General features: G+C 41.4%; 1 protein-coding gene across 1 annotated transcript; it reads right to left on the bottom strand.

Annotated features, from left to right (window-relative positions):
- Nucleotides 1-54001: 54001 nt before the first annotated feature.
- Nucleotides 54002-117279, bottom strand: npr3 (natriuretic peptide receptor 3; the record flags this gene model as incomplete). Its single annotated transcript, XM_084551718.1, has 8 exons — nucleotides 54002-54113; nucleotides 55061-55145; nucleotides 55237-55354; nucleotides 55455-55549; nucleotides 59993-60128; nucleotides 71968-72143; nucleotides 77286-77408; nucleotides 116613-117279. The coding sequence occupies 8 exons, from the start codon at nucleotides 117277-117279 to the stop codon at nucleotides 54002-54004; spliced, it is 1512 nt and encodes a 503-aa protein (XP_084407844.1).
- Between the last annotated feature and the right edge of the window lie 25722 nt (nucleotides 117280-143001).

The raw sequence follows: 143001 nt of genomic DNA, 5'->3' as shown, positions 1-143001 counted from the left end.
TAAGCCATAGCCCTTCTGGCTATCTGCTACTGCATCTCTGATTTAATGGATTCATCAGGGTAGAACAATAAAATACACTTCAGAAAAGAAAGTCAGAGGCAATGACATTTGTAAGACAGAAGACGCACATGTATAAAAATGCCTTACTGAGAAAGATTGAGGGTTGAGGCAGTGCCACAACACAATGTGTCAACTTGTGTGTCATCTTAGCTCTCCTCAACTAAGCTATTCAAGTGATGTTTGTCCTTAAGACCTCTGAGCAGCTGAGACATTCTGAGAACTGAATAATACCTGATCACAATACATCTCAAAATTGTGTCACAAACAGGATCCCAATTATTGTGTCCTCAATGCATAAGGAGCGCAAGTCAGTAATCTTTCCATCTTTTGCTGGTATCTTTATATCAGCAAATATTCATATAGAGAGTCTCTTTTATGTATTCACAGAAATACATTTTATAGCTGGGGCAACATACTTCCTTCACAAAAACAATAAAGTGGCCTATTATGTGGGAATTACCTTTTTGTGGAAGAAGTCAAGTTACAACACATCTACAGACTCTAGTAGATGTAACAGCTTGGAACAGTTTAAAGGATTTAATTTCACTTTTCATGATGAAAACATGCACTGAAGGTCCAAAATATTTATTCAAGCTGGAAGATATGACAGTAACAGGGCTGGTACAGGACTGGTAGAATGCTGCAGCTCTAATCGTACTTCATTTTCTTACTCAGGCTGTGATGCATAACAGAATGTACCGAATACATGACATTGTTGCGTGCTGAAACTAATACTTTCACAATTCCTATATGTTCAGCCATAGCGCACATTTGATGCAATGGGGCGGCTGTACTCCCATTGCATGGCACTGGTGTGTGAATAAGTTTCGTTTCTCTGCGTATTGTGCGGCGGTGAGTGAGTGTCTGAGTGCCTTAGTTTGCTAGTGGTCAAGTCAGGTAGTTTTGTTTCTCTGCCGAGTGAGATGTAAAGGTTAGATTATGCTTCCGCGTAGTGATCATGCAATGGTCACGCAATGGCCACGCAGTTGCTCGGACGCAGTCGTGAGACCGTGATGGTTCTGCGTGGGGTTTACGTGTCGAAATGCATGCCACACCGGTAGAGGGCGCTATGGTTTTTTGTGACCGACCGACCGAGACTCTTGTGACGTATCTCGCCTCGTTATTTACCTTCCGGCTTTTGCCGTAGTCACAGTGAACGATGGACACCGAGACAGAGAGACTGGCGTTGGAGCTCCAAATTATTCAAGCAGAGGAAGAAATACTTCTATTGCAAATTAGGGCACGACAAAGGAGACAATTATGTTTATGAGTGGAAACCGGAAAAGCGGTCTCTAGCGGATGTAGTTAGCGGACCAATCACAGCCAATGCCGCTGCGTTGCTGCTGCGTTGCTGTTGCGTCGCCTCGACGCGCGTCGAGGATTTTTGGGAGGTGCGCGTCTGGCCCTTGCGTAGGACGCACGGGGGTCCGCAAGGACGCAATAGGTCCGTAAAGGTTAGATTATGCTTCCGCGTAGTGATCACGCAATGGTCACGCAATGGCCACGCAGTTGCTCGGACGCAGTCGTGAGACCGTGGTGGTTCTGCGTGGGGTTTACGTTTCGAAATGCATGCCACACCGGTAGAGGGCGCTATGATTTTTGACTCTTGTGACTATCTCGCCTCGTTATTTACCTTCCGGCTTTTGCCGTAGTCACAGTGAACGATGGACACCGAGACAGAGAGACTGGCGTTGGAGCTCCAAATTATTCAAGCAGAGGAAGAAATACTTCTATTGCAAATTAGGGCATGACAAAGGAGACAATTATGTTTATGAGTGGAGACCGGAAAAGCGGTCTCCAGCGGATGTAGTTAGCGGACCAATCACAGCCAATGCCGCTGCGTTGCTGCTGCGTTGCTGTTGCGTCGCCTCGACGCGCGTCGAGGATTTTTGGGAGGTGCGCGTCTGGCCCTTGCGTAGGACGCACGGGGGTCCGCAAGGACGCAATAGGTTCGCAATAGGTCCGTACGCACGGACGCGCTGTGTCAACGCGGAAGCATAAATTAGGCTTAATAGGTCCGTACGCACGGACGCGCTGTGTCAACGCGGAAGCATAATTTCGGCTTAAGATGTTTGAGTGGTGCCGTTTATTGATTATATAACAATCAAACATGGTAGGACTCAACTGAGCCGGTTAAATAGACTCTTCATCAGAATCAGAATCAGAATCAGCTTTAATGACCAAGTATGTGCACATACAGGGAATTTGACTCCGGTAACTTTACTCTCTTGTACATAAACACACGAACTTAAATAAGTGAAAGAAAATAAAAAATAAAAAATAAAAAAAAAATAAAATGAAATAAATCTCAATCTATACACATAAAAATATGGAATAAGAGCAGCTATATACACCAAACCATTTGTACAGTGACTATATACAGTACAGAGTTATTGTTTGTTCATGTGGATGGTCTCACACTCTGTGACTGCTCAGAGTTCATCAGTGCGACAGCCCAGGGGAAGAAACTGTCCTTGTGGTGGGTTGTTTTGGCGTACAGTGCTCTGTAACGCCGGCCTGAGGGGAGGAGTCTGAACAGGTTCATGATTCTTGAGTCGTCTTTGATGGTCGGTTATGAGCCTAATCTTTTTTTCCACCGCTACTGAATATTAATTAAAAATGAATGAAAATTAAATGCTATTGAATATGTAATTATTATCATTTTTAGAAGAATAAAGTGACTGGTAAAAATAGATTATGACGGGATTTTTATGACCCTGTCAGTCAAAATGACAGACAACGAAAAAATCAACCGCAACCTCTGATTCTTACAGTAGAGTATTGATATTGAATATAAAAATTATACATCAGGAAAGATCACATCCGCTCAGCAATGTCAAAGCCTCTTGAGAGAGACTCTTCCTGAGCCTGCTGGTGCAAGTATGGTGGAGCAAACACCTGCCAGTTTGGAGAGAAATGGTCGGTGGTTATGGTGGGATACATCCCTGGTAATGCTTTTTGGCATGCCCAAGGCAGTTTATTATAAACGTTCTCAGTGGTGGGTGCATGTGATCCTACACCCAATGGAATACTTTATGATCTGATGCAGAGTGTTTTTTAATTCAATTCAATTCAATTCAATTTATTTATACAGCGTCAATAACAATACAAATCTTCTCCAGACGCTTTACAAAAACCTGGCCTGAAACCCCCAGAGCAAGCCTAAAGGCGGCAGTGGCAAGGAAAAACTCCCTTTTAACAGGAAGAAACCTTGAGCAGAACCCAGCTCATATGGAGGGACCCATCTGCCTAAGGCCAGCCGGGTACAGACAGAAGAAAGAGAGAACAGCAAGATAAACATACATCTGTCATAGATACACATATCTGACTAAAGCGTACATGTGGAATCTTATGATACAAACTGATGATGTTACATGACAGTTTGAAAGGGACACACAGCAGTTAATATTCTATATAGTAATAGCACAGAATTGCATGACTAGTAGATAGGAAATTACAGGGCAAGAGCTCTGTGCCAGAGAAAAGAAAGTGGAGGATGCGAGAGAGGAGAGAAAAAGAAAGGAGGAGGACATGTGTTTGGTGCATCGTCCCCCAGCAGCCTAGGCCTATTATTCAACAATGAGATGCACTTTGGAAGTGTGGCAGCAATGGTACAGAAATACAAGTGCGCAAGTATCGCAGGACACAGGTGAGCTTTGTTAAAGCTGTCCAAAAAGTGGAGGCACCGACTCTGATCCCCTTTTGATTAAGGTGGAGAACATCCGGGATTTGGTGAGATAGTTGGATGTATGAATGCAAAGGAATTTAAAGCTTGATTCACTACTACACTTGTATGTTGAGGGAATTTGTCCATGGTTCCTTGCTCCTAACTCAGTCCCTAATGATCTTCTTGGTGTTCTAGGTATAAAGGCCCGAGTTTTGTGTGAGAGTCTCTTGCTATCTCTGGCTGCATCACTCCGAAACATTTGTGTTATTTGCTGAAGCCATTTATTTGATTGTGATGAAAGATGAAAGTTAATTTTGAGCTGTGCAGCAGATGCCAAGTTCAGTGGCACATTCACCACTACTTGAAGCCATCCATTTTTTCCTCCACTTTCCCTATTGCCATATTTCTAGCTGAAAAAATGCAACCCTAAATAATGATGCTGAGACCATTATCAATTTTATTGTGATGTGGCACCCACCCCATAGGCCAGATAGATGAAGAATATGGGAGAGAGTAGTCCCATGTAGGAAGCAACAGAAAGAGCTGCAACTCTTTTAATGTTTCTTTAATGTTGTAGATTTTTTTAGGTCTACTATATGTAAATCTGGGAATGTGAATGATATGTCTGTTTATAACACTGTTGTAAAAGTTTAAAGGAACATTCATTCATTCATTCATCTTCTGTTACCGCTTATCCTGTGAAGGGTCGCACGGGGGCTGGAGCCTATCCGAGCTGTCATCGGGCGAGAGGTGCAGTACACCCTGGACAGGTCGCCAGTCTTTCGCTAACACAGAGAGACAGACAACCATTCACACTCACATTCACACCTATGGCCAATTTATCTAACCAATGAACCTAACCAGCATGTCTTTGGACAGTGGGAGGAAGCCGGAGTACCCGGAGTGAACCCACGCAGACACAGGGAGAACATGCAAACTCCACACAGAAAGGACCAGTGGGCCCATGGATTCGAACCCGGAACCTTCTTGCTGTGAGGCATCAGTGCTAAGCACCACTCCACTGTGCCGCCTGTTTAAAGGAACATTCCATGAGTAAATGAAGCAAACACTTCATTGTTGTGCAACACTGTTTTATTGGACATCAGCATTTGCTCTGAGCACATAAATTAGAATACAGATCAGGGTTTCTCATAGACAGACCACTGCAGGACTGCTGGCAAACATATTAAAATGGGGCCAATTCTTTGACCCATTAAGGGTCCTGACTCTGGGAAAAGAGTCATCATACCTACTGAGAAGAAAATCGTAATTGTAAATGTTTGAACGGAATTTACTGTTTACCGCAAACCTGTCAAGCAAAGAAGGGTGTATAGTTTGTTGACATTTCCCAGGCGCTTTCTGCTGTGTGGAAGTGTTTCCAACAGGGATGAGAATGAAACCAAACAAAGGCAGGCTGAAAAACATGCTTGTTACATCTCTTTCTCACTGTTGACTTATGTGTGCTTACCCAGTTCCTTCTTTGCTCTTTGGCACAAATTACTAGTACTCAAGAAGTGCATGAAAGTATGGGTCCACAGACCAAGATGGGCTGCTGTTATTCTGTTCTTTGGAAATTGTGGATTAATGTGGTAGTGAAACAACATACTATTTTCTTTTTATATTTCATTGTCAGTTGTTATCTGCCTTGGTAACAGGAAAGTGAAACCACACAGATTTTACTTTGCTGCTCTTTAATTTAAGAGCATTTTAAATGAAAGGAGAATGGATACATACAATAACTATTGTACTTGCATTTGAAAGCTGGAATATTAATTAACGTATAAGTTTTTTGTTTGTATGTTTTAAACAGACAATTTCAAGAAGTTTTAATTTGAATTCTTAGGGCAACTATACTGTTGTGATTTATCCAATATAAGTGTACAAATCAGATTAAAATAATAAACAAAGTTTTCAGAGATGACTGGCTGTTTTTCTCTTAGTAAAAGACCAGTGGGCCCATGCAGGGCAGTGTTCAGTTGGGCGGGTGTTGTTTACACACAAACGCGCGCAATGGGGTTAATACTTTGTAACCACTCGGGCTTGCTGTCCTATCTGGTGGGATATTAAACAACAGACAAAGACTAAAACTAAAATAACCATTCAGAGCTCTATAGATGTATTTGCACCAGTAGCATAACTTTTTAGGACCTTAAGAATCTCTGTGTACTTATTAATCACTGACTCACCAGACTTTATACTTTAATTGCAGTTAAGTGTTTATTTCAGGCTTATTGCAGTATTTTTTAAACAATTACGCACTCTTATGTAATCTTGCTAGTGCCCTGAGATAATTTCCACTATTCCTTAAATGGTTACTCAAGACTGATCATATTTCTTAATCTCTCTCAGCTAGACAGGCTACGAGTCTAATGCTTCTTTCTCCTTCAGTGCTGAATTTGGAAATTAACGGATTATGATCACATAATAATAGAGATTCGGTTATGCATTTAATTGGTACTTTAATAATTCTTGGATTATTGTCATTTCTATAACACAGATCAACAGATTAAATGGCTATGATCTTAGCCAGAGAAGACCGATGGTTTGAAAGAGGAGTAAAGGAAGCAATCTGTCAGATTCGAAAAACCTTCACTAAACAGAGGAGGTGGACTGAGATTTAATCTGCCATCTATTTACAATACAGTTTTAACTTCTGTCCCCAAGAAGTTTCAGCCTCATTCACACCTTGACACTGGAGCCTCTGATGGACAAGACTCGTTAGAGCACCACTCATAGGGAAGAGGACGGGGACAAAAACAGTCTCCCCGCAACAACAGTTAAGTACCCAATGGTTAATGGAAATTAGCTGCACCAGTTGGTTACAGAAGACGAATGAATGAATGAATCTTAATGTCATAGACTGCAAGTATACACCTATTTCAAGAAGAACTATTGCAGAGAAAACGATTCCTGTGCTCACAAACAAGGTCAAGCAAACCATTCTGGAGGAATGGCAAATCAAAGGGTTCTTATGCACTTGAGTCCTACCTGCTGGATTGCAGGTACGTTTTACAGGAAGACACACTTGAAAGCAAATTTCCTGTGCCTTTGAAGAGATACTGGAAGAGTATAGAATTGGTCAGAAGATAAGCTATATCATTACAGACAATGCTGCCAATCCGAAATGCGCTTTCAAGGTCCAGATGCCACAGCAGCGATCTGATGAATGTGAGAGTGAGGAAGAGAATCTGGATGATGAACACCTGTGAGCAGACGTGAATTCAGAGGAAGACACAGAATTACCCTGGTCAACAGGTGAACATCTTTCCTGTTTTGCTCACTTTTTGTAGCTAGTTGTGAACGATGGCATGAGGGAGCTAAGAAACATCTCCCTTGTTACATAGCAACTCACAATTTAAAGAAAAGTTTGAGGCTATGTTTGTCACAGATAAGACTGTTCCAGCAGTGAATACAACTCGCTAGAACAGCAACTACAAAAACATACAGACACTGACATCTCTGGACCACAAAACCCTCACCAAAATCTGCACCAAGGACCATGAGAATCTGGGCCCGTATTCCTAAAGATTCTGAGAATCCTCTCAGAGAGCTCCTAACTTAGCCTAAAAATTCCTAGCTAGGAGTCTTAGCTTAGGAGTGATTCCAGAAAATTCTTAGAGCACTCTGAGCAAGGAATGGACAGAAACTCTTATCTTAGTGAGGAGGTGAGGTTGACCCCGTTGCTAGGTATGAGTCATCATTTCAAGAGGTGTGATTGGTTGATCCTAAAACTAGATAAAAATACACTTTTGGTGATAATTGGCCTAGAATGGACCGTCAAATCCATAGACTTAATAATAGAATCTAACCTCTATGAAGACTGTGTAATTATAAATAATATTTCACATAAAAATAAATAAATAGCAAGGTATACTTTAAAATGATCCTACAAAATGTGTGAAAACTCCCACTTGCACAGTATTCACATGCTGACAGTTCTATTTATTTGCTTCCATTCATTTACCATGCTGGTCATTTTTACCCTTCATCCATTTGGTATTAACGAGGGTAAAATGGCTCAGCTTTCATCAATTTCTGTGATTGCTAACCAGCCTATAAGAAGCAGTGTTGGTTGGTGTTCAAATCTTCCACAAACCGAACAACAATGGAGAAGAAATGAAGTAGGAAACCCAACTGGACAGAGGAACAGTGTTTGCTTCTGGATCAACTGGTCAAAGAGAATAAAAGTGTTTAGAGATGTAGATTTGGCTCCAAGTCATCACTGCTGCATTGTTGCATTTTTGCATTTTTTCCTGTTGCTAAATACCTCAGTGTTGTGATGACTATCATTTCCGGTGATATTGCGATTGTAACAAGCTTGATTGTCATTCAGTGTTTGGAGAATATCTCTCCTGCCTCTTCTTTCAGCCATTTTCTCCTCTGCTTAAGAAACTCCTAAACCTCCTAAAAGTCCTCCTCCCTGCTCTTAACAGATCTCACCTTAGGAGCTCTCTTAAGAGCTAAGATTCTTTAGGAATACCTTTTATCTTTACTAGGATCTACTCTTAACTTTGAGGGGAAATTCAATTCTAAGATTCTTAGCGCAAACAGTTGCTCCTAGTGGCCAAATTCTAAGAAAATTCTTAGAATCAAGATGTTTTCTAAGAATTTCCTCTCAAAAAACACCTTTCAAGTTTCGATATCTTTTTCATAAACTGGTTGTGACAGCATTGACTGGTTGCTGCTTTTGAAAGCACCATGTAAAAAGGGTAAAGTACTTTCTACTGCAGGCCAGTTGGCCTTACCAACAGTTTTAAATAAATGTATTTTTCAATATGACAAATAGACTAAAGCTTCTGTGTATTCAGTTCGGTCTCGGACTTAGTCTTGCCCCTCCTCGGTCTTGGTCTTGACTCGGTTTTGCCCCCTCAAAGTCTTGGTCTTGTCTTGGTCTTGGTATGCTCTTGGTTTTGACTACAACACTACCTCCAGCCCATCACCTTGAAGCCTGTCCGTGCCAGCAGAAGACATCTGGGTAAAAGTCTTCCTTGGCAGTCAGGTGGCTGCCCTTGCTTGCAGGAAGTCTCTAATGGCAGGTAACGGACGGATATCTTATCTCCAAAGCTTCAACTCTGACTGCCAAGAGGTCCACTGTGGTGAGGCCCTTGGCCTTGGACTTTCCTGCACCCTGCAAAGGTCGTCAGTGGAGTAAGTTCTGTTCTGCCCTTCCTGAAAAACTGTAGAACAAGCTGTTGACCTAAATCTTTAATCACTGGCTTCTTGGACTTCATTCATCTTCTGTAACCGCTTGTTCCTGTGAAGGGTCGCGGGGTCTGCTGGAGGCTATCCCAGCTGTCATCGGGCGAGAGGCGGGGTACAACTAGTGTTGTAGTCAGGGCCTGAAGTTAACTTTTTTGGCCACCAGCCACTGTGGCAGGTGGATTTTGAAATCCACCTGCCACAGTAGTTTTTTACCAGCCAAAATTTTTTTGTGCCTAAAATAAAGGTGAACGACTCAGAAAATGCATAAAAATGGTTCTTGAACTTGTACAGAATACACATTAAAGTGCTGTCTGGTTATTCCAACTTAACCAATCTCATTTATGACTAGACCTACATAATGATTACAACTGTATCTGACCTGGTGTCGTGGCAGGCATTTAGAATAAAAAATAGCATAAATACAAACAGCCAATCATCTCACTGACGGTCTCATTTATTTAGTTAACTGCAATCCATTAGTCACTGTAGTGTATTCAGTTTAATTATTTTTTTTTTACATTTTAGATTTTAATCACATTTATATCAAAAGACTATTTTTAAGTTTGTACATATTATAAGTTCATGTTGCTTTTTAAAGACAAGAGTCTAATATTTTGACTGAATAACATTTAGATAAACAACAACAATCAGTCAGGTCACTTGCTCAGTGTTGTGTTGTCTTATTGACCATGTTTACATGGTCTTTAGTATCCTGATTTTGATCGGGTTTTTGAAGTATCCCGTTCCCGATTTCAAGAAACCCGGCTTTGCTACCTGGAGTACTCCGATAGAAGCCGGGATACTGGAGCATGTCTGCGCAGGCGCGAGTGACGCCAAGTGACGCACTAGATATACAAACAACATGGCGGCAACGAGAACTTCTCACTTTTGGAGCGACGAAGAGACAGAATTTTCCCTTAAAGTAATGAAAGAACTAAACATAACGACGTGTTTAGATGGCAGAAAACACAGAAATGCTTATGTATTCAAATCTGTTGCGGAAAAGCTACGTGACGCTGGTTTTCCACCTCGCTCTGTTGAACAAGTTAGGTCGCGTTGGAAAACATTGAAAAAGACGTGAAACACGCATGCGCAGATAGGATACAGTGATCGGAAAACGGGTTACTGGTATTTATCATGTATACGGGGATATGAATAACCGGGTTTCTCTGTGTTCCATGTAAACACCATATCTCGGATATGCTCAAAGCCGGGATAAGCCTCAAAATCGGGATACTAAAGACCATGTAAACGCAGTCATTGGCTACCCGCCAACGTGGCAGGTAGATTGACAGTTTCACCCGCCAATCACAAAAGTTACCCGCATTTGGCGGGTGCCAATTTCATGCCCTGGTTGTAGTACTCGAGACCGCATTTTCAAGGTCTTGGTCTTGTCTCGGAATCGACTGCATTTTTACTCGGTCTTGTCTCGGTCTCGGTCGAGCTGGACTCAGGATTTTTTGTCAAGACCAGTCGAGACCATGTGATTTTTGTAATGACGTGAGCAAAAACCGCGGCCGGCACGGGCTTGCCTGGAAGGGCCAATGTGTCTGTGGTGTGGACGTATTCAATATATCTGAGAAAGACCCACGGATAGTGATTTGCAAAATGTGTAATGCTGACATTTCAAGAGGGGGTGCATCTGCAAAGAATTTCTCCACGTCGGGTTTAATTTATCACCTGAAATCCAAACATCCAGATCTCTATGCTGAATATAAGAGGGATGCGGCAGCGGCACAGAAAAGGAAAATCCCTCCGAGCACGCCCACTCCACAATTAGAACCCCAGTCATTTGAATTAAATTGCAATAAAGTTACACACGACCCACAACATAAATAACAAAGAGCATAGGCTCAGGAACAGATTAAGAAAATAATAAATAAATCCACCTGAGGATTTTCAAGAGCAGGTCAGGTGGCTCAGCTAGGTGCGCATATACAGTACGTAGAAGAAGATAACTTCTTCTCCGCCATTACATTTTTCATCTCGCGCACCCCCTAGATGCAGAATCCCCGCCTTAGATGATCAGCCGTTATCTGTTGTAGAAGATGTGGGCTTTCGTTGGCATAATAATTTCTTTCTGTGTTTTGTTTTTCGGTTTTCGGCCTTGGTTTCCTCATTTTTGGTTTTCAGTTTCGGGCAAGAATTTTCATTTTGGTACATGCCTAATATAAAGCATAAAGATAATTAAAACAGCCTAGGCCTATTGCGGTGTAACTGAGGGATGGTTCTGTCCAGTCCTAATTATTTTCTTGATCAAAAAGGAAGGTCCTAAGCCTGACCTTAAAAGTAGAGAGGGTGTCTGCCTCCTGAACCCAAACTGGGAGCTGGTTCCACAGGAGAAGAGCCTGAGCTGAAGGCACTATACCTCCCATTCAGATACAATGGAGCTCGGCCTTCAAGGGCCTTGTATGTAAGGAGGAAGATTTTAAATTCTATTCTAGATTAAGCCATGACGGATCGCTAGCACGGTGTTTAAAATTTTCGACCAAAACATACTCCACGTGTAGGCTTATTTCGACCAATCACAAAGCGTTTTATTAGTCACATGAGTTTAAAAAAAATCCCTAAGCATCTCTGTCACTCACCCCAAGAATATTTCAGCCAATCACAGTACATATAATTGGCCATGTGCCTCGAAAAAGACGACAACGCTCAAAATGACACAGACGCGTTTGCCGGCCTTAATGGTAACTACGCATAGATGCGTGATCCGGTCTTAAAGATAAACACGCACAGATGCGTGATCCGGTCTGAATGGGTTAAAGGGAGCCAAAGAAGAGAATCTAAAACTGGCGTAACATGATCTCTCTTGCTAATTTCTCTTCCTGCGGCATTTTGAATCAGTTGGAGGTTTTTGTGCTATTTGGACAGCCAGGCAGTAATGAATTACAGTAATCCAGCCTGGAAGACACAAATGCATGAACTAGTTTTTCAGCATCACTCTGAGATGCTCCCAATTTTTTATGATATTATGCGGGTGAAAGAAGGCAGTCCTGATTACTTGCTATATGTGTGAAATAAAGAACACATCCTCATCAAATATAATACCAAGGAATGGGTCCTGACTGTTGTTTGCGCTTATGTGCCGAACAGGACTTCAGAGTACCCACCTCTTTTTGGAGACCCTAGGACAGACTCTGGACGGCACCCCGACTGGGGACTCCATTGTCCTGCTGGGGGACTTAAACGCTCATGTGGGCAATGACAGTGTGACCTGGAGGGGCGTGACTGGGAGGATCGGCCTGCATGATCTGAACCTGAGTGGTGCTCAGTTATTCTTCTGGGTGTTTCGGGGAATGTCCCATCGGAAGGAGACCCCGGGTTGACCCAGGACACGATGGAGGGATTATATCTCTCGTCTGGCCTGGGCGGCTGTGGCTCAGTAGGTAGAGCGGGTTGTCCACGGTTAGCGGTTCGATCCCCGGGATGTGCCACATGCCTAAGTGTCCTTGAGCAAGACACTGAACCCCCAGTTGCTCCCAGTGCGTTGCACTGGTGTGTGAATGTGTGTGTGCTTGTGTGAGCGAATGTGTAGATGTGTCTGTGACTGTAAAAGCACTTTGAGTACCAATAGGTAGAAAAGCGCTATATAAAAGCAAGGCCATTTACCATTTACCATTCCTCCGGAGGAGCTGGTGGCTGGGGAGAAGGCTGTCTGGACTTCCCTGCTGAAGCAGTGGCCCCCGCCGTGGCCCCCGCGACCCGGAGAAGATGACGATTGCCTAAGGGAAGCATGTATAATGTGAGTATTGGTCCTAGCACAGAACCCTGAGGAACTCCATAACTTACGTTTGTATAAGTAGAATAGTCATTGTTGACATGGACAAACTGGAATCTGTCTGACATATAGGGTTCAAACCAGTCTAATGCGGTTCCTTTAATTTGGATCACACTTTCAAGTCTCTGTAGTAAAATATTGCGATCAATATTGTCAAATGCAGTACTAAGATCTAGCAGGACAAGTATAGAGACAAGTCCATTGCATAAGGAGATCGTTGGTGAGCTGTTTCTGTATTATGATGAACTCTAAAACCTGACTGAAACTGTTCAAACAAATCATTCCTGTTTAAATGGTCACACAAGTGATTAGCAGCAACTTTTTCTAGAATTTTAGAAATAAAAGGAGAGTTGGAAAGTGGTCTATAGTTGGCTAAAACGTCTGGGTTTCTTAAGGGTTTAATTAAAGCAATCTTAAAAGACTGAGGCACATATCCTGTTAATAAAGATAAATGTGTCTGGTTTAATATGTAGGTGCTAATTAATGGAAAAATCTCCTTGAGTAATTTAGTTGGGATGGGATCTAGAAGACAAGTTGATGGTTTAGATGCTGTAATTATTGAAGTGAGCTCAGAAAGATCTATTGGAGAGTAGGATTTCAAATATTGATTAGGTCCTACGAAATTTCTAATGTCTCTGTACTCATATCTTTGACAGCTGTCGGAAGGATGCATTGACTTTTTTCTGTAATGCATGCAATTTTATCAGTAAAGAAGCTCATGAAGTCATTACTACTTAGGACTAAATGAATAGATGGCTCAACAGAGCTGTGACTGTCAGCCTGGCTACAGTCCTGAAATGAAATCTGGGATTATTTTTGTTTTCTTCTATTAATGATGAATAATCTGCTGTTCTAATATTACGGAGAGCTTTTTCATAAGTTGTTAAACTATCTTTCCAGGTTATGTGAGCTTCTTCAGAAATAATGGAATGCCAAATTCTTTACAGCTTTCGGACTGCCTGCTTTGAACTGCGCAACTGTGAATTATATCAGGGAGCAAGCCTCCTCCAATTCATGACCTTCTTTTTCAGAGGGGCAACTGAGATTCCCCAGTGCCATCAACAAAATAATCTATTTGTGTAGGAGTTAAATTGTGGTTGCTGTTGTCCACATCATTTGCACATGGCACTGAGGTAAATATTGAAGGAATCAACTCCTTTAATCTAGTTACAGCATCATTAGATAAGCGTCTACTGTAATGAAATTCCAATTTCTGTGTAATCCATTATTGTATATTCAAATGTTATCAGGAAATGATCAGACAAAAGAGGGTTATGAGTAAATACTGTTAAACCTTCAGTTTCTCACAGTAGTCTCAGGACCAGGGCCTCATATAGAGGGGACTGTGAGATCCCACAGAAAAACAGCGTTTGGAAAAATGCTCTTTTTGTAAAGCCCAGTAAGATCTGGAACAGTCTTACACTCTCCACAAGGGAGTGTCCCACATTACAAATGTTAAAGTCACCTACAGTAATGACTTCATCAGTTCTAAGTACTAAATCACGTAAAAACTCAGAGAGTTCAGCTAAAAAAATCATAGTAAGGAGCAAGGAGAATAAGAAGTGTTTTGCTGATCAACAGGAAAGAAGACAACCAGTGACTGCAGCCTGGTGACTGTTAAGACTTTGGTAAAACATGTAGAGAGTCTGTTGCACTGCTTTACTCTGCTCTCCCCAGACGACTGGTAACACATTGACACTAGACAGCAGTCTGTTGTACCAGCTGAGAGAGTGCTGGATCTTATGTCAGTTACATTACATTACAGCTAGTTGTTTTGATATTTAAACCTTTCAGTTCAAGTTTCATTTACAAAAACAAGTTTGTGGAAGATTTTTGTACACAGGAAGGATAAATAAACATTACAATCATAAACAATCTTTTAAAGAATAACAAATAAGTCTACTTTCTTAATCCACTTCATATATGCATCCAGGTTAATGGTAATCTCAATTTAACCAGTTATGCATGCAGCAGTCTAACAAAGAACAAAACTGTTATCACTGGAATACATACTCAAACACAAAATGCACAAACCAGCATGAGTAATGTCCATGAATCACTCACAAATGTTAAGTCTTTGTTCTTTAGGAGGTAAAATGGTCTCAAGGCCTTTTGGGAGGCCTTATATAGGTTCTGGAGAAGTGGTAAAGCAATGACATCAGATGCAGACAGGAAATGACTTGGGATTTAACAGGAAGGTAGTCATAATGTTTTGCCTGATTAGTGTATAAGCACATGCATTCAGTTTCTAAGCTGTATATGCCCAGTGTGACGATCCCTCCCTCTCTCTTCATAAGTTGATGCTGGTTTTCAGGTGGAGCTGGGAGGGGTCTGCTGTAAGTACCTGCCCATGTGGGCTCGGTTTCTTAGAAGGGCATAAAGTCTTTGTGTCTTTGCCCCCCCCCCCCCCCACACACACACACACCCAGCCAGACCTGCTGCATCCTCGTCATCCTGATCCTTTTGTTTGGTTTGTTGTACCCTTCAACATGATACTACTTTTCTGAGTATTATAATTTGAGTTCAATTAAATAAACTAATTTGACGGTTACTTCTGTGTGTGGCCTCCCTCCTTGTTGTCGACTTTGAGCCTAGCGGTAACAAATGGGGACTCGTCCGGAATTATTTTTCTTTTAGTGTTTGTCTTCTGAAGGGAAGTTTAGTGCTGGGAACCCAGTAGAGTTAATGTGTTCTTTAAGGGAGTGCCTCACACACATTGTGGTTGGCTTTTCTTGTGGATTGATCTGTTGGCTTGATGTTACCTGGACTCGCTGTAGTCTGGTAAATGTATTGCTCCATAGATTTTGGCCTGGTAAATCTAACTAATATGTTTTTTCAGGTGTCAGTAGTGGTGAAGGCTGATGAGTCATATGGAACCTTCATTCCTGTTAGGCATAAGCAATGAGAGGCATTAGCTCCACTGACCTTTTTTTTTGTGTTAGTTTTTTTTTTGTGTGCAGCAAGTGGTTAGAGCATTTGCTCGGGTGCACTTCCATGACTGACAAGGTGATTTTCAGCATGCTGAGAGTTAACCGGGTTACTGGGTTTTGTGCTTAAATTATCCTACCATCAACCTGCATGAAGACTAGGGGTTGAGTAAGTCAGCTAGTATTGGTTAGGCAGTTAGCCAGTGGGATGAGGCTCCATATTTAAAGCAGTCTGGTGCCACAACTGGTGCTGGTGGAAAAGTTTGTTTAAGTTTGTAGTTTTGGCCTGTCTATGGTGTGGCGGCAAAACCAGGTAGTTAGTGCTGAGAAAAGTGCTCCTGAATTGGTGAAATGGCTACTTGGAAGATTTTGTCCAGTCTCCAAGTGAGGAACTGTTATGTACATTCAAAAAATATCAGCTCTTGAAAGTGGGTGACCACTATGGCATTGAGCTTTCTAAAAAGTTAAATAAAGATGAATTGCTGGCCATATTAAAAACTCAACTGTTGGAAAAAAAGATTCTGTCTTTAGTGAGTACCGGTGCACCTGGAGAATCTGCTAATTTCCCCCAGGACAGGTGGGGCAGTCTCCATTCTGGCTGGGCTTGGGAGTGGGCTGAGCTTCGAGCAACAGAAAGAGCTTCTCCTGCTTCAGTTGCAACAAGAACAACAGAATGCTCTGGAGTTAGAAAAGTTTAGACAGGAGGCCCGTCTCCGTGAAGTTGAAATCGCCAGTCAAAACAGCAATTAGAGTTGGAGCGTTATAAGTTGCAGCTTCTAAGTGAAGGAAAATTGCATGCTGAACCTCAAAAGGGTGAGCATCCAATATTTAGTGTTCCTACATTTGATGTGGCTGGTAACTTACGGCTAGTCCCAAAGATCATTCAGTCTGATCAGGGATCTAATTTTTCCTCAAAGTTGTTTGCAGAGGTATTGAAAGGGTTAAACATCAAACATTCTCAGTCCAGTGCCTATCATGCTCAGAGTCAAGGTGCCCTAGAAAGGTTCCACCAGACCTTGAAGTCCCTTCTCCGTGCATATTGCACTGAGTTGGACCGTGACTGGGAAGAAGGGTTACCATGGTTGATGTTAGCTGCTAGGGAGGTGTCCCAAGAGAGTCTGGGTTTTAGTCCAAATGACTTGGTATTCGGTCACACTGTTCGCAGCCCTTTAGCCTCCCTACACAGTGATTAGCAGGCTAAGGAAGCTCCAAAAAATTTAATAGACTACGTAAATGGGTTCAGACACCGTCTCTACATGGCAAATAAAATGGCAAGGGAAAATCTTCAGGCAGCTCAGAGTAAGATGAAAAGTCTCTATGATCGACGTGCAGAACTCCGTGAATTCAGTCCTGGTGGTTGGGTTCTGGCACTTTTTCCTTTAGTTGGCTCTCCATTTCAGGCAAAGTTCTCTGGCCCTTATACTGTGACCAGTAAAGTGTCAGAATTGAACTACTTAATCTCCACTCCTGATCGGAAGAAGCCTGTGCAGTTGTGTCATATGAACCTGTTAAAACCTTATTTTGCTCGATCTCCTGTGACAGGTCCTGGTTCACCAATTTCCTCTGGGACAGCAGTCCCAGTTGACCATATACTTCCGCCTCCTGGTCTGGCTGGAGAATTTGAGGAAGAGTTGGGTACACCAGATGATGGAGTTTTGAGAGGACGTCTTAAAAACTCTGAGTCACTTTCTAATCTGGATGCAATGTTGAAGCATTTGCCTGAATCACAGAGAACGGAGCTGATGAATCTCATAAAAGATTATCCTTCTCTATTTGCCGATACACCATCTCGCACACATCTTATTGAACATGACATTGATGTGGGAGAGGCCCAGCCAGTCAAACAACGCTTCTATCGCATGTCCCCGGACAAGCGTCAACATTTGGAAGCAGAAGTAAATTATATGCTGGAAAATAATATTGCTGAGCTATGTGCATCCAGTTGGTCTTCCCCATGCTTATTGGTGAAGAAGTCTGATGGTACATTTAGGCCATGTACTGATCTTCGAAAAGTAAACTTGGTGACGAAGCATGATTCTTTTCCACTTCCACATATGGAAGACTGTGTGGATCAAGTCGGCTCTGCTAAGTTTGTCAGTAAGTTTGACTTGCTTAAAGGTTACTGGCAGGTACCTTTAAGTCCTAGAGGTAGGGAGATCGCCGCTTTCATCACACCCAGTGGTTTGTATTCATACACGGTTATGCCCTTTGGGTTACAAAGTGCTCCTGCCACATTCCAGCGCCTTATGAACAAGGTGGTGTCTGGCCTGGTGGGTTGTGCCGTGTATTTGGATGATGTTGTCGTATATAGTGACTCTTGGGAGGATCATCTTCAACGCATCCGGGCTCTGTTTTACCATTTGGCCTGGGCTCGTCTTACCATTAATCTGGCGAAATGTGAGTTTGCTAAAGCAACTGTCACCTACCTGGGCAAAGTGGTTGGTCAAGGCCAGGTGCGCCCAGTGAGAGTGAAAGTGTTGGCAGTTGACCAATTTCCCGTTCCAACTACCAAGAAAGAACTCTCTCGTTTCTTGGGTATGGTGGGCTATTATCGAGGATTTTGTAAGAATTTCTCTACAGTGGCTGCTCCACTTACTTCTCTTCTGAGCCCAAAGGTTAAATTTGAATGGTCCCCTCTTTGTCAAAAGGCTTTTGAGTCAGTGAAGTTGTTGTTGTGTTCTGCCCCTGTTTTAGCAGCTCCACGGATGGACCAGCCATCCTGCTTAAGTCAAGACGTAAGGAGGCAGGAGCCTATCAGAGACACACCAGCTGTCCAGGAAATGTTGCTCTCTTTATTGTTCCCATGACAACCCTAACATTCTAAAGTCACCTAGCAGGACTTAGGGTACGTTCACACTAAGCGTCTTTTTTGCAGCTGCCGGCGTCTGTTTTACATTATAACCCTATGGAGTAGACCGTTTTTTCAAAAAAGTTGCCGGCTTCTTTTAAAACGCGACTGCAACCGTCTTTTTTCTGCAGCTCGAAGTTGAGAAATGTTCAACTTCTAGCGGAAAAACGCCATACGTCATGCTGTCTTTTTTTACAGCTGACCAATCACAAGCGTTTTAATGAGACCTGTGGTTACCCATGACAACGAGAAAAAATGGAGACGGTGCCGGTCGAGAGACTCGTCGTTTTAGTGTCAGAACGCAACGAATTATTTGACATGACATCTAAATTATACCATAACATTCAACACAAAGAAGCAGTGTGGCGCCAGATTGGACTACTCCTCGGGATTTCAGGTAAGTTTATCATCTATTACTTCTTAACGAAACTATGTAGCATCAGGCTTAACGTAGCGAACGTTAACGTTAACTAGCTACCGTAACATTATAGCCCTAATGTAACATTATTTTAAATGGATTATTGTGATAACCTGTGTCCATTGATTTAGCGGGTTTATCAGCTAGCATTATAATGTAACATTATAGCTGTTAACACATGATAGCTGATAGCTGTTAACACATTTTAACTGTAGGCTATTCATTACCCAGGCGAAGCATGCCGTCAGAAATGGAAGTACCTGAGAGACAAATACAAACGAGAAAAGTCCGAGGCGTGAAACGCCCATGGAAATTCATGGCAATCATGTCTTTCTTGGATCCCCACATCCAGGACAGGCCCACAACTTCCAATTGGGAAACCCCAGAGAGCATTTTAAATGCAATGTGTAGCAACAGTGGGCCTACAGAGGAAGCGAGTGAGGTAACATAAGATAATAATAGAATATTATTAACAACATAGGTAACATAAGACATAAATAGACTTTATTATCAACATAGGTAACATAAGATATGACTAGACTATTATTATTATCAACATAGGTTGAATAGACTAGCTTATTATTATCTGCATCAGATGTACAAAATGGCCATTGTGGGTTTTATATGTAGCCTACAGCCTGGTCTGATGGTTTGATCATGTATGTGTTGCTTATATTTAATGTGTTTTCTTGTTTTTCCCCCAGAGTGCAATGGATGAGCCATTGACTTGCCGTCCACCGAGCCCTGGTGCACAACATCAGCCACCACCCCAGGAGCCACGCCCTACAACCCCACACCCTACAACACCAGTTAGACCAGTACAAACACAACGGGGGAGAAGGAGGGAGACAGCGCCAAGTCTCTCTCACTATCAACAGCAGGTGCTCCAGGCCATTAGAGAGGATGTTGATGAGCATGAACATTTTCTTTTAAGTTTCGCGCCAGCACTGAGGAGGCTTGAGCCTCGCAAGCAAGCCATGGCGAGGATGAGGATGCAGACGTTATTTTTTGATTTGGAATTTGGGGAATAGTTTTATTATTTGTTATTTTTAATTTTAGAATATTTGCAATGGTAGTGTGTTAATAAAATTGAAATTACTATATATATGTTTTGTGCTTTATTTTGTTCTTTAAGGTATGGAAATCATTTTGTAAACAAGAATTACACCAATTACAGATGAATACTAATTTATGGTGATGATAACAATTCTAGAAGGGCATGGGTGATAAGAAAGGGTGGGCTTGTAGCTCTCAGTGGATGTTCTGTAGCCTACAGCAGAAAAGAAAAAAAAGATTAAAATAGAGTACAGGGTACAGTTTGTACATAAACATGCAAACACAAAGTAAAAATGTTACTTTAACAGTTTTTACTTGGAACAGAGTGCAATACAAAAACTTTATTTTGTGTTTTATTGGAAGTGAGCAGATTTTAAGCAGAGGTTTTGGGTAGCTCTTAAAAGAGCTGTTGATTTTGACATGCTTCTCCATCACTGTAAGCAGCGATCCTGCCAATGAACTCGGCCAGCTGGAGACATGAAGTACCCAGCAAACTTATCCCTCACAGCTACAGCCTCTCTGCTGGCGTTGTTGGTGCCAAGGCGGGGTGCATTCTGCATGGCTAAAGATGGCTCTGTTGGTAAAGCTCTTGGCAAAGCTGCAGTAGGTGCCGTTTTGCCGTCCCTTAAGAAATTGTGGAGCAGGCAGGTGGCCTTCACAATATTCTCTGCCACCCCTGGAGACACGCCCATCGCACTGCGGTAAACTCTCCACTGTGCAGAAAGTATACCGAATGCACACTCCACCATTCTCCGAGCATGGGAGAGACGCAAATTAAAAACTCTCTTTTCTCCAGTGTTGTAGCCAGGGTAAGGGCGGAGGATGTTACGGCGGAGTGGGAATGCCTCATCTGCGATAAACACATATGGCATGGTTCCAAGATGCTCTGCTCCAGGGAGAGGAGAGGGTTCAGGTAACGTCAGGGTACCCTGGTGCAACGCAGACCCAAAGACCGAGGCAGCCAGTGTCCCCCCATCACTATTTCTGCCATATGCGCCTATGTCTACAACCCTGAAGCGGTACCTGGCATCAACAACTGCAAGGAGAACTATTGAAAATGTCCCTTTGTAGTTGTAATATAGGGACCCGCTGCATGGAGGGGCTACAAGGACAACATGCTTCCCATCCATTGTTCCAAGGCAGTTGGGGAAATCCCAAAGATGATGGAAGTCAGCAGCTATCTTCCTCCACTCTGCTGCATCAGGCACAGGCATGTAGTCTGCTAGGAGACAGTTCCAGATGGCCTCACACACCTCCCTGACTATTCCTGACACAGTACTGATACCTACCCTGAAGGAAAAGGCGATACTGCGAAAAGAATTGCCTGTGGCCAGGTACCTTTAAAACAGAGGAGACATTTTAAGAGAAAATATTTTAATATTATGATTTTATGTTCACATAAACTTTTCATTACTACCAATGTAGCCTAGTTGTCGCAGGGACAAGCAAGGTTGCCACTTGTTTTTTTTTTAAATATATTTTTTGGGGGCTTTTGTTGCCTTTATTATAGAGACAGCTGAAGATAGACAGGAAAGGGGGGCAGAGAGAGAGAGGGGATAACACGCACCAAAGAGCCACAGGTCGGACTCGAACCCTGGGCTGCTGCAGCAAGGACTCAGCGTCGGCACATGGGTCGCCAGCTCTACCCACTGAGCTATCCCGGCGACCCCAGGGTTGCCACTTGTAAGAGTTTTGGTAGCTAGGGGCAACTGGTCAACTGTCAAGTGTTAAGCCCTGCCACGATGTGTGTGTGTAAGTGTAAAACTATTCCAAACAGTAGCAAGCATGACACTGATACAAAAGGGATTCGTTTGACACTCACCTCAAGCAAATGCAGAGTCGTTCATCTGGACTGATGGTCTCCCTGAATGTTGTTTCATTTTTTGCAATGACGGGTGCGATCATTTGGAGCAGGTCTTCAAACTGATTCGAGTTCAGTCTGAAATACTCCACAAACCGACCACTACTCAAACGGAGTTCACGCACTAAATGATGGTATGTACCATACTGCCCTCTTTCCCGTATTATGTCATCTACCCATATACGTTTAGGAGGATAAACGTTTTCCTCCTCGTCACACAAAGCAATAGCTAACGCCAATTTTCTCTTCCGCGACATTTTGTATCCGTTGTACTTTGTATCCACTTTGTATCCGCGACGTAACGTTGCTTTAAATCGCAAAAGACGCTTCAGGCAAAAAAAAAGACGCTTCCGGCTGCTTTTTGGAAAAACGCTGGCAGATTTTTTTTTTAAGTGAAAAAAACGGTCTGCACAACTTCTTTTGTCAAAAAAAGACGCTACGTGTGAACGTACCCTTATGGGGCGTTCTATTTGTCCACCGAACTCGGTTTGCGAGTCGGTTTCCGGAGTTATGAACCGGAAGTTGCAAATAGAACGCCCCCGAGGTCGTATATACAGGTCGTCAACTCGTCGAGGCTCAGAAGACCCCGAGTTCAGTTACCAAGATGGCTACTACGAGCATCACACGTAGTAAACATTGTGGTTTTCTACTATTTTAAGCACTTTTGTCTTTGTTGTAACCAAATGTAGAAGTCGTACACATAGCAGTGTATACGGTTACCTAATAGGCATGTCGCTACAGCTAAATACCGCTTAATAAGTTATTTTGTAGCTTGTGCAGTTTAAATTGGCTAGAGACGCTCCATGTTGCTATGACAACAATGCCGAGTCTTGAGCAGAAAGCGGAGCAGTAGCCTATCGTTAACGTTAATCAAAACGGAATATTCCGATATCAAACTGTGAAATATGTTTGTGTAATATGTAATGAACATGTGAAATCCGCCGTGGTTGCACTGTAAACGAGATAAACACTATAAACATCTTTTCTCCGACCTGTCGTGTTGTGTACGAAACAGAACCCAAAAACCCGCTGTAACTTGTTTTCCAACACGGATGTGACGTCACTCTCGAGTTGCAAGTCGCGCTTACAAGACAAATAGAACGGGCCATTATCTCTACATCTCCCTTTTCCAGTTAGTTTCCAAGAGAGACCTTACTTTAGAAACGGCTGACTAGCCATGAGGAAACTATCCAATAAACACAACTTTTCTAGTTGTAACAGTAAACCAATAGTATATAAATATATACATTCATAACTGAAAATTCATCTAAATTCAAGCAAACTCTAAAATCTTTTCACTTCGATTCTTCTCTAAACTCTCTTCTAAACCAGTATCATAAAAATCACTGCTGTAAACATCAGATAATAAATAACAGATACTAAGTTAAATAATCGTCTTCTCTGATATTAAACAATTATTATTATTATTTTACACATATACGATCACAGTCACTTTTTTTTTTTTTTTAAAAACACACATTATATACATTTCTGTCTCAAGAGCCCAGGCTCTTCCACTGAGTGAGGGAATTATTGTTACCCAGCATTCACTCAGGGTAGGTATTCACATTTTCTCATAGTTCAAGCAAACTGGAGCAGTCCTGACTCTGACAGGATAGCGTCTCTCGTTCACTGGAGTGTGTTTGTGACTTAAGTCACACCTCTCAGGGGTGACAGATGTGTCAGCAGATCTAGCAGGATCTGCCGCTGGAGTGGTATTTTCCAATGACAGGTCAGGGATCTCGGTGGGTGTGGCAGGCGCCACAGGAGTCTGTGAGAGATGGAATCTGTTCCTCCGCAGGCTGCCTCTTGAAGTCTCCACGATGTAGGATCTGGGTGTTCCTGCAGTGGACACCACGGTGCCTCTCTGTTGCATGTCCTTGACCCACACATGGTTGCCGGGCTGCAGTTCCGGCATGTCACCTGCTGCATGGCGACAGTTGTAGTTCTGCTGCTGTTTCTGTCTGTAGCTTTGCTCCTTTCTTTTAGAGTCCTCCCTATCTGTACATGATGGCTTGAGCTGGGAGGGAAGGACAGGAATTGTTGTGTGGATCTTCCTCCCCATGAGTAGCTCTGTGGGACTGTATCCATTGGCCAGAGGAGCAGAGCGATAGGCCATCAGGGCCGGATAGGGGTCACTGGATTTCTTGAGGAGATTTTTAATCATCCTCACAGACCGCTCTGCCTCTCCATTGCTTTGTGGGAAGTGTGGACTGGAGGTAACGTGGCTGAAGCTCCAATCCTGTGTAAACTTCTGAAATTTCTCTGAAGCAAACTGTGGGCCATTGTCTGTGCGCACCACTTCTGGTATGCCATGACGAGCAAAGATAGACTTGAAGTGTTCAATCACAGCCTCTGATGTTGTGAAAGTTAATTTTGCTACTTCAAAGAAGGGAGAATAATAATCCACTATGACTAAATACTGTCTGTCTTTCATTTGAAACAGGTCTGCTCCTACTGTAGACCACGGCCTTTGCGGGAACTCAGTGGGCAACATTGTTTCTCTCAGGGTTGTTCTCTCTCTGGTGCATGTATCACAACTCTCTATCAGTTTTGTCAGTTCTTTGTTGAGTCCAGGCCACCATACTGATCTCTTGGCTCTCTCCCTGCATTTGGTTATGCCGAGATGACCCTCGTGCAGCTTGGCTAGTATATTTGCTCTGAGCGATGGCGGAATGACAAGTCTGCTGCCGTAGAGAAGCAAGAAACTTTGAACTGTCTTTTCTCCTTGAAATGGCAGATATGGCTGGAGCACCTGGCCTATTGAGAACTTGTCTGGCCATCCTTCAGCACAATACTGCTTTATCTGTCTCAGTATATCGTCATTGTCTTGTTGTGTCTGTATTTCTTTTAGCCTTTTCTCTGTTGCTGGTAGACTAGCAATGATGGAGTCGCTGTACAAGTCGATCTCCTCTTCTGACAGTCCTGCAGGCGTGCTGTTTTCAGGTGCTCTGGACAACACATCTGCAGTCGCTATCTCTTTTCCTGGCACATGAGCTATAGTGTAGGAAAATCTCATGAGGCGAATTGTGTAGACGCTGGATGCATGATGGTAACTCATCAAGGCTTTTTGAGTCCAGCAGTGGGACGAGAGGCTTGTGGTCTGTCTCTATGTGAAAGTTTTTCCCGATGAGGAACTCTGCAAACCTCTCACAGTGGAAGCAAGAGCCTCCTTCTCAATCTGAGCATACCTCTGTTCAGTGCTGCTGAGTGCCCTTGATGCATATGCCACTGGTTTCCACTTTGCCGTGCTGTGCCGCTGGAGGAGAACAGCACCCATGTCATATGATGAGGCATCTGCTGAGACAAGTGTGTCAATATTTGGGTTATACAGAGCTAGACCTGGAGGAGTAGGCAGGTCCTCCTTTATGCTGTTAAAAGCCTGCTGCTGTTGCGGCCCCCAAGTCCACATGTTTGATTTCTTGATCAGCTCTCTGAGTGGGTTAGTTTTCTCAGTTAGATGAGGCATGAATTTACCAAGATGATTAGTCATCCCAGAAAGCGTCTCACCTCACTGACATTTTTGGGCTCCTTCATGGATTTGACAGCACTCACCTTGTCTGGGTCTGGACTGACCCCTGCTGACTCGATGATCTGCCCCAGAAACTTTATCTTGTTTTTTGAAAACTCACATTTGTCGTTCAGTGTCACTCCTCCACTCTGCAGCCGTGAGAGTGTTTTCCGCAGCCTCTCATCGTGTTCTGCCTGACTGGCTCACCAGATGAGCACGTCATCCATGTGACACACAACGCCATCTATGCCCTCTAGGATCTGCTGCATGCGTTTCTGAAAATGTTCTGGTCCTGATGAGATGCCAAAACATAGATGATTATAGCAGTACCGTCCAAACGGAGTGATGAACGTGGTCAGCAGAGAAGATTCCTTGGAGAGTGGAATTTGCCAAAATCCTGAGTTGGCATCTACTGGGAAGTTGATGTCTCTCTCTCTCTACTGACTTATTCAGCTCGGTGAGGTCAGTGCAAATCCTCACAGCTTCTCGTGCGCGTTTAGGAACGACCACCATGGGCGCACACAATGCTGTGGGCTGCTCCACTTTTGAGATGACACCTTGCTGCTCCATGCGATTGAGTTCCTTTTTGACTTTGGGAAGGAGGGGAAGTGAGACTTACCTAGGTGTTGAGACTGCAAAAGGCATCACATCTTTCTTGAGTACAATGGTGTACTCACCCCCCATTTTTCCGAGTCCAGAGAAGAGCTTTGGGAATTCCTGCTTCACCACCTCGCTTGTGTCCAGGCTGACGTTGTCCAGCCTGACGACCAGCTGCAGCTCTGTGGCGGCTGCTCGACTTAGCAGCGGTGTCCCCAGCCCATCCACAACTTACACAGTCTCTTTCTTGGTTTTATTTCTCTTTTTGAGAGTGGCTTTGAACTTGCCCATCACTTTTAGAGGGTTTCCTCCTGGCCCTTTTAGAACCAATGTAGCTTTTGATAGCTGATCGTACTGGCCCTTGTCGTACAGTTTTTTGGGTATGGCTGTCACATCTGCGCCTGTGTCAATTTTAAACACTGCTTTGTGGTCATCCATTTTTACCTCAGTCATCCAGGGACCAGCACTGTCCCCTGTCTCTGTTGACATTGAGCCCAGGAAAGAAACTCCATATTCTTCATCACTATCCTGTGTGTGTGACATTGTGGCCATATTCACCTCATGTAACTTTTTTGACCTACAGACTCGAGCATAATGTCCTTTTTTTCTGCACTGGTTGCATGTTGCATCCTTTGCTGGACATTGGTCTAGGCTGTGTCCTCTTGTGTCCCCACACCTTCTGCATGGTCTGTTCTGTGCTTTACTGAACACTGGTGGTTTGAACCGTGGTTGAGCCTGTTTTGTTTCTGCACCACCGTGCTGCTGTGCGTGTATGCTGTCCAGCTGTGTGTTCATCAGGTCTCCTCTGCAGTTAGCTTTTAGCAGTTCGTTTTGCTGTTTTACCTGTTCACTCTGTCTAACTAAAGTGTCAGCTTTCTGTAGTGCAGTGGTTCCCAAACTTTTTCTGCTGGGACCCCCTTTGGTACATAAGAAAATCTTCACCCCCCCCCCCCCCCAAAAAAATGTTTTCAGACTCCATTGTAGTTTTTTTCACACATTGTAATCAGTACAAACCTCAGCCTTTTTTGAACAAATAAAAGTAAACTTTACTGTGCAATATGTTCAGTGTAACAGGTTTGCGTTTGCGTGGGAGCCTGTCAAAAACTTGTGCATCTCATCGCTCCCATCCCATCCCGACCCCACAAAAATACTCCCGTCATATCCCGATCACGTGACTGCCCCCCCCCCCCCCCCCAACCCCAAAAAAATCCTGTCCCAAAAAATCCAGAGAGAAAGACTCCTAAATCCCGTCCCGCTCCCTATGTTGTTGTCTAAAGTTGGGCGCACTCACCGCATTGCAGCGTCCCGGTCCCGCCCGCTCCCGTTGATTATTTGCTGTATCCCGTCCCTATCACGTTACCAACAGTGAAATTAGGCGCGTTCGACTTGTCTGCGCCTGTCTGAGTCTGACTTGCTTACGTCAACATGATCTTACGCCGACTGTAGGGGTGGAGCATAAAACGGCTGCAGACAAGTCGGACACGGTCAACTTCGTGTAAACAATGGCGGATCTCGCGGTGTTTGCATTCGTTTTTTTTTTTTTTTATTATGTCATATAAACAGTACAAACAATTAAGGCATGAGTTGTAAATTGACATTCAAGGGGTAGAACGGCAGTTAAGAAAAAGAAGACATACAGGAAGCAAAGAAAGAAAACCAAAATAAGAAAATAAAATAAAGTGAGGGATTTATTCAGGGATCCCATGAAGTTCAAATAAAGAATATAGTCTCAGGGCATTTTTGTTGTTCATCAAAAATAAAGATTTTTTATAACAGTTCAGTTCATTCTTCCATCCGTTGATGTGGGGTTTGATCTTGAGAAATTTGCATCTGTGAATGTAGTGCTTGCTGAGAATAATTAGGTTTTTAACCAAGAAGTCCAAGTTTTTGCATTCGTTGTTGCCGACGAAATAGAAGCTTTGGAGTTACCGGAATTTATACCCGTGTTACAACAAGCATGCTGTATGCAAAGGATTGTGAATAGCAGCAAATCTACTGAATAAGGATTAAGTAGCATAGTGCTTTGGTCTCCAATCTTGGCGAAAATGAACTGCTGATTAGGCTACTTATTTGAATATTTACTTTTACACCCAAAGTCGTTTAGCACCTGTAACGCAACCATGAAACGAATTCACAGAAAGATATTGAGATGGAGATTAAATGCCATTTGTTTTCATTTTTAGACAGACAGGTGTGAAGAAGAACCCCAAAAATCTACTAACCGTTAACAAGATTTGAACTACGGACGGCCGATCGCCAGACTGACGTGTTACCCACTAAACCAATTTAGGATGATACTGAAGAAGCAGCACTACGATATAAGTAAAGGATAATGGACGACACTTCTACAAATTGAATGCACGCGTTCTAGATGGTAAAACGGCCTAACGCAAAGAATGTTAGAATGTAACCTGCGTTGTGTTGAACATGCGTGATTCAGCTCCGCACACGCCCGGACTCGAACCAGCAGCACCTCGGATCGGGAGGCGAGCGCGCTGACAGTTGAGCCAATAGCCCAGGCTAGTTTTATTTTCGGATAGTCTAATGGAGTGAAGTCCATTATCCCGCTTATTCTACTGTTACCAACATGTTAAAAATGCCTTTTTACTGTTTAATGGAAGAAATGAACACTGCATTGAACTGCAGTCAGATGTACAACGTTTTCAGTAGGCCAGCCTACCATTGTTGCAGAAATCACATATAAGAAGGTATCCCTTCGATTTCTGTTCATTTTCGCATATTCCAACATAAGGAAGCGAGAAACGTCAAAATCGTCATGAGGAGATTCCTCCCAAACTGCCTAATCACGTCTTTGACCTGACGTCATGAGGGCGGGTTTCCGGTCGTGCAGTTCGTGGAGAGCAACTGCAAGATCTGTCTGCAGGCGAAGACTCCCGCGATATTTTAAGGTCATGTGACATGGTGACGTGGTGGTAAGTCCCTCCCCGGCTGACACAAGTCGGACAGGATTTCTAACCAGCATGCATTGCATCCATCCCAGCATGCATTGCGTTCATCCCAGCATGCATCACGTCAAGTCAGACTCAGACAGATCTGCATCAAGTCGAACGTGCCTATAGACAAATCCGCCGAAACACGGAAGTAAAGCAGCGCCGCCATTACTGCGGGCCTTGCTGCTAAGGAAATAGCGGAAGTAGCGTGTTGGTCCCGTAGGCGGCTGTAGCAGATGTTAGCTGTAGGAAATGTTATTTTTATTTAGTTTTTTTAGTACGTATGCTGTCCAGTGATGCCGGGAAGATCGTGTTGTGTGGTTGGCTGTTTTAACAACAGCACAAAACTACAGGCCTGGAATAAAACTGTTTGTGAAATTCACGAACCTTTATTGCACATCGACTGTCCATGTTTACGGCCATACGGATTACACAGAGTTCCTGGTTATTCATATAACTAGATGTAGATGTAGAATATTTATTCTATTATTATTCTATTTATTCCTAGATATAGGATATTTTATTGCTACAACTGGTCGTGGCTAATAATTATTTGCAACTTGTGAACATATTAGCAACACAGCTAGTGTAGAATGACGTTCGGTTTTATTGTTGTCATCAATTAATACACGTCTCAGTTACATTACATTACATTTGGCTGACGCATTTTTAGATTAATACATTATGTTGTCAGTAAATTGTGAACATATTAGCAACACAGCTAGTGTAGAATGACGTTCGGTTTTATTGTTGTCATCAATTAGCTTAGCCTTATAGCTACACGTCTCAATTACATTACATTACATTTGGCTGACGCATTTTTACATTAATACATTATGTTGTCAGTAAATTGTGAACATATTAGCAACACAGCTAGTGTACAATGGTGTTCGGTTTTATTGTTGTCATCGGTTAAGCTTAGCCTTATATCTACACGTCTCAATTACATTACATTACATTTGGCTGAAGCATTTTTACATTAATACATTATGTTGTCAGTAAATTACCTTTATCGGTAAGTTTTGGCCACTGCCTGACATCATCTACCCAATGTTCCCTTTCACCAGACATTTTCTTTCATGAGCAGGATCCGCTTTCATTGAAATGTCATTAGAGGGTACCGGCACCTGTACTGTACTGTACTCTGTACTGTACACCGTCACACTTCACAGGCCCGCAGTAATGGCGGCAGGCAAGATGGCGGCGCCCACAGAGTTCGCGGCGGATTTGTCTATAGACTCCTGTACCGCAGGACTCCCGCGGGAATACCGTGACTCACGGGAGTCCTGAAAAATTGTCACCCTCTAATTCGATCCGCGCCCTGCAATGGCTCTGCAACCCCCTAGGGTGCGTGCCCCCCACTTTGGGAACCACTGCTGTAGTGTCAGTTCAGGATCCAGCTGTAATCTCTCTGATAGACGTTTGTCTCTCAGACCCACGACCAGTCTGTCTCTCACCATCTCGTCATGTAACGCGCCGTATCCGCAGTGCTCCGCCAAGCAGTGTAACGCAGTGATGAATGAGTCAGCTGACTCGCCCGACTCTTGCTGCCGTTGATTAAACATAGCCCGTTCATATATGACGTTCCTGCGAGCAACGAAGTGAGCGTCCAACTTCTCTTTGACTGTGTGGTGACCTTGAAACTGGTTCATGATGAACACTGTCGATCCGTTGGGGCAATCACCAGCTGTAAGGTCCAGAAAACGTTGCTCTCTTTATTGTTCCCATGACAACCCTAACATTCTGAAGTCACCTAGCAGGACTTATCTCTACAGTAAGGTGGGAGCTGGTGCTGTCCTCATGCAGGCGAACACAAACGGTGTTGACTGCCCGGTGAGTTTCTTTTCTAAAAAGTTCAACACACATCAGTTGAATTATTCCATCATTGAAAAGGAGACACTGGCACTCATCTGGGCCTTGAAGCATTTTAAGGTTTATGTGGGGGGTGGACTCTGACTTTTCTCCACTCGCTCCAAAACCCAAATCAGCGGCTTATGCGTTGGTGTCTTTTCCTTCAGCCATTTCATTTAGACATACGTCATGTGAAGGGTACTGAGAATACGGTGGCAGATGCCTTATCTCGAGCGATAACCACGTAGTTTAACTTGTGTTTTACTTCCTGCAAGGTCTGTTTCTGTTATCTCTCTCCCCTCTTAAAAGTGCTTCTTAGGTACCAAAGTTGCTCAGGGGGCGTGACATCAATGCTGACATCAATCCTGCAGGTGGTATCTACATTCCAAGGAATCAAAATCATGTTTAACACATGATTTTGATTCCTTGTTTTATAGGATGTATTTTGTGAGTATTGTGGAGTTATTTAGAAGATATATTGTGTTGTCTGGGGGATCCTAGTGAGGACGCCACTTTTAAGGGTGGGGGTGTGACGATCCCTCCCTCTCTCTTCATAGTTTGATGCTAATTTTCAGGTGGAGCTGGGAGGGGTCTGTTGTAAGTACCTGCCCATGTGGGCTCGGTTTCTTAGAAGGGCATAAAGGGCGGCCCTTCCCAGTCTCTCTCTCTCTCTCTCTCTCTCTCTCTCTCTCTCTCTCTCTCTCTCCCCCCCCCCCCCCCCCCCCAGCCAGGCCTGCTGCATCCTCGTCATCCTGATCCTTTTGTTTGGTTTGTTGTACCCTTCAACATACTAATTTTCGGAGTATTATAATTTGAGTTGAATTATATAAACTAATTTCACGGTTACTTCTGCATGTGGCCTCCCTCCTTGTTGCCAACTTTGAGCCTAGCGGTAACACCAGTAAGTGACAAACTCTGTGATGGGAAAGCAGTGTGTGTTGCTCTTTAAGCTGTCAATCACTTCTGTTGCTGTGAGTAAGCCAGGGAGTGTTGAGGTCTTTATGTGCTGTGTGTCCTTGCAGAATTAGCAGTTTGGTGCTTACTCCAGTTGTTGAAGGAACTGTGGTTCCTTTGTAAGTTAGCAGGTAGACATTGTGTCATGGCTACTGGCTACAAATTGCTTGTTGCTCTTAGTTGGCAGTGCATTTACGACCAACAAGGAATTGGCAAACTCTGTCTGTGTCAAGGTCCAGAATATCTGAACAAGAGCATTCCTACGGTCAATGAGAAGTAAAAATGTGGGAAAGGTAGAGAACAATGAAGAAGCTGCTGTTTCGTTTCTTCATGGAGCATAGTTATCAAGTTACCATTACAGGAAATGTCCAGAATTCACCGACTAGCTGTCACACCAACGCATGGGCAGCGCATACATGCTTCCACAGGCCTAGCATACAGCATACAGATTCAGTCAAACTTTGGGGAGCAAGGATGGATCCCTATGGCCCTGCACTGCAGACAACCATGTCAGGCACACAGTTCCGTGTCCATACAAACTGGTTGATTGGTGAGGTAGTTCAACATCCACTCTGTGAGGAGGTGATCCACTCTTGTGCACACCAACTTATCCCTCAAGATATGATGGTACTGAAAGCACTGGAGAAATAAAAACAATTCAAAAACTAGATTCTCATCACACTCCCAGCCTATTCCAGGTGACAGAGCGATCTCTGTAGGAGGCAGACTGCCCCAACCAACCCAGTTGGTAGGTAAATCAGTGTTACCAGGGGGCACAGATGAACCAGTCTCCTTGGATCATTAATTTTCCATTCTATTTTGGTTTTATTTTTGGACTGAAGTTTAACTTCAGTTATGTTTGGCTGAGGCATCAAAATAGCTCAGGGTTTAGTTTAAAAGATCTAAAGATACTGATAAAGATCATGGTTTGAGGTTAAAATAGGCCATATATTAGAGGGAAATGTTGTGCCCTAAAAGCAGCAACATTCACAAGCTTAGAACCTCAGATCCTCAGTCTTTCAGTGCTTTAAGTGGGCTGGTACTCTGGTAGACAGTACAGCCACTTCCCAGTTCTACTCTCTGGCACACAGGAAGTTTACCCAGAAGAAACACCTCTTGTTGGGACCACACAAAATGCAATTGAGAAGATTTGTTATTGATAACACTGACTAACTTTGTGCTATGAAAATGTATTGAGTGGCAAAGAGTGGGGTTGTTTGCAACAGATATAAAGAGCAGAAAACTAAACCAATGTGATGCAAAGAAGGGCACAGGGTCGTGACTGATGAGGCAGAGACAGTACATAAAGCAAATAATTTATTGAATTTAAATCAGGGATAAACCTAAGAAAACTGAACTGCGGAGAAAAGATAACAAGTATGAGAAAAATGATTAACAAAAATAGGCCAGCTACAGCAAGGCTAAAACTTATAACTATTAACTATAACCAAAATCAGTGGGCTGGGGCCTCAGTGGGAGGCAGACTACCGAGTACGTGCCTCTTCCCACTGGCCTGGGGTACAACACTAAAACATTCACTACAAAACATGCACTAAAAGTGCCCCAGTGCCTACTTGCATGCAATGGGAGTGAGGTCCTCACCACGGTGCCTAGCCTCCCACCTGACGACACCCAGGCCACACAGAAAATCGAGAGGAACAAAAACTGAAACACAAAAAGCAAAAAAAAAAAAAAAAAGTTAAACAAAAAGCCACAAGAAAAGCCCACAACCCTACTGACAATTATACAATATCTCAAAACCAGGAAACAAAAAGGTACTTTAACTAACCACACTTAATAAACCTGAATCAAAGGAGCAAATGAAAACCACAGAAACTAAGCAAAATGGCTAAAATAAAGAGAAAACACTAAAAACAGAGTGTCAATAAGGCCAAAACAAACAAAAAGGCTGGTCCAAAGAGAAAAGCAAACTTAACAAAAAAATAAAAAAATAGCACAGGAAGGACAGTACAGCACAGACCAGGGCAAGAACAGCAGCAGGTGAGCCATCCTCAGAGATTACCACCACCAGGGACCAGCAAAGGGTTGTACTGAGCCACCTGAAGCCTTTTATACTGCACCTGGCAGAAGGAGGAGCTAAGGGAGGAGACTACCTGGGTTGACAACCCTTCACTGAGGTTCACTACAATCAGATTTTGTAAAGACAAAAATTAGCTCAAAAATGTAAAAAACAAAAACAAGAATATCATCTAATCAATGTAATAATCCTGTGGGTAAACTTTCACATACACAAATCCAAATTCAAAAAAAATAAACTTTCATTCCAAACATTTGAGAATTAACAGCACGGCATATCAGCAAAAGAACACCATACCCACAGTAAAGAGTGGTTACATCACATTTTGTGGCTGCCCTTGCCCATCTGTAACTTGCAGCTTTAGTTAGTTTTAGTTAAGGATAATGGAATCATGAATAGCTCAGATGTCACAATAGATCTGTCACATTTCAACGTATGCAGTTAGGTTAAGAACAAACTTTAGTTAGTCTTTAGTTTTAATTAGTCTTTGTTTGTTTTTTTAACCGGGGCATATAGACATTTTCTATCCACTGTAATTAATTCATTTGTAAGTAAGTGACAAACATATGAAACTTTAGTTTGTATTTGTTTGTAAGGGGTATTGGTGTGCACAGGGCTAGCATTCAAACTACACTACATGTACAGTCAAGTTTTTATTTAGCATTAAGCAAAGTTTGTGTATCACTGATTGATTGACTCAAGCTCTTTTCTCTTAGGAGTGTTCTCAGTGTCACACTCCGCATATTGACTGCCTGCCAAAACAGGCAATCACTGATAAGACTAGAGCACTGCTTGTTTTCCCTTTCCTCACTTCTCCCTCGAGATGTTAAGTGCAGGGAAATGAGAAGCCAGTTCCTTCCTGTTTGATGTTCTCATATTTGAAGAACATCACAGAGCATTATATCCTTGATGCACTCCTAGATTATACACAGTAAACATCTGACTTATCTGACTTTTCTTAATGGAATGACACATATCTACTGTAAATACACAAATCAGAACTGGACATTCTAGATTTTTCAGATGTACTTAACCGAAAACATCACATGATTGAATGAAACAATTTAAGTTATAAGACAACTTTTTAAAATAGTTGGTTGTTGTTGAACAATATCAGGAAATCCACTTTGGATCCATTGTAGTGTAAAAAATGAAATAAATTAGTCAGTCAACCAATAATAATTTGGCATGATACTGTATTTACATGTTTCCTAGTATCACAAGCATCAAAAATTCTGATATTCAGTGCAGCGTAATTCATGACATGTGAATCAGATAAAAATATAAACTTGTATTTGATGACATTTTGGATTGTGTTTCAAGTTGTTATGGTTTAGGCATAAGTTGTACAATCCTTAATTGTATTATCCCCTACCTAATATCCAACCTTAGCAACCTTAGTAACATTCGTACATGTCTAAGTAACATCCACACAAATGTCAGGTCCAAAAGTTTCCCAGCAGAACATTGTATTGTCACTAGACGATCAATGCTATTTACTTTTCCAGTAAGGGGTTTTAATGTTGTGGCTGATTGGTATAATAAAAATCCTGCAGATCCACTAAACTGCATGATTCAGGAAGGGTCAGCTCCTTGTGGGGATTTGGCCCGGACACAGGCAAAGTGATGTCACAGTCAGCCTTTGCTGCTGGTGACTGTTCGATGTCGGTTTTGTGTGTCCAGGCCTTTAGAGAACCTAATCTCAAAAACAATCTGATTCTACTGATGTTGGACATTTCTTCATCACCTTTGAATGGAGAGTGGTTGCTTGTTGGTGGCCAAAAGAAGAGTGTACCTTCCAGCGATTAAGTGAGGTGAGAAAATATAAAGAAATGTAAATTAAAAAATTGAATGCATTAACCCTGAAATTTACAGGCTGACTTTTCATTCCATTACCTCCATGTGGAACCAGATGAATGAGCATGTAAGATTTAAAAATGTTAATTTGTGCGGCCAGAAAGATAGCTTATCAAATTTATAAATAAGTAAATTGTGACAACATTTTTTCTCAGCAACAGTCAATATAGGTTTGAATCTGCCATTCACAGAACACATCCTCAATCTATGCCCCATGGTCAGAAACATGCACACAGAGGGTGCTGAGACTAACCATGTCATTAGACCAGTATGGAAAGGAGCACCAATTTGAGCCTCTTCAAAGCCTTTAAATCTGCATATTTGGTATTTATTTGGACAAGGGGGCAGTACAATACCACGATGCCCCAAGCGTACAGGAAAACGGCGATGTGCTGTGTGTTAAGTAGACAGTTTCATTTAAGGTCAAAGTCTTTGAGGATTCAGGCATAAGTGATCCAACATCTACTATTTAGATCTTATAGTAAATATAGGCCATACATATTTTCTTTTGTCTTGCTCTATCCATAACATGAATTAGTATGGCTTCAAGTGATCTGATGGGATGAGGCTGGGATGTTGTGAAACCTCATGCTTAGTAGATCTATAACCTTTGAAGAAACAAAGTTTTTAAACCTCATTTTGTTTTGATGATCACTGAGAGACAATGTTTTAAAAAAAAAAAAAAAAAAACAATTTAGATATTTTATCATGGCATGATATTCATGGCACAGAAACAACTTAATTTCAGTGGGGTTCCTTTTACTGTATCAGAGATGTGAAAAATCTATGTGGTGTGCAGAAAGAAAGTAAAACAACCATAAGTCGGGTACAGGACTAATGAGAAAGGAAGTAAGAAGTAAAGGAAGGAAGCCATTTCTTTCAAAGCTAAGAGGAAAGTTGCATTCCACTGCAAATTGTCAACTTGGCCTTGTGGAGTGTGAGAATTCTATGCGATAAAAGGTTTTTGACGTCATCCAAGTGAACAGATGATGGCCTCATGGATAATGTCCAAATCTACATCATGATAGCGTAATAAGGAAATAACCAAAATGAGCTTTCTTTGTTGAGGCTAACGCTGACTGGCTCCTTTTGTGATGTTTACAACAGTGATACCAATCAAACATCAGTCCCCAACGTCCTGTCTGGATGCCACTGTTTTCCAATCTTGGTTGCAACCGCAAATGTCGACAAAATGTTTTATCTTTCTCTGCAGATTCTAAACACCATGCACGCTCAGTGAAATGAAAGACCAACACTTCTCACAGAAGAAAAACATTTGCGTTAGCTCTCAAGTTTTAGCCTTATGTTCACTTTAATTTATTTCCTGCCGTGTGTTCTGGTCTCTCCATGATACCGAAAACAGGCTCCAGTTCTAGTTGCATAGTAGATTTGCATTCTTGAGTGCTAGGGATACATTTGGTTATTGAGCTCTTAAATAACTGTGTATGCATGAATTAATTATCAAGATAATTTTTATTTACTGAAAAAAAACTGAATAAATGAGAAGGGATACTAACAAATAATAAACTGAGATAACACATGAGATAACCATCAATACTCCAATTGATGCAAATGCCATATGGCTTCAGTTTATCATAAGAGTCCATGTGCCAAATGAAGTTTGGCCCTTCTGAGAAGTAGCTCCGTCGTCTGAGATGTCTTGCCTGCCTTAACGAAAACTCCTCTTGGATCCAGCTCCTTCAACACCAAGCGCACATCCTCTTTCCTCACTCGTAGCCCATGTTCTCTGCATTTAGCAAACATCCACCAGTAACCGTAAAGTTGTCCAGAGTATTGCATTTGGTTGCTAATGAATTCAATCAGGACCGCCAAGTCACAGTAGGTTTTTCGACGAGTGTCCCTCTCACTTACATGAAACACGTGTTAACAAGCAAGCCAGTGTTGTTTTCGGCAACGATGACGATGACGAAATTATTTCGTTGATGCCCCTTTTTTTCATGACGATAACGAGACGGTGACGAGCTAAACATGGCTCTTTGATGACGAAAACATGACGAGACGTTTGTAAGCTGTCGTTGACGAGACGAGACTGGACGAAAATGTTAGTGGGTGTTAGACGAGACGTTAAAAATGCATGACATTTCTGCCTATTGTCTGTCAAAAACTAAAAAGTATCAGCAATGGTGCTGCATCCTATCCTTGTTTGGTCACGCCCACCACATGGCATCACGCCAGCATCTGTGCACATTCTGCACAACACACCTGCCGTCACAGTCACACTAAATGATGGACCTTAGTGGCAGCAGCAAGGGCCTTGGTGGTCAGAAACAACGAGATGATCTATGGCAGGGGTGCTCATTACATCGATCGCGATCGACCGGTAGATCGCGAACGTAGTGCGGGTAGATCGCGTGCCACTGATGATGTTAGTCTAAAACATTTATCTGTTGCAACTCCAAAACAAACTGCAAGACAAACGTTCATCTTTGTTGAATGTCAATGACAGATATGTCCACAGTTCTATTAATGTGTTCTGTATTACCGACTGAGTAAGAGTTATGCCATAGGAGGGCTCTGTTGTGCAATTTATTTGGGTTACCTCTGGGCTACTATACCTGGCGGTTCCTTCCTGTACATGCGCAATGTTGTTTTACATTCAGTGTTGTTGAGCTGCAGTCGCACAGAGCCAGACGTGTGCCTAGCAGCAATATTGAATAAATTATGCCCTGAAGGCTAAAGATTATCTCTCTTCATCGTCATCTTTTCCTCCCAAATGCAACGTGCTGCTTAGTGGAAAAACGCAACAGGTTATGGGCCCAGGAGTCGTTCGGGAGAAAAGTTTGCCGGCTTACACCGTGTAGAGAAAACACAACGAGAAGTGTGCCGACGGGCTAGCATAACAGAGGTGCAGGCTAGCATCATGGATCACCGAGGGACAAGCAGGTTGCCTCGACTGGCATTTGACGGAGATGAGAGAAAATATGAGCTGTGGGAGACCAAGATGTTGGGACACTTCCACCTACTAGGGCTGAAGGACACGGTCCTGAAAGAACCAGCTGGTGATGACCAAAGAGCAGCCGACGTGAAGAAAAATGCAGACGCATATGCTGAGATGATATTACTATTGGATGATAAGAGTCTCTCACTGATTATGAGGGATGCACCCAACGATGGAAGAAAGGCTCTGAAAATATTGAGAGAGTATTATGCCGGGAAGGGAAAACCCCGCATAATTAACCTGTACACCACGCTGACGTCGCTTCAAAAGGCCGACAACGAAAGTGTTATGGACTATATCATTAGAGCTGAAACCGCCATAACAGCACTACGGAATGCAGGTGAGACGTTGGGAGATGGTCTGCTTGTGGCTATGATACTGAAAGGACTGCCTGAGAATTATAAGCCATTCGCCATACATGTGGCACACACAGATGATAATATCACGTTTGCAGATTTCAAGACTAAGCTACGAAGTTTTGAAGAAACAGAAAAGATATGTGCTGAGTCCAGTGACAGTGTGATGAAGACTCAGGGAAGAAGTGGGCGGCGGCCCGCCAAAACAAATGCACGTGACCGGCGGAAAGACGACACAGAGATGGTGTGCTTCAAGTGCGGCACCAAGGGCCATCGAGCTAAAGAGTGTCGACAGAAGACATGGTGTAGTCGCTGCCGAAGTGACACACACAAAGACGCCACATGCAGGCGCAAGGACAAAGACAGTAAGGAGCGACGGGATGGAGCATGTAAAGCCTCGGGAGAAGATGGTGACGAGGACTTCGCGTTCAAGATGAGGGAAGGCGACATCAGTACCCAGCAGCGGCCAGAAGGCGGCATCCAGGAGAGAGGACTGATGGTGGACACCGGAGCCACGTCCCACATCATCACCGACGTGACCAAGTTTAAAAACTTTGACAACACGTTCAGACCGGAAAAGCACAGCGTCGAGTTGGCAGACGGCACCCGTTGCAGCGGGGTCGCACAGAAGAGGGGGCTTGCGGAGGTTTGCTTGATAGACAATAAAGGACAGCGACAAAAGGCGACGCTGAGAGACGCTTTGTTCATACCGTCGTACCCCCAAAATATCTTCTCAGTGAAGGCGGCCACTGCGAGTGGAGCCACGGTCGTTTTCAAGGAAGACAAGGATGCACTGATAACCAAGAACGGTACCAGATTTGATATACATGTGTATGGCAAATTGTATTATTTGCATACTGAGGGTGAGTCTACAGTTGACAACTGTAATGCATGTCATGACATTCAAACATGGCACGAGATATTAGGCCACTGCAACTACGATGATGTTCTAAAGCTACAGAATGTGGTTGATGGCATGAAAATCAGAGGTAAAGCATGTAGGCCTGAACAAGAGTGCGAGGTGTGTATTAAGGGAAAGTTTGCACAAACAAGAAACAGAGATCAAGATACTAGAGCAAAGGCTCCCTTACAGTTGGTACACACAGACCTTGCAGGTCCTGTGCCCACAGAGTCAATTGATGGTTACAAATATGTGCAGTCATTCACTGACGACTACTCGGGTGCAGTGTTTGTATATTTTCTGAAAAAGAAAAGTGACACAGTGTTGGCTACAGAAAAGTTCCTAGCAGACGTATCCCCCTGGGGGAAAGTGTTATGTCTCAGGAGTGACAACGGAAGTGAGTATACATGCAATGATTTTCAAACACTGATGAGGAAGAATAAAATCAGGCATGAGACGTCAGCTCCGTACTCTCCTCACCAGAACGGGACTGCAGAGCGGGGTTGGCGCACTCTATTTGAGATGGGTCGGTGCATGTTAGTGGAGAGCAAGCTACCAAAACCACTATGGCACTATGCAACACAAACAGCAGCGATGGTACGCAACAGGTGTTTTAACAGGCGTACAGGGCAGACTCCCTACCAGCTGCTGACAGGCAAAAAGGCTAATCTATCTAAAATGCAAAGATTTGGGTCTGTGTGTTACACTTACAAACAAGACAAGGGAAAACTGGATTCCAGGTGTGACCAGGGGCGTTTTGTGGGATATGATAAAAACAGCCCGGCGTACTTGGTTTATCATCCAGACATAAACAGAGTGCTTAAACATAGGCTGGTGAAGTTTGTAAGCAGAACAGCTGCAGAGAAACAAACACAAACAGACGAGACAGATCCAAATGACGAATATGACAGTGCGAGACAGCCTAGAGCTAAGGAAACCACACAGGAGGTTAATAGGGGCACAGAGGAAGCTCACGAGCCAAGTGTACTAAATATGGGTGCACCTAGTGATAGTCCAGCACAACAGAGTGTGACAGTTGTTGAACCTGAGAGCAAAAGGTATCCGGCCAGAGAGAGGAGGAAACCGAGTTACTTAAATGACTATGTGTCTGAAGGCAGTGATAGTGATGGGGCTCACACTACAGTAGACTATTGTTACAGGGCTGTATGTGGCGTTCCACAAACCTTTGGGGAAGCTATGAGGTCAGCTAACTCTAAAGAATGGAGAAAAGCAATGGATGAGGAGGTCCAGTCGTTAAACGACAACAACACATTTACCGTGACAACCCTACCAGTAGGCAAGAAAACAGTGGGGGGTAAATGGGTTTACTCCATCAAGAGTGATGTAAATGGAGAAGACAAATACAAAGCCCGATTTGTGGCTAAGGGATACAGCCAGGTGATGGGAACAGATTATGGGGAAACGTTTTCACCCACAGCAAACCTTACGAGCGTCAGGGTGCTGTTACAAAAAGCGGCCCAGGAGAATCTACTCATACAACAGATGGATGTGAAAACAGCTTATTTGCATGCGCCCATAGACTATGAAATCTACATTAATCCACCAGAGGGTTATGAAGAGAAGGATGATGGTCTAGTCTATAAGCTTGAAAAGTCACTTTATGGTCTTAAACAATCTGGGCGTAACTGGAACAAAGTGTTACATGACTGTCTAATTGGGGACGGGTTCACACAAAACCCAGCCGACCACTGTGTTTATGTAAAAGAGTCAAAAGACGAAAAGGTGATCATAATCATATGGGTCGATGACTTGATCATTGCAGCCAACAATGAGAAGGTTCTAAGAGAAGTGAAAGAGATGCTCGCAGGAAAGTTTAAGATGAAAGATCTGGGTTGCCTTAAACATTTTCTGGGTATCGATTTCTGTCAGTCAAATGGATGTGTAAAAATGTCACAAGAAAGGTACACTAACAAGGTGTTACAGCGTTTTAACATGCAAAACTGTAGAACCAGAGAAACACCCTGTGATCAGAAGCTTGAATATTCTGAGGATGCTGTAAAGATGGATGATGTCAGACTGTACAGGGAGGCTGTAGGCAGCCTGATATACCTATCCACTTGTACCAGACCAGACTTGAGCTTTGTGGTGAGTAGATTATCACAGTATTTTGCTGAGCCTACAGAGGAGCAGTGGGTTACCGTGAAACATGTTCTAAGGTATCTCAAAGGCACTGCTGATAAAGGTCTATGTTTCAGAAGAAACGACAGTGAGAAACTGGGCATACAAGCCTATAGTGATGCTGACTGGGCGTCTGATACCAGCGACAGGCGCAGTACCACAGGGTACTGTGTATACCTCAATAAAACCAGCTCACTAGTGTCATGGAAAACTAAGAAACAACCTACGGTTGCACTCTCAACATGTGAGGCAGAGTACATGGCACTGGCTTCTACCATACAAGAGTGTTTATACCTAGAGCAGTTGCTAGAGGGTATTGACAGTTACAAGTATACACAGCCAATTGTACACGAGGACAACCAGGGAACAATTGCTCTTGCTAAAAACCCTGTAAACAGACAGAGGGCTAAACATGTGGATATAAAATACCACTTTATCAGGTCCACTGTAAGTGAGGGGAGGGTAACTTTGGTTTATTGTCCTACGGATGATATGGTGGCTGACATTATGACCAAACCTGTAACCAAGACGAAACTGCAGAAGTTTGAATCTGCTATTTTTGGAGTTTGAAATGCATAAGACACAGAGTCCGCATTGATTTTTGTTTTTGTTTATTGGTAGCAGAGAGTCCATTTATTTTGTTTCGTATTGAATTCAAGAACCTGTGAACAAGTGGGGGTGTTGAATGTCAATGACAGATATGTCCACAGTTCTATTAATGTGTTCTGTATTACCGACTGAGTAAGAGTTATGCCATAGGAGGGCGCTGTTGTGCAATTTATTTGGGTTACCTCTGGGCTACTATACCTGGCGGTTCCTTCCTGTACATGCGCAATGTTGTTTTACATTCAGTGTTGTTGAGCTGCAGTCGCACAGAGCCAGACGTGTGCCTAGCAGCAATATTGAATAAATTATGCCCTGAAGGCTAAAGATTATCTCTCTTCATCGTCATCTTTTCCTCCCAAATGCAACGTGCTGCTTAGTGGAAAAACGCAACAATCTTTATTTATATTTACTTTATATTTGCAACATGCCCTCAGTTCAGCGGCACACATCCACAGCCACGCACAACTTCAACAACAACAAGACTACCGTCTTTCTTAAAGAGACAGCGCTATTTTTCTCAAGGTGCAGTGCACCAGTTTTTCTTGATAAAAATAAAAACAAAGATGGATAGAGCTTTTAACACTGTAGCACCAATTAATATGACAATTAATATGACTCTCTCTCTCTCTCTCTCTCTCTCTCTCTCTCTATATATATATATATATATATATATATATATTTATATGTACGGGTAGATCACTTTGACTTGGTCATTGTAACACATAACTCCTGGCGCAAAATGCGCTAACTTCAGGCTAAAACTACCTTGGTTGCGCTGCTAACTGAGAATGTTTTTGTTCTTGGCTTTTTTTGGAATAATGAACATCGATTCCACTGTTACCATTTTATCTATGTGTAATGCATAATCCATATAGTAGATCAGAAAGTATTTGCTGTTGGGTGGAAAACTTGTCTGTCTAAAACCATTCCTTTGTTATTGTAATTATTGGTGAAAATACTTTCTTTTTTTCCTTTTAACTAAAATTGACTAAAACTAGACTAAAACCTTTTTGAGTTTTCGTCGACTAAAACTAGACTAAAACAAAGTTTAGTTCCCTTGATAGGATATTTTCTAATTTCATCTGGGATGGCAGGCAGCCTCGAATTAGTAAGACCTTTCTGCAAAGACCCAAAACATTGGGAGGGATGTCAATGCCCAATCTTCTCCATTATTATTGGGCTAGCAACATTCAGGAAGTTATCACACATGTCCAAAACAATCCTCTTGAGCATGCACCTGAGTGGGTAAAGATAGAAGCACATGGTCTTCCTTTTTACTCTATAGTCACTTCCCCATTACCTCTGGCAACTCGTACATCATACATCAATCCGGTCATTGCTTTCCAGTCTTTTCGCACATGGCACAGGAACGGGATACAAGTTAATAAAGATCTGTATACTGAGGGGGCATTTGCATCATTTGCTCAACTGGCAGGAAAATTTGATTTACCCCAGTCGCATCACTTCCGCTATCTTCAGATCAGGGACTTTGTCCGAAAGGGTTACCATCCCTGAGCTATCTCCAGAGACACCACTAGATACTCTTCTAGCCACAAAGACAGGTCAGATCCTCAACCCACTACCAATATCAGGACTCTCTGGGAAGAAGATCTTGGCACACCTCTCTCTGATGAAATGTGGAATTCAGTTTTAGAGCAAATGCACTCATCTTCCTCATGCAGTAGATATGGCCTTATACAATTTAAAATTGTTCATCGTGTTCACTTAACCAAGGCCAAACTGGCTAAGATTTACCCCAATATTGATCCTACATGTGACCGATGCAAACAGGCACTGGCGACCTTTATGCACATGTTTTGGGCATATCCCACTCGTTGCACATTCTGGCTTATATAATATTTAACTCCTTGAGTGAGGTTTTCAGTATGGTTATTGACTTTGATAGCTTTATTTGATGTAAGATCTGGGGACTGTGACTGGCCATTGAATATGTACAGTGTTGTAGCCTTTACTACCTTACTTGGCCATCGCCAAATACTGTTAAATTGGAAGAGCTCTAAACCCCCATCCCATGTTAGGTGGATCAGATCAGATATCAGATCAGATAGGTTTTATTTGTCACATGCACAGTTATACATAGTACAATGCACAGTGAAATGTACTGTTGTACCTGCAGCCAGTAGTAAAAAAAATATATAAGTACTACAGTAAACAGTAGTTACTACAGTAAACAGTAGTTGCACACAAGGTAAGCGATATAAGTGTAATGTACACCGATAGAGAAATAGAATATAAAAAAATTAAATAAAAAATAAGAATAAAAATAAAAATATAGACTGGTAAACTTGTGGGGGGGGGGGGGGGGGGGGGGTAGTTGTATATCTATCTATAAATCAAGAAGCGTCTGTGTGTCTGTCTGTCTGTCTGTGGCACGCATATCTCGCGAACCGTTGGCCAGATTGATTTGAGACTGGGCAGGTGTCTCGCTACGGGCACGAAGGTGTGCACTGCTAAGTTTGACGTTGTTTGGATAAGAAATGTAAAATATATCAGTAAAATAGGTTTTCTCCGCTCTAATATTTCCACTACTCCGGTTGCCATGGCATCAAAAACAGCCACTTTCAAAAATTCACCAAAAACGGAGAGGAAGAGGCGGAGCATGCGCACAAATCTTGAGCACTGTTTACAAATCGGCTTTAGAAGAAACCAAACTCAAGGAGAAATGATATTTTGCCCTGGTAACCCTAATAGGCTCAATATCTTCTCCAGCAGGAACACGAGCATGTAGTCCGCCATCTATCTATAAATCAAGAAGCGTCTGTCTGTCTGTCTGTCTGTCTGTCTGTGGCACGCATATCTCGCGAACCGTTGGCCCGGTTGATTTGAAACTGGGCAGGTGTCTCGCTACGGGCACGAAGATGTGCACTGCTAAGTTTGACGTTGTTTGGATAAGAAATGTAAAATATATCGGTAAAATAGGTTTTCTCCGCTCTAACTGATGACAGTTAAATTATTGCGCTGGCTCAAACGCTAGATGGTAACCATGGCAACGGAGACTCGACGTTATTTTACAGTTTATTCATCGCAACAGCAAGACAGACAAAACATGAGTGATTTTATCATATAAATCAAGAATTTCTTTTAACTTATTTGGTGAGTTTGTGTGTGTGTGTGTGTGTCTGTCTGTCTGTGGCACGCATATCTCGCGAACCGTTGGCCCGATTGATTTGAAACTGGGCAGGTGTCTCGCTACGGTCACGAAGATGTTTACCAAAACCAGCCAACACAAAGACAGCTTCTTTCCCCAAGCAGTCACTCTGTTGAACACTATTTATTTATTTGTAAATGTACATAGGCTACTGTATTTCTGATTCTGATTCTACATTTGTATTTTGTATGTTATGTGTATATACAATTAAAACCACCAGTAAAAACACTACAATTAATGTCTTTATGGGGAGGAGACATGGGTCACGACAATGGTCACAACTGAAAAATCTTCTTCAGCTCCCACTATAGGAATACATACTTCCGACGGGCACTGCACTAGTCTATCTATAAATCAAGAAGCGTCTGTGTGTCTGTGTGTCTGTCTGTCTGTCTGTGGCACGCGTATCTCGCGAACCGTTGGCCCGATTGATTTGAAACTGGGCAGGTGTCTCGCTACGGGCACGAAGATGTGCACTGCTAAGTTTGACGTTGTTTGGATAAGAAATGTAAAATATATCAGTAAAATAGGTTTTCTCCGCTCTAATATTTCCACTACTCCGGTTGCCATGGCATCAAAAACAGCCACTTTCAGAAATTCACCAAAAACGGAGAGGAAGAGGCGGAGCGTGCGCACAAATCTTGAGCACTGTTTACAAATCGGCTTTAGAAGAAACCAAACTCAAGGAGAAATGATATTTTGCCCTGGTAACCCTAATAGGCTTAATATCTTCTCCGGCAGGAAAACTAGCATGTAGTCCGCCATCTATCTATAAATCAAGAAGCGTCTGTGTGTGTGTGTGTGTGTGTGTGTGTGTGTGTGTGTGTGTGTGTGTGGCACGCATATCTCGCGAACCGTTGGCCCGATTGATTTGAAACTGGGCAGGTGTCTCGCTACGGGCACGAAGATGTGCATTGCTAAGTTTGACGTTGTTTGGATAAGAAATGTAAAATATATCGGTAAAATAGGTTTCTTTTTTTTTGGCCACAGTAGTTTTTTACCAGCCAAAATTTTTTTGTGCCTAAAATAAAGGTGAACAACTCAGAAAATGCATAAAAATGGTTCTTGAACTTGTACAGAATACACATTAAAGTGCTGTCTGGTTATTAACCAACTGGGCAACGTTTCAAGAAATATCCGCGTCCACACAGGTCCGTTTCAGCCAGCGTGGTGGCACAGGAGCATGATATTTTGCCCTAGTAACCCTAATAGGCTCAATATCTTCTCCAGCAGGAAAACTAGCATGTAGTCCGCCATTGTTGTTGATGTTGTTATGAGACGTCTCGCGGGAGGTGGAAGGCTGCTCGGGGGTGTGGCGATGACATAATCGTTTTCTCCGTTTCTGTCTGTCAGAAACGCAAGAGGTGCGTTTGCGAATTTCTTCACCCTGGGACCCGTTTTCAGAAAAGTGCGTTTTAGGGCTGTGCGTTTACAGGATACGATCAGCCAAAACGATGCAAAACTTCTGCGTTTCTGCGTTTTTGCGTGTCTGTGTGGACAGGCCCCTTATTGGCTACCCGCCAACGTGGCAGGTAGGTTGACAGTTTCACCCGCCAATCACAAAAGTTACCCGCATTTGGCGGGTGCCAATTTCATGCCCTGATTAAGCAGCTACATGAATAAAGTGCAGTGATATTTTAAGTCCAGTTAAGGCTCAGAGTTGAGCAGGCGGATGGCATGTGGATAGAAACTCTTCTTCAGCCTCTCAGTCTTTGTCCTCAGGCAACGGAAACGCCGGCCTGATGGCAGTAGGGAGAAGAGAGAGTGTCCGGGGTGACTGGGCTGTTTCAGGATCTTTGTGGCCCTTAACCTGCAACGTTTGGTGTAAATGTCCTGCAGGTTGGGGAGGGGGGTTCTGATGGTCCGCTCCGCTGAACGGACCACCCTCTTGATCAGGGACATTATTTCTCATCTTAAGCTGGAGAAGATCAAATTCACTCTGAGAGGACAAATTTAACAAGGTTTGGATGCCTTTTCTGACTTATTTTGACAACATTACTGATGTGACAAAAATGAACTAGTAGAGGACATTTCTGCATATTTGGGTGAAGACTGGTAACTTAATCCATTGTAGTTTTTTCTCTCCTTTGTTTTACTTTTATTTTATTATAATTATCATCATTCTATTCAGCTATCTTACCTCGTTCTTTTTCTTCTTTATCACATTATTTTCTCCTTTGTATTTCCTTTCCTTTAGAGGATCTGGGATCATGGGGAGTTGGGGGGGACCTATTGTGTACATTTATTGAATCTGTGATTTGTATAAGTGTTTAACTAAAAAATGTCAATAAACAGATTTTTCCAAAAAAAAAAAGCCCTTATCCCACTAAACATTATGCGTCTGATGGACGCGCAGATCGTGTCTATATTGCGTCCGTCAGTCCAAGACTGGATGTCTACACGATGTGCAAACCAGTTCCGCTATTTGGACGTCTAACCATGACCCCACTTGGACGTCAATATGCAGTTCAACATTTGATCGTCAGACAGACTAGATAACCTTTTTTGTGGGTCATATGGACGTCTAAGACAGGTGCAGGAAATTGACATGCATGTAATTTTTTTTAAGACAAATATCAAATTGTATCAACATGATTAATGAATATGAATATAAATATTAATAATTTATATTCATATTCATTGTTGATTGTTGATTTGAGATTATACATTATTTGTTATTATCTCTTTATTGAGTACATGATATTTTGTTATTTTACATTTTAGAAAAAATAAAGGTTTACAGAGCAATACAAGGTAAGCCCATATTTCATGTTGAAGGGAAGATTATTTTGCTTCTGGCAATCTCTAAATAATGACTTGATTGGTATTTTTATTGTTATATTTTTATTGTTACATTTTTATTCTTATACAGAACAAAGGTAATTTTATTGTGCAATTTGACTAAATGCTGCAGGCAGCTTTTGGACTTGTCCAAACAAAGACTTGTAAATGAAAGCATCTGAATAATTCTGAAATATCTTTATATAGTGATTATATCAGTGGTGTGCATTTCCCACCTAGGCCTTCATTGCCCTCCAACCTTATTCAGAACACATCTTAATACGATCACTATGATCATATGTCTGAAGAAGAACCATCATCTTCAGCCATCCTGGTGAACTTTTACCATTGCTTGATTGAGAGCATCCTAACCAACTGTGTCACAGTCTGGTGTGGAGCTGCTCTGTCGCGGAGTGCAAACAACTGCAGCGGGTAGTGAAAACTGCCCAGCGCGTCACAGGAACCCCACTCCCTGCTATTGAGGACAACCAGAAGAAGCGCTGTCTGCGTTGAGCTCGCAGTATTCTGAAGGACTCCTCCCACCCGGCAAATGGACTATTTTCCCTACTGCCCTCAGGAAGGCGCTTCAGAAGCCGCCGGACAAGGACGAGCAGACTGAAGAATAGCTTTGACCTTACTGAACTCGGACCCCTGCTGACCCCCTGCTGACCCCTACACACTAATTCACTCAACTCCTCATTCCCTCACTGACCAAAGACTTTTATACCATCACCACTGCACAACTGGACTGTTATGCACACGCACAGTACTATGTACTGAACATTGCATTAGTTTAGTAACATTAGGTAGCTACTGCTTATTGTTTATGCACTGCTTAATTGCTCAATTTATCTGCATTTTGTATCGTCCAGTTTTTCATCTGCCCATCTCGTGTTATAGTTCCTGTTTATAGTCTACTCACATTTAAAGAACAAATCCATCTGTATAATATTTTTATAGTACCTCATTCAGTAGTTGTGTATATCTTTCTCACTCACCTGTATATACGGTCTCACCTGTACATAAGTTTTCATCTGTAAATATTGTCCATATGCTGTAAAAACAACCTGTACCATACTGCTCATCAGTGTTGGGCACGTTACTTTTAAAAAGTAATTAATTATAAAAGTAACTAGTTACCAGGGAAAGTAACTATTGCGTTACTTTTTTAAAAAAAATATATGTTTTAATATGTCTAAGAATTAAATTTTTTCTGAGTGTAATGTACATTTGCCTATACCTCCACCTTGAAAACGGTAACTTTACCTCTGAATGCTTCGATCTCGCCATTGCTGCAGACTATCAGACTATCTCTGATCGCTTGTATGATACTGCTATGCGCGCGTTTGTGTGTAAACAACACCCGCCCAACTGCATACTGCCCTGCCGCTGATTGGCTTACCATGAAAACTTACCCCCCCCACCCACACACACACACTCGTTACTGAAAAAAATAGTAACGCCGTTTATTTTAACGCTGTTATTCCCATCACTACTGCTTATACACTATAATATTTATGCCATGTGAACTTACTACCAATTGCACCACCTGAAGGGAAACTAAATATCAAACTAAGCAAATGTTTGATTTTGTGTTTCTGCAGAACTTTATCTCAGCTAGCTATCCGTAAGGACTCATACTGAAACATGCTGCTAATTATGACAATTTATAAATCATTAGCTAGTGTGACACTCAAGATAAATGTTACAGAAAAGTAAACAGTTGCCACCACACACACATGCTACTTTTGAAACTTATACCACTGAGGAGAAGCAAGGTTATGTCAAATATCTCACTCAGACCTCATATCTTGGATTTCAGATCTCCTCCTCCTCATCTCCTGTCATTCCTGAGGAGTTCCCCTGGGGCTCAGTTCTGGTTCTCCCATGCTGTTCTAATTGCTCAATATTTACCTTCTTCCTCTTGGCATTATTTTCTATAAATACAAGTTTAAGTTTCACTCCAAGCGCTACTCGTCAATAAAGCCACTTTCCGCAATGACACTTCTTCCTGTCTGACATTAAGTCCACTTGGATTTAAACTTTTTGAACAAAAAAATCTCTAAATCCACCTCAGCCAAAGCCGTCAGTTCTTCGTTAAATATTGATGACTCCAGATTAAGAGTCTGGAGTTACAGTCAGGTCCATAAATACACAATTCTAATCTTTTTGGCTCTATACACCACCACAATGGATTTGAAATGAAATGAACAAGATGTGCTTTAACTGCAGACTTTCAGCTTTAATTTGAGGGTATTTACATCCAAATCAGGTGAACGGTGTAGGAATTACAACAGTTTGTATATGTGCCTCCCACTTTTTAAGTGACCAAAAGTAATGGAACAATTGGCTGCTCAGCTGTTCCATGGCCAGGTGTGTGTTATTCCCTCATTATCCCATTTACAAGGAGCAGATAAAAGCTCTAGAGTTCATTTAAAGTGTGCTATTTGCATTTGGAATCTGTTGCTGTCAACTCTCAATATGAGAGCCAAAGAGCTGTCACTATCAGTGAAGCAAGCCATCATTAGGCTGAAAAATTAAAACAAACCCATCAGAGAGATAGCAAAAACATTAGGTGTGGCCAAATCAACTGTTTGGAACATTCTTAAAAAGAAAGAACGCACCAGTGAGCTCAGCAACACCAAAAGACCCGGAAGACCACGGAAAACAACTGTGGTGGATGACCGAAGAATTCTTTCCCTGGTGAAGAAAACACCATTCACAACAGTTGGCCAGATCAAGAACACTCTCCAGGAGGTAGGTGTATGTGTGTCAAAGTCAACAATCAGAATTCACCAGAGTGAATACAGAGGGTTCACCACAAGATGTAAACCATTGGTGAGCCTCAAAAACAGGAAGGCCAGATTAGAGTTTGCCAAACAACATCTAAAAAAGCCTTCACAGTTCTGGATCAACATCCTATGGACAGATGAGACAAAGATCAACTTGTACCAGAGTGATGGGAAGAGAAGAGTATGGAGAAGGAAAGGAACTGCTCATGATCCAAAGCATACCACCTCATCAGAGTGTCATGGTGGTGATAGTGTCATGGCGTGGGCATGTATGGCTGCCAATGGAACTGGTTCCCTTGTATTTATTGATGATGTGACTGCTGACAAAAGCAGCAGGATGAATTCTGAAGTGTTTTGGGCAATATTATCTGCTCATATTCAGCCAAATGCTTCAGAACTCATTGGACAGCACTTCACAGTGCAGATAGACAATGACCCGAAGCATACTGCGAAAGCAACCAAAGAGTTTTTTAAGGCAAAGAAGTGGAATGTTATGCAATGGCCAAGTCAATCACCTGACCTGAATCTGACTGAGCATGCATTTCACTTGCTGAAGACAAAACTGAAGGGAAAATGCTCCAAGAACAAGCAGGAACTGAAGACAGTTGCAGTAGAGGCCTGGCAGAGCATCACCAGGGATGAAACCCAGCGTCTGGTGATGTCTATGCGTTCCAGACTTCAGGCTGCAATTGACTGCAAAGGATTTGAAACCAAGTATTACAAAGTGAAAGTCTGATTTATGATTGTTAATTTGTCCCATTACTTTTGGTCCCTTAAAAAGTGGGTGGCACATATACAAACTGTTGTAATTACTACACTGTTCACCTGATTTGGAATCAAATCCACTGTGGTGGTGTATAGAGCCAAAAAGATTAGAATTGTGTCGATGTCCCAATATTTATGGACCTGACTGTATTTCTCTTACATGACATCAGAAACATCTCTGAATAACCTTCAAATCCAGACTCAAATCTTATGTTCTTTGTTTTATTTTTGTGATGTTTTTGCTGTTTTTGTAAGGTGACACCGAAAGCTTAGAAAGATGTCCACAAATAAAATGTATAGTAGTATTCATATTATTAGATATAGTACTACTACTAGTAGTAGTAGAGGTATTATTGGAATTTTGTAAGAAAACCTGGCACTTAACTTAAACTAAATGATCATCGATATTTCAGATAAATCACAATTTTGCAGAAATAACTGAAAACTTCTACATGGCAGTCAGAAGCAGTGATGGGAATAACGGCGTTAAAATAAACTGCGTTACTAACGGCGTTATTTTTTTCAGTAACGGGTAATTTATCTATTTACTATTACCATCGTTACAACGCCTTTACCTTTACCTTTACCGACAATTAAAAGTGTGAAGTGAAGCAACTAATAGAGCTCCGGTAGTTGACGTCACCCTGCGAGAAAACGATTTGGCTAGTGTAACGATCACTTTATATCAGGTAAAGAATCCAGTGTTTTGCAAGTGTAATGTCTTATTTATTTAGCATGTTTTAACATGATGTCCAACAGATTTCTTTTCATGGAGGCAAATAAGGCTAATGTTTATACGTGTAATACAAAGGGGTGTTGTTCATTCAGCACTAAAACTACTCACAATGAGAAAGAAATTTAGGATTAAACAGTTTCTTGTTATTGTAGTTGTGTTACTGTCATGGACCTCCTCAGTCTTCCTGCCAGGCGGTGTCAACAAAAACGTGACGTGCCCGGAGCTCTATTGAAGACATCCAACTTGGCTCCCAGACTACAGCCAGCCACAAGCAAGAGCTGCAAAAATTCCAATTCTTAGACATATTTGAACTTAAAAAAAAAAGTAACGCAATAGTTACTTTCCCTGGTAACTAGTTACTTTTATAGTGGAGTAATTCAATTACTAACTCAGTTACATTTTGGGAGAAGTAATAACTATAACTAATCACTTTTTAAAAGTAACGTGCCCAACACTGGTCACAAGTGAAGAATTGGTGTAATTGGAGATGTGGATTGAGAAATGATGCACTGACAAAACTAAATAGAGTCATGTTTAATAAAATCACTACAATTTCAGTAATGAGAGGAACATACAGTATTTCAAAATATTGATGTTATAAATAACATAATATCAACACATTAAGGTTTAAGTCACTATACCCAACTAGATGCCAAAACTAAAGTACTACTGACATTTTTATTACTACTACTAAAGACAGATTTATAAAATAAGTAAAAAGAAAGCAAAATCCTTTGAAGGTTGCCAATGTATTCAGTACAAATAAGTAAATAAAAAGGTGTGGACAAGATGTACTTCCAAGATGATACATGTAACCCAATGTACAAAAAATGTGCTTTATAAGGAATTCAACATACGACTTGTGTGGAGACTTATAAAATGAAAGCAGACCCATAAGTACATACCAATATATTGTTGTGTATGCAGTCATTCACAGTCATGGTAACCACCATGTGAATGGTGAAAAAATAAAATAAAATAAATCTCCTTATCTCCTCCAATATTCTAATGAATGTTTCAATACAGCCATGCAATAATACACATTTGTGTGGAGGAAAATCCAAGTAAGTGGTGCTTTGTGACCGTTAAACATTCCTGAGTCATAATGAGTCAAATCAAAATGTCTGCCTTTCAATGGCACGGGTCCACTGACAACCACAAGTCTTTGGTCACATTCAGATGTGAGATTTTCTGGGAAGGTATAGCCACTGCCACTGTTTATGTTGCTGAGAAATGTGATCTGATGGAGTCCTCTCGTAGCTGATGGTGCTTCGCAGAATCATACTCTTCCCCATGTCTGCGACGCTCAATGGTAATCCTGTAGTTTTTTCTGCAGAGGAAGGAACTGGAATAAAGTACAAATCTTTTTTCCCTGTGGACTTTTCCATATATTTCTCTGTAATGATACTGAGTTTTTGATTTTCTCAGTTATTCCGTCTTCCTAATCCTATTCTTTTTCTGTTTTTCTGCCATGAGATAGATTTTTAAGTAGTTAAAGTAGTTGTTTCATTCAAATGGCCAAGCCTCTGTGTTTATTCCCTAGATTACTGCAGTTCCATGCGCACAGAATAGCTTTGATTTTAAATGCACGGTCCTAGTGTGTGAGTTGTTTTAGTTCATAGTCTGTTAGCATTACTTCCGTCTGTGTGATAGTTTGCTCCCATTGTTTGATTGCTCCCAGTGTTGCCAGAAAGTGCGGTTTTCACCCAAAAATCAGATAATTGGGCAGGTGAGCAAAATTTGAACTTTTTGGTGATTTTACCTAATTTAAGTACATTTAATTGAATTGCTTGCTCATGCACATACACTGTCTTGGGAGTAGATATGCACTGTTTGTGCTGCTTTATAAAGAGAAGAGAAGCTCCTATTAGAGGTGGGGTATGCCTTGGACAGGTCACCAGTCTATCTCAGGGCTGACACAAAGAGACAAATAATCATTTATACTCACGTGCACACCTACAGCCAATTTAGAATCATCAATGAACCTAACACGCATGTCTTTGGACAGTGGGAGGAAGCCGGAGTACCTGGAGAGAACCCACACAAACTCCACACAGAAAGGCCCAGTCGGCCCATGGATTCGAACCAGGGACCTTCTCGCTGTGAGGCATCAGTGCTAACCACCTTTCCGCTGTGCCGCCCGTCATAACTAGATTAATTAATCTTGTGGTAATTTCTCAAGGGAAGAAAATAAAGTGTTTCTAAGCTTTTCAGTTGGAGCGAAGGTGTTAAATTTATGGCTGAGCATGTGAAGAAAAACCTCATGTATGTTGTTACCTGAATATGTAGAATGCTATAAGCATTGCACTTCCCAGAACAGCTCCCACTATGACTCCAGTCATGGCTGATACTCCTAGTCCACCTGTGTGAACGAGCAATAATTGATGAGAAGCTTACACTCCTTCATGGTCAAATGTCACAGGTTTCAGTGAGCAAGGATGCATCGTATTTACAGGATTTGTCCGGCATCTCTGAATGTGCATTTTGTGTTCCTTTCAGGGTGAAATGGTCGATGTTGAAGGCAGGCAGCAGCTGAAAAGTTCCATTTACACCAAAGTAGTTGGCCACCACCTATAAGTTAACATTCATCAGTTGAGTTTCCACAAGCAGCATCTTCTGTCTTTTAAAGAAGAAGTTAGGACTGTATGATAAAAATGTTTCTTTTTCATACCTCATATGTTCCTGCTTCAACATCTGTCATGGCCATCAAAGAGAAATCTCCATTTCTGTCACCATTGACATCCATGGACACCTGGCCAGCAATTCCTTTCAACCATTATGGGAAAAAAATGGAACACTATTTCAATAAAATCCAAAGAATGCAGAGGAAGAAAGGGAAAGGCAGACTTCCTTTACATTCTTGAAATGTAATATCCAAGGCTTTATAATCTAACATTCATATATTAAAACATTTTTCAAAAATGACACAGACAAAACAACAATTGACTTTGTTCTTATGTTCTGCATTACTGAGAATGACTCAAATGGATGTTCCAAATCCAGATGGACTGATAGGCCACATAAATTAAGAAATGTTCTGCCAACTTCAGCAATAAACTGTGCAAAAGTCTGCTGTTATTCAGGGGTTAACGGACCAAGAAGCTATATCTTGGGGTGGTGCCAAGGTCCAACATGTCCCAGAGTGGCCTGTCAACCCTGCTGTCCTTCAGGGCAGCTTGGAGGGCGATTAAACTGCTTGTATAACTGGTTGCCCTGGTGTGCAATGGTGCTTAACCTACACACTCAAGTGTACCTGTAAGTTCAGATGTTCAGAAGGTCACAGGAGAGGTCAGATGGTGCCAAACCAGGTGACCCAGGTATCAGTGAATGAAGGGGTATGTCAGGGGAAAACTTTATTTACAGTGGAAGGGCTTCCGTGAGAGGGTCCACATTCATCAAATCTTCTATCACATTGAAAACTGCTAGAGGAGATTTAGCAGCTTTGATACAGATTCCTTTCTTGAGACTGTGCCAGACAAATATTGCCTCCAGCTTTTGCCCAGAAAGAAAAGGATGTGAACTGTGCTGAAAACACACTGCCTCCATCCTCTGAGAATGATAGCTGACCTGTGGAGACAACAGCATGCTTCCAGCACAATTAACAAGCATGTTCTCCAACTGTAGCCCAGTGATAGACATCCTGAGAAGCTCCCGAACAAAAGAGTTGGAGTTTGGTTCTCTGAAACCATTGGCTGAGGATAACAAATATATCCCAGTAATAGGTCCCAACTGCTCATGCACCAGGCTGATAGCGTAGTCTTCTTTGATCCTTCCGTCCAGAGCATATCCAAAAGGCTTAGTCTTTGTCAATATCTTCATTGACTTTTGTTTTGCTTTAATGTCCTTTTTATAGACAGCAAAGTTTTTTGTCTGGCACACCTCCAGTGCGGAACAAGATGTCTGAGTATATGGTGTGTTTGATGCTGAACAAAGGAGAGTCACAGCCGTTATGGTCCGCGTAGCTGCACCGTAACATTTCCGGGGACGTGCAAGTAGGTCCTGCATAGATTTCGGGGTGACGGCATAGCTACTGCATCACATTGACGCAGTAGTATACACTGTGCTTAAGGTCTAAGGTCAGACCTCAGAAATCTGCCCACATATGAAGGACAAGGGACAACACTGTGAGGACAACATATCAGTTTTGGCAAGTGAAGGCTGGTGGTTTGAGAGAAGGATGAAACATGGCATCCGTTTCAAACTGGATCAACCTAAGTCCATCAGGCAATTAAAATGCAATTTCTCTCCAGACACCGTATCTTTCACATCTCACCCTTTCACATCTTAACCCTGTTGAAGCCAACAACTCACATGATGTTTGTGGGGTTAACAACACAGTTACTGTTGTCAACAAGAGGATTAGGGCCTATCATTGTCCATCGGATCCCTGCAGTTAGAAAGACTCTTTAAACCTGTTGTGAGGACATCGAAACAGTGGACAAGAGAGGCTGTGGAGGATCTTCAGGTGTGTTTGGACTGTAATGACTGTGACATAATAAAAACGCGTACCAATAGTCTGGAAGAGAACACAGGGGCTGTGGCTTCATATGTCAGCTTCTGTGAGCACAGCTGTGTGCCACCACATCCCAGGGTGATTTACAACAATGATAAACCTTTATTTGCAGCAAACCTTAATGAGGACTGGGGACAGAGACAAATACAGGGTGGCAAAGTGAAGGTTTAGGAAGGTGATAAGAGAAGCTAAACAGCTCTACTCTGAGAAACTCCAACAATAATTTTCAGCTAATGACTCTGCTTCTGTCTGGACAGGGCACAGACAGAAACAGACAACTACAGCGCTAAAGTCAACAGTCTGAATGAAGTTTTACTGCTGTTTTGAAAGACAACAGGGACCCTTTCTCCTCCAACACAAGGACAACTCTATCTATTCTAGAGAGAGGTTAACAGACTTTTTAAGAATCCTATGCCTTGTGTTTTTAGATTTCAGCTCCACCTTTAACACCATCAACGTGGCCTTGCTGCAGGACAAGCTCTCCTAGTGTGTGCCTGACTCCACCCACAGATGGATCACACACTTCCTGTTGGACAGGAGGCAACACATGAAGCTGTGAAAACCTTCTTCAGACTCATGGACCATCAGCACAGGTTCCACTCAAGGCTGTGTCCTTTCCCCTCTGCTTTTCTTCCTGTAAAGTAACAACTGTAATCTATGAACAGCATTCTAAGACTCTGTAGATGCAGCTTCTTTTCCAGGTATGTCAAGACTAGATTCAGAGTCAGGGATACTGTGTCATCTGTGAATCTGTTAGAACAGTAGGCAAACTCAAAGGGGTCCAGGTCCGCTGCATGACTAGCCCTTCAAAGTACTCATGGTTGGATCAGTGTCAGTACGAGAGGACATTCAAGCACTCTGCAGGTAATTTCTTTGGGACTGAAATGATGATGGAGGACTTGAAGCACTTGGGTACCAAAACTTGTCCAAGCGAGATATGGAAGACGTCTGTGAAGACCTTTTTCTGCTGTTCTGGACGGTCTTTCAGTACCTCCAAGGTATATTGTCTGGTCCAGCGGCCTTGTGGGAGCTGATCCTGGACTGGGTCTTCTTCACATCAGCTGAGGAAAGAGAACCTTAAGACTCTTATGAGCATGGCTTGGTTCAGCTCTTGTTTCAGCGTTGGTTCAGCGCTCACTGTCACTGATTTGCGGTGGTGATTTGTATCTCTGGTGGTCTGTACTATTCTCCACAGATACCGTGTATCTCTAGTGTTGGTAAAATGGTTTCATAGCTCATGGTGAGCTGCTGTTTTGCCTCCCTGATGGCATGGGCCAGGTTAGTCCTAGCTGTTCTGAGGGATTCTCTGTCTCTTGATCTGAAAGCAGTATCCTGGATTTTGAGCAGAGAGCGTACCAGTCAGCCATGGTTGTTGGCACGCACGGTGATGGTTTTTCAATTCAGTCACATCATTCATGCACTTAATGTATGGAATCACTGTGTCTGCATACTCCTGCAATTCAATCTGATTGCTGTATGTCTTCCAATCAATAGTGTCAAAGCAGCCCTATAGTGCTGAGGTGACCCCTGCAGTCCCCAGTCCGAACCGCTTTGGAACTAGTTTGACTGTGATCATAAACTCAATATGTCTGTGAAGGTTCTCAGTCATCCAGGTCATGGTATATCCAAAAAAGGTTCAAAAAAGGCAACTGGACTTGTAGAATTTTTTGAGAAGACGTTTCACCACTCATCCGAGTAGCTTCTTCAGTTCTAGGGGACTGATGGGAAGTCTGAGGTTTAAATAGGAACTCCTACTGAAACCTGCTTGTTGTGTTAACAACCAGAAACCGGTGCAGCTAATTTCCATTAACGGTTGGGTACTTACCTGTCGTTGAAGGGGGACTGTTTTTGTCTCCGTCCTCTTCCCTATGAATGGTGCTCTAACGACTCTTGTCCGTCAGGGGCTCCAGTGACGAGGTGTGAATGGGGTTGAAACTTTTTGGGGACAGAAGTTAAAACTGTATTGTAAATAGATGGCAGATTAAATCTCAGTCCACCTCCTCTGTTTAGTGAAGGTTTTTCCAGTCTGACATAGATGGCTTCCTTTACTCCTCTTTTAAACCATCGGCCTTCTCTGGCTAAGATTAGGACGTTGTTGTCTTCAAAAGAGTGCCCTTTGTCCTTCAGGTGTAGGTGGACCGCTGAATCGTTTCCTGATGAGCTGGCTCTCCTGTGTTGGTACATGCATTTATGGATGGGTTGTTTGGTTTCCCCAATGTATAAGTCTGTACACTCCTCACTGCACTGAACAGCATAAACTTGTGGTTGTTAACACAACAAGCAAGTTTCAGTAAGAGTTCCTATTTAAACCTCAGACTTCCCACCAGTCCCCTAGAACTGAAGAAGCTACTCGGGTGAGTGGTGAAACGTCTTCTCAAGAAACTCTTCAAGTACAGTTGCCTTTTTTGAACCCTTTTTGGATATATCATAAACTCAAGCAACATTATTTTGGCACAACCACAGCAGGTTGACAGCATGCTTTGTGTAAACCCACAGGCCATCTATGCCCAACAGCAAGATTCAGATTCTTGTGTATGTGTCAAAATTTTAAGTTATAACATTGTATAACACTGATATTTGATCTAACAGTCCATGCCTATGAAATCCTATGATATCATCAGTTATTAATTACCATAAATTACATTTTTACCATATCATATTAACATTGGTTGTCTAGTGCAATGAGTGTGTTTTACCTTCAAATTTTCTGTTCCACATGCGTGAGGTGATCTCACTCCCATTCTTCTTGCTGTATCCATCTTTCATGGCTTCACGCAAGGCTATTGCATACAGCAACATGGCATCATGGAATCCCTCAACATACATGTTTACCTGACATGAAGCACATAATCATAAAGAATAAGAACTCATTGTACTGATTGTGCTGTTACGGCCATAAATTACATGGGATGCATGATGTCAATTGATTTATATTAACGCAGATCTGCCATTGACAACAAGGCTCCCAGGGGACACTTGGTCCCTCCCAATTGAATCTGAAAGTATTTCAAATAATTACTTTAAAAAACATCTAGCCAACACAGGTCACAGACCGCTTACACTATTTCTGACCATTTCCAAATAATGTTTAAATTTACATGATGGACAATACAGAAGTTGGAAACAATTTTCATTACAGTTGATGCTGTTTTAAATACTGTCATATAAGGAAATAATTCCTTTATTATTTTTTTCAGCGTCATGTGTGTATAAAATGAAGAGGAGATATCAAAACTTTACTACTCCACAAACTGATGGAAATATTGTTTAGCTACATATAAAAAAGCTCTCCGTAATGCTGGAACTGCATTACGAACTTTATTTGTCATTAACAGAGGAAAACAAAAACAACCCCAAAGGTCTTTTCAGCACTGTAGTCATACTGAAAAAAAATGCAGTAGCTCTGTTGAGCCATCTATTTCTTTAGCTACTAGTAGTAATGACTTCATGAGCTTTTTTTCTTACTAAATTGTATGCTAATAGAGAGAATTCAAGACACGTTCCCACAACTTTCAAAGATATATCTACAAGTGGAGTAGCATTAGAGAAATCTCTTGGAACTAAACTGTATTTAGACCACTCTTCTCCAATAGATCTCTCTGAGCTAACTTCATCAATTACCTACTGCTGGCTTGAATTTTACTTATCAGATAAATTCCAATGTGTCCATGTCAATGATGATTTTTCTATTTATACAAAATATCAGACTGTCAGACTTCTACAGTGTTCTGTGCTAGGACCAATACTTTTCACCTTGTACATGCTTCCCCAAGGCAATATTAAAAATTGAAAATAATTTTAAGATAGGGACACGTTAAACTAAGGTGTGTCCTGTAAATGGCACCACAGTTGTCTTCAAACTTGTCATGACTCAGTCTGCCTATTTAAAGGGTGAAAAGTAATCACTGTTCTGTTTGGTATGATGGTGTGTACCACACTGAACATGGACCACAGAAAGCTAAGGAGAGAGTTGTCTCAGGAGATTAGAAACAAAACTATAGAAAAGTGATATAGACAAGTGTGACCCAGGTTATTTTCAATAGATATTGTTAATTACTGATGCTCCCTAAATGCCTCTAATGCATCGGTAGATGTCGTTATTTACAGACGCTAATTAAACACCTCACGCACAGACGCCAGTGTACAACTGCGCAGAACGCAGTACCCCATCTTCCCTCAACATGGCAGCTCACGCAGCTCAGACAGGTGGTTGTCGATGAAATGAGTGGGAAAATATTCCACATAAGACCTACATGAACTTTAGCCTATAGACCTACTGAAAGGTTAGTCGACAGAGAATTAAAAGAGAGTAGCTATGTGGAGACGATTTCGGGAGGAACTTTGGCAAATTGTGTGAATTATCCTGGATCAATCTGTCTCACTTCATCGTGGTCATCACTGCCATTGCTGATGTGTGGGTGTTCACCATTCACAGAGAGCAGTAGGAAATCCAGCTGAGGACCACATTAGATTTTTTTATGGTACTTTTCTTCCTCCTGAGACTCAGGTTATTTTTTCGTGCTTGGCCCCAAGTAAACCAAAAGCTCACCTCATTAAGAAACTCATGGCTGGCAACCAAAGATAAAACTTCGAGTGAAAGAGTTTAAATCAAAAGGACAAACAATTCTGAATGGCCTCAAGGGAATTTAACTGGAAGAAGTGTGAAGTGGTACCACATTATTCAATTTTGAAGCATATTTCTAAATTTTTTGGTTGGTTAACATTTTGGTTTACTTCTTTTGTAGTATATTTGAGTTATTCATACCTTAGATCCATAGCCAAAGGACCTAATGTAGGACGACAGAGGAGGACTCTGTTGTTGGGTTGGAATTTGCGTAAATGCATATTGACAAACCACAAACTTTTGGACAGATGAGAAAAAACTGGGACTTTTTGGAAAGTCACATCAGCTGTTCACAGATGCAGAAATTAAGCATATAAACAAAAGAACACTGTACCTACTGTGAAACCTGGAGGAGGCTCGTTATGTTCTGGGGCTGCTTTGCTGCATCTGGCAGAGGGGGGTTTGAATCTGTGCAGTGTACAGTGCAATCTCAAGACTATCGAGTCTTTCTGGAGTGAAATGTGCTACACAGTGTCAAGAACCTTGGTATTAGTCGTAGGTCATTTGTCCTCCAAAGGAATATGACCCAAAACAGCTAAAAACACCCAAGAATGGCTTAGAACATAACACTGGACTATTATAAAGTGGCCTGCCATGAGTCCTGGGGCCTGATGTACGAAGGGTGCGTGCGCACAAAAACGTTTCGTACGTTCTTGTTCACGGAAAAGTTCAGATGTATCAAGAATGAAATGACTGCGAACATGTACGTGCCTCATTGCAACTTCATGGTTGGCGTACACTGGATTCTACAGCTGTTGATCCTTTGGCGACACTTAGAGGTGATGCTGGGAAACTGTCATAATAAATAAATGTGCAAGCCGTGTGGGATGGAATTATCCGCATGTCAGCCAGGTACAGTTGAAACCAGATGTTTACATACACTGTGTTAAAAGACACATAAACCTTTTTTCCTCACTGTCTGAAGTTAAATCAGACTAAACCTATCCTGTTTTAGGCCACTTAGGATTACCAAAATTATTTCTATTTGCTAAATGCCACAATAATGAGAGAGACAATTTCTTAGAGAATTTTTTATTACTTTCTTCAAAGTCAGAAGTTTACATACATTTCCTTAGTATTTGGTAGCATTGCCTTTAAACTGTATGACTTGGGTCAAATGTTTTGGGTATCCTTCTACAAGCTTCTCACAATAGTCTGCTGGAGTTCTGGTCCATTCCTCCTGACAGAACTTGTGTAACTGAGTCAGGGTTGTAGGCCACCTCGCTCGCACACGCCTTTTCAGATCTGACCACAAATTTTCTGTGGGATTGAGATCGAGGCTTTGTGATGGCCACTCCAAAACATTGATTTTGTTGTCCTTAAGCCACTTTGTAACTACATTGGCAGTATGCTTAGGGTCATTGTCCATTTGGAAGACCCATTTGCACCTAAGCTTTAACTTCCTGGCTGATGTCTTGAGATGTTGCTTCAATATTTCCACATAATGTTCTTTCCTCATGATGCCGTCTATTCTATGAAGTGCACCAGTTCCTCCTGCGGTAAAACAGCCCCACAACATGATGCTACCACTTCCATACTTCACAGTTGGGATGGTGTTCTCAGGCTTCCAAGCTTCCCCCTTTTTCCTCCAAATGTAACGATGGCCATTATGGCCAAACAGTTCAAAATTAGTTTCATCAGACCACAGGACATGTCTCCAAAAATTAAGGTCTTTGTCCCTGTGTGTATTTGCAAACTGTAAACTGTCTTTTTTATGTTTCTTTTGGAGTAATGGCTTCTTCCTCGCTGAGTGGCCTTTCAGCCCATGTTGGTACAGGACTCGTTTCACTGTGGAGAATGACACTCTGTTACCAGCTTCAGCCATCATCTTGACAAGGTCTTTAGCTTTTGTTCTGGGGTTGATTCGCACGTTTTGGACCAAAACACGTTCATCTGTGGGACATAGAATCCGTCTCCTTCCTGAGCGGTATGATGGCTGGACATTCCCATGGTGTCTATACTTGTGTATAATTGTTTGAACAGATGAACGTGGCACCTTCAAGCATCTGGAAATTGTACCCAAGGATGAACCAGTCTTGTGGAGCACCACAATTCTCTTCCTGATATCTTGGCTGATTTCTTTTGATTTTCCCATGATGTCAAACAAGGAAGCAGTGTGTTTGAGGTGTAGCCTTAAAATACATCCACAGGTGTGCCTCCAATCAACTCAAATGTTGTCTGTTAACCTATCAGAAGCTTCCAAAGCCATGACATCATCATCAGGGCTTTCCTTCATTGTTTAAAGACATAGTAATCTTTGTGTATGTAAACTTCTGACTTTGAAGAAAGTAATAAAAAATTCTCTAAGAAATTCTCCCTCTCATTATTGTGGCATTCAGCAAATAGAAATAATTTTAGTAATCCTAACTGACCTAAAACAGGAGAGGTTTAGTCTGATTTAACTTCAGACAGTGAGGAAAAAGGTTTATGTGTCTTTTAACACAGTGTATGTAAACATCTGGTGTCAACTGTATATCAAATTCCCATACAATGCATCTGAACAGGTCAACATTAAAGCGCAATCTGCAGCAGGAGACGGTTTTCTGAATGTAATCGGAGTTATCAACTGTACACACATTGCTATAAAATTGCTATCACATGATGAATTTGAATATGTCAACAGGAAACATTTCCATTCGATCAATGTACAGATCATATGTGATGCGCAAATGCAATTAACCAACATTGTGGCGCGTGGAGGACAGCTGCCAAAGAGTACAATTTTGCGCACCTCCACTCCAGTGACTAGTGTCTCCAATTTGCTTTCTTCTTTTTTTCCCGTCTTACTCATTCTTATGTTTTCATTTTCTGATCGTGCAGAGAGGGGAATCTCAGGTGGAGGGCCAATTTAAATATAATTTGCATATTTAAAAGGGGCGTGGATAGGGAGGGGTCGGGTACAACATGTGCGCTCAATTCCACGTTGATTAGGATGTACAAAAGAAATGAGCTTCTGGATCTGAGCGTGCGCCACATTTCAGTAGGAAATCCACACAAGTCTTTGTACACGATCCTATTGAACAGCTGTGGATGAAGTTGAAATGTGCTATCTGGAGAAGGCACATTTTAAACCTGAGACAGCTGGAGCAGTTTGTGGGAGTGGGTCAAAATACCTGTCAACAGGTCCAGAAATTGACACAGACAGCATGACGGACTGTATCACAGACTATATCAACTTCTGTGAGGATACAGCAATCCCTACAAGGACGGTCCGCTGTTATCCTAACAACAAGCCCCGGATCACCAGCCAGCTGAAGGATCTGCTGAACATGAAGAAGCAGGCTTTCAGATCTGGAGATAAGGACGAGTTGAAGAAGATACAGTGGCAACTCAAGGTCAAGCTGAGGGAGTGTTAGGACTCCTACAGGAGGAAGCTGGAGGCCAAGCTCCAGCAGAACAACACCCGGGATGTGTGGAGGGGCATGAAGTTGATCACTGGTTTCAACATCAAAGCCAAGCAACAGGACGGCGGCCCAGACAGAGCCAACGAGCTTAATGCCTTTTTCAATAGATTCAGCACTGGACCCCCTGCTGGCCCTCCACCCCCCATCACTCCAGTCTTTACACCCTCCCAGGTGGCCAATCAACAACTCACCACAGACCCCTTCCTGCCTATCACCTCTGCTCTCCCCTCAACTCCCACCCCCACTGAGAAGACCAGCCCTATGACTGTGACGTCTGGCCAGGTCAGAAGACAGCTGGAGTGAGTCAAGCAAGGCAAGGCAGCAGGCCCAGACCATGTCAACCCCTGGGTTCTGAGGACTTGCGCTTCACACTGTCTAGCATCCTGCACTTCATCTTCAACCTGAGTCTGAAGCTGGAAAGGATACCGGTGCCATGGAAAAAGCCCTTCCCATCTGGCCTCAACGACTTCAGACCGGTTGCATTGATGTTACATGTCATGAAGGTCCTGGAGAGACTCGTTCTGGCTCAGCTGAGACTCGTTTTGGCCCCTGTCTTGGACCCTCTCCAGACTGGAGAGACAACAGCAATGCTGTATACAAGAAGGGCCTGAGCAGACTCTACTTCTTGAGGAAACTTAGGTCTTTCAACACATGCAGCAAGTTGCTGGAGATTTTTTACCAGTCTCTTGTTGCGAGTGCCCTCTACTTTGCTGTGGTTTGTTGGGGGACCAGCAACAGCAAAAAGGACATAAGTAAGATCGACATATTGATCCGAAAGGTCAAGTTATTGGCAGTGAGTTGGAGACGTTTGTCTCAGTGAGGGACAGGAGGACACTGGACAAACTGCTCTCCATCATGGACAATCCGTCACATCCACTACACCAGACAATAGAGGGACAGCGGAGCTCATTCTCCAACAGACTGATCCAGCTCTGCTCCCACAATGACCACTACAGGACTTCTTTCATACCATTCTCAGTCCAGCTGTACAACAACTCACCTTTCTGTAACAGATAACTGTGTGCGCATATATATATATATATATATATATACGTATATAGTGCAGAGGAAGAGGAGCAGATCACCTGGAGGGACAAGCCCCTACATGGCATGTACCACCGCCAAATTGAAGAAGTGGCTGATATCGAGAAGACCTACCAATGGCTGGAAAAGGCTGGACTCAGAGACAGCACAGAGGCACTGATCATGGCAGCACAAGAACAGGCCCTAGGTACAAGAGCCATAGAGGCCAAGATCTACAAGAGTAGATCAGATCCAAGGTGCAGACTATGCAAAGATGCCCCTGAGACAGTCCAGCACATAGTAGCAGGGTGTAAGATGCTAGCCGGGTCAGCGTACATGGAGAGACACAAGCAAGTGGCTGGAATAGTGTACAGGAACATCTGTACCCAGTATGGAATGGAAGTACCCAAATCCCAATGGGCCGCACCACAGAAGGTGGTTGAGAACAACAGGGCCAAGGTGCTGTGGGACTTCAGCTTCCAGACTGACAAACAGGTCCTGACTAACCAACCGGACATAGTGGTGGTAGACAAAGAGCAGAAGAAGGCGGTGGTGATAGATGTGGCGATACCAGCAGACGCCAACATCAGAAAGAAGGAACACGAGAAAGTTGAAAAGTACCAAGGGTTGAAAGAACAGCTGGAGCAGATGTGGAAGGTCAAGGCGAGCGTGATCCCCGTGGTAGTAGGAGCACTCGGGGCAGTGACCCCCAAACTGGGGGAGTGGTGATCCCAGGAACAACATCAGAAGCCTCAGTACAGAAGAGTGCAGTCCTAGGAACAGCTAAGATACTGCGCAGAACCCTCAAACTCCCAGGCCTCTGGTAGAGGACCCGAGCTTGAGGATGACACAGATACCACCCCAAGAGGGTGAGAGGGATGTTTTTTTTTTTTTTTTTAATATATATATTCTTCCATATCTATTTCATTTACATTTGTTCATATGCCAATTTGTACATTTTCTTATACTATTTTTATTTTATTTTACTTATTTTTATTTTATTGCCTTTATTGAGTGTTTTTTTATGTGCAACTAAGCTACTGTGACCAAGCAACCAGTTTCATTAGTTTGATTTTTAAAATGATTCTGTTGACAATTCAAAATCATTGTTTTGATTCTCATTATTTAATTTTCAATAAATTTGGATTTATTATTACTTTTGTCTGTTTCAGGTTATTTCAGTGACCACCATGGGTTTTTCATTCTTTACGGAAGGGTACCAACAATTGAATCCACTTCTGTAGTTACTCTGGATGGTATTACCTTGGCATCCAGTACTACAGTGAGGAACCTTGGAGATATGCATGACCGAATATGTCTTTTAATTTGCACATAAAACAAGTGAGCACAGGTGACTTCTTTCACCTGGCCAGCATTATCAGAATTAGGAACATTAGGAACAAAACTAGTTCATGAATTAGTTACTTGGAGGCTGAACTGTTCTAGTGAATTTTTTCAGGTTGTTCAAATAGCTCTTTGAAAAGCGCTAGCTAATCCAAACCGCTGTAGTGACGTTCTTGACGAGAATTTGCAAGATAGATCATATTTCTCCAGTTTTTGATTATAAAATCTTTAAAATCCTTCTCTTTACATACAATACTTGGCTCTCATATTGCAGGTTTACTTGTTGTTCCTAGAGTTTAAAAAACGTAGAATGGGAATCGGAGACTTCCCATGATCCACTCAGTGCATTTTGTCATGGTTTTGTCATGTTCAGTCTAGGTTTTGTCATGTTTCCTGTCATGTCCTCCATTCTTGGTTTTCTGTCATGTTCTGTCATGTTTTCTGTCATGTCCTCCATTCTTGGTTTTCTGTCATGTTCTGTCACGTTTTCTGTCATGTCTTTCGTTCTTGGTTTTCTGTCATGGTTTCTGTTTAGTTCCGTCATGTCTTTTCGTCATGTCTTTTCACAGTCACAGGTTTAGTTTCTTGGGTTTTCTGTTTATTGTATTTTGTTAAGTCTTGGTATTTTTTCATAGTCATGGTTTAGTGTTTAAGTTTTCTGTTTCCTGTTTTATTTTGTCAAGTTCTTGGTTTTCATAGTCATGGTTAGTGTTTATTTTTTTCTGTTCTGTTTCCTGTTTTATTTTGCTAAGTTCTTGACTGCCTGTTTTGTTACTCCATGTTTTCTTTTGATTAGATCATTGGTTTCACCTTGTGTTAATTCTTGATTTGCTTCACCTGTGTCTCGTCACCCCTGCTCCTCGTGTGTATTTATAGCCCTGCCTTCCCCTTTGTCCCTGTCGCGTCATACTGCTTGTTACTGCTTGTTACCACGTCATAGTGTTTCACGTTGTCCATGTATCTTGCCATAGCTTTTGTTCATGTTAGAGTTTTTCATGCCACGTCGTAGTTTCATAGTGTTTTTGATTTTTGTTTGTTCTTTGGATTTCCTGCCACGTCAGCAGCGACCTTAGTTTTTGTAAGTTTGTTTTTTGTTAATTAAATATAGTTTTTCGCCTACTCCTGCCTCTGAAGTCCTGCATCTGGGTCCAAAACTCCATTCCCTGCAACCCCTTTGTGACACATTTCCTCTACTCTACTATTCATACATGTGTGCTACTACTGCATGGCATGTCAATTACTCTGTGTCTTTCTATTCATTTCTCCCTTCACCTTTTCGTGAGTGTATCCAGTCTGGAATAGGATTCAGCAACTTGTGGCGCAACACGTTTCTCATGTGGGTACCAACATGCCCATTGTTCATTGCTTACAGTTGCCCATTTCTATCTAAATGGTATGCAGAAGTTATCTGCCTAAAGTATCTCATATATTCATATATTATGCCAGCCTAATCACTTGTAATTTAAAGACGATAACATAGTTTCCTGCTTTTGTGCTCCTGTTCTCTTTTATAACGGTATGAGCACTCTGTATACCCACTGAGCTTTTCTAAACTGAATACTTTGGATGCTGGCTCTATGTATTCTTTTAATTCATTATGAATCTCCCATGTATCATTTGGTACTTAGTATGTACTCTCAGGTTTGTTATGTTTATATGCTGAATGTATGCTCTATCCCTTTATTCTTTCTCCCTACATAGCCAGCATCAGGCAGATGGGTCCCCCATATGAGCTGGGTTCTGCTCAAGGTTTCCTCCTGTTAAAATATATTCTCTTGCTAACTGACACATATGTTCAGACTGATATACACTGATCATGCACTGGAACAAGCCTGATCCACAGAGGACTCTCCCCTTAACCCATAGGACCAAAAAGCCCCCACTAACAACATTCTGTTGTCAGACTCTCACAGGACACCCACAGAAGGCCCCATTCACTTTCTGATGAGTCTAAACTGTTTTGGAGGCACCTACACAATATTAGCTAGGTGGTCATAATGTTATGCCTGACTGGTGTATACTGTATATATGTATAATACAAGACAACATGATACATCATCCATTATCCATGAGAGATTGGTGACTAAATTACTTGTTTCATTGTCAGTCTACCAACTTGTGATCATATGGACAGTAGTGGGTGGATGTTCCACCTAGTTGGGACTTGCATACATCTCCTGAAGTAGACATTGGCACAGAGAAAGGCCTACAAGCTACTACAAAAGTCCTGTTGGAACACACAAAGCAGGATAGGAAAAACTGTGCCAAAACTCAATCAAAGGAAGTTCAAGATGGATAAATCCCTACATACCTTGTTCACTCTACACCACTAGTAGGTGTGAAACCCAATCAAGTCAGACTTGCCTCTCTCATTGGATGAATGACAGTAGAATCCCCATGGTACCCCACAATTTATCCCCCTCAAAGGGGCTTTTCAGACCTTGCATTAAGATCTGATCTGATCTGGGCGATCCAATCATTTTGTGTTAATTACTGATGCTGCCATGTTGATGTATGAGGAGCTGCATGTTATGGTTTATTTGCATACAGAACAGAACCTCCCTTTTACCTGCAGAATTAAAGCCCTTCTACTGTCGACTCTGGTGGTTCTCCATAACATTGGGAAAGATCAGCAGCTGTGCATCATGTGACCAAGCAAAGAAAGTAGCCTGTCCTTTTTGTGCTCTGAAGACACAAACCAGAGCAAAAGTCTGTCTCTGAGCCTCTGAAGTCCAACTGTGACCTGTGACCACTGCAAGCTGAACAACCAAAACTTCACGACCATGAGTCTTTCTTCTTATACTGCTACACTGCTATAGCAGCATAGGGACGCATGGCTCAACTCATCCCTGCTGACATGCACTGACCCCTAGCACCATCCCACCTTCTTTAAATAAGCAGATTTTTACAAAGCCTTGGTGCCATAGCCACAGGAAGCTAACATTCTCCTTTTTCCAGTACCACCTGACAGGCTTCAGAGACTTTGTCAGACATTGTACCCTCACAGATGCACAATGCATATAGTCTTGGCAGTGCAACCTGATTTTCAAAATCTTAGAACTTAGAAATACGATTCATTATAGAAGGGCAGAACAAATACTGGCAAAGCTCTGTATTGAATGTTGGTTCTTAAAGGCAACACCTTCCTCATAACCTTACCTCTCCTTTCGATTTTTCTTTGCTCCTTCTTATCCTTTATTTGTGATTAGACAGCTTTTATGAATAAGCTATCATTTGTTTTTCTTTAAGAGAGGTTATTTTGGTGTAATTTCTATGCGGGTTGTGGTAAAAACTGGTAGAGGAAGTCAGTGCTTACTCTCACACCTTCACTATTCACATTTCAGTGAATAACTGAGACTGAATTTATCTATTTAGGTGGTGTGTGGGGTGCCGTAAATATTAATTATAACTAACTTTCAAATTAATTTCTGGTAATTCATAATCATTCCAATTATTATTCATCATTGCTAATAACCACATTTGCCCCTAAAGCCCAGTAACCTTAAAGATAAGATATTCTATCTGACGGTCACATGACAAATTTTCAGAAAAGGTGGCAACCATTTGTTGAAAATATAAACAACCAGTTTTGACCTAACACCTCAAAACCTGTTATCTTTTCTCACCCGTCCTTTTTCTTATTCTTCTCCTTGCTTGTTGTTTTTCTCAAATGTGGTAAGTAAATTATACAGACCAAAAGTACGTGACCTTTGGGGACCCAAAAGTCATGGGATTTGACACAAATTTAAACATACTACCAGATTCAAAAGTGTTATTGAATCTTGTATCCTAAGAACATTTAAAATCAATACAATAAATGTACAGATTTCACTTTCTTATCTTATTTCCATTCACTTGACCCTAAATGGTAATGGTAAATGGCCTTGCTTTTATATAGCGCTTTTCTACCTATTGGTACTCAAAGCGCTTTACAGTCATAGACACATCTACCCATTCGCTCACACAAGCACACACACATTCACACACCAGTGCCACGCACTGGGAGCAACTGGGGGTTCGGTGTCTTGCTCAAGGACACTTCGGCATGTGGCACATTCTGGGGATCGAACCGCTAACCCGCGGGTTCGTGGACAACCCTCTCTAGCTACCGAGCCACAGCCGCCCCATCACATCTAATATGCTACATACCAGGCAAATACTACTTGACTCATCTGCATCTGCAATTGATCATACATTCCAGAGTCACCATAACATGTGTTCAAACCTGAGAAAATATAAATATATTTTTTAATGTGAGATAGACAGACATACATACATTTTCACAGTCTTTGCAGTCATGAAGTCCATTTTTTTCATTGGACCGTTCCATTTCCATGGAGAAGTTCTCAAACTCTGGCTTGACTGTCCTGAGCAGTGTCACAGTGTTCAGAGAAGCGAAGGCTTGCCTTGCATCATTGTCATAATTATCTTCTCTCTTCCAAGAACCATTACCTGGGATTACATTTAACAGGGAAAAACAAGGTACAAAATCAGATTAAAAATAATGGCCCCTACGCTCAAAAGGGCATCATTACTTGCCTACTTCCCTTTGTATTCTCAGGTAAGACCAAACTTGCCTGAGTGGGCAAGATTTGCTGTCAGCACACATTTCATACATTCCAATTAGGATTTTCTTTTATATGATATGCAGTATGTATGTACACTACCAGTCAAAAGTCTGGACACACCCTCTTATCTAATGTTTTTTCTTTATTTTCATGATTATTTACATTGTAGATTCTCACTGAAGGCATCAAAACTATGAATAAACATATATGGAATTATGTAGTAAACAAAAAAAGTGTGAAATAACTCTAAATATGATTCTTATTTTAGATTCTTCAAAATAGCCACCTTTTGCTTTGATTACTGCTTTGCACACTCTTGGCATTCTCTAGATGAGCTTCATGAGGTAGTCACCTGAAATGGTTTTCCAACAGTCTTGAAGGAGTTCCCAGAGATGCTGAGCACTTGTTGGCCCTTTTGCCTTCACTCTGCAGTCCATCTCATCCCAAACCATCTTGATTGGGTTTAGGTCAGGTGACTGTGGAGGCCAGGTCATCTGGTGCAGCACTCCATCACTCTCCTTCTTGGTCAGATAGCCCTTACACAGCCTGGAGGTGTGTTTGGGGTCATTGTCCTGTTGAAAAATAAATGATGGTCCAACTAAACGCAAACCGGATGGGATAGTGTAGGATGCTGTGGTAGCCATGCTGGTTCAGTGTGCCTTTAATTTTGAATAAATCCCCAAAAGTGTCACCAGCAAAGCACCCCCACACCATCACACCAACTCCTCCATGCTTCACGGTTGGAACCATGTATGTAGAGACCATCCGTTCACCTTTTCTGCATTGCACAAAGACATGGCGGTTGTAACCAAAAATCTCAAATTTGGACTCATTAGACCAAAGCACAGATTTCCACTGGTCTAATGTCTATTTCTTGTGTTTCTTGGCCCAAACAAATCTCTTCTGCTTGTTGCTTTTCCTTAGTAGTGGTTTTCTAGCAGCTATTTGACCATAAAGCCCTGATTGGCGCAGTCTCATCTCAACAGCTGATGTAGAGATGTGTCTGCTACTAGAACTCTGGCATTGATCTGGGCTCTAATCTGAGGTGCTGTTAACTTGCGATTTCTGAGGCTGGTGACTCGGATGAATTTATCTTCAGCAGCAGAGGTGACTCTTGGTCTTCCTTTCCTGGGGGGGTCCTCATGTGAGCCAGTTTCGTCGTAGCGCTTTATGGTTTTTGCAACTGCACTTGTGGACACATTCAAAGTTTTTGCAGTTTTCCGGAGTGACTTACCTTTAGCTCTTAAAGTAATGATGGACTGCCATTTCTCTGTACTTAGCTGATTGGTTCTTGCCATAATATGAATTCTAACAGTTGTCAAATAGGGCTGTCAGCTGTGTACCAATCTGACTTCTGCACAACACAACTGATGGTCCCAACCCTATTAAGAAGGCAAGAAATTCCACAGATGAACCCTGACAAGGCACACCTGTGAAGTGAAAACCATTTCAGGTGACTACATCATGAAGCTCACTGAGAGAAGTCCAAGGGTTTGCAGCGCTGTCAACAAAGCAAAGGGTGGCTACTTTGAGGACTCTGAAATAACTCCAAATATGATTCATATTTTACACTTTTTTGTTTACTACATAATTCCATATGTGTTCTTTCATGGTTTTGAGGCCTTCAGTGAGAATCTACAATGTAAATAGTCATGAAAATAAAGAAAAACCATTAAATGAGAGGGTGTGTCCAAACTGGTACTGTACATATAATGTTTCAAAAATGTTTCAAGAAAAACAAGAAAGCACTAGAGAGAAAATAGGCTGTGGAAATGAAGCAGTCAATCAAGTAAACTGAATTTGTTTAAGGGACTTCCACTCTAATCAACAATATGTAACAAACATGACAAATGTGAACATATTGAAGAAAATAATATGATAAAACAGGCCTCTATACAACTTTTTTGATAACGGTTTCCTGGCAAACGTGTCCTGGTTACACCACAAGTACATCATCATCTAGCATGTAATTGTTTTATACTGTATATTCCCCAAAAAATACAACCAACTTGCCTCACCTCCTATTGACACTGTGCTACTGTGTTTCAGTTAAGCAATGGCACAAGACGTCTGGCTCCTGGCATACTATATAAAATGAGTACAATATGAACCGCACAAGGTCTAGATCAGCCTTCTCTTCTCAAGCAACTTATTTACTGTACTGTAAAAAAAAATCATATCAAGTATTATAAATATTTACTTTTCTCCCATGAAGACATCAGGAGATATGTTTGTACATATTAGTTATATAATATACAGTTGCAATCAAAATTATTCAACCCCACTGTAAATTGGGTTTATTGGCAAAATGTAAAAACTAGCAGCTGTTTTCAATAAACAAATCAAACAAGAACAATTTAAATAGCTCAACACAACCAATATTACAAGTGGTTTCTCCAAATTAAACACAAAATGCTATTTTTAATGACTACTGCAGTCTCAAAATTATTCAACCCCTCCATGACAAGCATCTTTAGTACTTAGTAAAGCACAGTTTTGCTGTTATGACCTGCTGCAAATGTGCTGCATAGCCAGACACCAGCTTCTGGCAGTGTTCCTGGGGAATCTTAGCCCATTCCTCATGGGCAAAGGCCTCCATTCCACTAATATTCTTCGTTTGCGTGCTGCAACCGCCTCTTTCAAATCACACCAGAGAATTTCAATGGGGTTCAAGTCAGGCGATTGTGATGGCCACTCAAGTATCTTCCAGTGCTTCTTCTGAAACCAAGCCTTGGTGGACTCTGAGGTATGCTTGGGATCATTGTCCTGCTGGAAGACCCAATGACACCCAAGCTTCAGCTTCCTTACAGAAGGCATGACATTTTTTCTCAGGATTTCCTAATACTCAATTGAATCGATCGAGCCCTCCACACATTGCAGGTTTCCAGTGCCAGAGGAAGCAAAGCAGCCCCAGAGCATCACTGTGCCACCGCCATACTTCTTCTCAGCGTATACTTCATTCATCCTCCACCAGACATACTGCTGATCCACAGGCCCAGAAGGTTTATGTGGAGATTCCACAAAACAGAATCCCAAAACCTCTTTGGTTTATTTATATAGTTTGGAGCAAATTGGAGCCGACTTTTCTTGTGCTTTTGGGTCAGTGGTGATGTACATCTTGGAGTTCGGGCATGAAGCCCTTCAGCATTTAGTATGTGCCACCAAGTCTTGCTGTTGGTATTTTGCAGTCAGTCGAGAGTTCTTGACCACCTGCTTCCTCAGGAATCTGGTGGCAGTCGTTGATTGCTTCCTTTTTATGCCACGTTCAGGTAGTGTAGCCACTGTTCCTTTCATTTTAAACTTGCAAACTATGCTTTCAACTGTATCTCTAGGAAAGCTCAATGTCTTTGCTAGCTTTTTGTAACATTTTCCTTGTTTGTGCAAGGCAATTATCTCTTCTCTGACCTTTTTGGACTATTCTCTTGACTTAGCCATGTTTCTAAAATGCAATCAACCCTTGACTGGTTGAATCATGGTGTGCTTGAGACCACACCTGATTTGCAAAAGTGTGCTCTTTTGAGGAATTCTGTTCAGAGGATTGAATAATTAGAATAAGAGACTGAAGTAGTAATTAAAAGTTGCATTTTGTGTTGAATTTGGAGAAACCACTAACATATAATTTTTCCTATAAACCTATTTGCAGTGGGGGTTGAATAATTTTGACTGCAACTGTAAGTCAATAGATATAATACATGGAAATAAAGTTACACTGAATAGCCCCAAGCTTGGTGTGCTGTCATATTGACAAATTAAACATATGGACTTGAACACTGGCCTGTTTCGGACAGAATCACCCCAGTGGGATTGATGTGCCATAGTACATAACCCTTGTCAATAGCAGTAGTATATTTACTGTAATTTAACTACACTTCTGCGCATGGAGCTGCATGCATATCTCTAGCGTGGAGAGACGTGAGGAGATTCTGCTGGACTTCATGTAAAAATTGTGCGTATTTGTTAATCAGTGAGTTGGGAGATTTTATAAAGTCTCTGTAACGCTGCCTGTGATTACTTCTTGATCATGTATCCTTTGCTGTATATTCAGTGTATGTTACAGTTAGGTCAATCCTAAATAGAGCAAGAAAAGAGGCAGAGGCAAGACACAGATGGTATTTTCCATGGGTGTGAATCAGATCTGCAGTGTGAAAAAAAAAAAAAAAAGCTCTGGTCACTGTGAAAGGAAGGTGGTTTGTAACTACATTTTTGCCCTGTGTGTGAATCTTTTGGCACGGCAGTCAGCCTGCACACCTGAACCCTACTGACCTATTATGTCCTGCAGCGTATATACCCTGGTCTCTCAGCCACTCGTTGCCATTTCATCGTCTACCTGTTCAATAACTCACATACTAAGAATTAGATCTTTTTGTTCTTGTATTCGTGCTTGATGTTTTGTAACCAGTACCATGTTCCAGGACCATTACTCACCAGCTCAACTGCCAGATTAACAGCCCAGCTTTGCACCACTCCACCACCTAACTGCCAGCCAATTGAGCTTGTTTCCTACCTGCCTACACCTTGAGCCTGTAACAACCAGCCACTGCCAGCTCTATGGGTCATGTGAAACCTGCAACACTCTTACATGCTCCACTTGGGAAATTCTGAGTGCCTGAACTTAATATTTTGGCAAATGCTCTTGCACAACATGAAAAGATATAAGTATTTTTGTGAATGGTAAAATGTGAATGGCATCTGTGGCTGCATCTACTGTATGTCACCGTATGGTTTAAATATCACTGACTTCGAAAACCATTAATTTTAAAAATCAATTAAAATTCATGTAAGATATTGCAGATATCAGCACCAAACAAAACAGCTATGATGGCGTAAATATACAGAAACAGGATCTCAGCTTATAGACTTTACATCTACGGGTTATTTGTCATTCTTAGAGTGAAGACCCGAAAACAAAAATGTGTCAATATTTTCACTGCAGATAAAGACAGTAAGACAGAAGATAAGTAATCCAATAATATAGTAATGTTACTGTGGTTTGTAAAGTACTTGTTTAAAAGTGATGTTAACTTACCATAAGAGGAAGCATTGAAGAGTTCAACATTAAAGAACATATGACTGCCGTTGGTCAGCTTCCGACTATGTGCAGCCAGCATGATCTGTCGTATTTTGTCTGCTCCCATACACAGGATAACAACTGCAGAAAAACCCCAGAGACAAACAGTCACTTGACAATGTGAGCAGTTTGCATATGTGAAATTACAAATCATATTAACAACTTGGTTGAATTGAGGAAGACGTTTTATAACATTCATCACAAGATAATTCACCATTACAGTAAGTGTAGCATGTATGCTTTAGTTAGTTCTGCTCATGGTTTCTTCCTGTTAAAAGGGAGTTTTTCCTTTCCACCGTCGCCTTAGTGCTTGTGTAACAGACAAACATGACATTTTGTTATAATTACACAAAATCTGTTGTATATGTAATTTGTTTCTATACCGGGCTGTTAAAATGTTAGAAGCTGCTGTGTGAGCGCGACTTTAGGTTCAGAGCCCCCTCCTCACATATTTCCACTCTGATTTATCTATTAATCCTAGACCTAAGCAGACATTTAATTAATTTGAAAGTCTTACTCTTAGTCTTACTCATGCAGACTGGAAAACACGAAAACCAATGCTTTTTGTTGTGGTGTATCGCCCACCTGCTCCTTACTCTGAGTTTTAAGCAGAGTTCTCTGAGTTTTTGTGTGATTCAGTGCTTAGAACAGATAAAGTCATTACAGTAGGTGACTTTAACGTCCATGTTTTTTTTGTAATGAACATTTTATTGAACTTTAACACACAGATAATATTGACAGGGAGAGATCAATTCACTCGATCAGGGAGCCATCAAGCCCAGAAATTTAATCCCTAAGTTTTTTTGTAAATGAGTTGAGTATAAAAACACAAACACAACAAATGAAACAAAAAAGAAAAACAACACATAGACCACCACACTGATGCTTCTCAATAGATAAGTGCTATAAATCAATGACAGCACTGTATTATCAAGACAACCATTAACTTACAGGCAGTCAGTAAAAGGGCTCCAAGTAAACATATACTGATCTAGTTTGTCCAGTAGGGAGTAGTCACCCTCTCGTAAGCAGTAGAGGTGTGTGATACCGCTAGATTTGGTATCGAACCGATACCAAGTAAATACAGGGCTGGTATTGCCGATACCGATACCGATAACAATACTTTTTAATAATTACTGTGGATGCATCATCAGTCTGAATCAATCTAAATCTGAATGAATTTTCATGACATTTAAGTGTTCTTGTGATTTGCCTTTTGGATTATTAATCAGTTAAGATCCAGTACATAATTTGGGCAAAGTTTATAAGTAAATAGAAAATACTTTATTATCACAATAAAAGTTTTTGTTCAGAAACAACACAAAATGATCACTTGAGAACAAACAAAAACAAATTATTTTTCAGGCTGAGTGTTCAGAAACTACAATACAATTATAAAACTAAATCTCTCCCTTCATTGCACTTCCTTCTGGATTTGGATGTACAAAATGATCAGTCCACAACAAATATTATTTAAATATTATGTTTTCCTCCAGTGTCTTAGTAGTATCTGTTTAGCTGTTGTGAGAGCCAAAATAATCCAATCATTGTCCTGAAGTTCAGTGGTCGATCCCAAGATAGACAGTTTTGCAGAGATTTGGAACTTTTTGTGCAGGACTTCAAACCTAATCTGATGGATGTTATTCCATAGGCTAATGTTTATAACGTGGATTACAAAGGGGTGTTGCTCATTCAGCACTAAAACTACTCACAATGACAAAGAAATTCAGGATTAAACAGTTGTTTGTTAACACTTGTTATTGTAGTTGTTACTGTCATGAACCTCCTCAGTTTTCCTGTCAATAAGGCGGTGTCAACAAAAAAGTAACATGTCGCCCCGACTTGCCTCTCAGGCAACAGCCAGCCACAAGCAAGAAATCCAATTCTTAGACATATTTAAACTTAAAAAAAAAAACGCAATAGTTACTTTCCCTGGTAAGTAGGTACTTTTATAGTGGAGTAATTCAGTTACTAACTCAGTTACTTTTTGGGAGAAGTAACTATAACTAATTACTTTTTAAAAGTAGCGCGCCCAGCAAGGTTATTATCGTTAACAAAAACGAACGAAATAACGAAAACTAAAATTTAAAAACAATTTCGTTAACTGAAATAAATAAAAACGAAAATTAAAAGAAAAAAACGATAATTAACTGAAACTGTATTGTGTGTTTAGAAAGCGAACTAAAACTAACTGAAATTATAGATATAATTAGCTTCGTTTTCGTCTCTGTCTATTTAATTATGAGCCTCAATTGGTTGGATTCATTTGATCGATTTATTCTGCTCTGGCAGTTTTACACCAGCTGGCGGCAGCAGCAGCACCTTACGGCACCTCACGGTCCGTGACGTCACCTGGCAGCACCTGGGAGAAAGTGGCAAAGTCCTGTATGGGACTTTTTTGAATATGATGACGAGAAAGATAAAAGCAAGTGTCTTGTAGTGGAAACAGACTGTGACAAAATATGTGGCATGCTTCTCAAAGGGAAAAACCCCAAGAATCTCAAAGTCCATTTAAGAAGCTCGCACAAGGCGGCTAATGTCCAGTACCAAAACAAGCTAGCCTCTGTGAGTCCGCCGCCGCCGCCCGCCAAAAGAGAAGGATTAAAGGAATAGTTCACCCAAAAATAAAAAGTCAGTCATTATTAACTGACCCTCATTTTTTAAACGTATCTTTTGTTGAATTTTATTATACAATACTCACTCTGACCTTTTTGAATCCTGCACCTGACAAATAACCCAAAGTATGAAAAAACTAAAACTAATACTAAAACTAATAAAAACTAAACTAAAACTAAGCATTTTTGAAAATATAAAAACTAATAAAAACTAGCAAACCCACACTAAAAACTAATTAAAACTAACTGAATTGGAGGGAAAAAAGTCAAAACAAAATAAAACTAAACTAAAATGAAAAATCCAAAACTATTATAACCTTGGCGCCCAGCTCTGGTCCTTAAGTACTGGACATGTCCAGAGTATAATATAGAGCAGGGGTGGGCAATTGTTTTTCCCAAGGGGCCACATGAGAAACCGTAAATATCTTGGAGCGCGGTGCCAATAGGCTGAACTCAATTCTGCGCCCGCAGCATTGGTATGTTTTATTTTGTGCTGGTGTTTTTAGTAAAGGGATGATCAAGAAAGCAATTAGTCATAATTAAAGCTTTAAATGCTTTACAATGGACACATTCTCTTATAAAGTGCAGTTAATTAAATCTTAAATGAAATCTGTACCAATGAACTTTTAAAATATAAACAAAATTTATCTAATTATTTAACTGTTAATCTATTAGTATGATTTGTTTTTTTAAATGACCATATATAATATTTATATTGGCTAATACTACTGTATATTAAATAAATCATCATTCATTCTACTCAACATCCTAAACCACACATGTCAAACTCAAGGACCATAACTGTATCCGGCCTGCAAGATAATATTTTCTATCTATCAGAACTGACCCGTATTTTGCGTGAGTCAAGCAGGTATGTCAATTGACCTTTGGCTAAGCCCCGCCCCCTTTGGTTACTGTTGCTATGTCCGACATTCTCTTCTGGGCTGTGGTTTTCTGGTTATCTATAAGGCTCTGGTATCAATATCAAGGAGCAACACTGTTCATGCAAAGCTGGGTACGTCTCTACTCACTTCTATAATCGTTATTACGAAGCAAACGGACTAACGTTACGCACGTATAACGTTGTATTTCTTCAGCGTATGCTAGCGTATCAACAACTATGCAACTTAAGCTGTAACGGTGATGTTTTGGTTAGCTCCACAGGGTTTTGCGCACACATCATTGGGCTTATCCATACCCTGGATGCTGGATATATACCGACAGTATAGCCTGCCGAGACCGAAAATATGAGACGCCTGCGTTAAAGTCAATGGAGCGCTGTGGAAAAAGTGTCGGACCCCTGTGGGAGCTCTCTTGGCTGTGATTGGTCAATCTACATTCTAGGGCGGGGCTTAGCCAAAGGTCAATTAGCTCCTCCCCCCAACTTTATTGACAAACTCGTCAGAGTCTCATGGTTGCATTGGCAACCGCTCAGCGTATCGGTACAGTACGGAAGTTCATATGGTTGACCAATAATACTAAAATATGTAAACGAAGATTCTGACACAAAGATGTATTAACTATGTAGCAGTTAGCAGCGTTACTACGTCTTTGTAACCAGTTAGCAGACCAGTTGGCAGACAACGGGCTAAATCGGTTAGCCTACTGTTCAGCGGTAGCACACACGGCTAACAGAAAACTTACTATAAATGATAACACCACTGCAGCTAAACACCAGTCTGTTAACATATATGCTAACATACAGACACACTGAAAGTGACCGTCAGCCAAATAACTGCAGCATGTTTAACACGGTATTAGCATTAGCATGCTAACTTACGACACCACGTAAAAAAAAAAAAAAAAAAGAAGAAGTTCTGTCCGGATGATCTGTGGAGAACAAATGACAAGCTTTACGCGGGCCGGTCAGAGTCAGCCAAAGGGCCGTATACGGCCCGCGGGCAGTGTCATGCCAAGGTCTGGTATAGAGGCACTTAACAACCATGTTGATGTTGTCAGTGACAGCTAGCTCTTCATTTACATCAGGGGTGCCCACACTTTTTTGGCTTGTGAGCTACTTTTACAATGACCAAGTCAAAGTCATCTACCCATGTGTACACACACACACACACACACACACACCCACACGCGCGCGCACACAAACACACACACACACACGCACACACACAGCCGGGCCAAAAAAAAAGTCGCCACCAACAAAAAGGTCACACACTCTAATATTTCGCTTTTAGCTTTGATTACAGCACTCATTCGCTGTGACATTGTTTCGATAAGCTTCTGCAATGTCACCAGAGTTATTTCCATCCAGTGTTGCATTGAATTTTCACCAAGATCTTGTATTGATGATGGGAGAGTCTGACCACTGCACAAAGCCTTCTCCAGCACATCCCAATGATTCTCAATGGGGTTAAGGTCTGGACTCTGTGGTGGCCAATCCATGTGTGAAAATGATGTCTCATGCTCCCTGAACTACTCTTTCACAATTTCAGCCCCATGAATCCTGGGATTGTCATCTTGGAATATGCCCGTGCCATCAGGGAAGAAAAAATCCATTGATGGAATAACCTGGTCATTCAGTATATTCAGGTAGTCAGCTGACCTCATTCTTTGGACACATAATATTGTTGAACCTAGACCTGACCAACTGCAACAACCCCAGACCAGAGCACTGTCCCCACAGACTTGTACAGTAGGCACTAGGCATGATGGGTGCATCACTTCATCTGCCTCTCTTCTTACCCATCACTCTGGAAACCCAGGGTAAATCTGGACTCATCAGACCACACAACCTTCTTCCATTGCTCCAGAGTCCAATCTTTATGCTCCCTAGCAAACTGAAGCCTTTTTTTCCAGTTAGCCTCACTGATTAGTGGTTTTCTACACAGATGCTCGGTCCCAATCCCTTGAGTTTCCTTCACATTGTACGTGTAGAAATGCTTACTTTCACTATTAAACGTAACCCTGAGTTCTACTGTTTTTCTTCCATTTGATTTCACCAAATGTTTAAGTGATCACCGATCACAATCAATCAGGATTTTTTTCCGACCACATTTCTTCCTGGAAGACGATGGTTTCCTACTATCCTTCCAGTTTTTAATAACATGTTGGACAGTTCTTAACCCTATTTTAGTAGTTTCTACAGTCTCCTTAGATGTTTTCTCTGCTTGATGCATGCCAATGATTTGACCCTTCTCAAAAAGACTAACATCTTTTCCACGACCACGGGATGTGTCTTTAGATACGGTTGTTTAAGAAATGAGAAGCTACTCATTGCATCAGCTGGGGTTAAATAACATCTTGGCAGCTAAAAGACAATCACCCATGCAGTAATTATCCAATAGGAGGCTTGTACCTATTTGCTTAGTTAAATCCAGGTGGTGATTTTTTTTTGGCCAGGCGGTGTATATATCCTAAATCATATTAATTGTTGCTACAGTGTTAAAAGTTCTATCCATCTTTGTTTTTATTTTTATCAAGAAAAATGGGTGCACAGCACCTTTAGAAAAATAACGCTGTCTCTTTAAGAAAGACTGTAGTCTTGAGTTGTTGCTGAAGTTGTGCGTGGCTGTGGATGTGTGCCGCTGAACTGAGGACATGTTGCAAATAAATAAAGATGAACGTTTGCCTTGCTGTTTGTTTTGGAGGTACAACAGATAAATGTTTCAGACTAACATCTAAAACATTTTTTTCCAATGGCACGCAATCTACCCGCGCTACCTTCGCGATCATCGTTATTAGATTCAATTGGCTTCTCTCAGAATGTAAACGGATCAACTCCCTATTTTAATCACATGAGAAGGTCCCGAGACAGAGACATTATTTTTTCCTAGACTTAGTTTTGGATCATGTTTGTTATACTGTGTTGCAAATACAGAGTAGCCAGATTAGTGCACAAAGTGACATTTTTCCTTATCACTTGTAAAGTTAGGCGAGCTTTGCAAGGCTAAAAATTAACAAAGAATGAATGGATGAAACAATGTATTAGAGACAATAAGAGGCCTGAGCATCTTAAGTTGAGCCACTCAGGCAAGTTAAACTGATAAAAAACTATAATACAAGGAAAACAACAATCCTCTACATGTCAATAAATAAAACAGATTTTGAGTGTTTATAAAAATGTTTAGTTAGAGTAAATAAGACAATACAACAAACCAACATTTATTTTAAAGTGCAACAATGCAAACAAAACAACACTAAAAATAATGCTTATTTAACATCACAGTCACTTATCAGCATAACACCTAATATACCTGCTAAACTACTATATACAGTTTATGTGTTTATATGATGGTCGTGGATAGCTCCTGCAAAAACAAGGCTCCCGAGGTTATCAAGCAAAACAGATCATTAGCGCATATTCCTATTATAATTGCAGTGATGTTGCTGTAATACAGAAAAATGAAATGTTTTTATATTAAACATTGTGATGTACAGGGTAACCAATAACAAAGTTGTCACTTTTAAGAGTTTTCTGCATTCATTTACACATAGGACTAGTTAAAGAAATAAAACTAAGATGAATGATCCACTGCCACAATTGTCTAAAATAAACACAATGCCTCATATTTATAAATCACTTAAAAGACAAACCTTTAAAATATTTATTTAAATTATAAAAGAGTAGCACACTTCTAATTAGAGGACTATTAAATACACACTAAACGTAAAAATTAATCCAAAGTAATGCTAAAATAATGTTAAATGTCAAATATCTGAGAGGCAACTTCCACTGAACACTGACAGAGCAGACTACAACAATAAAAATAACTAGAAAATTCCTGCGGAAATTTTGACTGTGCCGATGATGCTGACGTCCAGTTTCAAGTGTGCGTGGTGTAAAGGCCTGGCTGCTAGGCTCAAAGTGACTGGATGGGTGTGAGTTTCATGTCATGCAGGGTACAACAAACCAAACAGGATGATGAGGATGCAGTAGGCCTGGCTGAGAGAGAGAGACACTGAGAAGGGTCGTCCTTTATGCCCTTCTACAAACTGAAGGGCAGGTACAGGCAGCAGACCCCTCCCAGCTCCACCTAAAAGCCAGCATCAAATAAGGAAGAGAGTGGGAGGGATCGTCACACCCCCACCTTTAAGAGGGCTGTCCTCACTAGGATCCCCAGACTTCCAACAACACAGTACAGCTACTAGATAGCTTCACAATACCCACAAAATGTTAGGTAACATACTTAATATAACTCTTATGAGTGTTCAACAGCTCATTATTTATTTAATTAAAAACATCATATTATATTAAATTACTTCAATTATATATAAAATGTCATTAATGTTGTTACAAGCCATAAACGTTTCGTACTTCATGTGGTGGAATAATATATTTTTCAGTTTGACACAGTTTTATTTAAAAATATCTTCCCTTTAAATTGTAAAACTTCAACATCATGTGTTAACTTCAGTGCCGGTTTGATGACTGTGATAAGCTCCCGCGAGCAACGCGGCGAATTAGCCGGAGGCTAGCCCCACTAGCCTCCGCGTTAGCTCACGGCTAACTCCCGCGGCTAACTCGCGGTTAAGTCCCGCGGGTCCGCGGTTAAATCCCGGTTAGCTCGCGGTTAACTCGAGGCTAGCTCGCGGTTAGCTCGAGGCTAGCTCGCGGTTAGCTCGAGGCTAACTCCGCGGTTGAGTCCGCCGCGGTTAGCTAGCGGCTAGCTCCGCTAGCTCGCTAACATACATGAGCTATGCTGGAAGGCTAGCCTAAGGCTAAAACATTGGGTGGCTAGTAGTTAACTTCTATTAACAGTTCAGCTATGTTGGGCACAAACACTTAACATATAAATAATTCTAGAAATTCACTTACCTAATAAAGTGATAGCACCAACAGTGGAGGGAGGGAGGGAGGGGGAGAGAGAGAGAAAGAAGGGGGGGGGGGGGGGTCAAGGGGTGTTTTGCCTCCCTACTGTAGTGAATGTAATGTAATGGCTACCAGGCCTAGCAGCTGTATGAAAGCACCAACAGAGGAGGGGGGGGGGGGGGGGGGAGAGGGAACGAGGGAGAGAGAGAGGGAAGGAGGGAGAGAGGGAGGGAGAGAGAGAGGGAGGGGGGGGTCATGGAGTGTTCTGCCTCCCCATTGTAATGGTCTGAGAGTCCCTAATGTTTCGTCAGTCTGTGTCTGTAATGCTATAGTGGGAGGGGAGGCGGGGGGGTTGGAGTGGGGGGGTCATAATGTCAGGTTCTGGCTCCATACAGTAGTGGAAGGGGTAGTACTAATGTTTTGGCAGATCGTCTCCCTCTGTCTACCTCAGCCTTCTGTGTGCACCTGTGCTGAGTCTGCTCGTCAGGGCCGTTGCCACGACTACACGCCGCACATATACTCCTCCTGCACCCTAGGATTTGCCCTCCGAACAAATGCTTATTTCTCAAAAACTAAAAGTCCTATCGGGAAAACGAACACATTGTGAGCGTCAGCCGAGGGTTTTCTACAATTTAGTGTTGTTCCCACGCGCGTACTGCGAAAATTGTGTCCGTAGTCGTTTTAGAAAAAAAGCATGCGACGAGAAAAATCGTCGAAAAATCCCTCTCGCTTTTCACATACACACACATGGAGAAAAATTCGAAAACTTGTCGGCGCACTCCTCGCTCGGAGGAGCCTCTAGTCCAAACCGTACGTCCCACACAAATAAACCCCACACCATCTGAAAGCCAACAAAAATCCCTACGTTTTTATGTACTTTTTATCTCTGTACCTCAAAAACTGTGGCCACCCCGTAAGATTGAACCTTTTTATTTTCAGAATTTCGACCAAACTCTGAAGTTAGAGTGAGCGCTAGAGTGCGTCCATAGAGCCCCATTATAAACGATGATTTTTTAATTTTTTTCCAAAATTTCCCCAAAACGTAAACTGCGACCCTGACCAAACCGTAAAAGGTATCGAAACGCCGTTTTCAGAATAAAAAGCTACACTTCCCGTGCCTCGTACAAACTTCCAAGCATTTTTCTACTCCGAAGCACGGCCGAGTACTCGCTGGACAAAGGGAAGCAGGACATTTTGGAATGTTGGCGACTTTTTCGGGCTTTTCCATTCATGTCAATGGGCCGAAACGCCCGCTTTTTGCCCGATTATTCTCGCCCCGTTGGAAGGATCGCTTAGAAAAGTCATAGCACACTTGTCCCGATTAAGGCGCACGTCTGGATATACAATTTGTGTATTTTTTTTAAGAACTCTGGGAGGAGTAGCGAACCGAAAAACTACGGAAGAAGGCGGAAGAAAATTAAGCTCGAGCAATAGTAATATATGTGCCATGCACAGGCAGGCGCATAGCACACTTATGTATGTAATATATGTGCCATGCACAGGCAGGCGCATAGCACACTTGTCCCGATTAAGGCGCACGTCTGGATATACAATTTGTGTATTTTTTTTAAGAACTCTGGGAGGAGTAGCGAACCGAAAAACTACGGAAGAAGGCGGAAGAAAATTAAGCTCGAGCAATAGTAATATATGTGCCATGCACAGGCAGGCTGTGCCTGCCTGTGCATGCACAGATAATAATAATATGAATAAAGGGGTCTGGAGTCAGTCAGTCATGACCATGACAGGACAGACTGTCCATTCACATGCAACATATTAATTTTATATTAGCCAACTTTCATGAAGCAAACACTAAAGCTGAGTTTATGACAAACAAATCCTAGCCAGCTAGCTAACATTTATCCAGGGCTGGCGAGCTAACACATAGAGATAACATTTATCGAGCGCTGGCTAGCTAACATTTATCCAGGGCTAGCTAGCAGGCAAGCAGGACAAATAAACAAACTTGCTAAACAGCGTTTCACCTCCACCTATCCAGCCCACGTCACCAACAAATGCCTTACCTCTATCTTTTGACCGTTTTTCTTCCTTTGTTTTCTGCGAAACTGAGATAACTTCTTTTTGATGCCATTACTGTGTTTGTTTTGTTTAATATTCTCGCTAACGGGAATGATGGGTAGCTGTCAATCATGCCCATCACACCTGTCGGCAGCCCACTGTCACTCACTTTGCGACAGTGCGGTCCAACGAATATGACGCAATATTGCCACAAAAACACCAGCCACTGCTTATCATTGCAGTTTATTTGCAATGATAAGCCCACCTCCCAGCCAACCACAGATACATTTTGTGCTGAATGTAGTCGTTTAGCACAGACTCCAGTAGTGCACAATTGTCACTTTCTATATTACTTACTTGCCTATTTTTTATACTCTTACTTTTTCTGCTTTGGCTTGCACTGGGACCAGGGTAACTAATTTCGTTCCACCTCATGTACCAGCATGTGTGTAATGACAATAAAACTCCTTGAATCCATCTAAGGGTTAGTAGTCTAACAAACTAGGGGCCCCCAAACAGCATCTTGCTTTGGGCCCCCACGAAGCTAGAAACGGTCCCGAGTTTCAGCTTCACGTTATGTCTTCTGTGTATTATTATTGTCTCTCTCAACTCACCACATTTAATAAAATAATCTTAATGGGATGGCTGAGCCTGCACACCTTGCTGCAGCCTTTCAAAGTCAGGTGCTGCAGTAGACAGAGCGCATCTCATCTCTGACCTAACTGAAAACTCAAAAACACTCTGCAAGTACAGAAACGCGCAGCAAACACACACAATTTCAATGTTTCCAGAGGACCCTAAAAAGCGATGGACCATGTTTGCTCAAAACCCTGATCCTCACGAGGAGGTGTTTGAGGTTTTGGTCGATTTTGATCATTTTAAATGCAATTAATAGCAGGCTGCTTTGCTGGAACTCCTACCAGAACATCTCAGAAATGTGTCCTTCACTTTATCCGGTAAGTGAATTTCAAGGATTATTTATATGTAAAGCAAGCCTGGTAGCAGAAGTTAATTAGATAATTAGCCAGGTAATTAATTAGCCTTAGGCTAGCCTTCCAGCATAGCTCCGGTATGTTAGGGAGGCTAACGGAGGCTAGCGGGAGCTTGTCACGGTTATCAAACTGGCACCGAAGCTTAAACATAAAATTGAAGGTTTACAATTTAGAGGGATGATACTATTACTAAATAAAGCACAACTGTGTGACAACAAGACATCATGTCTTGTTGACGTTGTTACGGTAACAACACTAATGACAGGCTTGGTTTGATATAAAGTGTTGAGCTGTGTTCAGTTACAATAAATTCAGTGTCATATTACAGCATGGATCCAGACATAACGTTAGTCTAGAACAATATTGCTATGTTATAACACATTATTTTACATGTCTGTTTGTGTAAGGTGATCCAGTCAGGCTGTCGTGATGTTCAACATGAGATGAAGAGCTGGACTAGCAGGACTTCTCGTCAGTGCAGAGAACAATTTGAAAGTCATCATTTCATCACTGATTCCTTATTACAGCCCGGATGTGTTCATTTTAATACTGATGTTTTTCTAAATGTAAGATTATGCCATAAATTCTTAAACTATTGCTTGAATAGCAGTAATCATTTTTGTTATTAAAATTATTATGATTAATGATCAATTATTATGATTTGCTTGTACTTTCAGTTGACAGTGACATTTTAATATAAGATGTAACATTTACAGTCAGCACAAAAGACCTAAGGACTGCAAGAGAATTCATTGAAATGTGACCTTTAAGGTCTGACTGTAACAGCACTTAAAACACAGACATTAAACACATAATGGTGATTGTATTTCAGACTATAAAATGTAAAAGTAAACAGGTAGTCAGGTTTTTACAAGTCTCAGTGGGCTTAAGGGTGGGGTTATAGGAATGAGGAAGAGCAAAGGTATAAGTGGGTGCATGTCCTGCTTCATCATGATGACCAGCTTGATTTGGCTGACCTCTCACGCGTCACTGCCACCTCAGAGGATGCGGTAAAGTGTGGTATAGCTTAGGTTAACTTACCTCAAGTAACATGAGGTGGTACTAGTAGCATCATAACAGGAGCAAGTAGCGAGGCCACCACATTAGCCGGATGTTAGCACGATGGGTTTGTTTTGAGCAATCCATGGTTTTGAGTGGTCCATTGCTTTTTAAGGTCTGGAAACAGCGCATTTCTGAACTTGCAGCGCTGTTATGACCTGGCTTGAGAGGCGTATCGTAAAGTGGAAACACATGACGGAGTTAGAAAAATAAAGGTTTATTTAATTTAAAAAAAACAAAAAGACAACAGGCTTCAGCAGCTGAAAAGTGATTCTCCTGCTTCTTCATCAAGGCCTTATATTCGGTCATCTCAGGTGTGGCTGTTCAAGATGATTAAGCACGAGCCAAAGACACTTGCACAGCCAGTGGAGGAGCAGAGGGGCGTAACTCCTCCACCCTCAAAAGGGATCCTCCAGGAAACCTGAACATGAACAAAGCCCCTCTGCGATCATGCCCCATCTGCCAAGATGTGCAAAAATTGATGCCTTTACACATAATGCAACATTGACACCAGATACAACAGATCTTGTGTGACCCACACAATGTAGAGAACAGCCACAAACCAAATGATTACTTGAAGTTACTAACTTGGACAAAGGTTGGCAACAAGTAATCGCAACACAGTGAACTGTCCTCACCGCAGCCTAATGGTCACACACACAAATTACAAAGTCAATGAAGCCAAGTGACCTACCAACAAACACAAAAGCCACACCTACAACGAATGTGGCACCACATCACACAGAGTTACTAGGCGCGTTCGACTTCATGCAGATCTGTGCAGATCTGACTTGACGTGATGCATGCTGGGTTGTTCTGCTCATAGACCTCGAATATGATTGGTTATAATTAACTTGTTCGACCCAGCATGCATCACGTCAAGTCAGATCTGCACAGATCTGCATGAAGTCGAACGCGCCTACTGCCCTCACCCAGCTAGTAACATCACAACGGTAGCCACCAAAATTGGGCCGACTTCCCAACAAAACTAAAGGTCACACGCGCAAAACAAAGCACCTGTATTTGCTGATGTTCGCATAGTGGCCACATTCACACATAATTCCTCCTGTCAGCTCACCCAAAATATCACTGTCTCGACAAAGAACACTGGGCACAACAAAGGTGGAGATACATGACGGAGTAAGAAAAATAAAGGTTTATTTAATTAAAAAAAAAAAAGATAAAAAGACAACAGGTCAGACATAGCGAGCCTCAGCAGCTGAAAAGTGATCCTCCTAGGCTTCTTCAACAAGGCCCTTTATTTGGTCTTGTCAGGTGTGGCTGGTTAAGATGATTAAGCACAAGCCAAAGACACTTGCACAACCAGTGGAGGAGCAGAGGAGCGTAACAAGCGCGTTTCTGTACTTGCAGGGCGTTATTGTACTTGCAGCGCGTTTCTGTACTTGCAGAGTGTTTTTGTGTTTGCTGGTGTTGTGAGTCTATTTGCACGTGCTTTCTTAAGTTGCAGTGCGTTAAGCTCTCTCTGCCACCGTAGTTTTTCCTTGCCACAGTCGCCTTCAGGCTTGCTCTGGGGGTTTCAGACCTGGGCCTGTATTCCTAAAGATTATGAGAATCCTCTCGGAGAGTTCCTAATTTAGCCTAAAATTCCTAGCTAGGAGTCTTAGCTTAGGAGTGATTCCAGAAAATTCTCAGAGAACTCTGAGCAAAGAATGGACAGAAACTCTTGTGAGGAGGTGCGGTTGACCCCTTTGCTAGGTATGAGTCATCATTTCAGGAGGTGTGATTGGTTAATCCTAAAAGCTAGATAAAAATACACTTTTGGTGATAATTGGCCTAGAATGGACCGTCAAATCAATAGACTTAATTATAGAATCTAATCTCTATGAAGACTGTGTAATTATAAATAATATTTTACATAAAAATAAATAAATAGTAAGCTATACTTTAAAAATGATCCTACAAAATGTGTGAAAACTCCCACTTGCACAGTATGCTGATAGTTCTATTTATTTGCTTCCATTCATTTACCATGCCCTTCATCCATTTGGTATTAACGAGGGTAAAATGGCTCAGCTTTCATAATTTTCTGTGATTGCTAACCAGCCTAGAAGAAGCAGTGTTGGTTGCCGTTCAAATATTCCACAAACCGAACAGCAATGGAGGAAACCCAACTGGCCAGAGGAACAGTGTTTGTTTCTGGATCAACTGGTCAATGAGAATGAAAGTGTTTTGAGACGTAGATTTAAGCCCAAGTCATCACTGCAGCATTGTTGCATTTTTGCATTTTTTCCTGTTGCTAAAGATCTCAGTGTTGTGATGACTATCATTTCCGGTGATATTGCGATTGTAACAAGCTTGATTGTCATTCAGTGTTTGGAGAATATCTCTCCTGCCTCTTCTTTCAGCCATTTTCTCCTCTGCTTAAGAAACTCCTAAACCTCCTAAAAGTCCTCCTCCCTGCTCTTAACAGATCTCACCTTAGGAGCACTCTTAAGAGCTAAGATTCTTTAGGAATACCTTTTATTAGTGTTGTAGTCAAGACCACCTAACCCTAGACCGAGTCAAGACCAAGACCAGAGCATACCAAGACCAAGACAAGACCAAGACTTTGAGGGGGCGAGACCGAGTCAAGACCAAGACCGAGGAGGGGCGAGAACAAGTCCAAGACCGAACTTTATAAACAGAAGCATTAGTCTATTTGTCATATTGAAAAATAAATTTATTTCAAATTGTTGGTAAGGCCAACTGGCCAATCTTCAAACACACTTCCCCCTCGCCCCCGTCAAAAAACAAACAAAAAGAAAACCTCCAAGCTAAGTTCATAACTTGAGAGCCCTCAGTATAACCAAGTTTTTCAGATGGTTATACACACACATAGGCCTATACATTGGTTGAACAATTTTAATCATCTTTATGTTATAGGGGCGGCTGTGGCTCAGTAGGTAGAGCGGGTTGTCCACGAACCAGAGGGTTAGCGGTTCGATCCCCGGAACGTGCCACATGCCGAAGTGTCCTTGAGCAAGACACTGAACCCCCAGTTGCTCCCAGTGCGTGGCACTGGTGTGTGAATGTGTGTGTGCTTGTGTGAACGAATGGGTAGATGCGTCCATGACTGTAAAGCGCTTTGAGTGCCAATTGGTAGAAAAGCGCTATTTAAAAGCAAGGCCATTTACCATGTTATTGCTTTATATAAGGCATGTACCGAAATGAAAATTCTTGGCCAAAACCGAAAACCTAAAATGAGGAAACCAAGGCCGAAAACCGAAAAACAAAACGCCAAAAGAAATTATTATGCCAACGAAAGCCCACATCTTCTACAACAGATAACGGCTGATCATCCAAGGCAGGGATTCTCAAAGTGTGGTGGGGGTGCACGAGCTGCCTCTAGGGGGTGCGCGAGATGAAAAATATAATGGCGGAGAAGAAGTTATTTTCTTTTACTACTGTATATGCGCACCTAGCCACCTGCGCTGCTCTTGAAAATCCTCAGATGGATTATTTTTTTTTTTTTTTAAATATATATATCTGTTCCTGACCCTATGCTCTTTGTTATTTATGCTGTGGGTCGTGTGTACCTTTATTGCAATTTAATTCAAATAACGCGTTCTAATTGCACTGTGTAGTTTCTTGACAAGAAAAAGGTTCAAATCAAAACCCAAGATGGAGGAACCGTCAACGTCAACCAACCCAGATAGCAAAATCAGATTGGCAGATAGCAGACCGCTGGTGGCATGCCACTTGTGGTCCACCGTTGGACCACCATCTCTTGAAATTTAACTTATCATGAATATTAAGAAAATACATGAAATGTTATTAAAGTGATGGATGAAGTATAACTGAATAAATGAAAAAGGTTTTAGACCAATAGTGACAAAATATTGGGGCATTTGACGACAACTCGCTCGCGGACCGCCAGTGAACCGATGAGCAAAACTCCAGCGGACTGCCAGTTCTATCCCCAGTGGGCTGACGGTGGTCCGCCAGCCTCTTGCTATCTGGGAATAGACCTGTTCCAGTCGGCAAAAATACGTTCAGTACTTGGCAACATCGCCACAACTTTGAATTAAAGACAGAGGAAAATAAGATTGTGTATGTCTTGTACAAGTTGTGTAAAAAGTAATCCTAAAGTAATCAGATTACGTTACATGTTTTGGGTAATCCAATAGATTACGTTACTGATTACAAAATTTGCCATGTAATCTGTAATCAGTAATCGATTACATTTCAAAGTAATCTGACCCAACCCTGAGTATGTCCACACCGCAGACATGTTGGCCCTTCCAGGAAAGCCCGTGCTGGCCGCGGTTTTTGCTCACGTCATTCCAAAAATCACATGGTCTCGACCAGTGTTGCCAACTCCTCAGTAAGGAAAGTAGCTATTGGCTGTCCTAAAAGTCGCTAGAAGTTGGTAAATGTCATCGGCTAATTTGCATAATTTGCCTTTTGGATGTAATTGTGATGGACGCTGTATTATTAACGTTCCTCCTTTATCCGGGCTTGGGATTGGCAAAATGACTCAAAAGAAGCACTCTGGCACAGTAACTTAAGTTTTATTTTATTTTATTTTTTTTAGTTTTCTTAAGTTTGGTTTAGTTTCTAACCTTATGCTCCTAAGGAGCCTACAAGTCACAGTCACAGTAGAACATGAGCATTTTTTGCCATAACTAGAATATTTTTAACATTTTGTGTATAAACGGTTTAAACTTGACAAAATCTAAATGGATTATTATTTTATTATTTATGTTAGTGTGACAGTGAAGAAACATTTACATCCCGCTCTGTAAACCAGGGTGCGATCAGCGGCAGCTTTGCGCATGCGCCATTCATTTGCAGTCTGGACGCGGTGGCGTGGGTCTCCCTCTCTGCTCTGACTGCTGCTGCACGGGGCTACTGTCTGTGAGACTGACCGCCTGTGAGTGCTTTGGCACGGGAGAGGACTCACGGCAGCACCCGCTGCTTGTTGAGGATTGTAACTGAAAACCGATATGTGCTTTCACATCAGTCTCCAAGAACCAGAAAAGTCTCCAATAACACCAGAAAAAGTCGCTGGATTTGTCGCGAGTCGCTTTTGACAAAAAAGAGTCGCCAAGAGGATTTGAAAGTCACTGGATTTAGCGAGAAAGTCGGCAAGTTGGCAACACTGGTCTCGACTGGTCTTGCTGAAAAATCTCGAGTCCAGCACGACCGAGACCAAGACAAGACCGAGTAAAAATGCAGTTGATTCCGAGACAAGACCCAGACCTTGAAAATACGGTCTCGAGACCGGTCTCGAGTACTACAACACTACCTTTTATCTATAGGATCTACTCCTAACTTTGAGAGGAAATTCTTAGAAAACATCATGATTCTAAGAATTTTCTTAGAATTTGGCCACTAGGAGCAACTCTTACGCAAAGAATCTTTAGGAATACGGACCCAGATGTTGTAAAGCGTCTTGAGACAATCTGTATTGTTATTGATGCTAATTTTTCCAGTTGCAATAAATAATTATTTATTGCAATTCAAGTCGTGCAAGTCCAATGAATAGCTTAAAATGGTACAAAGGTAATTTGTCCTACCGGTGCTCCAACTTTTCTTCATTACTTACAACCCCCTCTGTCTGCATAAAAGCAGTGTTGGAACACACTGTGGTACCAGACCCTCATGAGCATCAGGTGAACAGTATTGTACTGCAGAAAGTAGTGTGTTGCTACAAAAATGGCGAGAAAAGGCAATTAACAATGGAAGAGAGACAGACCATCATAACACTTAAAAATGTAGGTCTTTCCTACAGGGAAATTGCAAAGAAAGTCAAGGTGTCAGTGAGTACAGTTTTCTTCACCATCAAAAGGCACTCAGAAACTGGGGGAAACTCTGACAGGAAGAGGTCTGGCAGAAAAGCCAGACCTCCGAGCCACAACCAAAGCCACAACTGAATCAGAGTTTCTAAGAGTTAACAGCTTGCGTGATAGGCGGCTCACAGGACAACAGCTTCAAGCACAGCTTAATAGTGGTCATAGTAAGCATAGTAAGCTATGCCAGAACTACCTCAGGAAAAAAGAACAAGATGGTAAGCTTGAAAACATGGAGTGACCAGCACAGTCTCCAGACTTAAACCCCATCGAGCTGGTTTGGGATGAACTGGACAGAAGAGTGAAAGCCAAGCAACCTCCAAGTGCCACACATTTATGGGAACTTCTGCAACAGACTTGGGAAGAACTTTCTGAAGAATATTTGATTTCTGTTGTAGAAAGAATGCCAAGAGTGTGTTCAGCAGTTACATCTGCCAAAGGTGGCTATTTTGATGAGTCAAAAGTTTAGAATACATTTTGGTCTATAAATTGATTCCATGATTTATTTTTAAACTCAAATTGCTTATTTGTTCTATGCTTTCATTTCAGAGTGCAATGAGACACTAAAATGAATAATTTTCAGTAAAAAACTGGAAAAAGTGTGGTGTTCTAAAACTTTTGACCAGTTGTGTATATTCCTTTCGCCCCTCTAGCCTCTTCCACTTTGTATAATCCTCTAGAGGGAGAGGTAGGCCTATATGTAAAGTTTTTAATCACAATTAATCCCATATTTTATTATTATCATGTATCATTATTACATCTCTATCTGCCTTACCATGCAAATACTGTGATAAGTTGGTAATGCTAATTAATGCTAGTAATGCTTACTTTGCTAGCTTAAAACTCAACGTGTGTTAAGCTAACTTTCCTCCTGTCTTATATTTGCTTTATTCACATAGGAGCAGGAAGTTAAGTTACATGGCTGTTTTCTTGTTGTTGTTTAAATTTGTCTGGTATCTTTAAATGTACAACTTTTATCATATGTAGCATTCCCTTTTGTGCAATCCTCCTGAGGGAGAGGACCAGGAGCAGGCAGCTGAGTTACAGGGGTGTTTTCTTGCTGTTCTCTAAATTCGCCAGAATAAATGGAGATCACCTCCGAGAGCTAGCAGTGTGTCAAGTCTTCATTAACACAGCACAACGCTGAAGCCCACCAGTTACACTTGCTCTGAGGGTTTCAGGCCCTGGTCAAGTGTCTTGAGACAATTTGTATTGTTACTGATGCCATATAAATGAACTGAATTGAATAACTGTTTGTCTGTCTGTGCTTGTCTGTCAAATTCATGACTATATTGACCAATCATGGTCAATATAGTTTGGCTTTTTTGACAAAACTTTACACAAAGAATAAAAAAAATAAAAATATTCAACTGTAATCAAATTTTTACAAAATAATGTCAGTTAATTAAAAGCATCTAAGTTAACCGAGTGGGACGCAGAGCCATAAGTCACCAGCAGCGCCCCCTATAGACCGTACTGCACGAAACTTGGTGGGCTTGTAAGGAGTTATCCACAGATTATTATAGTCAAATTTCAAGTAGTTGACTGTGGTGGTTTGTGAGATATAAACATGTAGTCGTTGTAGAGCAGATCGAATTTCATGAAACTTGGCATGATTGCACGCAAGCATATTATAATGACGGTTGCTAAGTTTCATGAAGATTGGGTGAGTACTTCAAAAGTTATAGGCCTTAAAGTCATATGAAATATTTGCGTGTCACGTGTAGCGCCCCCTGTAGACGTAATGTCACGCAACTTCATGGGCGTCTACACGCTAAGTTTCATGAAGATTGGGTGAGTACTTCAAAAGTTATAGGCCTTAAAGTCATATGAAATATTTGCGTGTCACGTGTAGCGCCCCCTGTAGACGTAATGTCACGCAACTTCATGGGCGTCTACACAGTATATACCCAAACTTAATCAAACTTCATATCATTGATAATAATATGATTCTGTACAAGCACCCTAACTTTTTTGACCCTTGGTCTCTAGGGGGCGCTACAAAAGCAACATTTCAATATTTCTCAAAAAATGCAATAGATAACTTAATGAAATTTGGCATACACAATCTGTTCAATATTGTGTAGATGCCCATCAAGTTGCGTGACATTACGTCTACAGGGGGCGCTACAGGTGACACAGAAACATTTCATATAACTTTAAGGCCTATAACTTTGGAAGTATTCACCCAATCCTTATGAAATATAGCAGCCGTCATTACAATATGCTTGCGTACAATCATGCCAGGTTTCGTGAAATTCATGCTGTAGGGGGCACGTCAACAACTACATGTTTATATCTCACAAACCGCCACAGTAGACATGTGCATGATTCCTTACAAGCCCACCAAGTTTCGTGCAATACGGTCTATAGGGGGCGCTACTGGTGACTCATGCAACTGCGTCCCATTCGGGGACGACTTGGCCACGGGATGGACCTCTTTATGATCGTTTGCGATCCTTTAGTTAGGGGTCGATGCAACGAATTGCAGGATCCCTATTGATTTTGACGTTGAAGAGACGTTGAGCCATGGCTAAGAGCGGAGGAGAGAGAAAACTTGATCGAGAAATCGTGTGTGTGTGTTTCAGGTGAAATGAGAAAAAAGTGTCTGCTCAGGACAAACAGCAAAGGCCAAAGGCATCAAAGTTGGTAACTTGATGCGCCACCTAGCCTGCAGCTACTGTAGGTGGCGCTATAATAAGCCACTTTACGTTTTGGCTCATATCTCAGGAACCGTTTGCCCTAGAATCAAAATCTTTCTCCCTCTGATTCCTTAGATAGCACTCGTTCTAATGGACTAGGCTACGCCCATTTCCGCCTGCCATGGTGACACAGAAACATTTGATATGATTTTAAGGCCTATAACTTTTGAAGTATTCACCCAGTCCTTATGAAACTTAGAAACCCTCGTTATAATATGCTTGCCTACAATCATGGCAAGTTTCGTGAAATATGGGCTGTGGGGGCGCTACAACAACTACATGTTCATATCTCACAAACCACCACAGTAAACTGCTTGAAATTTGACAATAATAATCTGTTGATGACTCCTTACAAGCCCACCAAGTTTCGTGCGCTACTGGTGACTTATACCTCTGCGTCCCACTTGGGGACGACTTCGCCACGGCATGGACCCCATTATGATCGCTTGCAATCATCTAGTTTATGTTGTTCTGCTTGTACAGCCCTTTGTTTCAACTGAAGTTGTTTTTAAATGTTCCTTAGAAAAAAACTTTGACTTGACTTGACTCATACTTTTCAATGATCTTTTCTCAGAGTCGTTTGGAGTGTTTTTTTGTCTTCATGTTTTAATTGTAGTAGGAGTACCAGAAACCGGTCCGAGGGGGTGAATACTTTTTACAGGCATTGTATGTTTATATGTAGTTATATGAAGGAAAAATGCAGAGACTAATTTAGAAAGGTAGTAAGTCTAACTTAGTCCTTATTGTTTTATTTACAGTTCTGACTGTTATATCCTATCTTATAGTACAACTGTTGTATTGTCCTGGTCAAATATCAGAAGAGATTGATTCCATTATTTTTGTGATTTCTGTTAACTGTTTCTAACTTGTAATTTTTTTCTTAGGTCCAATGATGCAGACAAACCAACGTTGGATGTTGGAGGAGGAACGTCCTTTGTGCTTGGGCTTGCTGTAGTCTTCTCTTCCTATGACAACTTCAACCGTCGGTACCAACATGATGCAGCGTGCATGCTGGAATTCATTCAGATGTATCTTCTTTTTCACATACACTGTACCACAGAACTTGACTTGATTAACTTTTCTTCACACAACACCATTGTCCAATAACTTGTAGTGACAGCCAATGGTGCCTCTGAACAGCAACTACAAACATAACTACTGCCTCTGGTAATATTGTTAAGGCCGATACTCCTTCTTTTTAACGTGGTTCAACGTTCTACATCACTACATTGTACCGAACATGCTCTTATTTGATATGTCGCATTCATAGAGCAATATTACCTGAAAGAAAAATATTTTTGTCTTTCTATATTGTTTTTCAGAAGCTGCATTGACATCAATCCTGAGAGGGGCACAAAAACAAGTCGTGAGAAGGTATAAGGCAAGAAGAGCGGCAAGATGGTCCAAAAGAAGCCAACATCAGTGAATCAGTCAGCACAGTTAGTTTTACTTGTGTTGCATTGTTTTTATTTTAATAAATATTTGAAAAGGAGCTGCATAATGAATATTGTCATGCTGTCATTTTATTATTATTATTAGTAGTAGTATTACAGTAACATTCTATAATTATCATTAAATACAGGATACATACTGTAGATTCAAATACAGTCCAAATACTGTAAATATACAGTAATTTACTGAAAAAAAATATCATCAGTATCATGTTGTAAATTTACAACAATGAACTGTACATTTATTTCCAGTAATATACTGTAATTCTAAAATATAGTTTACTGGCGAAGCTGCTGCCAGTAAATTACTGTAAATTTACGATGAAAAGTTTAACAGTGTGGTTTCAACACGTCCGCATGTTTGGTTTGGATTCAATGACAAACCATGTCATTGATGTCGATCAGGGATGGGCAACTGGCGGCCCGGGGGCCGCACACGGCCCGCGACCTCACTCGAAGTGGCCCTTAGATTAATTTTTGAAAATGATAAAGATGTGTCTTCTGCGGCACTGAATCAGCTGTAATGACACAGTTGACCACTAGATAGCGCCTCTAATGCAGACGCCGCCTCGTACACGCTTCCACCGGGTCTTCTCTACCAGTGAAGAAGAGACGTTGAGCCATGGCTAAGAGCGGAGGAGAGAGAAAACTTGATCGAGAAATCGTGTGTGTGTGTTTCAGGTGAAATGAGAAAAATATTATTTGTTCACAGAATTTAAAAGCAAACCTATGTGTTAGTCTGCTTAGAGACGTTATCTGCTATGAAAGATTTCAATATAAGTTGCCGCTACAACACGTTGCACAAAGCTAAATACGAGAAGTATACTGAAGCTGCAAGGGCTGCTATCGTAGCGGACCTTAAATCAAAAGTACGCAAACAACAGCGACTTTTTAACAGTGCCCACTGCTGGTAGTGGTGAGGTAGAGTGGGTATACAGGGAAAATGTTAAACTCTTCCGTAGCGTAAAAATGCACAAATTAGTTCTTGCAATTAACGTTTGTCTGCTGTTTTGCAGCTATCTGCCATCCTTGAGATGGATGGTGATTTGTATGTTTTATTTTCATAAGCCCTTTGCGCTGAAAATAAATAAATAACAGTAAGTGGTTATTTTTTTGTTTGTTTCAATAAACACACACACATATATAAAATGGCAGTTTTATCATATCTGGTTAAGTGTGCAGTCCTATGTGGCCCTCTGATAGTGTCGATGAAAAATTGTGGCCCCCTCCATCATTTAAGTTACCCATCCCTGATGTAGATTATCTACACAAGATGCCATTTGCTATGGCAAATATAATATGTAACATGTTCTTCAGTACCTGAACGCGTCAAAAATATGAAGAAGCAAAAATATAAAAAATATTTGGATTTGTTTAACACTGTCCCATGTTTCTCCATAGTTTTCCTCACTACAACTCTACAATTTAGAAAATAAAAATGAGAAGGAAAGAACAAACTATTTACTGGCACTGTGTGTATGTACTGTACAATGACACCAAAAAGTGTTTGAGCCCTTCAAAAAGACATTTCTGTATCAAAATGACTCAAAACATCAGCAGATTTTCATACAGGTTCTAAATGTAGTCAAAAATAACCCAACCAAACAAACTGAAATATTATACTTGTACATTATGTATTCAAGAAAATGTATCATTTGTACATATTCTGAGGTCCTCAGAAAGCTCCTTTGTCTGTTCCATCATATATTTATACAAACATATGTTGTGACGATCAGGCTCTGACAAAATGACCTGTAATACTATGGTAAGTAAATCTGATGTTTTGAGTCATTTTAAAAATTTTATGCAGAAATGTAGAAATATATGTACATATAAAACAAATACATACCTCCACAAACATGGGCTGCAATAGAGAAACAGTAACCCCAACACTTAATAAGTAAGATTCAGTTTGACTGGAACATTTCCATAACTCTGTCACACCTCCTGAAATATCCCTCGAATCAGTGGGACAAACTTCACCTCAGTCCTGCCAGCACTGTGGCACCCTTTAATTACACTGCGCTCAACACACTACTTGCCCTGTCTATGCTCTGCAAGCCTTTCCGGGGCAGCGATTGCAGCCAGCAATATTTCAAAACTTCTGGATTTTCCTTTTTGCAGGGGCACTGATGCTAGTTAAAAATTAACTCAGGAATGTGACGGCACATGGTACAGTTACTCAGTGCTCACACTGTATTTCAAGTAAGCCGCTTTGGCTGTAAACCAGGGGGCAGAAAATATACAAATAGTTGGTTACAAATTATAATGCCATGCAGCAAAAACATAGATTAATGTTGAACTTGCCTGTCAGGGAAGTAAGGAAATGAATTTGTCTCCCTGGGTGGAGCCAAATCTTGACCTATGTAGATATTGATTACCAAACTTACTGAAAGACAACTAGACAAACTGACTGATTTTACTGTTTAGTGTTGTTTTTATTGTCTTTGGTTATTTATAGTAGTTGGTTACATTGTCCTTTCAGGCTGAACCTAAGAAATTTGTTGTTGTAAAGTAAAAGCGGGTCATTGCCTTGCAACTATTCAAGGGCTCTGTTGGTTTTCTCATCATGGGTGTCATAAAGTTGACATAAATGATCTCAGTCATGCATTCCTGCACACAAATCAACAAACATGATGAGGGAGAGACAAGGTTTTTACTGTTAGTATAGTATAAGGATCACCAAACAGTATTTTCAAGAAGACAAAGAGTTCTGAACTTTTCCGGACTTCAGTGAACAAGAAATGCCATATGTGAAATTTCAAAGCAGTGAATTCCTAATGGGGTGCTTCAGCTTCAGTCAATGGTCCCATGGAGTGTGTTAGGGTAGCATAAAATTGATGTAAACATCTGTGTGTGTGTCAGTATATTTGTCCAAAACTAGACTAAAAGACTAAATGTTTTCTTTAATATAGTTACAGTAGCATATAACCAAAAGACATTTAACCTTGGCTACCCCTTCCCAACTAGGGTTTAATATTTTTCCCGAAAATTAGATGAATTAGATCCTGGGAAAAGACGATCCATTTCCCGGTAATCCCGGGAAATAGCTGTTTTTTGTTGTTGTTGTTTTTGCCCAAGTAATGTATCGATATCATTCAAATATGCGTTCCCAGCATGTTTTATATTATGTGTAACATTATTAGGGCAAGAAACACAGTTTATGTCCATATCAACAAAGTTTGCAATGATCAATTCTGCTGCGTGATCAAGTGAACTGCGTGCGTGACAGCCTATCTGCCAAAAAGCAGCTACCGTATTGGTGTAGAACGATCACGTGACCAACCGTGCCACCACTCGCGACCAAGATCTTATTACGCTCTGAAGAAACTAGTTCTGCATAAAACATAGACGCATCGGCAATCGACTGGAATTTTTGCGACAAACTTTTTTTGGGTAGCTTAGCATGACTCGTTATGTTTTATGAACTAAAGATTGTGTAGATGCCAGACTGTGGAGCGGGATGAAACGATAACAGGGTTCACCTTACGGCCTAACAAAGCTGGCGGCAGACATCATTAGGAGGTTGGTAGCCTACTGCTGCAAATGACATTCGCTGCCGCTAGGGTGCGTGGATTTCTAGGTTATAGCCTACTGCTGCACTGAATTCAACGTTAACGTAAGACCACAATAGAAGCGCACGTGTAACAAAAAATAAATATATATTTCCCGTTTCCCGTCTTAACCTTTCCCGGGAATCGGGAAATAGTCTTGATCAGATTTCCCGGGAATCCCGTTTCCCGGGATTAAACCCTATTCCCAACTCAGTAAGTGAGAGTAACAGGGAACAGGGTGGCGAGTGAACAAAGAGAGAAAGGGGCGTTTAGTGAGAACAAACTAGTGAATTAAATGAGTGAAGGGAAGAAAAAATAAATCCTCTCAAACTTGTTTTTACTGTTGTCATGTTCTAAAGCACAAATAAACACACCAACACCTCTTTACAACCCTGCAGGAGGGTGTCACATTGTCAGACTTTGTGAGAATGCAGATAAAGTGCACCCTTAATTTTGTGGCCCCTCTGCTCTTTGTACAGCTCAGACCCTTCTTCAACCACTAGAACACACAGAACTAGCTTTCTACATCCATAATGTCTGGTGGCTGGCCAGGGGCTACATCAACTACACAAAAGACAGCAAAATAAATAGAATGTAAGAAAATACAAACAGAGGACATGGTCTCTGAGGTAAATACACTGTCACATGGCTCAGCTAGTTCTCACCTGAGCGTGTTTGTGGCTTTGGTCCCTTTGGATAATTTTTAATTTTTAATTTAAACAGTACCTTGGGGCAATCACTGAAAGAACATTTTGAGACAGTGTATTTGTGTAAACTAGGCATATTTCCCTAAATAAAAGAACATGAAACACAAAAGAATGGACTACATTTAAATCTTAATGAACATAAAAAAGAAACCCAACATCAGACACAACAATCAAGGCTGCGTTTAAACTTAACAAAGGCCCACTGCATTTGGAGGCACATAACCAATGCACTCAACAAGAATTAACTACATCTCCAAAAAATAGTCCAGTTTAACCAGAAGACATTTAACCATGGCTACCCCTCCCCAAACTCACCAAGTGAGAGTGACAGGGAATGATGAAGACATTCACTGGTGCAAGGAGTGGAAAAAAAGAGAAAGCCTTTCATGTTTTTTACTAAAATGTTCTTTATTAAAATTCAACAATTCAATTACAATTCCACAAAATTTGCAAGGCAAACAAAGATTGGCAACATCATATACAGTACATATAAATATATACACACGTATACATACACACGTATACATACACACGTATACATACACCGATCAGCCACAACATTAAAACCACTGACAGGAGAAGTAAATAACATTGACCATCTTGTGACCATGCAGTGTTCCCAAGGGGAACTTTTGGACCAGGCATTCGTGTGGATGTTAATTAGACATGTACCACCCACCTAGACCAGACCAGGCACCCCCACCCTATAGCAATGACACTCCTTGATGGCAGCAGCCATCCCCAGTAGGATGCAGCCTGACGCAGGCACACACACAAACACGGTTGAAGAACAACTCAAAAAACATGAAGAACAACACAAGGTGTTGACCTGGCCTTCAAATTCCCAAGATCCCAACTGATCAAGTATCTGTGGGATGATCCACAGAGGCCCCTCCCCTCAACCCATAGGACCCAAAGGCTCCCACTAACAACATCTTGTTGCCAGACACAACAGGACACCCTCAGGGGGGCCCTGTCCATTCTCTGATGAGTTATGATAGGGGACTTTAGATCTGACCCTTCGTCTTAGTTTTTTTCCAGTGGGCTTTATTTACACTGAGTTAACAACATGTTCAATAAAAAGGATTTTTTTGTTGGATGCTTAAGGCAGGTACCCCTAAACCACCATTTGTGTTTTTGCTTTCATACATCAAATTTCTCTTTGTCACATCCTGGTTGGTTCCACAAAAGATTACATATTTACATGAGACCTGTAATGCTGTTTGCTTGTTATTCCATTTTATTTAATTTTCTTTTTTAGACCAGTTTAAGTAGCAGCAGTCCTTCTCACTGAATCAGACACCAAGGACTTTAATTTCCTCTTTACTTGAATGTTAATCTCAGTTTTATTCAAATCAGGTACCTTCAACACTCGCTGTTTCTTTCAGGTTCAGTTTGGCTCCTGATACCTGCTCATACTGAAGCAAGTGATGATATAAAGCCTCCATCTCACTCTGATTTCTAATAATGACAGTAACATCATTGACATAAGGTGGCAAGCTCCAAGAAGACAACCTTTGGTCATTGTTAATTATTTTAATTAAAGGACTGATGGCTAATACATAGACAGCAGCACTCGGAGGACAGCCTTCCTTCACACCTTGTTAGCTTTGAAATGGTTCTTTTGAAACATTTATTTTTACCTGGATTGTGGATTTCACACACAACTACTATATCATTTTAATAAAATCTTGTGAAAAACCATGCACTTTCATTACAGTGCATATATACTGATGAGACACATTATCAAAAGCTTTTCTTTGATCCAAACTTACTATATAAAATCTGTTCAGATTATTAGTGTATATTATTTCTCTAAAACTACAGAGAATATCTCACATCTTTCGACTGAAATAAGGAGAATATAAAGTTGCTGCTGCACCTTTTTTGATTGGCAGAGGTGGCGTAAGAGATATTCCCCCTGCATATTAAATAATAATTTATTATTTATGCTGCCAATGTCTTTCTTCAATTCATTCAAGTGTTCTTCTTCATCTGATGTGTTTGTTACATTTCAGCTCTACATATTTCAACATATCATTGTTGTAAGTTTTCCATCTCATTGAATTCCCAACCTTCAAATTTGAAAAGTCTTTCAGGCTGCTCTTAACCAATTCTTAACCTTGGCTACCCCTTCCCAACTCAGTAAGTGAGAGGAAAAGGGTGGCGAGTGAACAAAGAGAGAAAGGGGCGTTTAGTGAGAACAAAGTAGTGAGTTAAATGAGTGAAGGGAAGTACAAAAAAATCCTCTCAAACTTGTTTTTACTGTTGTCATGTTCTAAAGCACAAATAAACACACCAACACCTCTTTACAACCCTGCAGGAGGGTGTCACATTGTCAGACTTTGTGAGAATGCAGATAAAGTGGATTTCACATTTTAGTTCACTTAACAAATCCAGATTGCTGAGAGATTTAACATAATTTCCAGAATCCTTATGCTCTTAGGCCCACAGAGGACAGAGGCTTTCATCATCAGATGATCTGTGTAATCAGTAAGGACAGTGTCATATTGAACCAATTAAGAGACATAGTCAGGTCCATAAATATTGGGACATCGACACAATTCTAATCTTTTTGGCTCTATACACCACCACAATGGATTTGAAATGAAACGAACAAGATGTGCTTTAACTGCAGACTTTCAGCTTTAATTGTACACCTAAATCAGGTGAATGGTGTAGGAATTACAATAGTTTGTATATGTGCCTCCCACCTTTTAAGTGACCAAAAGTAATGGGACAATTGGCTGCTCAGCTGTTCCATGGCCAGGTGTGTGTTATTCCCTCATTATCCCATTTACAAGGAGCAGATAAAAGCTCTAGAGTTCATTTAAAGTGTGCTATTTGCGTTTGGAATCTTTTGCTGTCAACTCTCAATATGAGAGCCAAAGAGCTGTCACTATCAGTGAAGCAAGCCATCATTAGGCTGAAAAATCAAAACAAACCCATCAGAGAGATAGCAAAAACATTAGGTGTGGCCAAATCAACTGTTTGGAACATTCTTAAAAAGAAAGAACGCACCAGTGAGCTCAGCAACACCAAAAGACCCGGAAGACCACGGAAAACAACTGTGGTGGATGACTGAAGAATTCTTTCCCTGGTGAAGAAAACACCATTCACAACAGTTGGCCAGATCAAGAACACTCTCCAGGAGGTAGGTGTATGTGTGTCAAAGCCAACAATCAAGAGAAGAATTCACCAGAGTGAATACAGAGGGTTAACCACAAGATGTAAACCATTGGTGAGCCTCAAAAACAGGAAGGCCAGATTAGAGTTTGCCAAACAACATCTAAAAAAGCCTTCACAGTTCTGGAACAACATCCTATGGACAGATGAGACACAGATCAACTTGTACCAGAGTGATGGGAAGAGAAGAGTATGGAGAAGGAAAGGAACTGCTCATGATCCAAAGCATACCCCCTCATCAGTGAAGCATGGTGGTGGTAGTGTCATGGCGTGGGCATGTATGGCTGCCAATGGAACTGGTTCCCTTGTATTTATTGATGATGTGACTGCTGACAAAAGCAGCAGGATGAATTCTGAAGTGTTTTGGGCAATATTATCTGCTCATATTCAGCCAAATGCTTCAGAACTCATTGGTCAGCACTTCACAGCGCAGATGGACAGTGACCTGAAACATACTGCGAAAGCAATCAAAGAGTTTTTTAAGGCAAAGAAGTTATGCAATGGCCAAGTCAATCACCTGACCTGAATCCGACTGAGCATGCATTTCACTTGCTGAAGACAAAACTGAAGGGAAAATGCCCCAAGAACAAGCAGGAACTGAAGACAGTTGCAGTAGAGGCCTGGCAGAGCATCACCAGGGATGAAACCCAGTGTCTGGTGATGTCTATGCGTTCCAGACTTCAGGCTGTAATTGACTGCAAAGGATTTGCAACCAAGTATTAAAAAGTGAAAGTTGTTAATTTGTCCCATTACTTTTGTAATTCCTACACCGTTCACCTGATTTGGATATAAATACCCTCAAATTAAAGCTAAAAGTCTGCAGTTAAAGCACATCTTGTTCGTTTAATTTCAAATCCACTGTGGTGGTGTATACAGCCAAAAAGATCAGAATTGTGTCGATGTCCCAATATTTATGGACCTGACTGTACATTCAGTCCATTCTAGTTTTGGTTTTTGCATAAAAGAGACTGATATGAGTAGTATGCGTGTTTACAGATCAGAAACAGAAGTATTTTTACATTTTTCAAATATTAATTTACTCTTGCAGATAATGTTTTTAAATGCGTGGCAGCAATTCTATCTTCAGCACAAGTAACAGTATTAATATCGCCACATAATATTATTTTAAACTTGACATGGACAACTTCTTTCAACTTAAATTATCACATTTTCTTTGTTCTGTTGGGCACAATGTACACATTGATAACACAGAACTTCTGACAAGCACAAGAAACAGTCAATTAAAATAAGTCTTCTTGGTATAATGTCTTGTTTGATAACATTTACATCATTTTTAAAGAAGATTTCTACACCATCAGAGCTGTTTTCACCAATAGAATTCACAGACAGCCACAGACAACAAACATCCTTAGTATGAGTGTAACTTTTGAAACAGAGCTCCTGTGAACATGTGATGTCAAAGTGGATTTATATTAGGAAGTCCACTTTTGTCAGTCTCAGATTATAAGACTGCAAACCTCTCACATTCCAAGAAGCTACTTTTATGAGGCACATTGTTGGAGACGAAATAAAAGTTACACAAACTGAGGACTTGCTTGTCGTCTCTTCTTTTCCTTTGCTGTTGGCAGCTGACGGATCTGGAGGCTCTTTTTTATTGAAACACACCGAGACATCTGATGAGAGCTCACTGAGGATAGGATGAGGAAGACTGGAGGAGGGTGAGATGCTTACAGCTTCACCATTGACAGGTAGAGGAGAGCTGGAGGATGGACCTCTCTGAAAGATACCGGTGCTGAAACCGTCACTGTTGCTGTAGCCCTCATATTTCGCCGATGCATCACTACCACTGGTAGTCCAGGAAGGACATCCAAAGCGGAATTCTCTGCAGTTGGAGGGAAATTGGCTGCAGAATGTTGTACTTAATCCTGCTGATGTCCAATGTTCTGTCACCAGTTGAAGAGGAAGCTGATTTGTCTGAAGTTTGATTATGGGGCTGTACAGGAAGAGACTGAGCAGGTGCAGTCTTTTTATGGAGAGGAAGGGGGAGATGTGCTGCAATCTGGGCTGTGTTGTCTGGCTGAGTGACGGGTCTTCCCCTCTTTGTTTTATTAGAGTAGAACAAAGGACAGCTGTGTGACCTTTCTAACTACATAGAGAACACTCACTTTTCCTTTCGCAGACTTTGAAATAGTGGCCAAAACCAGGGAAGAAGGTGCGCCCAATGTATGAACCAATTGAAATAGTATTGGGGATTTGAAGGAACAGCACAAGGAAGGGACGGCACGAGGAAACGAAACCAAGAGCCCAGAATACGCCGAGTGAGCCGAGAGACGAGGCAAGGCAGCGGGTGTACAGGCCGCAAGAAAGAAGAAACCACAGAGCGTTACAATACGAAGTACTCGCAGCGGCATAGCGCTCTGCCTGGTGGGTAAGTATCTCCCTTTGGGCCGTAGTAACGCTTTGGTGTGTGGTTGTGCGGTGGCACGGTAACTCGCTGTTGTGTGGACACCCGTACTGGCCTTGTGTTTTTATTTTTCAGGTGATTTCCGGAACGCCTACTGCAAACAGCAGCCGATGCACCAGTAGCACCTGGCGCGGCGGCAGACCTCCGCTACCCCCCTCTGAGCCGCCATTGTATCCGGCCTGGCTACCTCAATAGACTCTTTTATTGTCCTTTTTATGAATGGCCTATTTTAACAGGTGTAGTTCACATTTTAGCCTTTGGTTTTAATTCCCTGTGTCTTTTTTACATTAGAATGTAAGTCTGTGCAATAAATTATTGTGTTAGTGCACCGGCATCAATTGTTTCCCATCTCTCTTTCCTCTGGTCACTGTCTGTGTGCTTCCCCCCCGATTTCTCATCAGAACCTGTGCTCCCCTTTAACAATAACTAATTTTTTTTATTCCATTTTAACCCCCCCCCCCCCCCCCCTTACATATACATACTTTGCATGTCCTCACGCTGTACCCAAGTCCAAATTTCTCCAAAGGTTTGATGGGAGGCTATAGGATGTCACAATATCAGTACAGTTGAACAACTACGTCTGGAATCCTTGCATTCCTGAACCTAACTTACCTAACCTGTGTGACGTCCAACTGTAGTGCTAATTCAATATCCCATCAGATTTAGAAGAAGCAATTTTTCGATATCAGCTACACCTTAAGGCTTATCCAAAGATAACCAAACTTAGACGTTAACGGTGCAGTTTGCACAGGGGCCACCAATTTTTTCAGATCTATTTTCTGGAGTCAAAACTATAACAAAATGGGAGCATTCCCACCACTGTCCCCACCATTAAACAACAGAGCCGATTATCCAGGAAGCAGAGCTTGCTTCTGAAGGTATCTTTATGGTATCTTCCAGTTGGTGTATCATTTTCCCTTTTGGCGTGATTCCTTAATAGGCATAACATATGGCCAAGTCATTATCAATACATTGTTTATAGTAAGAAATATAAATACCTACCATCAAATGCAACAAAGCTCATAAAGAGCAGCTTAATACAAGTATAATAAAGTCATCGAAATAAACAACGTGGCTCAACTGAAGTTATGTGAAAATCTAAATTCTAGCCAAAGTTCTTCAACATTTGACAAAATCAACAACAGTATTTAAACAAAGTTACCACAATGCCGCATATTCAAAATGTTAAACCAATTTATTTAGCATAATTTCAATAACACAATCATTATGTCAAGTCTGATTTAGCCGCAGGTTACCTTACCTCAAGTAACATGAGTTGGGACAACGAGCCTCAAACTGGGACCAAGGAGCAAGACAACCGAGCTAGCTGGATACTAGCACCTCGGATGGCACTTAGTGTAGCACTTTGTAAGTGAGTGTGTTTTGACAACCAAGTTTCATTTGGTTCACGTGTGACAACAAGGTTTGTCCATTTTATATACAGTCAATGTGCCACAAACTAGTTGGTGGGAGTCTATACATAGTTCTTTTTTTGAAAATAAGATTAATGATGCACTGCTTTATTGAGCGTAGATCGTCTAAGGTTTCATTTTTAGTGATTTGGTTGCCTTAGTACATGTGACCTCAGACATAATTTAAGAAATTGAATTAGGTTTGGTGACTTCATGGGCAAACATATATTCACCTCTTGATTTCAATTACACTTTTTCCCTGGCCACTGAAACTGATTCTACTCTACAGCATCATGGTCTTAATCTCAGTCAATGGTCTATCTATAATGCAATTATGAAAGCACAGCCTCAGGCACTGCTTTTACTGACATGTTGGACAGAAGCAGCTGGCTGATGAAAGCACATTGAGAGTAATACATAGGGAGTAACACATGATGAAATGGATACATATATGAAATAAATAAAAATAAAACTGAAAAATAATGTGTTTTTGTCTAACCCTCATTTGTTTTTGTTAATTGTAATTTTAGTTTAACAAAACAAAATAGAACAAGATTTTAAGTTAAATAATTTATTTAACTAACTCTGTACATTGACCTACAGACCCGGATGACTCTGGACTGATGATGGACGGATGATGTCTTCTGACCTGGATGATGTCATCTCTGAGCGGCGCCCGCACCCGCGACGGTTGGCTTGTTTACCTGTTATTTGCTACTGCTAGTTTTTTGCAACATGGCTGAATATTTTTCTGATTCTGAGGTTGTGGATGAACCATAGCAGTAGAAAATTGCAGGTAAACAAGCCGACCGTTGTGGGTGAGTCCGCTGCTCAGAGATGACATCATCCAGGTCAGAAGACATCATCCGGGTCTGTAGGTCAATGTACAGACTAGGGCTGAACGATTAATTGCGTTCGCGATAATAACACGATATGATAAAACGCGATTTTCTAACCGCAACTTGCGTGATTACAAGGTGGTCATGTGACACGAGCGACGCGGATGATAAGCTTCTGACCTGGATGATGTCTCTGAGCGGCGCCCGCAACCGCGACGGCTGGCTTGTTTACCTGTAATTTGCTACTGATAGTTTTTTTTGCAACATGGCTGAATATTTGTCTGACTCTGAGGTTGTGGACGAACCATAGCAGTAGAAAAATTACTGGTAAACAAGCCGACCGTAGCGGGTGCGTGCGCCACTCAGAGTTCAGAAGACATCATACGGGGTCTGTAGGTCAATCTACAGACCCCGGATGATGTTAACACGTAACTCCGGACTCAACAGGGAATAGCACTAGCATATCATAACAAAGTATTGGTGAAACGAACAAGTTTTGCTGCAGATAATGCGTTATTTAAAGGCTGCGTTTCGATGCCCTGACCACTTCCGCTATATGGATATACGCAGATCTAATTATCTCCTGAACAAGTGCAAATGATACAAAAGTGATATTGGTGAGTAAACGATGATATTTTATGCTAGAAATAAGGTCCAGGTTGTAAAAAACAGTAGTTTCCCTTTAAATGCACAGTGGCAAAGCCACAGATGTTTCTGTAATGAGCAGTTAAATAAAAATGTCATTCATTTCAAGTCATACATCTTTTAATTTGATTCTAACAAATAGGCCCAGCCTATGGGAAAGAACATTTTACACTAAATGTATCTAATATTGTGTTGTTCATATTTAAATCATTCATTATGTTTTGTTGGGGAAAAAAAAAGAGGATAAAATAAAAAATAAATAAAAAATCGCATATTAAATCGCAATCTGTCAATAGGTCAATACCTCACTAAGTTGTTGAGATTGTTCTAATCCAACACCATGTTCCTAGCAGAGACAGATCTCCTCTGTTGGCAAGGGAAGGTCCAGGTTACTAGTGCGAGGAAGAGATGTGTCTGACAAATTCAGTCAGGACTGCCAGGGAAGTACAAGGTCTCAATACCAACATGGCATTCTTCCCAGGATCCTTTGGCCATTGCTGGTCTACACCTGTCTATCTATCATTGACAGGTGTCTATACGTTTCACAAATACGAGCATATTTTGCATTGTAGGTCTTAAATTACATTTAGTTAAGTCTGAAATCCTTACGTCCATTCATTCACATTTCGTTCAATGCGTCGGTGGCATTCACAGTTAGTTCCGTGTAGTTCTTTATGAAATATAACTATTAGCAGTACACCGAAATTAAACTACAAATGAGACCTGGAAGTGAAATCCAGTGTTCACCCGGGTATGGAATGTGTTGCTGCACCGGGATGGTACGGCCGTATGGAGCAGGCAAAGCGGGGAGATTTTTTCGTCACGTAACGTTTCTTAGCGTTATGGATTTATGCCTCCTTTTGGATTCGAGACTTCTTCTGTCACATGAACCTCGTTGTCAACTTGGGAAATGGGCAAAATGTAAGTTTAATGATTGTTGGCTTTGTAACGTGGAGTTGGAGAGAACGTTAGCGCCTCGTTTGCTAGTAGTATGCTTCAACATGAAGTAACAAGGCAGGAGACGAAGTGGAGGAATTTTCGCACAATACATCTATTAAACATAATGGTATAAAGCCAGCTCTCACGGCATATTACAAAATATAATAACAGATAATAAAACGTTTGTGGCCTGTAGCCTTCACCAGCGTCCACATTACGGAGATTGAGGAAGTCAAAAAAAAGAGAAGGATTCAACGACACCTGCTGAACTAAGCGATGAAAACAAAGGCGGCGCCGCCGTGTGGTGTAAACTGGTAATGCTCCATGTAATACTCTGGCTGTTAGAGCTTGATTTTGTTGTTTGGTTGAAACATGGGCCGAACAATCCTTATGAGGCGAACTGCAGACTCTACTGATTCTGCTGCCTCATCATCCTGAAGTGACGTGTGGGAACACCCCCCTCCCCGGTTTTCCTGCCAATATGGCGGTGTCAACAAAAAAAAAAGTCACATGACGCCCGGAGCTCTATAGCGGTCTACAGCGATGTGTTTCAAAGCCATTTAATTCCATTGAAATGCATTACAAAACTCCGCATTTCACATTGGATGGAGGAAGTTGGGACATGTTTCAGTGCATGTTAAATCACATCTAGAGGGTATTTGATAGTTGAATGACAATACATTTTGTTATTTTGAAAGTAATTCTGGGTCTCTGATTTTCCTTATTTTTGTACTTCGATTAGGTCTTAAATTTAACCTATAACGGTCTTAAAAAGTCTTAATTTTCACTTGCTCAAACCTGCAGAAACCCTGTTCCAGGATGTTGTTCTACAACATCCTTAAAGTCCCATTCAGCAGCTTCAAAGAGCATAGAATTCCTTTTCACAACATCCTGCCCAGCGCAGCAAACCTTCAGCTGTGGGGCTATGCTGACACACCCACTTGACGCTAAAATACATCCGGAGCAGCTGCCTGAGAGCCCTAGTACTGCTATAGAAACCATCAACAACATATGGATATGCAATAAAACACGACACTGCATCGTATCTCATATAGCAAGATGAATGCCATTACTAAAGCAAGAAACTCACTTAGAACAATTCAGAAAGTCTCCTCTTACTCACTGCAGCCACCGCTGCACTACAGCTGTGCACCAGTGCCACATACATCAAATCCAGCAGAAGCATCAATGTTGACTCAATAAAATGTCAAAAATATACATAAAATATGTAAATATAGTTCATTTTACTCACCAGAACTTAAGAAACAATCCTCTGAGCCTGTCAACCAAGGCTACCACTCATAGTCGCTGTCCTGAAAGTTTTCCCGGCTGGGTCCTGGCTAGCTAGCTCCAGGATGAGGTAGCCTTTTCTCACAATATCCAGATTTTCCTTCAAAGTCCGCCGATAAAATGTCTTTCTAAGAAGATCTGCAACCAAATCAATTGCCTCATGGGTTCAAAAAATAGCTATCAAAGCGTTAACGGCGATGATTTGCTTGTGCAGCTTGCAACACACGAACCACTAACTTGGCTTAAACAGAGCGCCTCTCTGACCCTCTAATCAGAGGATTGGAAAACACTGATGCTACCGTAGGTCACAGAGAAGGCCTAGGAATACGAACTTGAAATGTGATTGGTTAAATGAACAGCATCATTACAATGTGTTTCAAACTTCAGCTGCCAGCACTTTCAATTGTGAAGGCCCAGGCAGATTTCTTTGACTCCAGTAACACGTGACGGCTGAAACATGATTGGATAAAAGCTCCAATGCAAAGTTACACTGCAGGAATCACTGTAGCAGAGAGACAGACAAGCCATAAAATGAAAAGAATAGGCTATTGGAAATAATTTAATTACATTAATGGAAAAATTTTAAAATGTATGTCAGTGATTTTGATCAAGTTCATGCCAGCAGAGAAGGCTTTGGTGGCCCTGACGGCCCACCACTGATGTAATTACTTGTTGCCACCCACACCCTCCATGAGGTACACCCGCAGTATTCAACATCATGCCATGTATACAGTACACTACACTATACACTTTTTGTTGTCTCATATTGCTCCATTTCCTAGAAAATTAGCAAATTTCAAATGAGCTATAACCTCCCCATGAGCTTTCAGAATTCATGACATATGAAAGAAAAGTATGAGTATTCTCCTGAAAACTTATTGTCATATTGCTCTTTTTTTAGGAAAGAAAGCGAAACCCAGGCTTACAAAACTGATGCCATAAACGTATAACTAATTTAAATTATTTAACTTATATTTTCATCCCCTCTCCTCAGTCATTATGTTTACAGATACGCTAATAGTCTACTATAAGTCCAAATATGACAATTTTCAGAATTTAATATTGGTGTGTAAACAACATAGCCTATTCAGTTTGGATTTTCTGAATTACGCCTGTTTCCAAAAGATTTATTTCAGATGGGTTACACCCGCAGATGTTCCTCAACTCCCCAGTCCCTAAGAACTGAAGAAACTACTTGGATGAGTGGTAAAACGTTTTTTTTTTTTTTTTGTATATTTGTGATATGCTGATATTTGTATGAGTTTCTAAGCATTTCTGGGCAGTCTGTGAATCTGTGAAGTTATCCCTGTTCTTAATGGTCACAGTGTAAGGAAGATGAGACAAATCCTCTAATTTTCAGTGAAAATGCACTATGGTTATTAAGATGATCTAGAGTGACAGAAAATAATCTGAAAATGAATATACTATTTAGAATAAGCCTACTAGACATACATTTCTCTAACTCAGGTTGGACTGTTTAAGCCTCATCAGGACTAAACTTTAAAACTATGCCAATGGATAATTCTGAATGTGATGGGGCTTGTGAATTTTGCTAGTTTTTAGTTAGTGCATATGGATCCCCAAGTAACCGCCTTTTGGTTTTTGACTGCAACTTGTAAACACTGCAATTTGAAAATATCATCTTAGACATTTGTTTTACTTCTTTCTCGCATTTTGTGCACCAAGCACTGTCAATCACCAGGTTGATATACTAATATAATGTACAGTAGTTTGTTGCATCTCGAAATCATTGATGATATCAACAATAACATCTATGCTTTTGGTGAAATAACAGTGACTTCTGGGGCCTTATCCATGAACTGAGAGCGTTATTTAAATAGAATTAAATACATTTACAGGCTTCAAAGGGATGGAAATCTAATGAAACATTTACCTTCAGTGTCACCGATGCTTTGGAGAATGTCGTCAGTGTTCAAGGGATCATCTTCTGAAGACTGATATGTCTTGATAACCCTCAGATTCTCAACCATCAGATGATATACTGCCTCCAAAGTGAAAAAACAGTTGCGCTCCTCCTTATCGTCTTCATAGACCAGCAGCGCGCTCTTCCAGGTGAAGTGATCGAAAATCGCGTTGAAGGTCTCTGCCATTTTTACGTAGGACGGAGCGATACGCGTCAGGTGGGAGAATTCGGTGTTCTTGTTCCCGAAGGCGGCAGCCAGGGCACCTGCTGAGATTACCGGAATTTTCCAATGAGATGCCACCCTCACCACCGCTGCCGCCTCATACTCGCAAACAGGACCTAAGATCAGATCTGGCTTCTGACCACACGACCTGTCCAGTAGCGCAAACAGAGCATCATTCACACAGTTGGAGTTTTCAAACTGAATGTTGAAGTGGAACCCGGAGTACTGTCCCCCATCTGCCTTCAGCGTCTCTTGAGCGTAAATGATCGCTGGTGCGACTCTTGCATGGGAAAAAAGGTAGGAGTTATTTTTTGGTAAAAACACCAAAACATCTATGTCTTCCGTGATGATGTTTGTCATAACTGGGTTCAGGACCATCAAAAGGTAGACACACAGTGTCGTGGAATATGTCATGATGCCACTTTCCCAGCCTCACTTCAAATAGCTATAGGCTAACGCAGTGTTGGAGAGATTTTCTTCAAATGTTTCTTTCCCCAAGTTGACTCGACTTGGCAGCGTACATATAGCTTCAAACAGAAAGCCGTTCGCCGTGGGAAATGTCTTAGTTGTAAATAACTGAATTGTTCTGTAGCGAATCTGCCTAAGTGCATGTGTTTTATTCTGCATTGACTGTCCCTTCGAATGCTCCTGAACCTGCAGAAGATATTCCCTCAACAGTTGATCCTAGAGGTTCTTCCAGCTCAGTCATCAGCCACCAGGCACGCTTGCTCTGGCCTGGAGTTTTGAAGCATCTTTTCAGGCTCATTCCTGCGTCATAGGAGCACTGCTCACTCCTTCTTAAAGCTACAGTGCTGCCAAGCTCACGATGAGCCACTACAACACAGTCTGGCTTTAACACGTTTTAAAGATATATTTAGTCATAGTTATTACAAATAAACATTTCAAATAATTATATTAAACTTGTCAAACAAAAACTTTGGACACCTCGTTTTGGGGAAATCACACGACTGAGTAGCTTGTCTTTGTTAACATCAGCCACAACATTAAAACCACTGACAGGAGAAGTAACATTGACTATCTTGTGACAATACGATGTTCTGCTGGGAAACTTTTGGACCTGACATTCCAAACTCAAGTATCTGTGGGATGCACTGGAACTGATCCACAGAGGCCCCTCCCCTCAACCCATAGGACCCAAAGGCCCCCACTAACAACATTCTGTTGCCAGACACCACAGGACACCCTCAGAAGGCCCATGTCCATTCTCTGATGAGTCACAACTGTTTTGGAGGCACAAGGGAGACCTACACAACACTAGGTCATAGTCATAATGTTATGGCTGATCAGTGTATGAATTAGCTTAAAATCAGTTGTTGAAGTTCATTTGGCAGCACCTAGGAATCACGCAACAGTTAACAACAATTAATATCTTACTGCACACAACATTCTTTGAGCTACTACTTTGACAGAAATACAACTAATTTATATGGCATATTTACTGTGCAGGCTACACAAACTCACACACTTTAGTATTCGGCACATCTAAATGAGGGTGTAAGGAAAGTCAGTGTGAGAACTAAGCCAAGTTGAAATCACACATACTAAATGTTGCAGTAGCAGCTAGAAACTATATTTGTTTGTCTGATGGTTACAGAACTATCTCTTTCAGTGACTGAAGGAGTATTCTGATCCTTAACTACATCTAAAAGGAACAAAACCTAAATGTGACCATCCACTTTATTTAAGCACTGGTAATTCATGTTTTTATATACAAAAAGTATCAAATGAATGTGTAATGTTAAAGGAGTCTGCAGTGACAAATACACTTTTAGCTCTATTCACCAATTTTGCAGTTCTTCTCAGCTACTGAGTGTTTTATCTTGTTTAGTTTCCTTTCCGCTCATTAACTTTATAACCTTGTGGTTAACATCAGCTTGATATGTAAATATTGTATAATGCTTACTCAACTTTGCAACATAAGCCCCCCCCCCCCCAACAACTTTGTAAATTGCCGCTGGATAGTTTGATATATAACAGTACATTATATTTTATATATTTCTTATTTTTTCAGTTTGAACTATTGAGTCTTGACGGTACCTAGAAACAACAAGTGAAATTTGCAAACATTAGTGCCAGTGCTTCCTACTGCTCTAGCTACGCACTAAAGCACTGAACCATTATAGGAAAGGGTAAAGTATTATACTGATTATGAAGCATAATCTAATTCTGTGCTATATTTATCTGAAAAGTCCAAATTATACTATTAGGTACCATTTGCAGATGGCCTGCAATTATGGTAATTAGAATGCAGTCAACACCTTGTCAGATAATGCTCCAGGGCAACAGCCTGCTGGACAGTAACTGTATACTCTGCTCTACTATCTAAGTGACTACACCACTGTAATATTGTGTGTATGTAATATTTAATGCTACATTCGTACACACTACACTACACAGCTAGAACTATCTTGCCAAAATGCTGCCTTGTTTATAATTCAGCATATTAATCCACACCTTAATTGCAATTCATTTTCATGGAAAATAAATTTCATCTGTTCCAATAGTAAATCATGTTTCACAATGGGAGTTATAGTTTATAGTGCCTCAAGAGCACCATGACACTAACTACCTCCAGCACTGAAAAGAGTGTGCACTTACTGACATCTGCTGGTTATTTCTTACACTAAGCCATTGTAATTTTTAAGGGGTTTGGACTGATGTAACGTCTTCTTTTGGATATTCTACATCCAGTTAATTCTCAGGAATTTAACATCTTGCTATAATTAATTTTTCTCTAACCTAATGGGTTTAAATTCTAATAGGGTAAGCAATTTGGTAAGCAATAACAATTTGTTGATGTAAATTTAGTTATGTTTTCAAGGTAAAAAAAAGTGCGCCCCCACACTATTTGAACCCAAGATAAGCATCTCAACTCAGTTCAGACCTGGTGCAAACAGACACAAGGAAATCAGCACAGCCTACCATACACAAAGCAGTCAGGAGACCAAGTTGGATGCATAGATGGGTGGATAAATGTTTAGACTGATTAATACGTTGATTTTGCTGATCCCACAAAGTTGTATTGTTATAGAGGCAATCAACAAAAGGCTATGCTCTACAAAATTATTATTATTAAACTGCAGAACAAGACACTAGAGTACTGAATAAAGAAATTATCATTATTCTGATCGAAAACTAAAAGATGAAATTGCTTGGATTTGGCCAATGATAATTCCAGTCTTATGAATAGAAGAAAACAAGAACAACCCCAGATTTTTTTCAGCACCAGGCTGACAAAGACCCACAGCTCTGTTGAGCCATCTATTCCATTAGACCCTCAGTAGTAATGACTTCATGAGCTTCTTTACTAATAAAATTGTAGGCATTAGAGAAAACATTCAAGGCATCCTTCCTCCAGCTGTCAAAGATGTAAGTACAATGGCATTAGAAACTTATGTAAGACCTAATCAATATCTGGAATCCTTCTCTCCAGTAGATCTTTCTGAGCTCTCTTCAACAATTACAGCATCTAAACCATCAACTCAACTCATCTTCTAGATCCAATCCCAACTAAATTGCTCAAAGAGGTTTTTCCATTAATTAACACCTCCATATTGAACCAGATAAATTTATCTTTATTAACAGGATATGTGCCTCAGTCTTTTAAGATTGCTGTAATTAAACCCTTACTCAAGAAAGCCACTCTAGATCCAGATGTTTTAGCCAACTATAGACCAATTTCCAACCTTCCTTTTATTTCCAAAATTCGTTGTTGTTGTTGCTAATCAGTTGTGTGACCATTTAAACAGGAATGGTCTGTTTGAAGAGTTTCAGTCAGGTTTTAGAGTTCATCACAGTACAGAAACGGCTCTGGTTAAAGTTACCATCTCCTCACGGCTTCAGACAGTGGACTTGTCTCTATACTTGTTCTGCTAGATCTTAGTGCTGCATTTGACATTATTGATCATAATATTTTACTACAGAGACTTGAAAGTGAGGTCAAGATTAAAGGAACTGCATTAGACTGGTTTGAATCCTATCTGTCTGACAGATTCCAGTCTGTTCATGTCAACAATGATTCTTCTACTTATACAAAAGTAAGTTACGGAGTTCCTCAGGGTTCTGTGCTAGGACCAATACTCTTTACGTTATACATGTTGCCATTAGGCAAGATTATTAGAAAACATGGCAGAAACTTCCATTGCTATGCAGACGACACCCAGCTATATTTATCCATGACATCAGATGAAACTAATCAGCTGGTTAAACTCCAAGCATGCCTTAAAGACATAAAGGCTTGGATGACCTGTAATTTCCTACTCTTGAACTCAGACAAAACAGAAGTCATTGTATTTGGTCCTAAACATCTCAGAGATTCATTATCTAATCACGTGGTGTCTTTGGATGGCATTACCTTGGCCTCCAGTACTACTGTGAAAAACCTTGGTGTTATATTTGATGAGGATATGTCCTTTAAATGTCACATAAAGCAAGTAACCAGGACTGCCTTCTTTCACCTGCGTAATATCGTCAAATTTAGGAACATCCAGTCTCAGAGTGATGCTGAAAAACTAGTTCATGCATTTGTGTCGTCCAGACTGGATTATTGTAATTCATTACTGTCTGGCTGTCCAAATAGCTCTTTAAAAAGCCTCCAATTGATTCAAAATACCACAGCAAGAGCATTGACAGGAATTAGCAAGAGAGATCATATTACTCCAGTTTTAGCTTCTCTTCATTGGCTCCCTTTAAAGTCTAGAATAGAATTTAAAATCCTCCTCCTTACATACAAGGCCCTTAAAGGCCTCGCTCCATCATATCTTAAAGATCTCATTGTACCATATCATCCCAACAGATCACTTCGGTCTGATAGTGCAGGCCTACTTGTGGTTCCTAGAATTTCAAAAAATAGAATGGGAGGTAGAGCTTTCAGTTATCACGCTCCTCTCCTGTGGAACCTGCTCCCAGTTTGGGTTCAGGAGGCAGACACCCTCTCTATTTTTAAGGTCAGGCTTAAGACCTTCCTTTTTGATAAACTTATAGTTAGGGCTGGACTGAACCATCCCTTAGTTATGCTGCTATAGGCCTAGGCTGCCTGGGGGACGATGCACCAAACACGTCCTCTTTCTTTCTCCTCTCTCCTCTGTCGCATCCTCCACTTTCTTTTCTCTGGCACAGAGCTCTTGCTTTCCTATCTACTACTAGTCATGCAGTTCTGTACTATTACTATATAGCATGTTAATTGCTGTGTGTCCCTCCCCTCCCCTTCCCTCCCCTCCATCTTCTTGTGAGTATCTCAGGCCTGGAGTTGTGTGTTTCCTGTGGAGCTCCATACTGCATCTGCAGTTATCCACTCCTACCTGAATGAACAATTCTTCAACCTGCCTATAATTCCGCTTACATTTTCAAACTGTCATGTAACATCATCCGTTTGTATCATAAGATTCCACATGTATTCTTTAGTCAGATATGTGTATCTATGACAGATGTATGTTTATCTTGTTTCTGTTGTTCTCTTCTCTCTTTCTTCTGTCTGTACCCGGCTGGCCTTAGGCAGATGGGTCCCTCCATATGAGCTGGGTTCTGCTCAAGGTTTCTTCCTGTTAAAAGGGAGTTTTTCCTTGCCACCGTTGCCTTTAGGCTTGCTCTGGGGGTTTCAGGCCGGGTTTTGTAAAGCATCTTGAGACAATTTGTATTGTTATTGACGCTATATAAATAAAATTGAATTGAAGTGAATTGAATTGAATATGTGTATTGATCATTCTGGTGTCTCTTACACTGATGCTTTTCCTGCAACAGACCACAGCACAGAAGCCACTGTAAAATGTCTTGAATTGGATCAGAAAAGATAATTTTTTTAAGGCCCTGTAGAATTTGATTCATTGTGGTCTCATGAGCTGGCTCTGTTAAACTTCAATTCATATGTTTTAGAAAGTTCATTACTTGGATGGCAAAACACCATAATTCTTGTCTCTTCTTTACTATGCTATCATTTCTGTCACACGCGGCCGTTATGTGATGTTTTAAGTAGGGGTGGGACTTTAATGCGTTAATTACAATTAATTAATTACAAAAACATAACACGTTAAAAAACATTTACGCATTTAATCGCAGTTTGCATTCCAAACAACGCGGAACTTTTGTCAGTGCGCGATTTCCCGGTACACCGATTACACTGATGCACACGTCAGAGCTCGATTCCTCCACTCATTGGAGGATGGTTCAATAACTCCCAGTTCCTTCATCACCTCCAGCTCCCTTTTCAAGGGCCTGTAGACAGGCTGACGAAGAGGCCTGGGATCCTTTAAAGTGATGTGGTGGTGGGTGACCTCTGTGCGGCCTGGAGTTTCCCGAAACAGGTGCAGTTGCAAGATCTGCAGAAGCTCCTTCCTCATCTCCTCTTCCAGGTGGCTCAGCTCCAGCTGTGGGCCGCCTTCTGATCCTGGTAGAATAGAATGTCTTTATTTGTCATTGTGGTACAACGAAATTAAGGTGGCCTGAGGTCCCCTTTTAGGTGCAGTAAAAAATTAAATAAAAATAATAAATAAGGTAAGGAATGTAAGGGAAACTAGAATGAAAAAAGAATATGTACAGAAAACTATAAGACTATGGACACTGGCATGACATAACAAGGTACTGCTCCATTGGCTCCTCTTCCTCCCTCACCACTTTGATGAACAAAGAGTTAATTGCTGGTGGTGAAAGGGTGGGACGAGGATGCCATTTCTTGAGCATGTTGATGTGGAAAGTCTGGAAAGGAGTTTTTCGGTTAGGCATGTGAATCTGATATGTCACAGGACCCATTTTTTGTTTAACCTGGTCATGGCCCTGCCACTTTCCCAACAGTTTGTGCTCTGATGTAGATAACAGCAACAGGACTTCCTCCCCTGGTTCAAAACTGCGCTCTCTGGCTGATCTGTCGTACCATTCTTTCTGCTTAGCCTGGGCATGGAGAATATTCTCTCTGGCAGTTTTTGTAGACTTAATGAGCTGCTCCCGCATTTCCAGAACATAGGAGACGATGTTCATGTCCTGAGGTTTCCCAGGCCCCTCCCAGGTTTCCCGGAGCACATCCAAGGGACCTCTGACCTGGTGGGCATAAAGCAGCTCAAAAGGTGAAAACACGGTGGAGGCCTGAGGTACTTCGCGGTACCCAAACAACAAAAATGGCAGCCATTTGTCCCAATCCTTTCCAGTCTCTGACACAAACTTTGGGAGCATTCCTTTCAGAGTCTGGTTGAAACGCTCCACCAAACCATCTGTCTGAGGGTGATGGGGGTAGTCCTCACTCTCCTAATCCCTAACAGCTGATAGGCCTGTGAGAGTGTACAACTCATGAAATTGGGACCTTGCTCTGCTAACACCTCTCTGGGGATCCCTACCTGAGACAAAAAACATGTAAATTTTATATCAAATAAGCAGTTTTAACATATATCAAAGACAGCACAAGGCACACAAGTATGTTTTCCTTTTTAGATTAATAAACCCACTTGAATGAATTGAATAAACACTTGAACTAACCACGAAACCGACGAGGTAGCTCAGCTAATGTTCATTAGCATTTACGCTAGCAAAATAATTGCAATAATAACACCTTGAAAAAGTATAAAAGGCACCGCAACATGAATTCGGTGTAAAACCTTACATTACATTAAATGGTCACAGACCTTGTGCCATATCAGCCAGGAGCTCATTAAACAATTATGTCGCTTTCTTCTTACTCAATGGATGCGCTTCTCACACAGGCACACTTCCTTACATGCCGACACACCGCGCAAGAATACCGGATGTTTATACGAGTGAGACACTTTCAAATAAAGGTCAGTTTTTTCGCATCTAGTAAAAATAATTAAATAATAACCTGGCTTAAAAGGATATCAGTGAACAAAATTAAAACAGCATACTTATAAACTATTATTACTTTGAAGGTCATTTACACTCCCACCAAATCATTACTGGTTTTCATCCCAATTTTAGATGTAAAGCATGAATGATTTCTAAACAAACATGACCTTTTATATTTAAAGCTTGAGTCTATAAAAATGTCTATAAACTCTTCATACTGTAAAGGATATGGTTGTGGAGTGAAGTAGGTAGTTAAACAGTCTCTAGGAGCAGGATCAGCTTCTGTACTGGACGTTCGACGATGGATGGCTTGCCAGAACGCAGTCCCTCCTTTCCTATCTTCTGGTCTCCAACACGAATCTTCACTTTTCTCACCAGTCCATCTTTATCAGTTATTGTCTCTACAACTTTAGCCAACTTCCAGTCGTTGCGAGGCAGATCCTCTATCTTCTCCATCACGATGTCGCCGACTTTGAGGTTTCTCCTTGGAGTATGCCAACGTTGTCTGGTGGCAATATTGTAGAGGTATTCTTTTCTCCACCGACCCCAGAACTGCTCCGCCAGATACTGAACACGACGCCACCTCTTACGAGCATACATATCCTCTCTGATGAATCTGCCAGGAGGTGGTAAGGCTGCAGTGGATTTCATGGTAAGCAGGTGATTAGGCGTTAGTGGCTCTGGACTATCTGGATCATTTAGGTTGTCAACTGTGAGTGGATGACCGTTCACAATAGCTGCTGGCTCATAAAAGAACGTTCGCAGACAGGCATCATCCAGCCTGCTTGATGAGAGTGAAAGAGTGGAACAAAGAACATTCCTCACTGTTCGGATCTGTCTCTCCCATACAACTCCAGCATGACTTGCATGCGGAGCGTTCATGCTGAAGTCACACTGCTTCTCAGCCAAAAACATGGTCAGACGATTAGGATCCAATTGCTTGAGAGCTTCCCTTAGTTCGTTTTTAGCTCCAATGAAGTTAGATCCTTGATCACATGTCATGTACTGCTCCTCTCGACTGACCAATATACATCCACTATACGATCTATTCGGGAACTGTCTGCAACCACACCTGGGGACAGGGTATATCTGTTCTCTGGCCCTGCATTCTGGGTCAGTCTCTGGTCTCTGACCCACTCTGTGTCGGTAGGCTCACCATGACCTGGAACTCCAATAAACTTGCACCACTTCAGCAAACTTGAAACTAGACGTGGATTGTTTTTTTCTTCAACAATATGGTGCCGTGACCCGGATGGCAACATACTTCCACGGAGACTCCTTCTTCCAGACCAAAGACACGCCATTGAATTGAGAATTCTAAGTTGACTAAAAGGTGAGGTGCCTTTTTGAGAACACATTTAGTGTTGCCGTGTGCTGTTTGAAAGTCTGTCAAGTTGGAAATCCAAAGAAGTTGACGCCATCCGTGACTTTATGTAAGTTTGCTGTGTGGTTGTGAGTAGGAGTGAAGATAGGGTAACCGTGTCTGTATGAGTAACTTGTTTGTAAGCTTGTTTGCCTTTCATGCTAGAATCTGACTGCTTTTAAGGTGATGGTCAAAATATTCCAGGTAGCTGGACCTGTGATTGTGTTTGGACGTGGTCCTCAATGTTTGGAACACTTTCAGCTTAGTCCAGAGAGGGACTTATTGGAACTACAGCCGTGGGGCTGATTTGGACGTGGTCCTCAGTGTTTGGAACACTTTAAGGTTAGTCCAGAGAGGGACTAATTGTAACTATAGCCGTAGGGCTGATTTGGACATGGTCCTCAGTGTTTGGAACACTCTGAGTTTAGTCCAGAGAGGGACTAATTGGAACCATAGCCGTGGGGCTGATTTGCTCGTCTATTTTGTATAAACTGACCTATAGATTCTGAGCAGAGCTTTGATTAAAAGTGATTGTGAGTAACAAGCGGTATTCAAGTTTTTTTTTTGGAGAAAGATCTTACAGACAGACAATGGGAGGTTGTTTCAGTGGAAGGTTAGAGAGAGAGCTGACTGGTCCTGCAAAATACATGTTTGACAATTATGGTGGAGACAGTTTAAAGTTTGTGAGGACATGGGCCGAGATAACGGTTGACGATGGCCACCTAAAATTCCCTCAGAATGGCACTTTTGACCAGAATAAGTTAGAGAATTTGAGAGAGAGACTGAGTTGCTGTAGAGACAAGAATAAGCATTTTTTCTCCCTGAGGCTTTGGCGGGATGAGAGTAGACGTCACCATGTAGAATCTCAAATAGCTTCTCTCACTGACCAAAATAAAAAGTTACTGGCCCAGCTGGAAGAAAGTAAAGTTAACACAACGCAGATAAAAACTAAAGCAGATCTCCAGGTAGATGAGCCACCGACCAGAGCTGAACAAGTCCAAAATCTTAACCCTTTAAAAAGCTTAAAGGACTGCAGTACTGCTGACGATGACGACGACGATGATGATCTTATTTTGGAGTACAGAAGGGGTGAAATGGCTATCCAGAACAACACAGAGGGATCGGCTACAATGAGGAAAGTTGGAAAACAAGAGAAACCAGCTCCAACAACACTTGCCCCGCTCATGACCATAAGAAAGGACATTGTCTACAAGCCTTGGAACCGGCGGGAGCTCAAGGAAATTGTGGGAGATTTCCCAAAAGATGTCACCGTCGGGTCAATAGAAGGACCCCCTCCCCCACAGGATAAAGCTGGCACCAAAGTCCCAGAAGCCGACAAAAGGCATTCTCCAGAATGGCAACAGATGGTGGACAGAGAGAGGAGCAGGAAAGAACGGTGAAGCACATCTCCAGATACCAGGATTCAACCCGAGTGGATTACACCTGACTAAATGGGACTCTTCTGTACACCAGAAGATGAAGGACGTTAACGACCACAAATCACAGGTGAAGGAACTACGACGGAGTATTAGGGCCACACATGAAGAAAAAAAATATTTTTGCCATGACGAGATTAAACTCGACATGTCGACTTTAAAGTCGCCATGTCGACATTAAACTCGACATTTCGAGAATAAAGTTGAAATATCATGTCGACTTTAATCTCGACGTGTCGACTTTAATCTCGACGTGTCGAGATTAAACTCGACGTGTCGACATTAAACTCGACATTTCGAGAATAAAGTAGAAATGTCATGTCGACTTTAATCTCGACGTGTCGACTTTAAAGTCGCCATATCGACATTAAACTCGACATTTCGAGAATAAAGTTGAAATTAGTTCAAAATAGTTTGGAGAGAGAGCAACCGCTCCACAGGATACCCGCACTGAATCCAGAATCAGACAATTGGCCGACGATTCAACACAATGCCTTGTGTAGATGATTTGGTCAAATTGTACTTCAGAATCGGGTTTAGCAATAAGGAAATCCTCGCTCTTTTAGCGCAGAACCACAGTGTGGTGATTAGTGTAAGGACGCTGAAAAGGTTGTGCCGAAAACTTCGTCTGTTCAGAAGGAGAAATCATACAAATTTGGAAGAAGCGGCCGCATTCTTGCATACTGAAATTGCTGGAAATGGGCAGATAAAAGGATATCGATGGTTACGTCTGCGTGCAATACAGAGAGGTTATGTTGTATCGCAAAATACAATAAGACAATTGATCAAGTTGCTCGACATTTCGAGAATAAAGTTGAAATATCATGTCGACTTTAATCTCGACGTGTCGACTTTAAAGTCGACATGATATTTCAACTTTATTCTCGAAATGTCGAGTTTAATCTCGACACGTCGAGATTAAAGTCGACACGTCGAGATTAAAGTCGACATGACATTTCAACTTTATTCTCGAAATGTCGAGTTTAATGTCGACATGGCGACTTTAAAGTCGACATTTGAGTTTAATCTCGTCATGGCAAAAATATTTTTTTCTTCATGTGTGGCCCTAATACTCCGTCGTAAGGAACAGATATGGATCACTACCATCTTGCTATCAGAGCAAGCCAATGTTCCATACCTTTACCAAAAGGTGTCAATACACATACCTGCAGCTAGGTGGCGCTATAATACGCCAATTTACGTTTTGCCTCATATCTCGAGGACCGTGTGCCCTAGAAACAAAATTCTTTCTCCCTCTGATTCCTTATACAGTCCTGGTTCTAATTGACCACGCCCATTTCCGCTTGCCATTTTTTTCCGCCATATTGAAAAAATTGGACTTTAAAGCAAAATCATCTCCTCCTGGCCCGTTCAACCAACTCTCACCAAACTTGGCATGTATCATTTATGGACAAACATAATGAAAATTCTTCAAAAGAACTTTAGCAGGATTATTGATTACAAAGCTAATGGCTAATTCATTTTTATGGCGTTCAACAGTATAACTCAAAAGCTAATATTTTGTGAAGTTTATACCCAAACTTAATCAAACTTCATATCTTTGATAATAATATGATTCTGTACAAGCACCCAGACGTTTGTGACCCTTGGTCTCTAGGGGGCGCTACAAAGGCAACATGTCAATATTTCAAAAACTGCAATAGCTGTAGACGCCCATCAAGTTGCGTGACATTGCGTCAACAGGGGGCGCTAAAGGTGACACGGAAACCTTTCATATGACTTTAAGGCCTTCACCCTTGAAGTGTTCACCCAATCCTTATGAAACTTAGCAGCCGTCCTTATAATATGCTTGCTTACAATCATGCTGTAGGGGGCGCTACAACCACTACATGTTTATATCTCACAAACCACCACAGTAAACTGCTTGAAATTTGACAATAATAATCTGTGGATGACTCATTCAATTCTCAGCAAAGGATTCCTCCGCAGACACTTTGCCTCCTTTCAGGCCGTGTCTAACCCGCTTATGCCTCTGTGTCCCGCTCAGGGACACAGAGGCTTCTTTAACTAGTCCAATGTGTAAATGAATTCAGAAAATTCTTAAAAGTTAAAACTTTGTAATTGGGTACAAGCTGTACATCACAATGTTTAATATAAAAACTGATTCAATTTAATTTTTCTGTATTACTGCAACATCAGTTATAAAATAGGAATATGCGCTCATGATCTATTTTGCTTGATAACCTTGGAGCTTTGTCAGGAACAATTCTTTTTATTCTCCAACAAGTGTGTTTATTAATTTTCAGACAAAAATAATCACACTACAACAAATACTACAGGTGCAAAACAGAATCATCACAGTAAGGCTCATCTTCAATAAAATTAACATGACATGTAAAATCATATCCATCACTTCTCTCCAAAAAGCCTGGATTTGTGGGCAGTCTCATAGGCAGTGGTATAATGCAGTGATCCCCAACCCCCGGGCCCCGGACCGGTACCGGTCCGTGGGTCATTTGCTACCGGGCCACACAGAAAGAATAAATAACATCCTTTATTTCCGTTTGATTTATTATCTGAGTTTGAATGATGTTTTATTTTGAAAAATTACCGGCTTCTCTCCATTACATCCGTCTATGACTCACTCTTGACGCATGTCAAGGCCGCGAGACCATAGATCACGTGATACATCCCGCTAAATTTAAATCCCCAAGCTAGCAAAATTAATAAAAAACAAACGTCTTTAGAAAGTTTCTTTGCGAAGGGGAAACGGTCCAGTGAAGGGACAGAAGAGGAGCCTGTGACTGCCAAAAGAAAGAAAGCTGCATTTAACAGACAGTATCAGGAATCCTACTAAAAATATGGATTTATCACAAACGGGCGATTCCCATGCACCAAGCCCGCTGAGCATAATATGTGGAGACCGGCTCTCTAATGAGGCGATGAAGCCTTCAAAACTGGTTCGCCACTTGGAGACCAAGCACCCCGCATTAAGAGACAAGCCTTTGGAGTATTTTGAAAGGAAAAAGCATGAACATGAAGGACAGAAGCAGTTACTGAGGGCCACCACATCAACAAATGCGAGTGCACTGAGAGCATCATATTTGGTGGCTTACAGTATTGCTAAGGCTAAGAAGCCATTCACTATTGATGAAGAACTTATCCTGCCCGGCTGTCTGGTTTAACCGCTCAAATCAAGGAGGTTGCACCTGAATGTGAGTCCACGCATTGTGTCATTCACAGGGAAATGCTGGGTAGCCGAAAAATGCCACAGGAACTGAGCGGCGTACTGAATGATGTGGTTAAAGTTATCAACCACATCAAAGCACATGCCCTTAACTCGCGCCAGTTCGAGCAGCTTTGTGAGGAGATGGATGCGGACCACAAACACCTTCTCTTATACACGGAGATAAGATGGTTATCCCGAGGGAGATCGCTGGCCAGAGTGTTTGAATTACGAGAGCCGCTGCAGAGATTTCTCTCGGGAAAAAAAATCACCGCTGGCAGCACACTTCAGTGACGAGGAATGGATCGCAAAACTGGCTTACATGTGCGACATATTCAACCAGCTCAATGAACTGAACTTCTCACATCAGGGGAAAATGACAACTGTCTTCAAGTTGGCAGATAAAGTAGCTGCATTTAAAGCCAAACTGGATTTGTGGGGACGGCGCGTGAACAGAGGCGGATTTGACATGTTTCAAACTTTGGCGGGGATTTTGGAAGAGACTGAGCCCGAGCCTTCATTCTCCCAACTGGTGCACGATCACCTGTCTTTGCTTTCAGAAGAGTTCGAACGCTACTTCCCAACCGCAAAAGACCCACGAACTGCCAAGGAATGGATCCGCGACCCATTTGTCAACAAACCAGGTGAATCCATCATGTCAATGCAAGAAGAAGATCGACTGCTGGAGATTGCAAATGATGGGGGCCTTAAACGTCTGCTTGAGACAACAGCTCTGCCGGTGTTCTGGATTAAAATCATGGCAGAATACCCCGAGATCGCCACAACAGCACTGAAAACGCTGTTGCCACATCGTATTTGTGTGAAGCAGGGTTTTCTGCAGTGACAGTAACAAAAACAAAATTACAGAGCAGACTGGACATAAGCAACACACTTAGGGTTTCATTGTCTCCCATTACCCCAAGATGGGACCGTCTTGTTGCAGCGAAACAAGCGCAGGGCTCCCAATGATTCAGTGCTATTGTGAGTAGTATTTTCATGCACTTTTTGTTTTTGCGGTGTGTCTTATTATGAAGGCATGTTTACGTTACCATAGCGACCAGAGAGCGTTGGGGCAGAGAGAATGTTACTCGTGTCATGTTCTGTTGTTGGTGTGAAGTTTTTTGAACTCCGTTAGAGAAAAATACGAAGAAAACCCCGAACCTGAACGGGTAACGGGTAAAAATGGGTTATGACGGGATGTTTATGACCCTGTCAGTCAAAATGACAGACAAGACGCTGTTAATAAAGTTGCACATGAATACACAGTGGATTTACGTTTATTATTATTATTATTTTATAGAGAAAGTACTACAGTTTTTATGCCGGTCATATCATTTTATTTTGTTTTTATCTGCTACACCTTCCGGTCCGTGAAAATATTGTCCGACATTAAACCGGTCCGTGGCGCAAAAAAGGTTGGGGGCCACTGGTATAATGTGTCCTTTCTACCACACTTGTAGCACGTGTTGGGATTATTGAATTTATTTAGCTGAGTTGGTGTTACATATGTTCTCATTATCCACTTATACTGAAGTCATATATTGTGTAGGAGCCATCCATGTTTTTTGTGGTCGCCAGTCAGCCGCAACAGTTTGTGTTTGAAATTTTAACCAAATGTTAATGTCTTTAATTCTTTTAATTTAGATATATATAAATATAAATATGAATTGAGTGGTAGAGGGGATGTCATGCTCATCCAGGACCGTGGCATTTCTTGTGAGAACCAACAAGAGATAGTATTAAGTTGAGCAGCCCAATAATACCATTGGAGGTTTGGGAGTTTCAAGCCTCCTCTATCATAGGGGAGATAAAGCCCGTCTGTTGTTCCAAATGAAAGTACAGAACATGCTTTTCATCTTTGGAAAAAAGTGAATATGAGAACCAAGAGGAATGAAATGAAAGAGGTAAAGAAATTTCATAAGAACATTCATTTTAAGTACACTACTCACAATAAGTTAGGGATATTGTGAGAGACTCAGTGGATGTCATACATACGGTGTTTGTTTCACTTCAGAGATTTTTGGGATAGGGAGGCAATTGTATTGGGGTGATAGACACACCTCATTTTGTGTTTTCCACGTAATGGTCTCACTGTGTACAGTGTGCCTTACATATTGGAGCCAATACCAAACAATACTAAAAGACAACCCTTTTCAATGTGGCATCAATTTCAACATTCTGTGGGTATAAAAAGCTGGTATTGTCAGTAAGTCATTCCAAGTTCATCATTCAAACAGCCATGAACACACGACGTCACTTAACGGACGGCCAGCGCCACCTGGCCATAGCGCGCCTTCGGGTCAGTGGCAGGCAGTCAGATGTTGCTCGTGAACTTCGTGCGTCTCAAAGTGTCATCAGCAGACTTGCATCAAGACACAGAACTACTGGCAGAGTTTGTGACAGACCCAGGAGTGGAGCCCCACGAGTGACAGACCACAACGATGACCAGTACCTAAGGACCTATGCACTCAGACATCGTTATGCAACTGCCACACAGCTGCAGGCCCGTTTACGAGATGTGAGGGGTACTAGGGTTTCCAGACAAACCATTCGCAACCGACTCCACTGCTTTGGCTTGAATGTCAGACGACCGTTGCAGGTGATTCCACTGACACCAAGACACCGCCGTGAACGTTTGCAGTGGGCACAAGATCATGTGACCTGGACAATGCAGCAGTGGTCTACCGTCCTGTTCACTGATGAGTGTCGGGTCACCATGCACAGAAATGATGGTCGTCAGCGTTTCTGGAGAAGGCAAGGTGAGCGATACGCCGAGGTCAACATGGTCCCCAGGGTTCGCTTTGGTGGAGGAGGTGCAACAGTCTGGGCAGGCATCACCAGTCAGTGCAAAACTAATTTCCTATCTACTACTAGTCATGCAATTCTGTGCTATTACTATGTAGAATGTTTACTGCTGTGTGTCCCCCCCCCCCCCCCCCCCCCCCCCCCCCCCTTCCCCTGAGTATCTCTGGCCTGGAGCTGTGTGTTTCCTGTAGAGCTCCATACTACATCTGTTGTCGTGGTCTCATCAGCCTGCCCAGTCTTCATGAAATCCTGCAGTTATCCACTCCTACCTGAATGAACAATTCTCCAACCTGCCTATGATTCCTCTTACATTTTCAAACTGTCATGTAACATCATCAGTTTGTATCATAAGATTCCACATGTACGCTTTAGTCAGATACGTGTATCTATGACAGATGTATGTTTATCTTGCTGTTCTCTTCTCTTCTCTCTTTGCTGTTCTCTTCTCTCTTTCTTCTGTCTGTACCCGGCTGGCCTTAGGCAGATGGGTCCCTCCATATGAGCTGGGTTCTGCTCAAGGTTTCTTCCTGTTAAAAGGGAGTTTTTCCTTGCCACCGTTGCCTTCAGGCTTGCTCTGGGGGTTTCAGGCCGGGTTTTTGTAAAGCGTCTTGAGACGATTTGTATTGTTATTGACGCTATATAAATAAAATTGAATTGGATTGAATTGAATTGAAAACAGATTTGGTTATTGTAGATGGCTCAGTCACTGCACATTCTTACCTCAGAGACATCATAGAACCCATCATCATCCCCCAATTCCGCCAGCACACCCCCAACTTTCTGTTCATGGATGATAATGCTCCACCACATCGTCCCAGAATTGTCACAGCTCGACTTCAGGAAGTTGGAGTGCCTCATATGGTTTGGCCAGCAATGTCCCCTGACCTGAACCCCATAGAGCGCGTCTGGGACCAGCTGAAGCAGAGACTGGATGATCATACCCCACCCCCACGTGACCTGGCAGAACTGCGTGTAGCACTTGTGGAAGAGTGGAACGCATTGCCTCAGAACAACATCATGAGGCTAGTGAGGAGCATGAGATGTCGCTGTCAAGCTGTCATTGTGGCAAATGGTGGAATCACCCGCTACTGACATTGTCAATTTTTGTTTTTTGGGGCTATCCTTGTTATTGTCTAAATTTTTGGGGTAATAAATATTAAACTAATGAAAACAGTGTTTCTTCTCATTCATTATTAGTAATATCAAAGGGAACTTTTACTTATTTAATTAAACTCACTCATGTAAATAACAGTATCCCTAACTTATGTGAGTAATGTATTTTGATACACACTATCATGGAAATTGGTAACATGGACCATCTATTAATAGATTCAGAAAGCGACTCTATTACTGGATTATAATTTGCCTCTACTAAATTGTCAGTTTTAGGGGTAATTCTAATACCAAGATAAATGAAGCTATCTCTAACTATTTTGAATGGTGTTTGAACTGGGGGAATGCTTAAGGAAAAGAATAGCGTATTTGGATTCATTAATATTGTAACCAGAAAGCTTACTAAAAGAAGTAATGGTATTAAACAAGTAATGTAGTGACTGTTCCAAGTGAGATAAAAAAAAAATCACAATATCATCTGTGAATAAGCCTATTTTGTTGTCATTCTCATTTATTTTAATGCCAGTAATATTCTGATTACTCCTAATGGCAACAGACAAGGGCTCAATTGCCATCACAAACAGAAGAGGTGAAAGGCCTTGAGCTTTCGAGCTTTCGAAAGCTCAAAAGGTTTGGATATAATATCGTTATAATGGTATTAACTACTGATGCGACCAAGGTATTATACAAAGCTTCAAATCCAATTAGAAAAATAATTATCAAAGCCAAAACGTGCAAGTACTTCGTGGAGATATCGATGCTCAACTCGATCAAACGCTTTCTCTGCGTCCAACGAGAGCACTGCTGTATCTGGATGTGTCTTCGCATAAATAATATTGAGAACCCTGCGGACACAGTGGAAAGCTTGACATCCCCTAACAAAGCCATTTTGGTCTGGATCAGAAAGAGAAAGCAGGTATCCTTTAAGCCTTCGTGCCACTATTTTAGCAATTATTTTAGCATCAGAATTAATCAATGAAATCGGTCGTTAGGAATCAGATTTTGTTGCTGATTTTTCAGGTTTCAGTATCAGAATTATAAGTGCATTATGCAAGGATGGTGAAAGTTTGCCGGAATTAAAGCTTTCTACAAACATATCTAACAGTGGTGATAAAAGCTTCTTCTTAAAAAATGTATAGATGTCAATAGGTAGCTCATCCGGGCCAGGGGCCTTTGTCCGTTCCATTTTGTCAGTTGCTTCAGAAATTTCAGCTGATGTGACAGGGGAATCTAAATCAGCTTTAGCTTCTTCACTAAGTGAAGGGAGCGTTAACTGATCAAAAAAATCTTGAAGAGATTCATTAGTAACTAACACTCTGATGAGTATAGCAGTGTGTAATATGATTCAAAAAGTGTATTACTTATTTGAGGGTAGGGCTGGGCGATAAAATGATAACGATATCTATCGCGATAGACACGTTATCAATATCAATAGAAAATACGTTCGATAGAACGTTCGATAATTTCACTTGAACTCCGTTAGAGAAAAATACGAAGAAAACCCCGAACCTGAACGGGTAACGGGTAAAAATGGGTTATGACGGGATGTTTATGACCCTGTCAGTCAAAATGACAGACAAGGAAAAAGTCTAGCGCAACGTCTGATCAAGGTACACGGCAGCAGTGCCATACGACAAAACATCAAAGCGATATAAACAAATAACGGATGCAGTGGCGTATCATTTAGCGAAGGACATGCTCCCGCTCAGTACAGTTGAGAAGTCTGGGTAGAATGGGTTAAAAAAACGAATCAATAATTATTGATATCGACTGATATGAAACACTTATATCGTGATACATTTTTCAGCCATATCGCCCAGCCCTCTTTGAGGGTCAGATGATTTATCTCCATCAGACGTCACAATCTCTGTGATAATTCGTTCATTTTGTTGTGTTTTTAAGCGGCAGTAATTTCTCTGCCTTCTCTCCCTGATCACAATAGGTCTGCTTCAGTCTAACTAAGCCTGCCAAGGCTTTATGGGTAGATAATCTGTTATACTTTGCATTTAGAATTGCTAATTTCTGTTGTTTTTCTCTGCTTTTATCACCGGTTATTTCCAATTCAAGTCCTTTATATCCCTTTCCAGCTTCCATATCTCTTGTTTATTTGATTTATTTCTTGTGTATCCCATCATTTGACCCTTAATAAAAGCTTTGAAAGCCTCCCATCTTATTGAAGCAGATATTTCTGTTGTGTTCAACTGAAAATAGTCATCAATATTTTGCCCGACGTAGTCAAGGAATTTGGGATTTTGTAACCACTGTGGCTTTAGGTGTCAAAGGGTTTTTCCTTTGACAGCCGTTGAAGCTGAGTAATTAAGCAGAAGTAAAGCATGGCCAGAAATGAGAATACTCTTGTAAATACAACCACTAACATTAGGAGCAAGCGATTTGGACATAAGAAAGTAATCTATGCGACTATAAATATTATGTTTAGCTGAATGACAAGAGTACACTTTCTTTGCAGGGTTTTCTACCCTAATATCAATTAGGTAAGCTCCTGCATAAACTGGTGAATTATTTCCTTGTCCTTTGCATGGGTTAGATCTACGCCTGAAGATCGGTCAAGTTTTGGGTCAAGGGCGCAGTTAAAATCACCCCCAATTATTATGGCACCCTGTAGAGAAGAAGTGAGTTAAAATACATTATTATAAAAGTTTGGGTCGTCATTATTAAGACCATGCAAGAACAATTCTAAAATATTTTGGAGCTCCAGATGTTGAGCCAGATGGATCTTCTGAACTTCCTGACCAGGAAGCCCCAGGACTATCACATTCCTCAGGACCTCCTTCTGACCAGGGAGCTCCAGGACCATCACATAAACACATAAACTGTTATTCTTACTTTGATTAAGTATATTATGTGTTATGCTGATAAGTGTGAGACTGTGATGTTAAATAAGCATTATTTTTAGTGTTGTTTTGTATTTATTGTTGCACTTTAAAATAGATGTTGGTTTGTTGTATTTCCTTATTTATTATTTATTGTTTGTTTTCCTTGTATTATAGTTTTTTATCAGTTTAGCTTGCCTGAGTGACTCAACTTAAGATGTTTAACTGTAGCCTGTTTTGCTCATGAAGTGTAATACACCCTCGACGGGTTGCCAGTCTATGCAGGGCTAACGGAAAGACAGACAACCATTATTTATTTATTTATTTATTTATTCATTAATTTGCACCATAAAAACAAGGACAGTAATAAAGAACAAAAAAAAGAAACAAGAATAATAAGTGCGGGAGAGGTAAAAAAACAAAAACAAAACAAAACCCTGTATGGGCTTTTATATATATATATATATCTATATATATATATAGATATATATATACATATATATATATAAAAACATGATTATAAATATGTATAAGCGAAAAATAATTGTGTGTGAGTGGGTGAGTATGTATAGATAAAAAAAGATCTAATCAAAACTGCTTGGAAAAACCATTAGGAAAAGAAACTATCAGGAGTCTTGTTGTATCAGATGGGCCTTCAGTCTGGACTTAAAATTTAACAGGGATGAAGATATTTTTGCTACATGAAGATGAGAATTCCAGAGTGAGGAACCTCTGTAGGTAAAAGAAAACTGACTATGTGTAGTTTATCAGTTTGTCTTGTATTGTAGGAATGGACCTGAGAGTTAACTGTGAAAAATCCACTGAAAGATGTAGGAAGCAAATGTGGAAGATGAATATATTTATAAATAAATATGCACGATTGGAGTGTATTAATGTCATAAATTGACAATTTGTTGAGTTTCTTAAATGGAGGGGCAGATGGAGACAAGTATGTAGAGGAGGTAGCTAATCTAAATAATTTCTTGTGTGTGACGAATAATTTTTGTAAATTAGTAGGATATGTGCTAGCCCAAACAATATTACAATAACTGATATGTGGATAAATTAAACTATAGTACAGTGTATTGACAGCATTCTGAAATATGAAAGTACTAATTTTTCTGATGATACCAACAGACTTCATTACTTTGTTATTGACAAGCTTAATGTGCTCAGTCCATGACAACCTCTCATCAATTAAAACCCCTTAGAATTTGGCAAAAGAAACCTGAGTTATATCACTATCACCAATTAGGATCTTAGCACTGGATTTGCAATATTTTTTATTTTTGCCTGTAAATATAATAAAATTAGATTTTTTTATATTTAATGATAACTTATTTAACTGGAACCATTCTGAAAGTTTTGTTATACCAGAATTAGCCTCACTGATTAGAGAATCAAAATTTGTCTCATCAGCAAAAAGTATTGGTAGTATAATGGAAGACACAGTTGCAAGATCGTTAATGTAAACAAGGAACAATAAAGGACCGAGTATGGAGCCCTGGGGGACACCATACGTTAACTGAGCTCTGGAAGATGTACAACCATTGACATAAACAAATTGTTCGCTATTAGAAACATAACTGGCAAGCCAATTATATGAATAATCCTGAAAACCATAACAACGTAACTTGAAAAGCAAAATTGTGTGGTCAACAGTATCAAAGGCTTTGGATAAATCTAAAAAAATTCCTAATGCATATTCATTGTTATTTATGGCTGTATAGATTTTTTCTACCAGTTGTAAGAGGGCCATATTGGTAGAGTGAATTTTTCTAAGATTTTTGAGAAACACAGTAAAACAGAAATTGGTCGATAATTATTGAATGATCTTGAATCCCCAGTTTTATAAAGGGGGATAACTTTAGCAATTTTTAGATCACATATCACATATCCCGTCGGCAATGATAAATTAAAGATATATGTTAATGGTTCTAAAACAGATGAAGACACAGATTTAATCAACGAAACACAAATATCGTTATGGCCCGGAGCAGCCAGATTCAATTTGCCAATGATTTCCAACACCTCTACTGTGTCAGTATTTTCAAACTGTAAAAGAGGGGGGAAGTTACCCTTTATGTAGTCCAATGGATTGCCAATAGATGGTTTGATGTTTTTTGACAAAGAGGAACCCACTTGAGCAAAAAAATTATTAAATTCACAAGAGATGACATATGGATCATTAAATGTTTTACCACCCTCATTGAACTCTGATGGGAGAGGTGCAAAAGCCTTTCGTTTGTTCATAAGTTGACTGATAACTTTCCAAGTGGACTTGATTTTAGTGGAATATTCTTTAAATTTGTTGCTGAAGTAAATTTTTTTAGATATCCAAATTAAATGGTTGTATTTATTTCTGTATGATTTATACTTTGCCGAATTCAAAGGTGTGGGATTGGTAAGGAACCGCTTATATAATTTATTTTTGGTTATTGAGGATTTATGGAGGCCTGAAGTATACCAAGGTTTCTTGTTCACTTTAGCAATTTCCTTTTTGGATTGTACCAGTGGAAAGCATGGATGAAATACAGAATTGAAGGTTGTCATAAAAGTCTGGTAAGCAGACTCAGCATCTGTATGTTTTTAAACATTTTTCCATGAAATATCATCAACCTTTTGAACCGCTCAGTATTTTGCAGATTAAATATTCGACATTCAGTGCAGGAACCTGTACCAACGCAACCAGTCTTATCAGAGAGGGAGAAATGAAAGATGGAGAAATGATCTGAGTGAAATGATCAGTAAAAAGTATGCCTGATTTAGTTGTATTAGTCACAGAGTTCGTAAAGATGTCAATTAGGGTTGGGAGATGATTTAGTCACTCTTGTTGGTTTGTAAATGAGGGGATAGAAAAAATGGAAAACAAAATGTTAAGAAAGTCTGAAGTCTGATCTTGATCAATCAATGTTTTTCAATTCATGAGCCAGATCTTCTCCAACAGAGAATCGTAGTATATGTATGAACGTAAATGGACACACCGCCAACAGTTCTGCGTGGTCTACAGCAGTGAACTGCCTTATACAAAGGAATATCATAGAATATTTCTGTCGATTCAGTCAGCCATGTTTCTAACAGGGCAATAATAGACAAGTTCATGGTTAAGAGAAGATAAATTATTAGTGAAATCATCCAAATTTTTAGGAAGACTGCGAGCATTCAAGTGACACGTGGAAAAAGATGAGTTTGAGAGACCTTCATATAAACTTTTAAATTGTTGAACATTATAATATTCACAAGTGGAAGACACATTGCTGGTAAATTTAAGACAATTCAAGTCTGGATCAGCAGCATCAGTATAACTATCAGCTCCATTTAAATCAGGAGGGTTGAAAACATGCTCAGCACAAAAGTCCTTTAGGTCTACATCAGTTAGGAACTCAGTCATAATCTGAAAAAGTCACAAACCCTACCTGGAACCGTCCACATAAGATGCTTGCGGTGTCAGGTGTTGAATTTCTTGTGGTAGGCTTGGATGAGGGAGAGTGAACAATGGGCTGGTCATACTTTAGATTGATTTAATTGATCCTTCCTTTTGGACCGCACCCTCTCAGAGAAGTCTTCATTAATAAAGAACTTTGTGCGATTCAGACACTTTCCCCTTTTAAGGATTTCTGCCTTGTCTTTGAACCCAAGGGGTTTGACAGTCAAGGTCCTGGGTCTGCCATCTGGTTTGAAAGTGCCATTTCTGTGCGCTCTTTCCACCTCTATTAGTTTAGGATCCAGCTTGAAGTGATCAGCAAGAAAATTCTTAGCCTTAACTTCAGTGTAATGCCAGGTTTCAGTTTGATCATCCTTGCTGCCATCAATGAGGATGTTATTCCTCCTTGTCTGGTTTTCAACATGATCCATTTTGGAGATGAAAGTTTCTAATGTTTTTCGAAATTCTTCAAAGTTTGCGTTGATGGATTTGAAGGCGCTCAGGTTGGCTATATGCGCACTCTTCAGTTCCTCCACCTCTGACTGAGAGTACTCCATGCTGTGTTTAAATTCCAGGACATCTTTTACCAGATCATCTATTCGTTTGTTAGTTGATTCCATGACTACCATAAGGAAGGTTTTAAAGTTCTTTTCTTGTAGTTCCAACATATCCTCGTAGAAAAGCTTTTGCTGGTCGAGTAGCTCCCGTAGAGTGCTTAGAGAGACATACTCTTCATCCATGCTAGTTTTGCCAGTAGGCTCCTCATTTCTTTCCCCTTTTGACTTTTCACGAGGCATAAGTGGTGGCTGGCTGCCACTGGGTCTGGTGGTGATGGTGGCTGCTGGGCCTGGTGGTGCCTGGTGGTGGCTGCTGGGGGCTGCTGGGCCTGGTGGTGGCTGCTGGGCCAGGTGGTGTCAATTGCCGGTGGGCCTGGTGGTGGCTGCTGGGCCAGGTGGTGTCAATTGCCACTGGGCCTGGTGGTGGCAGTTGTGCCTGGTGGTGGCAGTTACCGCTGGGCCTGGTGGTGGCTGGCTGTTGGGCTTAGTGGTGGTGGCTGCTGGGCCTGGTGGTAGCTAGCTGCTACTGGGCCTGGTTCTGGCTAGCTGCTGCTGGGCCTGGTGGTGGCAGCTGTGCCTGGTGGTAGTGGCTGCTGGGCCTGGTGGTGGCTAGCCGGCTGGCTCAGTTCGACTCAATTCCTGTATGTTCACCGTTTTGAATTTTGCCTCCTAAAATTGCATCTTGTGTAGTGTAAGCTTACAACTGTGAGCATAAGTAGCCAAAGTTTGGTGAGAAAATACTCAGGATTACTAAGATTTCAAGAGGATTTGTTGCTGCTCTGACTCTCACATGACTTGACTTCACACATTTACATTCACATGCACACCTACGGCCAATTTAGACTCACCAGTTAACCTAACAAGCATGTCTCTGGACGGTGGGAGGAAGTCGGAGTGCCCAGACACAGGGAGAATGCAAACTCCACACAGAAAGGCCCAGTCAGCCCATCGGTTTCAAACCCAGAACCTTCTTGCGAGGCATCAGTGCAAAGCCTTGCATTAAAGGTCAAAATCATGAAACCCCTTTGGGGTTATCACTGTCACGTATAGAAGGTTTGTGGTCTTACTCATCAAAGATCCCTCCCCCTAACCAACCACCCCTACTAGCCCTAAGACTAAACCCTACCCGTAACCTCCAGCCGGAACCAGGGGTCCTACACTTAACCCCCCACCACCTACCCCAGCCAAGCTTCAGGCCGCAGAAATGTCGCACCCCTGGTACCCCTAGCTCAGTGCCTCGTGCCCCTGGTAGTCCAAGCTCGGGGTGCCAATCCCACAGTGGCCCCAGCGCTGCAGCATTTTGTGGCATGAGCTCAGAGCCTCCAGCCCCATGGTGTCCTGGTCTTCCCACTACGACAAAATCTCCACCATACTGGCTGATAGCAGGCAGGAAGGCATATGTGCATGTGTTTATCACATAACTGAAGTTGAAGCTCATTTACATACCCAGAGATTCTCTTCCTGGATCAGTTCTCTTATCACATAATGTATTATTTTTTTGAAATATATTTTACCCGAATCTGCAAAGTAAGTAAAGCTGTCAAAAAGTGTAATGGCCACACTATTACATCACACACGTACTCTGCTGCAAACAGCATGGCAGTGCAGGGCTGA

Source organism: Chelon labrosus (assembly GCF_963514085.1).
Source record: "Chelon labrosus genome assembly, chromosome: 9".
NCBI lineage: Eukaryota > Metazoa > Chordata > Actinopteri > Mugiliformes > Mugilidae > Chelon > Chelon labrosus.
The sequence above is the reverse complement of the archived record's forward strand: the minus strand, read 5'-3'. Positions and strand labels throughout refer to the sequence as shown.